The sequence below is a fragment of the Bidens hawaiensis genome, unplaced genomic scaffold, assembly GCF_021521415.1.
Source record: "Bidens hawaiensis isolate Kalapana, Puna unplaced genomic scaffold, B.hawaiensis_p1.1 tig00014722_1, whole genome shotgun sequence".
Classification (NCBI taxonomy): domain Eukaryota; kingdom Viridiplantae; phylum Streptophyta; class Magnoliopsida; order Asterales; family Asteraceae; genus Bidens; species Bidens hawaiensis.
This window is the reverse complement of record NW_027492292.1, coordinates 360,146-503,183: the sequence shown is the minus strand read 5'-3', so window position 1 is coordinate 503,183 and position 143,038 is coordinate 360,146. Positions and strand designations below refer to the sequence as shown.

The 143,038-nt window shown below is 35.6% G+C and overlaps 6 protein-coding genes and 3 pseudogenes across 8 annotated transcripts; 6 read left to right on the top strand and 3 right to left on the bottom strand.

Annotated features, from left to right (window-relative positions):
- Window positions 1–22,185: 22,185 nt before the first annotated feature.
- Window positions 22,186–26,444, top strand: LOC143547506 (uncharacterized). The gene is made up of 4 exons (XM_077038911.1): window positions 22,186–25,497; window positions 25,589–25,831; window positions 25,912–26,043; window positions 26,111–26,444. Exons 1-4 carry the CDS (start codon window positions 22,291–22,293, stop codon window positions 26,375–26,377), a joined length of 3,849 nt encoding a protein of 1,282 aa, XP_076895026.1. The 5' UTR covers window positions 22,186–22,290; the 3' UTR covers window positions 26,378–26,444.
- Window positions 26,445–28,928: 2,484 nt separating this feature from the next.
- On the top strand, window positions 28,929–32,786 carry LOC143547507 (uncharacterized). Its single transcript, XM_077038912.1, has 9 exons — window positions 28,929–29,048; window positions 30,745–30,806; window positions 30,912–30,995; window positions 31,075–31,106; window positions 31,220–31,301; window positions 31,389–31,617; window positions 31,708–31,935; window positions 32,013–32,305; window positions 32,423–32,786. The coding sequence occupies exons 1-9, from the start codon at window positions 28,929–28,931 to the stop codon at window positions 32,754–32,756; spliced, it is 1,464 nt and encodes a 487-aa protein (XP_076895027.1). The 3' UTR covers window positions 32,757–32,786.
- A 911-nt stretch (window positions 32,787–33,697) lies between these two features.
- Window positions 33,698–36,612, bottom strand: LOC143547504 (putative receptor-like protein kinase At2g42960; annotated as a pseudogene). Its single transcript, XR_013137782.1, has 8 exons — window positions 36,460–36,612; window positions 35,196–35,880; window positions 35,018–35,122; window positions 34,785–34,910; window positions 34,498–34,668; window positions 34,287–34,416; window positions 34,012–34,218; window positions 33,698–33,910 (listed from the first exon to the last, which is right to left on the bottom strand). The product of XR_013137782.1 is annotated as a putative receptor-like protein kinase At2g42960 (transcript).
- Window positions 36,613–55,261: 18,649 nt separating this feature from the next.
- Window positions 55,262–76,173, top strand: LOC143547492 (cysteine-rich receptor-like protein kinase 7; annotated as a pseudogene).
- A 1,762-nt stretch (window positions 76,174–77,935) lies between these two features.
- LOC143547477 (oxygen-evolving enhancer protein 2, chloroplastic-like) lies at window positions 77,936–80,120 on the top strand. The gene is made up of 4 exons (XM_077038893.1): window positions 77,936–78,206; window positions 79,178–79,407; window positions 79,494–79,544; window positions 79,766–80,120. Exons 1-4 carry the CDS (start codon window positions 77,966–77,968, stop codon window positions 80,024–80,026), a joined length of 783 nt encoding a protein of 260 aa, XP_076895008.1. The 5' UTR covers window positions 77,936–77,965; the 3' UTR covers window positions 80,027–80,120.
- A 1,166-nt stretch (window positions 80,121–81,286) lies between these two features.
- LOC143547491 (uncharacterized) lies at window positions 81,287–83,756 on the top strand. Its single transcript, XM_077038902.1, has 6 exons — window positions 81,287–81,745; window positions 82,534–82,632; window positions 82,795–82,972; window positions 83,083–83,180; window positions 83,276–83,337; window positions 83,518–83,756. The coding sequence occupies exons 1-6, from the start codon at window positions 81,287–81,289 to the stop codon at window positions 83,645–83,647; spliced, it is 1,026 nt and encodes a 341-aa protein (XP_076895017.1). The 3' UTR covers window positions 83,648–83,756.
- A 19,584-nt stretch (window positions 83,757–103,340) lies between these two features.
- Window positions 103,341–106,836, top strand: LOC143547475 (uncharacterized). The gene is made up of 6 exons (XM_077038892.1): window positions 103,341–103,918; window positions 105,755–105,857; window positions 105,939–106,004; window positions 106,093–106,266; window positions 106,391–106,487; window positions 106,593–106,836. The coding sequence occupies exons 1-6, from the start codon at window positions 103,372–103,374 to the stop codon at window positions 106,716–106,718; spliced, it is 1,113 nt and encodes a 370-aa protein (XP_076895007.1). The 5' UTR covers window positions 103,341–103,371; the 3' UTR covers window positions 106,719–106,836.
- A 2,374-nt stretch (window positions 106,837–109,210) lies between these two features.
- Window positions 109,211–112,208, bottom strand: LOC143547503 (protein PAT1 homolog 2-like; annotated as a pseudogene). Its single transcript, XR_013137781.1, has 5 exons — window positions 112,104–112,208; window positions 111,537–111,682; window positions 111,364–111,420; window positions 111,200–111,278; window positions 109,211–111,119 (listed from the first exon to the last, which is right to left on the bottom strand). The product of XR_013137781.1 is annotated as a protein PAT1 homolog 2-like (transcript).
- A 5,021-nt stretch (window positions 112,209–117,229) lies between these two features.
- Window positions 117,230–118,559, bottom strand: LOC143547474 (protein ASPARTIC PROTEASE IN GUARD CELL 1-like). Its single transcript, XM_077038891.1, has one exon. It carries the CDS (start codon window positions 118,545–118,547, stop codon window positions 117,375–117,377), a length of 1,173 nt encoding a protein of 390 aa, XP_076895006.1. The 5' UTR covers window positions 118,548–118,559; the 3' UTR covers window positions 117,230–117,374.
- Window positions 118,560–143,038: the final 24,479 nt, after the last annotated feature.

Sequence of the window (143,038 nt, the reverse complement as noted above, 5' to 3'; positions counted from 1 at the left end):
CTATTCCTTTATCACAGTGAGCTGTCGCAGCTTTGGTCAGATCTTTTGTCCCATACCTTGGCAGGGTACAGTACAAAAGATCCTCCAGTAATGTACGAACTGGCTCATTTGGGCTGGAGTATTCCCGGGTTGCTCATTCCCTCTTCAGGTGACATTACTGAATTATTTGAGAGTTAGTGCCTTGTGCGTGTAGCCTTGCTGTGCGGGTAGCCTTCCCTGATGGCTAGTATCCGTAGCTGCGGGGAACAGGCGGAGTACGTCGACCATTGGGAGGCGTTTCCTGCGGGAGCAGCTAGCGTACTGCGCGTAAGGACGTCGCGTCTCTGAGCATGGTTGGTCCTGCGGATCCAGTTGGTCTTTGCGCAGACGTCTCTTTTAAGGAGTCTTGCGAGTTCAAACTGCGCAGACGTCCCTCTTCGAGGTGAGTCTTGCAGGTCCAACTGCGCAGACGTCCCTGTTTAAGGTGAGTCTTGCGGGTCCAATCCGCGCAGACGTCCCTGTTGAAGGTGAGTCTTGCGGGTCCAACCGCGCAGACGTCCCTGTTGAAGGTGAGTCTTGCGGGTCCAAGCCCGCGCAGACGTCCCTGTTGAAGGTGAGTCTTGCGGGTCCAACTGGGCTCTGCTGGGACCTACCTCTTCAAGTCCCCCCAGTCCAATGTTCTTCTCATGAATTGTTAATAAGTCAGGTGAACTTTTGGACTTAAGCAAGGGGGTTTTGAAAAGGGTTTAGTTTTAAGGTTTTCCATGGGGATTCTTCCCGCAGAAGTCCTAATGTCACGTGCAGAATTTCCCACTGTTCTGCTTGATCTTTGGGTATGATGCGGGTAGGTGTGTAGCCTCCTCGCAAGTCGGGGAGCGTTGAGTGTCACTTGTGTAGATTCTCCACGGGGGTTTTGGTAGTTTTAAACATAGTGATCAATTATGTTAAACAACCAATTCCATCTTGGAGCTTCCAACAATCTAGTTCTCAACGTTCCCGCTATGCTGGGGGGATGTTATATCCCTTTCCGCAAGCATGGCCCAGAAGATCCTTCTTGGTTTCAATTCCCTGCGGAGTGCTAAGTATGTGAATGGTTTCGCCTTAACACTGTACCCGCACTCGTCTTATAGTTACTTTACTTCCAAGGTATTCCTGGCTTCAATTCCCTGCGGGTGCTAAGTATGTGAAGGGTTTTGCCTTGACACTGTACCCGCACCCGTCTTATAGTTACTTGGTTGTCGAGGTATTCTTGGCTTCAATTCCCTGCAGGTGCTAAGTATGTGAAGGGTTTTTGCCTTGACACTGTACCCGCATCTGTCTTTATAGTTACTTGGTTGCCAAGGTAAGGGGTATGGTCCCGCTTACTTTTGAATCTTTTTGAAATATAATGTTTGTGCAGGTAGGACCGTCACCTTCATTTAGTGGGATGACCAAATTCCACCTATAACTGACCTGCGTGAAGGTTTTCCTCATCTTAGGAATTTTTGCCGTTTGTGTTTATGCGGGTTTTGCCGGCCGTCCACACGCAACGACTTACTTCCCCACTTATTTATGCGGTGAATACCGGCATATCAGTGTTTTGAATAAGTTAACCTTTCGACGCGTGGTTATTACTAGGTTAGTGTTCAGTTTCCTCTATCATGAGTGTGGGCGGGTAGGACCGTCACTTTCATTTAATGGCTTGCGTTGTAAACGTTGTATGACTTGCTCATGCATATTATAGCTTAATTTGGCACTTGTTTTGCCGCATAAACAATATATGATTCGCTCGTGCATACTTTAGTTTAAGCTTAGCAATTTTCCAAGTGTTTGTGAATAAGTTAACCGTTCGACGCGCGGTTGTCAATAGGTTAGTGTTCAGTTTCCTCTATCATGATTGTGCGGGTATGACCGTCACTTTCATTTAGTGGGGTAACCAATCTTCACCTATAAACTGACCTGCGTGAAGATTCGCCGTTTTTTGTGTTTATGCGGTTTTGCCGCCGTCAAAACGCAACGACCTTCCCCACTTATTTATGCGGTGAATACTGACATAGCAGTGGTTTGAATAAGTATAAATGTAAGACTAACCTGTTTATGCGGGTTTTGCCGCCTTCCACACGCAACTACTTACTTCCCCGACGGATGTATGCGGTGAATACCGGCATCTGTCTGGAAAGTTCGAATGTAAGACCATCAGCGTCAATGTGATTTGGAGAATCATTTCCATTAGAAGTGGCTCTGGGCCTTTTCTTTACAAGTTTGGAATTGATCTACATGCAGCCTGTGTAATTGAGCTCCATTCCATGTTCTTGGGATGGGGGGCGTCATCGAGCCTTTTGAGCCGATATGCACTTGGCTTAGAATCTCGTTGTTTACGCAGTTATGTGGTCTCCAACATTGAAGCTGCTGTTTTATCTGTGTTTTCCCCAACTGGGGTTCTACACGCATTAGGCCTGCTTAGCGTCCATTATGTGTAACATCTGCCCCGATCCGACCCGACCCAGGTACCCGTTTCTCTTACCCGATCTCTTTCTTTTATGATTTAATATTTATACTTATATTTTACTTTTAATAATAATATATATTTTCCTTCCCGCCTCTTTCTCTCTCTTTCTTTCCGCCGTCCCGTCCCTCTCCTTCTCTCTTTCCGCCTTCTTTTCCCTCTTGTCGTCGTCCCGCCCTTACGCCTTGTTTCCCTCTTTTTCTTCTAACTCTGCTTGTCCTTTGTTCCTTCCCGCCTAAGGTTGTCTGCGCAGCTCCACGCGCCAGACTCCCTTACAAGGAATCCTGCGTGAAGACCACCTGTACAGCGATTCGCGAGACGAACTCTTCTCGCAGCGCGTTAAGAATTGTAACTCTTCTCGCAGCGCGCTAAGAATTGTAATTATTCTCGCAGCGCGCTAAGGATCGTAAGTTCATCCCTCGACGCGCGAAGAATTATAGTTCTTCCCGCGGCGCGCTAGGAATTTTAGTTCCTCCCGCGGCGCGCTAAGAAATATGACTCTTCCCGCGGCGCGCTTAAATGTAGTTCTTTCCGCGACGCGTTAAGGTTGTTTCTGTCTGCCTTCGCGCTCGCGCTCTCTTGACCTTCTGTGTCTGCCTTCGCGCTCGAGCTTTCTCGCGCTGAACCCTTGAGTTTTCTTCTGTTTAATCTAGCCGTTTGCTTTTGTGTTGTCTTATCTTTTGAGCTGTTGACCTAATCTGCTTTATGTCTGAAAAGTTACTTTCGGCGCAGCATGCGCACCAACCCCATTGGTTGGCAGAAAAAGTGTGACATTATCTTTTGAGATCTGCTTTTGCCATGCTTGACCTGTACCTTTATCTGATCCGCCCATGCTTTTTACTGTTCCCTGACAGCCTTTATCTTGCCTCTGCAGCTGCCATATCTTTCCATATCTTTTGCTTTTGGATTCTTATGCTTTTTGATATCTTTTGCTTGATCCTGTTAAAGATCTTTTCCCCTTTTCTAGGGATTATGTCTCCTAGGGTTTTCCTATAAATAATAATAATATTTTAACACTACACACACAAAACACTTAATCTCTCCTGTTCTCTTGCTCCTTGCTCTCTCTGCCGTCTTCCTCTCTGCCTCCGTCTTCCTCCCTGTTCTGCCCTGCTTTTCCGGTATATATATATATTATATATAATAATTTACTTATTAATTATGCTAACTTATAATCAAGACTTAAAACAAATCATTAAAACAATAATCTTATTTATAGGTTAACTTGTGCTTGTTTAAAGTTGGTTCTTGCTTTATCTTACACCGCATCGTTTATCAAGTGAGTAATCTCGTACCTAATCCCTTTTTGCTTTTAATGTTTTGGGATGTTCATGTGTTCATACAAACTTAGAGTCTTAAACTGTTTATGAACTTTAGTCGCGCAGTATCCCATGTGTTGAGGACGTAGACTTGGCTGTTTATTTGTATGTGTGGATCATTAACCGTCTTGTCGGTCTATTCCGCAGTTTCTCATGGTACCATTAGATGAACACGGGAGAACTATCGTTTATGATTTTCTCTTTTGTTTGCACATGCACAGTTTGTCTTGTTTGTGAGCTCAATTGTGAGCACTGGCAGTCTTATGAATCTTAGAGTTGGTCCCGATCAGATTACACCCTTGTTGAAAACCAGACATTACACATGTTGCGCGCAGATTTATTGTTATCTATGTATTGTATTAAACTTGATTTCTCACCAACACGCAAGTGTTTGACGTTTATTTTAACACATGTTCAGGTTTGCAGTAGCTATTTTGGGAGCTTGTGGACACATAGGAAGTTTTCTTTATTTTGGACCTAGATTAAAATGTATCAAGACAAGTTTTTGCTGTTCGAATATTATGATTTATAATATATTGATTTATGATGATTTATGTTATCTTGTGTCTACTTTGCGCGTGCGCGAATGAATGTATTTATTAAATATTGACACCCAATAGTGTCACGAGTAATGAAAACAATATGTGGCGCCCCGATGTATAATCCGCCTTTGGTCGGGGTGTTACATTATGCCACGAGGTGTTTCCTATTTCTGGTGCTGAGCGTTGGGAGTTCGATCAAGCGTGACCGAATTTTCTGAAAAGCTGCTTCCGCTTCTGGTGTCAAGCGGAAGTGCGTTTTCTTTAGACAGTTTCTCAGCGTTGACATGAATGGGAACGACCTACCCGCATGGTTTGCCAAGAAGAGGTTAAGTGCAACTAGGCGTCCATTCAGTGTCTGAGCTTGTTTGATGGTAGTAGGTGATTCCATTTTGATAATGGCTTCGACCTTTTCAGGGTTCGCTCTGAAGCCATCTTTAGTAACAATGACTCCTAAGAACTTCCCTTCTTCCACCCCAAAGGAACACTTGCTCGAGTTGAGCTTCATGTTTATTTGGGCATGAAATTCTGTCCATCAGGCATTGGTATGTGGACCCGGTATTCTTAAGTCCTAATGGCATCATTTGATAACAAAATGTGCCATCGGGCGTCCGAAATGCAGTTGTCCTGGTCGTCAACGGCCATGTGGACTTGATGGTACCCCTTATACGCATCAAGGAAGTATTTAAGGCAAAACGGCGTTAACGAATCCACCTTAAGATCAATTTCGGGTAATGGGTAACAATCTTTGGGGCATGCTTTGTTTGTCTTTGAAATCTATGCACATGCGCCATTGTTTGTTAGACTTCGGTACCATGACGGGATTTGCAACCCATGTTTGATATCTGCTAACGCGTACGATGCCTGCGTCAAGGAGTTCCTTGACTTAGGTTCTACACGCGTTAGCTTGTTCCGCCCCCATTACTATGCGCTTTTGTATACCGGCGTAAAAGCCGGGTCATACTTGAGTCTATGCGCTGCCTTACTTCGAGGTACCAGTCATGTCCACTGGTGTCCACGCGAAGGTGTCAGCGTTTTTCTGGGGAATACGTTCCCGCATTTGCAACAGTTGCGATGTGTTGGGACAGATGCGATGCATACCTGGGGAATACGTTCCCGCATTTGCAACAGTTTAGAGAAGTCCCGTGGGTTTCCACCCGCGTTTCTTTGTTTGAAGGTTTCTCCAAACTTCCTTCTCGGTTGGAAGTCTGTTTCGTTACGCTTCCCTTTCGCCCTATGGCGAGGGTTTGCGTCACTGTCGGATTCCTCCCGATCATCGTCCGAGGACTCGCACTCGTTGTTCATGTTGAGCTGTTGAGTGCTTCCAAATTCGTCAGCCTATTGGATGGAACGTAAGCGTTCGTCCAACTCAGCTTGGAATTCTTTCCGACGTGTTTCCGCCCACACTTTAACTTGTTCAAGTGTTTGGCGGGGGAGCCTCGTCTGTTGTTTTTCCAACTGGGTATCAATGAATCCCAGTGAAGGATTGTTTACTGCACTTGTCCCGGCTCGGGTAACCGGGGTAGTGTTCGTAAAATTTACTGCACTTATCTCGACTTGGGTAACCGGGGTAGTGTTCGTAAAATGTGTACTCGCCGGTGTTCCCCCCAATAGCTGGGGTTGTGGTTACCGGAGTTTCTTGGTCACTCGTTGGCCTTGGCAACGGAGTAACCTTAACCATCTTTCCAGAAGTTTGAAAAAACTGAAAAAGGATTAGTTCTAGCTTTTATGCACGGATGGTGCCAATGAAGAAACACTAATTGACCCCGGGCAGATTACGGATAATCTGGGGGTTAAGTAGATGTTTCCCACGAGGGGTTAGGTCCGGCAAAGATGGTTGTTCTTCAGATGACCTGCAAAACAGACACCGTGAGCTCGTCACTGAGAAGGGGGGGGGGGTACCTCCTCGTGACCACCCTCCGGCGTGAGAATCAGACTAGATTGCTCTTGAATATAAGTGTATATTAAGAGAAATGACTAGAGCAGATATGATGGTATGAGATCAGATCATAAGATATATGATGATGATACCGTTCCAAGGTGTTGGAGTATTTATAGCCGAAGGTAGGTTTCCAAGCAGGTACAGCCGGCTGAATAGTATTCCTGTTCTACCAACTGTGTGCTACGCACGTGCCATGCTGGTGGTTGGTGGGTAGGCAGCGGATGATAGTGACCAGGCCGGCTGTGTACTATTCCTTTCCCACCAACTGCAGGCTATGCACGTGCTACGACAGGGGTTGGTGAGTAGGCAGCGGCTGATAGTGACAGGGGTTGGTGATGAGGCAGCGGCTGATAGTGACCAGGCCGGCTGTGTACTATTCCTTTATCACAGTGAGCTGTCGCAGCTTTGGTCAGATCTTTTGTCCATACCTTGGCAGGTACAGTACAAAAGATCCTCCAGTAATGTACGGACTGGCTCATTTGGGCGGGAGTATTCCCGGCTTGCTCATTCCCTCTTCAGGTGACATTACTGAATTATTTGAGAGTTAGTGCCTTGTGCGTGTAGCCTTGCTGTGCGGGTAGCCTTCCCTGATGGCTAGTATCCGTAGCTGCGGGAACAGGCGGAGTACGTCGACCATTGGGAGGCGTTTCCTGCGGGAGCAGCTAGCGTACTGCGCGTAAGGACGTCGCGTCTCTGAGCATGGTTGGTCCTGCGGATCCAGTTGGTCTTTGCGCAGACGTCTCTTTTAAGGAGTCTTGCGAGTTCAACTGCGCAGACGTCCCTCTTCGAGGTGAGTCTTGCAGGTCCAACTGCGCAGACGTCCCTGTTTAAGGTGAGTCTTGCGGGTCCAACCGCGCAGACGTCCCTGTTGAAGGTGAGTCTTGCGGGTCCAACCGCGCAGACGTCCCTGTTGAAGGTGAGTCTTGCGGGTCCAACTGGGCTCTGCTGGGACCTACCTCTTCAAGTCCCCCCAGTCCAATGTTCTTCTCATGAATTGTTAATAAGTCAGGTGAACTTTTGGACTTAAGCAAGGGGTTTTGAAAAGGGTTTAGTTTTAAGGTTTTCCATGGGGATTCTTCCCGCGGAAGTCCTAATGTCACGTGCAGAATTTCCCACTGTTCTGCTTGATCTTTGGGTATGATGCGGGTAGGTGTGTAGCCTCCTCGCAAGTCGGGAGCGTTGAGTGTCACTTGTGTAGATTCTCCACGGGGTTTTGGTAGTTTTAAACATAGTGATCAATTATGTTAAACAACCAATTCCATCTTGGAGCTTCCAACAATCTAGTTCTCAACGTTCCCGCTATGCGGGGATGTTATATCCCTTTCCGCAAGCATGGCCCAGAAGATCCTTCTTGGTTTCAATTCCCTGCGGAGTGCTAAGTATGTGAAGGGTTTCGCCTTAACACTGTACCCGCACTCGTCTTATAGTTACTTTACTTCCAAGGTATTCCTGGCTTCAACTGGGCTCTGCTGGGACCTACCTCTTCATGGATTTGTAACTTGGGTGATAGCTTTGGTTGTTCTAACAACATAACTTTGAGCACTAATATCTCATTCATCTTAGCTCTGTTTTGAATGTGGTTTTGTTCATCGTGATGTTCTCACAAAACATAGCACAAACCCAGAAATAATTATTTATATAGCTTGTATATAAATGCAATCATTTAAGTTCATATAGAGTTAGTGAAAAATCATTTCATGCTCTAATAATAGTTTTTCCAACAAACCATGAGTCTCTTGTATGGTTTGCATAGATAGATAGTACTAACACGACATATTTACCGATCATCAGGGCCGGCTTAACCGTAGTGGAGGCTTAAATCGAAACTTAAAATCGAGGCCTTTTTAAAAAGTCCATATTGTAATCCCTCTTTGTTTATTTGGATTTAGAACTGACAACAATCAACTAATATCCTTAGTTAATAGAGAAATGTAAGTTGATATTGACTTGTTCAAAAATATTGTTTATAGTGGGCAAGAACATAAACACTTTAATTCTATGGATTTCGACTAGATAGTGAAAAATAAATATAGCATACCTCAAATCAGCAACTGTGAGTTTGTCTCAGTAATTTCAATTCACTTGGTTGCACCAACTCTCAAAGTAAAATATGTTTATCGATAAAAATATAATATAATATAGATAGTTAAGTTGAGAAAGTTAACCTATTTTAAATAATATTTTTATTCAAAGGTATAGAATAATCCAAAAGAAACAACAAACTAACTAATACTTTGACAAAAAAGAAAGCAGGAGGCTCAATTTAACATAAATGAGAGAATATACTATACACATCCATAAAAAAATGAGACCTTTATAAATGAGAGGTCCAAAGCAGCTGCCTTAGTAGGCTTACCCTTAAGCCGGGCCTGCCGATCATGTGAGACACATGATAGAGTTGCACTATAAATTGACATCATGGAAATTTCTAAAGTTTTTAATGAAAGATAATAATTAAAAGACCAAATATATGACTTTAGTACTAAACATGGATGGTCTTTGTAGCATTTTAGATCCTTTCACGTTGAACACAACTTGAACGATGATGTCTTATGACATAAAACAAACATGTGTGGTTCTTAAATACGGACTACTTTATTCACTATTTAGTATTACTATTTTATATAAAAATAAACTGTTACACATGACATGATAATTTGATACCAATCTATTTTAAAACTTTACTCTAAAAATTATGATAATTATGTTGTAATCACTATCTTGCTTATTACAATAATAAGCTTCTTAACCAATCTAGTATTGACTTAATTCATGTTGGAGTGTTGGACTTTAAAAGAGCTTTAATGCCTTTTACAACTACTTCAAAACATTATGATAAATAAAGTTAATTATTACAACTTACCAAACTTTTATGTGTTTAGCCTCTAGACGAGTCAAAAACACTACAAAAGTTAAGCAAACCAGGATAGAATCAAAAGGAGTTGTTAAATGCAAATGGTCAACTTGGGAGCGTAATTAAACTCATTAAAAATACAATGAAAACCTGTTTTGTTCTTTACTTTTGAGTTTTGATGTTCGTGTTCAACTATATGTTTCACCACAGGAAAACAGGGGTTCCCTCCCATAGAAATATAAAGACCAAAATATTATATTTAAAGCGTACGATGTTCTGGACTTATGGTGTTAACAATTATATTACATCTAGTTAGCCCCAGTGTAGCTAGACTCGTAAACAAGTTGAGTCGAGTCATGTTGGATTCGGGATCGAAGTTAAGTGTCGTCCTCTTTAGTCAAACCCATCCACCATCTCAACATGTATTTACTTTAGCGTTGAAGTGGAATCCCTAGGATTTTGCTCGGGTATTCTTTAACGTTCTCTTGTTAGTTTTGTCTCTACGATATCCTTTTATGACAGACAGCTCCACAAGACAAAGAGATAAAACCACAAGCAAAACCATGCACCATTAGATGGCACATAAAGTTTTCTATAATTTGAATTAAGATATCTTATTTAGTTTATAATTTCGGTTAATTCGGTTTTGATTCAACGATTTGTTGAAATATTAGCTAGCCTGATTACATGATATGCATAGACACATTTAATTTTTATTTGAGTAATGTTACGTCGATCCTCTTGTTCCATATGCTAACACACATGTAGGATTAAAAAGATAAGTTATAAACATTCAGTATTTTGGTTTATAAAATATAATAAGTTTTTATTTTGTTGAAAGACTAATATATTAAAAAAAATATAATAACAATGATAACTCATAAGACACAATAAGCCAAAAAATACAAGAAAAATATAATTAACATAACAAACGGCTTGTAAAGGAAATTTTACAAAATTGAACTTACATAATTTCTCATATTCCAAACCCGATATTTTGCTCATGTGATCAACCCATAAGAATGAGGCGCCTTTAATGTCATTCGCCAATGTTGCAACCAAGAAAGGTTTGTTGTTGAAAATTATTTCGTTCATTGTTCTCCAAATCATCCAACAAGTTACTACTGAAATTGCTTGAATCAATCACCTCACATTCTTCCCAATTATTTATGCTTATTTGGATACTCCAATAACTCTTTGACCATGCATGAATGATATAGACCAAACCCATTCTGCATCCCACCAATTAACCATAAGATGTAATGAAGAGATAATAAGTTTTCTTCTAACCATTGCACAATAAAGGAAGGTAGATCGGAAAGCATATAGATGTCTCTTTCGGTCAAGACATTATCCCGTCACCTTTATCAGACTCGAATTTTAGGACGGTTTGGTCGGTCAGTTTGTGTGGCCCACTTTTTTGTCTTGAAAGGCTTATGTCACATGAATGCCAACTTTGCCCATGTAAAGTGTTCAATATTACTTTTCATCATTAAATGTTTGGTGCATTTGTCATATGTCCTAAAACATGTATATGGTAATACTGTCTTTTAAGAAAAAGCCAGCTACTCTAGTGTAAATCTTTTGATCTTTGTATTTAACTAGTGGTACACGAGAATTGGTTAGGTATCGGTTTGACATGTCACGGTATATGCATTTACTCTAGCAATCGAAAAAGAAAACTCAAATGTCAAGAAAGATTTACTTCGATCGAAAGTTGATTCCAAGTTAACATGGTTGTTAACTAGTTATATTCATTCATTGTTTTGTAAAATCATGTCTAGGCGCCTAGGCCGAGTTCTCAGCGAGCCATGGCTGAGCACTCACCGACTAAGGCCGAGTACCCCCAACTCTCCAGTCGGTTGCCTAACGACTTTTGCAACTTTGTTTTTTTTAAAAAAAAAAAGAAAAATAGAACTTATATACTTTATAAGTAAAATACCATTGGGTGTCATGGGTTGGGTGAAGCTGATACAACTTAAATCATAAGCCAAGTTAACATGACCTCACATTTTATGAATGCTACTTTTAAATGACTTAGTTTTGCTATTCAAAAAGGGCTAGTGCGCAGCTTGTTGCTCGCTTGTCTTTTGTATCGATGTGAACACTGTTTCTTATGAAATTGAGATGGGTTTTGCAAGCCAAATTGCAACATCCTCTCACCTTTGAAAGACATTGCATACGCTACATAGAATAAAGAAAATAGAAAATAGATAGGATGTTACAACACGCTCTACTTAATACATTCTTAAAATGATAACGCATGTAATGTCCATATCCAATATCATTTACACCGGTCATAGTACTTTATTTGGGAGGCCTTCCTCTCATGTTGGCCATATCATGCGTGAGAAAATTGTGTTAATGTCTTTTTTAACTGTCTCAACATGACTACCATGTGGTAATGTCTTCTTTAACTGTCTCAAAGGGATCACGACCCAAAAATTAATAAAGTTCTAAATTGTCTTACTTTATTCGCTTAATAAACCAGTTATGATCAAATATTTAACCTGTACTCATTTAAACATATTGAGCCATCAAATCATTTAACTCATTTATTACAACTCACCAATATGTTTAACACGTTTACAACTTGAACACAACTCATTTACAACCCACCTACCCGTTTGACTCGTTTATATAAATCCGTAAACCTTCAATCCAACACGATTTACACCAGAATGGTTGGTGAGATGAGAAAGTGTATTATTGTAAAATCATGAACAATCTAAGGGCAAATGTGTAACATCAGGGAGTCATAGTGGTGGAAAAGACACCATTTCATATTTGTTAAATGTCCTCATTGGCTGGCTATGACTGTAGTAGGACCCACCTCGTGTCTTACCACACCTCATTCCATTAAAACTTTAAAACCATTGCTACTAACACCATAATATATACACCCTAATTCTCTTCTGTGACACCCTCCCTTTGAGTTGCTAAAGGAACAAAACAAGACAAAGCTTCAATAAAAGGTGACAAAAACGTTCCAGCGATCCAAGGTTAGTCCATTCATGATTCATCAACGGTTTTATTTTATTTCCGAGACTATCTTTGTGAATCCAGCTTTTGATCACTTAGAATTTCGAATATATTCGGTTGATATTGGTATCAAGAAGTTCGAATTTCTAACAAAGTGTTTGCATATTCGAATCAAACTTAGGTAGTGTTTCAGATTGTTGTTTCATTGATCTTAAGAGTATGGATCGTTAGCTAGGCAATAGTAATTTTTGTAGATAGATTAAGATCGATCATTGATGCGCTCTGGTTATGTACATGATTTGATTGTATCATTTTGAATCATGATCACAATATAAACACTGAGTTATGATGAGGAGGATTTAAAATGACGCAGCTGATTGATTTGAAATCGCCATTATGAGTTATGCAGTTTCTCCATGGTATTGTGTGATTTATGGTCACCAGCTATTACATGTTATCGGAAAGAGACTGCATAACAACTAGAAACTCGCTAGTAGAATTACATAATTTACCATTTAAACCTTTAGCCATTTGGAGGGGCATTCGATTCAACTACTTCATAGATGTGAAACTTATATAAGTTAGTGATAGTAGATACCAATAATAATAAAAGTAATGACTAGTCCCAAAAGCACTCTTTAGTTCCATCCATGTTACTTGTGGACAAAGACATTGTACCATCTTTTTTAACCATATTATTTTTGATTAATTATTTAACACATTTACGTTATTATAATATTTGATTTAGCATAATTCTTTAAGTAGAATCTTTTGCTTTAAATAGCTTACAAAGAAAATCAATGGTGTGGACTGTGAAAGACTTTTGTTTTTGAATTTAAATCAGTCATGCAATTATGCATTTAAAATGATAAAATCTCACTTTCTAAGTTTCTTTAGTGGTGTCTCTACGTTACTAAACATCAGTTACGTTTTATTATTTATGTTTAAAAAAAAGTTACTTTATTATTATTATTTTTTTACTTTTTGAACGGCACTTACGTTTTAATAACTTTATATAAATCTACAGCCAAAATTATATAAAAAAAGTTGAACATTTAATTTATGTTACTAAAAGCATGGATACAAATGTTATTAAAGTTGATTGAATATAATTTTGTTACTTTGCTGACTAAAGTGGCTAAAAACACTTTAAATAATTTGATTTTTTATTTTACTTTTTTTTTTGTGGAAAATCGTATCCTCGTTTCATTTACATTATTTTAGTTATAATTATCTATATTTTGGTATATTTTAATTTACTAGCCTGGTGCTCGCGCGATGCAGTGGTGTACGCGCAAACGCAATCGGTGTTAGTACGTTTGTAACCTCGCAACGGTACGTGCGTAACCTGACGGTGGTATGCATTTAACGTGGCATTGGGCATGTAACTGGTGCCAGTAAGCACGCCACATAACGCTTATACGCGAGCAATCCGATATATACAAACAACGTCATCCGCGTAAATGTTGCTTGAGCATGCGCAACCGGTGACGACAATCAAGAAGCAAAGATGAAATGTACAGTAATTTCAAATAAACTACTTTATAACCCAATCCGTTTTGACGGACGTGTTCCGACCTGAAAACGTTTTAACCTGAAGCCCGCTTTGACATGACCCATTTCGATCTAAGCCCATCCCGACATGAACTAAATTAACCCTTTTTTGTATTAACTTGTTCCAACCCTAACTCGCTTCGACATCATTAGCCAAACCCACCCGACCTGTTGCCGGTAATAACTGGTAATCATGTAACATGCTAGTTGTTTTAAAGTTTAATAAACTATTACAATAAAATGCTCGTTTTTATGCTCGTTTTAATAAACTATATTCAAATTAAAGATAATAAAATGCTCGTTTTTATGGTGTAATTTATTAGAAAAATATTAACGTGTGAAAAAGTTATGGCCGTTAAAAAGTCGTTGGGGGTGGTGGTTTAGAATGAGGGGGAAATGTGTAACTATTTAATAAATTAACAAAACTTGATTGAAGTTGAAGGATCATAATTGTAAATTATTTTTGATTGTGTAAAGACTACATTACCCCTACATTTTTAAAATTCTATGCATTGTTATTTGTACAATACATAACAAGAGTGGTACCTCTTAAAATTTAAGGGATCCCTTACTCCTATATTATATATAGTATAGATTATCCAGTATCAGTATTAGTATTTATCTCATATAAGTGCCTTAGCACTAAACAATTAATAAATTCTTCAAATGAGGCCAGCTCAATTTCAACAAGTCTAAATTCTTTATTTAACTTTATATGTATATTTTTCATAACACTTCAAGCCAATTTTAAAGAAATTTAATCAAAAAAATAGGTATTTTAACTTTTTTTCAAGCAAGAATAATTTATTTGTTTATGATACATTTTTTGTTAAAATGTAGTGTCACTCCACTTGTTGCAATTGGTCTTCTTGTTTAATGATATAAAGGTGATGGTTTAATAATTGAGATCTTTAAAGTCTCAAGTTCAAAACCAACTCAAGAAGTTGTTCTTAGATAAACAGACATGGAACGATAAAATCAGTATAAATGGTTAATATCGTGTTCTATGAAGGCTCAGTTGGGTATTTTACCTAGTTCCAAATGTTGTTAAAAAATTGTAACTCCACTTGTTGATCTCTATGCAAGCATATCTTTCTCGTCTGCCGATGATTTCGTCACTTATATGTTAATCATTTTATCAACCAATAAGCGGTGACACCTGTTCCACATACAAATTACAATGATGTTTTTGTCTTTCAAGATTTACATCAATAAAATACTTTAAGACGTACCCTTGCATCATTTTCTGTTTTTTTCAAGTGTTTGGTGACTCGTGGTTAAAATGCAATAACTTAAAATATAAACAGATAATAAGAGTAACTCTTAAGCACTTAAAATTATTAACTTCAAATCTATATTTATCGTTTGTTTTTTGTAACTATAATTAATCAATTAATCACAAAACGTTTTATGAATAAATTGTTGGGCATTTAAATGTTATCAGCATTCCCGATCTCCTTATAATCTTGTGCCTTGCAAATTTAATCCCGATCTGTATAAACCTCTTGGCCTCCCCGCCTTTTTACTCGTGCATTTTTCTACGTGGATATTGGTCCCAGTCATCCATCCGGCATGTGCTCCGATCACCCATAAGATTTCCACAAATTCCTTTTCGAATTAGATCCATTTTAATCTTTTTTTTCAAGTATACTCGTGTATCTACTTCATTGTTAAGTACTAGGACCAAGTATTTGACAAAAGGGCAGGTCGGGTTATGTAATAACGGTTTTGAGTTGAAACACCCATTTTAATGAAAGCTTAGTTGGGTTCCATGCAAAACGGTTTTTCAAAATAAGTACGACTTAAGATATCATATCATTTTATAAACATTTTATAAAATGTATCAAATTACTGCAAGTAATAGTCATAACAACCATATCCAAGAAATAGCAAATATATTGTATGTAGTAGATGAGGTAGTGACTCTAAAGTATAAGTTCACTAGTTTGAGGCCCGTGTATTACACAGGTAATTGATGAAAATTTTAAACTTTAACCATTAAGTGAAATACAGTCAATGATCATATATTGTTAATACAATTATAATTTACATTAGAATTACAAAAATTACATAATTAAGATTACACAAATATGTTACAAATAAGTAAAACCTTCCTAGTATATTACATTTGTGAATGTATTAGTTAGTATACATTGTTTATAAAATATCATCATGTCTGCTTGTTACTCTTGATAACGTAACATATAGGTCTGCTTATAACTCTTCTGTGTGATAAATAAGGTTCTTAAAGTACATACCAACCCTAGATAAGTAATAATATATCCATGAAACTAACAAAAAAAAATTCATACACACAAAATATTATACCTTTTAATCAATTAATATGATGTCATTTGAGATCATCTACTCATGTTTATAAAAAAAAGCATGATTATCCCAACAACCAGATTATCTGAGCGTTGTTGATATAATCATCCTTAGAATTTATGATAAATTTGTTGGCATTAACATTTTGTGTATGACAAATTTTTAATTGATTTTAAATTTTACAATTAACAATTGTATAATCAAGCAACATAGAAAACTGAAAAACTATAACAAAATGATTTCTTTGATTTCAATGAAATGTAATTGCCAGGAAAATGACAAAAACATATTAACCTTAAAGCCATGTTCAAATAACAACGAGTTAGCAAAATATTAGAAAATTTAAAGTTGCATAAAGTGAATGTAGTTCTTCTTATTTACAGTCGTTGATAGTATTAGATTAGAAATGCTTAAATTTGAATACTAATCCCGTGTTATTAGTTAATATTATAAGAAGTTGTTGGAATATTTAATTAATCAATACATATATATATATATATATATAGGGGATGGTTCATGCGATAAATCAAGTTACAGCGAGAAGTGCGAGAGTCAATCTAAGCCACTCATTTAATTTTCAATCTTAAATCATTAAAAATATATGAAAAGGATATTAAAGTAATATAAATTTATTCTCTCTCCAATTAATGTATATGTAATTAAACCATATGAGTTACATTTCTTACTAATATAATTAATATAATCAAAATAACTAAAATAATTAAAAATCAATAAATCCATAAGACAATAAATTTATCTTTATAATTTTTTATCCTATATCTTGAGTTCGCCATACACAACTATAATATTTTTTACACCCCTTCAAATTTTTCCTACATATCTTTAATTTTTTTCATACACGTCTTAATTTTTTTCCTACTCATTTTCAATTATCTTCGTTTGTATGCTTTCGTCCTACACATTTTCTTATGTTTCCTACGCATATTCAATTTATTCATACACATATTTAATTTCTTCTTACACATCTTTAATTTTCTCATACGCATATTAATTTTTTTCCCTACACGTCTTTAATTTTCTCATACATAACATATTTTTTTCCTACACATCTACATTCGACGTACACTTTTTTTTTTCGTCCTACACATCTTTAATTTTTTTCTATGCATATTTAATTTCTTCCTACACATCTTCAAATTTTTTCTACACATATTTAATTTTATCATACATATCTTAATTTTTTTCCCTACACATATTTAATTTTCTCATACACAGCATATTTTTTTCCGACACATCTACATTCGTCATACATTTTTTTTTTCATCCTACACATCTTCAATTTTTTCCTACGCATATTTAAATTCTTCTTACACATCTTCATATTTTTCCTACACATATTTAATTTTCTCAAACACATCTTATTATTTTTCCTACACATTTTCAATTTCTTCGTACATATTTTTTTCCGTCTTACACATCTTCAAACTATTTTTATTTTTATTTCAAAAGAGTAATCAAAGATCAAGATACTATTTTGCTTAGATCTTATAAATTAGAAGCTATTTATTGACGAGAAAAAACAAAATTAAATCTTACACTAACATATAATGAAATAAATAAATTGTAACTTACAAATCATAAAATTTGGATATTTATGCTTTGGGCTTTTATTTAGGGATATATAAAATAAATTAAATGATGAATTATTTTATTTTTCCTATACTACCCTTTTCTTATTTATTTTAATGTCTTTCAAATTTTATTAATTACAATAAATGCAATAATGTTTCAACCATTGATTAATAATCTAATGGTTAAGATCACTTCTCGCACTTTTCGTTATAAGAATCATTTCTGAAATGAACCTAATCATATATACATACATATATATATATATATATATATATATATATATATATATATATATATATATATATAACAACTTATAGAAAACAAAAAAAAAAGCAAAAACTTCGGATTTTATGGAAGTATGGTAAATGAATTTTAATTGGATTAACTATTTTTTAAAATTAATGTAATAATGGAATATTCCTTGAAATGTAATAAGGAGAATGATTAAGTTACAAATAATAAAAAATGAAAATAATAAATATTTCTATTAGGTTACATTATAATAAGTGTGAATCTTAATAAATTTTTATAATATATTTTAATAATAATGTAATGACTGAATTTTTTTTTATAAAATTCAATATATAGCTTTATTATTTTGAATATAAACCATAATAAACACTTTAATTATGTACTAACTAGCATGTAACACTAACATAAACCCAATTCGTTGTATTTGTATATAAATAAAATTAACAAGTTAATATAATATTGAAATTATGTAAATAACTAATAAAAACGATATTCTAGGCTTCAATATCCTAAATGATTTAGGAAAGCGAAATAGCGGGAATATGATTGAAGCAGATTTTTTGATTTAAAATTTTGAATGCTTTTAATTAAGTAATTTGTTTTATAAGACATATTAAATTAACTATAATTAAATTTATAAAAAAAGTATAAATCAAGTCATATATGTTTGTAAAGCATTTTGGTCTGAGCTATGCAAGAAAATATTAAAAACTAAATACTGATCTTCTTATTGCTAAACATTTTATACTACACAAAAAAGTCATATAAATAAATGATTAATTTCATATTTACCCTTACAAAATGACATATAGTTCATATAGTAAATCGTTATACATATGCATTATAGTTATAATATTCTTCATATATTTAATGCTAAACACCAAGATATATATAATAGGTATTCTCCATGTTTGCAATATTTATACAAAATTTTGAAGAAAATTAAAAAATACATATTTTCTTGAGTTCAAATGCATATGAAAAAATTATTAAATCCAAATTTGAAACCAATCTTATACAAAATATGCACTATTGCTCGAATCCCAGTTTAAAAACAATTTGCAGTTTACCATACAAGTACTAATTCTTCGACAATGATGCACTTTTATTTTCTTTATTTGCAATTACCTTTGACTTTAAAATATTATTCTAACAGACATGCAACTTTAATTTTTATATTTTCTTGTTTTCTTATTTCACCATTAATGTTAATAAATGAATCGGTTAGGATTTACAATTAATAAAAATATTGAATTCATTTATTGAAATGACTTAAAAGATAAGGACCGTATATTAACATTGGTTGGAAAAAAAATATGAGGAGGGCTATGAGATTGACAAATGACAAAAGTGATGGTCTTTTATTAGAGTAGATAGATAACCAAGATTATTATAAATAAACACAAGTTGAGTTGGTTGACCCATTGGGTCAAACATTCTTTTATTTTTTGGTTCCGTTTTTATTATAATAAATTTTATTTTAATATCTTTTCTATGTTTGGAGTAAAAAGGGAACATGTGAACTAATATATATAGCTGGATTAACTTAATATGGGATCAGTTCAATAAATCGACATAAATGAAAAATTAAACACACATATAACAGAGGCTGTAATTACTTCATTGTAACTTAATTTTCTTTAATTTAATGACTCCCTCCAGATTGTGTTTTGTATTCATTGCCTAACTTGTCACTTTGATGCTTGAGCCTTTATATAACAAACCTTAATATTCAACATTCTGCCTGCCATGGAAGAAGAAACTATAGCAAGTTCAGAAGTACCAGTCACAAAGGTTAGTTGCTCATATTAATTTCTTTATGTGGTTTGTGAGTTATGCAAAAAATGAAACCAAAAAAAAAAGGAAAATTGATACCAATTATCCAACTTCTTATTTGGGTTGGAATCTCGATAAACTGCATGATTCATAGTTAGATTTTATAATCCAAACTGAATTTGGAAAATACTAAGGGAAAATGATCAAAACGTTCATTCAAATCCCACCGGTTCCATTATGTCCAGCCCAAAATCAATCAGACCGCCTAGTTATTCTACCCAAATGACCGAGCGCCACATGTCAAGGATGTTTTCCGTCGGCCGCCTTTTTATTCTGACCGCCAAACAAAAATGTTCCCCGCGTCGCCTGGTTATTTCAAAACCAGGCGTCATATGGATTTCTCTAGGCGTTGGGTGGATTTTATAGGCGTCGGGTGGTTTTTTTCTAGGCGGCTACTAGATTTTATAGATCCAGGCTACTAGAATAAACTAGGCGCCACCTGGTTTTTCAAATTCAAATCCTTTATAATTTTTTTTTCTATAAAATTGTTTATAATATCATATTGGAATTTTTTTTATAAAATATGATATTATTAAAAAAATCCTTATTATTAAAAGATCTTACAACGTAAATTATGAAAATTGTTTGGTTATTCTTTTTATATACGTAAATTTTCATACAGCATCATATTTTTTTATAATATGAAGAAAAATTCTTAAGGATTTGAATTTGAAAAACCACGCGACGCCTAGATTAATCTAGTAGCCGCCTGAATTTATAAAATCTAGTAGCCGTCTAGAAAAAAACCACCAGACACCTTGAAAAAATTACCCAATGCCAAGAAAAATCTACCCGACACCGGGAACATTTTTGTCAGGCGGTCAAAAAAGGAGGCGGCTGACGGGAAACATTTTTGGCATGCGGCGCTTGGTCATTGGGGTAGAATAACTAGTTGGTCCGATTGGTTTTGAGCTGGACATAATGAAACCAGTGGGATTTGGGGGACATTTTGAGTACTATGATGGTCAAAATGGACATTTTAGTCATTTTCCCAAATACTAATAGTCTAAGGGACTATATATAGATACAGTTTGAAGGATGTGGAAATATGTTTTGATTCATTATAGAAGTTTGTTGAGTTGTTACTTGTTATGCAGTTTGTATGTTTATCGTGTGTATTTAGTAAAATCAGGATAGGTATAGGTTTATAAAAGTGGAATATCAGACAGATTTTGTAACAAATTAGAATAAGACAATTTTTTGTGTAATCCAGAACGGGCCGGGTCGACCCGAAATACTTTCTGTCAAATAAAACTAAATTTTCAAATATGATCAGGGAAACAAATATGATTACAAAAACTATATAATTTCACTGGTAATCATTTTATTCCTTTAAGTTTTAAGTAAACATTTGTTTGACCCGTTAGAGATAAAGCATAACTGGAAATTGACCCATTCGGGCCACATGCTTTATAAGCTCGTTGTAATTTATGTGCTCATTTTAATAGGAAACAACCGACGACATAATTAAGCATGTCAAGAAAGAAGAAGCGCCGTTAGATGAAGAGTTTGTAAAAGTAGAAAAGGAAACTGCAGACGTACCCAACGGTGGGTCCCACGAATCTCCAGCGTTGCACGTCGAAGATAACAAGCAACCCATCACTGAAAAAAGCAGGGAAGTCCTGGAGGCAAATGAAAAGGCTAAAGAACTCGAGCTCGACTTAGAAAAGATAGCCACACAACTCAAGCATTCAGAGTCCGAGAATGCTGAACTCAAGAACCAACTCTCACTTGCAAATCAAAAACTCGAGCAGCACGAAAAGAAACACGAAGATCATGAAATTAATTATAAGAAATTTCAAGATCTTCTTAAGGAAACTGAAGAGATATATAATTCACAGATTATCACCTTGCAAGAAGAATTACAAGCTCAAGAGTCAAACCAAAAGGAGCTGGTCAAAGTAAAGGAATCGTTTGAAACTCTAAACGTCGAGTTAGAAAGTTCAAGAAAACGAATAATTGATTTAGAGAAAGAACTCGATCTTTCTACAAGTGAAGCTAAAAAGTTTGAAGAGTTGCATAAACAAAGCGGATCACTTGTTGAATCAGAAACCAACAAAGCACTAGAGTTTGAAAGATTGCTTCAATCGGCTCAAGTTAGTGCAAAAGAGACGGAAGATCAGATGGCGTTAGTCCAAGAAGAACTCAAGGGTTTGTATGAAAAACTTGCTGATCATGAGAAGGTTGAAGAGGCGCCTAAGAAGACCACGGTTGACTTATCTGCGGTCCAAGAAGAACTGGAGGCTTCAAAGTCACAAGTTTTGGAAATCCAGCAAAACTACGATTCGCACGAGACGAAAAGAAGTGAACTGGTTGAAGAGTTGAATCTGAAAAAAGCTTCGGAATCATCAGCCAAAGAAGATCTTCAAGCGAAAGAATCTGAACTGGAAGAAGTCAAACTGAAGCTTCATGAGATTCAAGAAGAACTAGCTGAAACACGAAAGGAAAAAGAAGATCTTGATGGACTTTTGGTTAAATCGAAAGGTGAATTAGCGGAAAATGAGGATCGTGTCAGTCAGTTGTCAAGTGATTACAACACCCTTTTGTCCGAATCTCAGGCAAAACATGAAGAACTGGAAAACGAGTCAAAACTACTAAAGGCCGATTTAGAAGAATCAAAATCCAAAATGGAAAAAGAACTTGCAGAACTTACTGAAACAATAGCGACTCTTGAAGAAGAAAAGAAACATCTGAACCAGCAAATGCAAGACTCTGTAGACAAGGTAACTCAGCTGGAATCCGAGTTGACTCAATTATCGACACGCAACACCGAGCTAGAATCGGAGCTCAAAGCAATTCTTGAAAAGTCAGCTGATCATGAAGAACGAGCCAACACGAGCCACCAACGCTGCATTGAACTTGAAGATAAAATTCAGAATTTGAATTCAGAAGCTGAGAATACAAGTAAAAAAGCAAGTGAATTGGAAGAACTTGCACAGTTTTCTGTTAAGGTACCCGAGCTTACCACAACTATAGCGATACTTGAAGAAGAAAAGAAGCTTCTGAACCAGCAACTGCAAGACTCCTTAGATCAAGTAACTCGGCTGGGGTCTGAGTTGACTAAATCATCCTCACGCAATGCAGAGCTCGAATCGGAGATTAAAACTGTTCTTGAAAAGTTAACTGACCACGAAGAACGAGCCAACACGAGCCGTCAACGCAGCCTTGAACTAGAAGATATAGTTCAGAGTTTGAGTTCGAAAGCTGAGAACAGAATCCAGGAGCTTGAAGAACAAATAAGCACACTGGAGAAGAAATGCAGCGAGTCAGAAGAAAGTTCTAGAAATCATTCTCAAAAAGCATCTGAACTCGAAGCAGAAATCGAAGCGTTGAAATCAAAAGCAACGGTTCTCGAAGGTGCACTTGAAACCGCCACTAAAAAAGAGCAAGAGTTGACTGAATCTTTGGATTTAGCAACGACCGAGAAAAAGAAGTTAGAAGACATCTCGAAAAAGTCATCAGAGATAATTGTGGAAGCAGAAAACCTTATAGAAGCATTAAGAAACGAACTGCGCGTCTCTCAGCAGAAGCTGGAAACGGTCGTGAGTGATCTAGAAGCTTCGGGAATCAGAGAAACAGAAGCCATAAACAAGCTTAAGTTAGCCGAGGAACAACTAGACGAAGCAAGGGCAAAACATTTAGAGTATGAAACACTACATGAAACCAGCACTAGAGATTTTGATCTAAAATTACAAGAATCAGTTTCGAGTTTCACTAGCAGAGATGCCGAGGCCAAATTGTTGCTCGAGAAATCAACAACTCTCGAGACACAGTTAGCAGAAATAACTGAAAAAACTGTTTCGCTAAAAGGCGAAGTAGACCAGCTTATGTTGATACGAACTAATTTAGAAAGCGAGAACGAAAGCCTCAAAAAAGAGATGGAAGATCAAATGGATTTACTCCTAGAAGAACTCAAGGGGTTGCATGAAAAAATAGGTGATTATGAAAAGGTTGAAGAAGCATTCAAGAAGACTACGGTTGACTTATCTGCGGTCCAAGAAGAACTGGAGGCTTCAAAATCACAAGTTTTGGAAATCCAGCAAAAATACGATTCGCAAGTGGCTAAAGTAAGCGAACTGACTGAAGAACTGAATTTGAAAATAGCTTCTGAATCGTCAATCAAAGAAGATCTTCAGGCGAAAGAATCCGAACTGGAAGAAGTCAAACTGAAGCTTCATGAGATTCAAGAAGAGCTAGCTGAAACACGAAAGGAAAAAGACGATCTTGATGCAAATTTGGTTAAATTAAAAGGCAAGTTAGCACAAAACGAGGATCGTTTCGGTCAGGTGTCAAGTGATTTCGACACCCTTTTGTCTAAATCTCAGGAAGAATATAAAGAACTAGAACACGATTCAAAGTTACTGAAGGCCGATTTAGAAGAATCAAAATCACTGGTGGCGAAGATAGAAGAAGAGCTTGCACAATATTCTGTTAAGATATCCGAGCTTACTTCAACAATAGCCACCCTTGAAGACGAAAAGAAACTTCTAAACCAGCAACTGCAAGACTCCTTAGACAAGGTAACTCAGCTGGAATCTGAGTTGACTCAAACATCCTCGCGCATTGCAGACCTTGAATCGGAGCTTAAAACGGTTCTTGAAAAGTCAACTGACCATGAAGAACGAGCCAACACGAGCCATCAGCGTAGCATTGAACTTGAAGAAATAATTCAGAATCTGAATTTGGAAGCTGAGAGTGCAGGTAAAAAGGTGACTGAACTGGAGTTGGTTCTAGAAGCCGAGAAGCACAGAATCCGGGAGCTTGAAGGACAAATAAGCGCACTGGAGAAGAAATGCAGTGACAACGAAGAAGATTCTAGAAACCATTCTCAAAAAGCATCAGAACTCGAAGCAGAAATTGAAGCATTGAGATCAAAAGCAACGGTTCTCGAAGGCGCACTTGAAACCGCCACGAAAAACGAGCAAGAATTGACTGAATCTTTGGATTTAGCAACAACTGAGAAAAAGCAGTCAGACGACATCTCAAAAAAGTCATCAGAGATACTCGTGGAAGCCGAAAACCTTATAGAAGTATTAAGAAACAAACTGCACGTCTCTCAGCAGAAGCTGGAAATAGTCGCGAGTGATCTAGAAGCTTCCGGAATCAGAGAAACTGAAGTCATGAACAAGCTTAAATTAGCCGAGGAACAACTAGATGAAGCAAGAACAAAGAATTTAGAGTTTGAAACGCTACACGAAACTCGCACCAGAGACTTTGATCTAAAATTACAAGAATCAGTAGCAAGTTTCACTAGCAGAGACACAGAGGCCAAATCATTGCTTGAAAAGTCAACGTCTCTCGAGAGACAGTTAGCCGAAGCAACTGAAAAAACTGTTTCGTTAAAGGACGAATTAGATCAGCTTTTGCTGATACAAGCTAATTTAGAAAGTGAGATTGAAAGCCTCCAGACAAAGATATCAGAGACAGAAAGTAATGCTAATAAGTTATCTGCTGAGAACGAACAGTTGGTAGCAACTGTTAGCCAGCTCAAAGAAAAGCTCAACGGACTTGAAAGTGAAAAGGAATCCGCGTGTCAAAAAGTTGATTCACACGAGAAAACAATTGCCAGTTTAACTGAACAGCATACTAGAGCTGCCGAGCTGGCTGACGGCCACAAGCGTGAACTGGAACACGCTTTATTGAAACTAAGCGGTCTGGAAAGTATAGTGGAGGAAATGCAAAGCAAGTCCAGTCAGCACGAAGAAACGCATTTGAAACTTACTCAAGAACTTGCTACTTATGAGTCCAAACTAAACGATCTGCAGACCAGTTTGACCGCAGATTTGACCGAAAAAGAACAGTTTTCTTCTGAAAAACAAAGGCTGCAGTCTCAGGTAAAGTAAAACCATGCTATGCATTTTTTTTCTAAGTTCATGTTTTATCTAATATCAATTGTTTTAAAAAAATTAATTCTTTGATTCACAGATATCGTCACTGACGGAAGAGAACAAAATGCTAAACGAAACACATGAAAATTCTAAAAAGGAGTTTCAGACGATCATTCACACACTTGAAGGTGACGTTAAAGAACACACATCTAACGAGACATTTCTAAAATCCGAGGTGGAAAATCTAAAGGCGGAGATTGAAGAGAAGGCTGCATTAAAGACCAGTCTAAAGAATCTTGAAGAAAAACTAGCAGCAGCCCAAAACACCATTGTTGAACAGGTCAGCTGCCATTAATACGATATTACAAACACAATAAGAAAGATAGATATAAATGGTTTGTTGATATATATATGAAACAGAAAGAGACACATTCACATAAGGAGTTGGAGCTAGAGGCTGCATTAAAGGACATTGAAGCAAAGAAGGAATCACTTTTGCATTTGGAGAAACAAGTCAAAGATCTTACAAAAATTGCTAAAGTCAAAGAGCAGGTAATAGTTTACATCACATATGATATAATGATATACCATTTTATGTTTTTTTACATTGTAATTGTAGGTTAATGTGGACAACTCAAATGAGGTAAAATCAAGGGACATGGGATCAACGCCGACAACGACATCAACAACAACATCAAAGCGCAAAAGCAAGAAAAACGTGGAATCCTTACCCGCGCATGCACATGCACCTGCACCTGCACCCGCGTCCTCATCAAACACACAAAACCAAGCCCCTGAGGGTTCAGTTGTCACAAGCATTAAGTTTATAATGGGAGTAGCATTGGTATCAGCAATCATCGGTATTGTTCTCGGTAAACGATATTAAGTTCTATTTTCGATCTCTATTTGTGGATACATGGGAAGGAGCTGTGTTAATTAATTTTGGTGCTTATGTTCGGCTTGATTCGAGCATAATTTTTTAGAACATTTGTTTTTTTTTTTGTCAATAACTGTCATCAATAAGAATCTAAATGGCAATGGATCTTTATATGCTATCTCTAACAGTATATGAGATAGGTTGATTCAGGATATGTTATCTTACAATTGCGTGTATACCTTGCGTATAACTCATTACAATTATGCGCTCCCGCTCTATGGTTAGATTAGTTATGACGGGTTTTTATGCATTTTAAACAATGTGATTCATTACGCTACTAGGGGCACAACCCGAAAAACCAATTGAAACCAAATCTTCCAACCAATCATCTCAACTGGAGACAACTCAAAACTACCGAAATAAAACATGCATTTATGTTTTATCAAAAAGAAAAAGGGTAGTGGTGGTGCTCCATCTATACACAACCTATCTGAATGTGTTCCAACCAATCACACGGTGTTCCATCAGACACACAATCACTTTTTCCAATTGATTTCCAGTAACCGAAATTCCATGCTGAATTGCATACCCGAACCACCAACGGAGGTGTTACTTACCTATTCATGATCACCGAAATTCCAATGGTGCCTCAAAGTTTCCAGGTTCCATTATCCATATATCTTTATTTATAGCTTAGATACATGTGATATATTTATTATTCATAAAGGCTTTGAATTTAGAGTCACATTAAGCATTCACCAAATGATCATGCTCGGAAGCTTTCCAAACAATGGAGTACAATGATATTGTAATACTGTATCATGGAACACCACCATATTATCAATTTCTTTTCGGGTTGTAGGTGCGGATTCACAAGCTTATAAACCAATCGTATAGCGTTCTCAATCTTGTTTAATATGCGTGGGCAAATTCTTGAGTGTGACGTAGGTCAACACTTGTACGATCATGCATTTCTGCTTACATGATGAACTGCACACTTGATTTCTAACCATATTCCTTACAAAACAAGAATGAGATGATTCGTGGGTATAACTTGAGTTATGTCTCTCTAGACATGAAATTCACTGACAAATTTGGTGTAGTGTACTAACTTATATTCTTTTGATCATTATAAATGTTTTCAAACACCTTTTCATAAAACATGAGAACATATATATATTCGAGAATATACTTAAAAGTATATGTTTAGAAATATTATTTATAGAGCTGTAAGCGAACCAAACATCCGGTAGACGTCCGACTGTCCGTTTGGTGGAAAGCTTTTTTAATATTTAATTTTTTTTAGCTTATTAAACTATTTAATTTGATAAAATATAGTTTATTTTTAATTTAATCATTTAATTTTTATAGTTTAATTGCATTTCCTTTGAGGTGAATCATACGGGTTATAAGGCTGATATAAAATATGGGTAAAGTTAAAATACAAAGGGTGACAAAAATGAGAAGTGTTAGAAAGATTTGTGACAACACAAAAAACCCCTTAAAAATAAATTAAAAAAAATTATAACTCAAAATATAAATAAAAAAATGAAAAAATTTAAAAAACTAAAATGTTTCCCCCATCATTCCCATTCATAAAAAAAAATCGACGAAAAGACACAATGCCGAGATCAAAGACACTTTGACGAAAATGAACAAAAGACACAATTATAACTAAAAAAAGACACAATATATCGCAAAATATAACACAATGTTGGATAATATAACTCAATATCAAGAAAAAAAGACATAATGCCAAGTAAAAAAGACACAATCAATGCTGCAAAATTGAAAATAAACACAAAATACAATGATAAACAAAAAAACTCAATGATGTTTTTCACTCAATATATATATAGATATATATATATGCACACACACACACACTAGGTTTGATCCCCCGTATCACGGGGGTTGTTTTACATTTTTCGTTTTCAGTATTTATTTTTTGGATTTTTAATTTTCTTATTGTAAGAAAGTTAATAATATACGTAGGGTTTGATGATGAAAATGTTTGAGTTATAACTTGTGTAAAAGCTATTTAGATTTGGTGACCAACGACCCTCTTAATTTTTTTTTAACTATAAAGCTGTTTCTTAATTATAAATAAAAAAACAGATATTAATTTTTAGTATATCCCTATTTTATAGGATTTTCACATCAAATATTTGGTAAGATTAATTTTTAATTTAATGGGATGTTATAACCCGTTTAAGAGCTATTTGGTTTGGTGAAACTCATACCCGTGAACTCAGGTCAAATGCATGAGAAGCCTTCGTTTACAAGTAAATCAATCTAGTGACTTCAGAGAATTTAGGAAGCAACCAAAGAGCTTTTAAAGACTTTCATTTATATATATTATAGATATATTTTTTGAGTACGAAAAAGACGGTGAAAACATTTTTTTAACTTTAACTTTTTTTGTTTTTTTATTAAATCTTGAGTTATATAAATACATCTCAATTAGTAAATCAACAAAGTCAACTCAGCCTTCTTTCGAAGCAACGAAACTCATGATCAATCGATTGTCTTTCAGTTCTGAACCTTAACCTTAACAGACATGGCTACCAACGGGGCTAATGCTTCTACAGAAGCCAGTTTGGATAAGATCAAACGTCAATTGGCATCCGGGTCGGGTCGACACCTCTTGCAGGGTCCTCTTCTTAAGCGATCTGAAACGGTACTTAATAATAATAATAATAACAACAACAACAATCATCCATTGTCTCTACTTACTCTTTAGTTTCAAATCAAATTACTTCAATTTGACTATGAAGTGTTAGGGTTTGTGGTTAAACACAATCAGAATGTAATTAGAAATGAAACCCTAGGTCTACTATGTAAGCACTAAACCCCCTGAATCCCCCAAATTATTTGGATCAAGATGCAATTTTTGTATAAATTAGGCATACTAACAAGCAAGAAAACCGAATTAGTTTACGAGTTTAAGATGGATAATATCGTAGGGGTGGGATCTTGAGAGAACTAGACAACTCCGTATTATGTATATGCAGTATATAGTATTACGTATATGCTAAGCAGTTAATGTGGAAAAATACCGGATATCGGTAATTTTAATATCATGCGGAATTTATATATGCAATAAGTCGACTCAATGCGTAAAAAATTCTGTAATTTTTTTACGTATATGTAACCTACATATATGTAAAAATAAATTCAAAAAAAAAATTGTTACGTTGAGTTCTTTCGAGTTCTTAAAACTCAAAGTGGTTCTCATTTGAAATCTTCCCTATATATATATATATATAGCACTGTAACACCAACAATTCAGTATATTCCCCTACTGTTAACAAATTAACCTTTTGCAACACTAACAATTGTAGCAAGTAGGAATTGATTAAGACTCGAAACACCAACATTAAACACCAAAAGTTGAAAATTAAGAATTAAAACACTGATATTGGGAATGTCGGTGAAATATCGGTCGATATCACCGATATTATCGGTATCGATATTCTGACCGATATTTCACATGAGGACCGATAACCGAGATACCACCGAGATTGACTGCATAGCATATATGTGGTATAACCACAGGCCTTCCAGCTTAGTGGTAGTCCAGTTGCTTCTCCTAGGAGAGGATGAGAGGTCGCCAGTTCAAGCTTTGGCGCCTGCGTCGAGGGGGGTGGGGTTGTTACCTCGTTGTTGGGGTTTCCGCGTACGGACGATTTTTGAGTCGGACCTGCACAGGTAGACTTGGAAAAGTGCATATATGTAGTGTTTGTATCATAGTTATCAAATGCGTTAGGCACACTCAAGGTGCGTAGGCCTCGCCTGGGGCCTAGGCACAAGGCGCAAAAAAGGCGAGGGCCTAAGAAAAAGTAAGCGCACTTAAATAAAAAATATATTATGTATATGAAAAATAGTACTATTCTTCAAAAAAAAATAAACAAAAGCTATTATATAACATTTAATATCATCTACTTAGTACCAAAAGTTCTAAAATAGTCAAGATTCAAATGTAATTCCAAAACTTGAATAACAAAATGTGTCAATATAATGCCTTCTCCTAGATCTAAGCTTCAATAGAACCCCTTACATTCTTTTGCTCAGCTTTTATGTTCTCATGTTCTTGGCATAGACAATGCCGAAGCACTCGCCTAGGAACTAGGAGCGCATTTATGGAGCCTCGCCTGAAAAATGGGCCTAGGCGCAAGAAGCGAGGGCTTTTAATAAATATGGTTTGTATATACTGCATCTAGGCGGTATGCAATACATATATGTATTATATACTACATATATGTAGTATGGAGTTTTCTAGTTCTTTCATGAGTCGTGATTCTGCCCCTAATACCATAAACAACAGACTATTATTCAACTGTTTATTCTGACATTTAGCTGTTGTCTTGTAATAGCTAAGGAAATGGAACGAAAGATGGGTGATCCTAGACCCGACAACAGGAAAAATGGAATACAAGTAAGATGCTATGCACCAATTGTTATGATTGTTTTTCTGGTGTAAGAATTGGGCGTTATTCAAGCGTGTCTATTTTTGTGTTCTAACAGTTATAAATATCTGCAGAATCAGGAGAAATGACCAGAATGTCAAAGGAACAATTGTGTTTGATTTAAATAGCACAATCATGACATCACCCTTTAACTTCCAGTAAGATCATTGATCATTATATAACGTTTTGGATATTTGATGATTTCTAATCTAACTATATGCATTTTTATATTTTCAGTGGACTGCCGAAGTATAATAACTGTAATATCTGTATCCACATAATTATCTTTTGGATTTTTGCATATTGTCACTTATTTATCTTTTTTTTTTTAAATAAAGAACATGAGAACCATTGTGTTTATGCCCCTAACTTGATTAATTAGATATCGCAACGCCACAAAAAAAAGAATATTTCCTCTGTGCCGAAACTCCAGGTGCAGCTAGAGCTTGGGTGGCAACGTTGCAGTGAGTCACTTATTGATTTCCGCATTTTTTAAATTATGAATTTTTAGGTTGCTGATATATGTTTTTGTCCTGTAAACAAAACAACAGTGCAACACAGTTGGTCTTAAGGGCTCATAAAGAGGCGGTGAACTCATTAGCTGGAAACAGTAATGCAACATTAGGAACGGTTTCTGCTGTTGTTACTGCTGCAAATTCAACTGCTCTAGAAGCTTCCAAAGAAATTGAAGCAGCAATGCAGATTTCAAGGAGAAATGCTTTAGGATCAGTATTGAACAAAACACCCGATGCTCCATTGGATGATCTCACAATCATGAAGGTATGCAACATCTTGTCCTTACCAAAAAAGTAAAACAATTTGGTAAAAAGGTAATATGATATCATGATCAATTGTTTGATACTATTATAGGAAACATTAAGAGTAAAAGACGAAGAGCTGCAAAATTTAGCTAGAGATATTCGTGCCCGGGATTCAACAATAAAAGAGATAGCAGAAAAGTTAACCGAGACGGCTGATGCAGCAGAGGGTGCTGCCTCTGCAGTTCTTACGATGGATGAGCAGCGGAGGATCGCAGCCTCTGAAGTTGACCGCCTTAACAAAGAGTTGGACAAACAAGCAGTGACTTACAGTATGATGGTGTGTATCTATATTATATAATATAAAAATATAAATATGATGGTTTTCTCAAATGCTATAACTGGTTTGGTTTATAGCTAAGAGATTATGAAGAAAAGGTGACGGTTTTAAGTAAAGAAAAAGAGCAACTTATGCAGCAACGAGACTCATCTAATCAAGAAGCACTCTTATGGCGATCTGAGCTAGCAAAAGCTAGAGAACGTGTAGTTATTCTAGAAGGAGCGGTTGTTAGAGCCGAGGAGAAAGTTAGGGTTAAGGATGCAGAGGCTGAAGCTGCAATAAAGGAAGCAACAGAGAAAGAAACCGCTGCAAGAAAGGAAAATCAAGAGCTTTTGGCATATATTAATGTTTTACAATTACAACTTCAAAGGTCTGTTTAGCTAAATTAATCACGTCTTCGCTATTTTTTTAAAAGTCTTCGCTATTTTTTTTAAAGTATATCGGCTCATGTTAGTTGCTGATGTGGACGGATATGATATGTTAACAGACAGGAGGAAAATACTTGCTCTGCTGGTGACACTCAGCCTCTAACCAAACGAGTGCATCCGTCTGAAGAAAATGTGGATAAGGCTTGCCTTGGTGATTCTACCGACATTCCATCTGCAGATCAAACAGGGGCCCGTTTGGTTAATGATGGTGAATGGAATGATATAGAGGCAACAGAAGCAAGAATAGCTGATGTTAGGGAAGCCGATGTTAGAGAAACTGATGTTAGAGAAATTGCACCCGATACTGAAGGAAGTCGTTTGGATATTCCTGTCGTTTTACAGCCAAACGATACACAGCAAGGACAAACAAGTGGTTCCTATCATCAGCCTTAATGTTGTACGCGTTAACGAAAAAACATGTTTTGTTGTTACTGAGGAAACTTGTTTTGGTTACAGAGTGAATTATGATTTATACAGCTGTGTGAGTTTTTATAATTGCTGGCTTTGATAATATTTTAGGTAGTATGGTGGTTTGACCCTTTTATCTGACTGAGCTTTTGTTAAAAACATGAATGATGGTACTAACAGTTACGGGTGCAAACGAGACGAGCCGAGCCCGAGTGGGCTCGAGCTCGGCTCATTTAACTTACACAGAGCTCGTTTCGAGCTATATTTTCAATGCTCGAGCTCGGCTTGTGAGTAGATTTTCAAGCTCGAGCTGAGCTCGGGCTCGGCTCGTTTACTATTTATCAATTATTTTTTACATAATTATAATTATTTTTATATATTTTTTTCTATTATAATTTTATGTATAAAATAATATATATTATTAAGTTATTTTTATTTATTTTTTCAGAAGATTATATATATTAATTAATAATTATTAAATATATATTTTAAAAAATTATATAAATTGCAGGCTCGTTTAGGCTCGCAAGCCGGCTCGAGCTCGATAAGTGAAGCTCGGGCTCGGGCTCGGGCTCGGGCTCGTTTATTAAACGAGCTTACTTTTAGGCTCGGGCTCGGGCTTGATTAAGCTCCACCCGATCAAGCTTTTTAACAAGCCGATCTCGAGTAACTCGCGAATAGCTCGGCTCATTTGCACCCTACTAACAGTAACATGTTTTATGACTGAATTTGGAACATCATGTTGTATGATAGCGCATATACAGAAACATTTGTCTAATAAATAGGTCACACAAAAACAATAAGATTTGTCTATTAAACATGACTAATACCGACGCTAAAGGTTGAAGAATACGAGAGCCAAAAACATCACTGATCAACATTATTAACACAAAAAAAGAGGGGGGGGGGGGGGAAGAAACTGTGTCCCTTGTTCCGTCTTGTTTGGTAATTTACAACATTCAAGATTTTGACTTTACTGACACCTCCGCCTTATAATGATTTCGACCCGTTAACAGTCACTGTTAATTCTGTTCCAACAGTCAGATTTCTGATTTGACAGTCGGTTGTTCTATGTCAGCAGAAGTGTCGATGGATTCACTGTCCATGCTGGCAGTGCGGCTCCTTCTGTTCCTTCGTTCCTGTTTCAAAAGTTAAAACATGTTAACGGACAATTTAAGTTTGTTCTGCTGACATCCGTAAAATGAATTAATATTAAGGTTGTACTTCCTGGGAGTAGTACCTCGCGATATGGGAACTCCGAATCAAACATTCTGACAACCTGACTCATTTTAGGGCGTTTCTCAGAGACAGGATCAACACATCTAAGTGCCACCAGAAGTGCACGTTTTAGAGCATGTGTTGACGGTTTTAAGTCAAGATTTGGGTCAACAACTTCCTCCGCTCTTCTACTTCCCACCATCATTTTCAGCCACTCAACAAGATTCACCTGCCATAAGTATAAAATATAATGAAACATTATCACTTTTTTACATTAGCATTGGACACCCTTTGTACCTCATTAGCAACGCGATTGTAATCTACTGGATCTCTTCCAGTTACTGCTTCAAGAAGGAGCACACCGAAACTATAAATATCGCTCTTTTAATTCAACATGCCGGTATTAGCATACTCTGGAGCGACATACCTGCAACATTACAACATAATTTTTTAACAATATTCGACCACTCTATTTCTAGCTAAATTTACATAGAACGATATACCATACCCAAATGTCCCCATAACTCTAGTATTTATGTGACTTCCTCCCGAATCCAAAAGCTTGGCCAATCCGAAGTCAGAAAGCTTTCCATTAAAGTCATGGTCGATTAAAATATTGCTAGATTTTATACCTCGATGCACAACCTTTGGTTCTATAGCCTCATGCAAATATGCAAGCCTACAAAATCATCACCCCAGAAGTTTCATAACTTAATGTAAATATTGTAATCGAAGAACAAAAGTAAAATCTTCTCAATATAAATTACAATTAGACAAATTAATTAAAAGATTCACTTACGCTTTTGCTAACCAAGAAGGACTTTCATGCGAGCTTCCCATGTAAGCACACCACTTTCCCGAGTGTCTCCATGAAGCCATTGCTCCAAGTTTCCATTATCCACATATTCATACACAAGCATCCTAAGTTATTCAAGAAAACATGAATTATTAGTCGATACTCATAGCCCAGTGACAATATCGACCTGTTTACTTAATGCATAAAACCGAAAATAGAGATAGAAATGAACCTATGGGTTCCTTCTATGCAATATCCAAGAAGCCGAACAAGATTCTTGTGTCGAACATGCCCTATAGCCTCCACTTCAACTCTAAATTCTTTCTCGGCCTGCCCCCTATGCATAATACCAAAAAATTAAGACTATAACTATGTAAGATGGCAATAAAATGAACATAAACTAAACTTACAAATTATTAAGTAGCTTCTTCACTGCTACCACGGTCCCATTAATCAATGTACCCCTATACACCACCCCATATCCACCCTCCCCAACCACATTTTCACTCGAGAATCTACCCGTCGCTTGTTCGAGGTCTCTTAAAGTAAACCAGTGGCCCCACCCTAAATGTGATGTTTCCGGCAACCCAACAAACGGAGACGCCATTGCTCCACGAGACCCCGAATTTTGCTTCCAGAAGCCTCCAGAAGTTCTTTCTTCCCCTGATTGGGACTTTCCCCTTTCATACATCGAACTGCTTTGACTTACATTATCAGCATCACAAGATTTACTCACTCCAAACTGAAATATCATCTTATTACCACTTGATTCATTATTATTAGTTCCTGATGGATGTTCATAATAACCATGTGGGCCCGAACCTCCGACACTATCAACTCTGATATCTTTCGGTACGTTCGGTATTTGCGAAAGAGGGTATTTAGTTCTTCTTCTAGATTTCTTTCGACATGTGACCCACATTGATAATATACATAAAAACAGACAGATAAACACACCAACGCAAAAGCAGATCACCACCCATAGTTTAAGACCCATAATTGAAGTACCCTTCGATAATCCGGTATCTAATCTTGACATCACAAGCGATAACCGTAATAAAGTTATCTACTTTCTGACTTCTGCTAGCCCATATCCTTCAAATTCCCCTTAAAAACACAAAATTAACTTAAGGGTGTTAAAAAGAAAATTCATCTGATTTTTATGAAATTATCTAATTAATCCAAAATTAACATCAAGGACCACAAACAGGCTTCTAGTTACAAAACCCTGATTTAAATTTTAGTGCTTTACAACAAAAAATGCAAAATTGAAAGAATCCCAATAAAATATGGCATAATTTACATCAATGCAATTAATCTTGAACTCTTATTGAATGCAATCAAGAAACTTAACAAATGTATGGAAAGACTTACTAAAGATGCAATTGAATCAAAACCCACTTACAATTCAATGAGAATTGAAAAACCCAGATGAGAATTTGCTATACAATTATGCAACTAATCCAAAATTAGCATCAAGAACCATAAACAAGCTTCTAATTACCAAACCCTGATTTAAATTTTAGTGCTTTACAACAAAAAATGCAAAATTGAAAGAATCCCAATACAATATGACATAAATTATACAAATGCAACTTGTTGAATGCAATCAAGAAACTTAACAAATGTGATGAAAGACTTACTAAAGATGCAATTGAATCAAAACCCACTTACAATTCAATGAGAATTGAAATACCCAGATGGGAATTTGGTTAATTTGACAAGAATCAATTAGGGTTACTGCAAAACGGAGGAGTAGAGGCAACGCCACCGAAAGATGAAATCTGAAGCAAAAAAGAGAGGTGAAGAGAGTGGGCCAAGAATTTGAGAAAATATAGACGCAAAATATCTAGGCACCACACCACACCACACCACACCACACCACAATGAGTCATCACATTCATATTTTACTTTTTGTTAGCTTCTTGATTTACTTTTTGTTTTTAAAGTATTAAAGGTGGTTAGCATTTATTATTTTTGTTTTGTTTTGATTATATTGTGAATAATAATAAGGGTGGAAATAATGATATTGTTTTTGGCTATATACTTAAATTGGTTTAATTTGTTATTTTATTTAATCTTTTGTTAATGATTTATGTTAGTAGTGGAGCATTTGGTTTTCTTTCATTTGAAGTTTGTGGGTTATTATCATTTTACTTTTTGTGACAAGAAAGTGCTAATTAAGTATGGTGGTATGTGTAATGAGTATTTTGATTGTAAATGTGTAATTAAAAAGGTGTTTTATAAGATGATGGCATCTGTATAATCATGCCAAAGATTAAGGGTGGTCAAAGTAACAAGGAAAAGAAAAGCAAGAAAAAGTAAGGGTGTGTAAGAAAAGCTAGATATAGTGTTTAAATAAGTTTTATTATATTATTTTAGGGTAAATTATGGTTTCTTCCTTCTATTTTGTTTAAATTTGTTATTTCAATTTAAAAGTTTAAATTTTGCTACTTCCGTTCCTAGCGTTTAATTTTCGTTCCAATTTTTAGCATCTTGTTAACACATTTTGTACTGAAATATTATATTTTAACAGACCACATGAACAAAAATTGTAAAAAACATAAAAATCTATAGACAAAAATAGCAAAAGTTAAACTTTTGTATTAAAATAACAAATATGAATAGACCATGGTGATGAAAACCATACTTTACTCAAATATAAAACACGGTGTGCTATTTACTTGTTTTATAACCACAACTATAACTTGAAAATATCATTATATTATTTTTCAACATTTTTATTATAAACTCGCAAAGTATTTTTATTGCAGTGTGTGTAATGCTTTTTAAACCATTGTTGCATACTGATTATCGTCATCATCAACCACCCATGTCAATCATCTTTGATATCAACATTCATTGGTTTGTGTTATTCGATCGCCTCTCCAACATCAGCGTTCACTACCACCGCCTACCATTTTTGGCCTACATATGTCATCACTTCCATCTTTGCTCATATTCGAAATCCATGACTATTGAAAGAGTTTACTATCTTAACATGGTGAACATATGAAGACTTGTAAAGACATACTATGTTGATTACTTGATATAGTGTGTTGAAGAAGTTAATCAGTATCTTGGCTTAGTGAGATGTTGTACTTTATGATCCCTCTTATTTAGGGAAATGACTAATGAAGAAAATTCACGAGGATCGAATGAGGGACTACAGTGGATTAGTTCACAATCACTTAAACCTTTATAAATCAATTTTGTCATTTCTATCCCTTTAAACTCTTTATTTATTGTATTTACGATTAGTGTTATGAAAAAAGTTTTACAAAGTCATTAGCATTCTTAAACAAGTTAAAACTTAAGAAACATTTCACAATCTAATTTTCTACACTTATATAAAGTATTTCATCTCATTGTATAACCTACAAAACTAAGGGATGTTAAGGACATGAAAGACGTACTTTAAGGATGGTTTGGGGGAAAAATGATGTCACGTAGATGTGAAAAGATGTCTTGAACATTAATAATGAATAGAAGTTAATTCTACGTTGGAACGAGTGATTTAGAGTGACAGTTCTTTTTGTTTTCTCGAGTAAAGGGCGGTTTTTATCATTATGGTTTGTTCAAATTTACTATTTTAGTACAAAAGTTTAAATTTGCTATTTCCGTCCATAGAGTTTCATTTTCGTTACAATTCTCATCCATATGGTTTGTTAAAATCTAATATTTCAGTCCAAAATATGTTAATGAGATGGATGGAAATTGGAATGAAAATGAAGCTCTAGGGACGGAAGTAGCAATTTTTAAACTTTTGGATTGAAGCAGCAAATTTGTACCAAATACAAGGACGAAAACCTTAGTTTACTATTTTCTTTTTATAGGCTTCTATTCTACTTTTAAATCCACTTAACCTATATACTACATGATAAACCATCGACATTTAAAGGAAGGATCACCTATTATACACTAGGGATGAGCAAAAGGGGTACCGATGTCACACTTGTACCAAGTTTTTCATTTCCGATACCGATACGATACCGGTATTTCCTGAATTTTGTCTTCAATACTAGTACCGTACCAGTACCAAACCAAACACTTCGATACCGGTATCAAGAATTAGAAAAAATCGCTATCAATATTTTCAGTACATACCCAGATGCATTGGGCCAAATACTTGTGGGTAAGTGGCCGTAGTTGGAAAAGTGGATTTGGTTGTTTTAAACGAGTTCGGACGTCGTTTTCGGTTACTTTCGTTACAGTTCAGGTGTAAAAAATAGAAAAAAATATAAAAATTTGAGGTTGACTAATGGGGTGGTGTCGGTTGATAAGACTGGTGGTCGATAAAACTAGAGTGTTGTCGGTCTCGGACATTGAGGTTGTGAGTCTACGCTTATTTGGTTGGTTACCGTTATGTTCATTACGATACCGGAATTAAAAAAAAACTAAAAAAATGCCAAAAACCAATTTGGTGCATATAGCCATACGTTTGCTTTTATATAGGTTAATATAACAACGCAAATAAAAAATGATAAAGAAAGAAGAAACAAATGTGGCAATGCTAACATCAAGACCTGGTAAACGGAATTTCGATGATGTGCGTGTATTTGGCGTTGATAGCTGAAAGATAAGGGTACATGCACCGATCAGCCGGTGTCCCGATGATTGAGTGCTATGTGCCTTATGTCCAAGGCTTGATGCAAAACTACTATCGAGCCGGGGGTCTCACCGGAAGCAGCCTCTCTATCCCTATGGGGTAGAGGTAAGGCTGCCTACATCTTACCCTCCTCAGACCCTACCATAGCTTTGCTATTTGTGGGATATACTGAGTACGATGATGATGATGATGCGTGTATTTGGCAGTAACGATGATTTAGTATTTTTTTTGAAGTTTAATGTTAACATCAATGCTAATTCTATGTACTTTCATGTAAAACAAATTCCTTCATACATACAACCTCCAAACTTTATTCAGTGCTTAATTATATTAATTACATATCTTCACAACAAATTATGTCCATGTTCATTCCCATAGGAAAACTCCTCCTATGGATATATGCATATCTGATCAGCACTGTCACCATAGCTCAACCTGATTTTAAAACTTACTTCTGTTCAGACAATAATACCTACACCATGAACAGTACATATAAAAGAAATCTAGACTCCACCTTATCCAGTCTCCAACTCCGGCTTCGGTTTCTTTAACCTCTCCACTGGCCAAGGGAACGACACGGTCAACTCTGCCGCCCTTTGCCGAGGCGACATAGAGCTGGATGTGTGCATGAGTTGTTTAAATGACTTGATTGTTAGAATAAATATATATTTTATATATATTTTATATATGGCCCTTATAATTATTTATCTTATTATTGATCATTGACCTAAATAACCTTATGTTTATAACTGGTAAATCCTTGATGGACGGAATTACCCTTACTAACATTAATAGGGTTTCCCCTTGGGTGTATATATAGAGAGCTTATTAGAGAGGTTAATAACTAATGATGAATAATAACACCATAAGAATCATCCCCTACCTCTCTCCCTCAAATCGTGTTCATCAAGAACACCTAATCTCCATCCTAACCATACACCCTAAAGGGGAACTCGATCAGATTAAGAAGATGTCAATCTCAAACATCACTGGATTAACAGGTATTACATATTTCCTTGTTTACATTATATCATCGATTATAGAAACTAATCAACATGTGGTATCAGAGCATGATGTTGATTAATCAGTTTATTCGATGTCCATAAAAACTGGAATTAAAATAGGAAACGAGTTTTTTTGATTAAAACCCTTATGTTTACGGTTTTGATCATCATCATAAAACTGATTGGATCTGATGTTCGTATTACTTCTAACGAATTGTTAGGTCTGATTAAAACCTGTTCATTATAAAAACCTGATTATTTTCGAAATCTGTTTTACAAAACTTTTAGATTTCGATTCCAGTATTAAATCTGATAATATAATCGAAAACAGTTTCGTAAAATTCTTGAAACTGTTCTTGTTTCTTTTTTTTTTTCGAAGATGTTCTTGAAGAACATCATAATTTTCGAAAACTAACCTTAATTAAGATTAACTTGGGAAAATGAAATCTGTTAAAGAGATAATATTATCTCTAAGTTTAATTTCAAAATCTTTTAAATAAAATAAAAGATATAATTTTGAAATCTTATTAAAATTAGAGATAATCTAAAACTTTAAAAAAATAATATTATCTCTAAGTTTAATTTCAAAATCTTTAATATAAAATAAAAGATATAATTTTAAAATCTTATTAAAATTAGAGATAATCTAAAACTTTAAAGAGATAATATTATCTCTAAGTTTAATTTCAAAATCTTTTAAATAAGATAAAAGATATAATTTTGAAATCTTATTAAATTTTGAGATAATCTAAAACTTTATAACAGAATCTCCCAAATCCCTTAAAATTAGGAAAAGGGTATCAGGTTGATTATTCTTTTCGAATTCTGCTAATGTTGCGAATCAAGGCATCTATTCGCAACAACTGGACTCTAATCGCAACAAATGAAATGTTGCGAAATCGCATGATGTTGCGAGAATTACATATTATCTTGCGAGTAACATGTTGCGAATGTCCACTAATTATGTTGCGATCAGATCCTAGCATCACAGAATGTTGTGAAGGGACATATGTTGCGAAAAGTCACTAATGTTGCGAACCTTAAGATGTTGCGTATTACTTAAAATGTTGCGACGAGCTAATTTTGCAAGATGTTGCGAGTATTACCTATTGATGTTGCGATCAGCCCATAAAATCACAGGATGTTGCGAGTACTCTTAATCGCAACAATTATGTTGCGAGTGCTTTAAATCGCAACAATGCTGATTACATCACAACAACTCCATTCGCAACATCTCTCATAACAACATCATTCGCAACATCTCTTATAAAACATCAATCGCAACATTACTTATGACTGCACTGTTCGCAACATCTAAAATCCCCTAACCAAATTCGCAACATCACTTCGAAGAAATCGCAACTTTACTTATATCTTACATGTTGCGAAATGATCAGAAACCCTTATATATAACCTAACTGATTAAGGGGCCCTGCTCCGTTAAATTACTTAACTTAAATAACACTTATATTTCACTTCTGCCCAACGGTGATGTGTAACCTAATATTGTTATTTAAGTCTAATTAAGTATGTCACTTAAAAGTGTATGTCCTAACGTTATCAGACATTCGCATGACTTTAGTTTTGCTTAACTTAAACAACACTTCATGAGTTCACTTCTGCCCAATGGTGATGTGGTAGCTTAACAAAGTTGTTTTAGTCTAACTAAGCATAGTCATCTAAAAGATGAGTATCCTAAAATTGCTAGATACTCAAATGACATTAACTTTGCCTTAAATACCTTAAATGTCTCAATTCTGCCCAACGGTGATTTGTTACATTTATGTATTGCAAACTTACCTTGTGCATAACAACTTGATTGTTCCAATTCTGCCCAACGATGATTTGTTACAATTATTTTCGCACAAGAATTTTATACTTAAATAATACATTTTCTGCCCAACGGTGATCTATTTTATTTAAGTATAATAAAATTAATTTTGGTGTTATACTTAAAATTATCACATCTTCATAATGATCCTTACATTAATGATCCTTCATTAATGATCCTAATTTCAGTCTGCCTTATTAGATTACCCATAACATAAATCACTCTAAAATTCTTCTATAAAGTTTGAATCTCAAACCTAAATCACCCACTCTTATTACAAAACCTAAGAAGAGTTTTGCTTCTAAAAGGGTCTTATAAAATTTGCCCTTTTGAGTCTTGATTATCCTTAAAGACTTGAAATTCTTACTGCTCATTCTGATAAAAGTATTACAGAAAAACACTTGAGCATAATCAGTGGGATAAATAAATATGTCTCTTATGATAATCAAGAACTCCTTACATGATTCCTATCAGGTGAGCAATTACGGATTCTAAAATTCCTAAGACTAATGTTTTTTTTTTTCTATGGAAATAATAGAATCAAAACAATTCCTAAGATGCATGCAAAACACTCTAATTCTAAATAAAAAGGTTAATTGGCATTTGTGAATACATCCTAATATTTAATTCCATGACCCATAAACTGAGAGCTTATACATGGAACTTAATGAAGTCTTTTCAGTGTATTACTTTTCCACCAGTACAATTAGATGCCTTAAGAATCAACTATAACACTCAGAAGTATTAAAGGAAACTGAGTGTGTTGCTAGCAATATATGTACAGGAAAAGGAATGCCTAAAATTGAAAATCAAATGTTATTCACCTTACTACCACTAAACCTTAAAAGAGGATAGTTCTAAAGTCTTGAAACAAAATACAAGTACTGCTTCCAGCTCTAAGTTCTCAAAGGGAAAGTCTCACTGCAAAATCATGCCATTAGACTAGGCACGAGCAAAGAGACTATCCATACCTCAAGGGAACAGTTGGCTAAGAAAGGTAGTTACCAATTAATGATATTTAACTCCACTAATATTAATATCCCTATTAACACATGTTAGTTGAGTTTAGTTTTATACGTTTCCTTATCAGAAATCGATAATAATTAAGATGAGAGTCAGTGACTCATTTAGTGTTAAGGTTGTAAGAACCATAAAAGCTGTTTTGTATTAAGCTTTATGATACCTTAAACATTCTAGAGTTTACTCAGAATTTAGTATCAATACTAAAGCTACATTTTGACAGTTATAAGGTTTTAAATGACCAAAACAAAGTCACTACTAACTAAAACTATCATATTATCGGTCGTTATTATCTGAATAGAAACCTTATAAGATAAAACTAAGCGATGCTACAAATTTCACAACCTTTTGTTATCATAGAAATGAGAATTTAACAAAAGATAAATGAGACTTACGTACTTCATCCATTAAGACCAAAATTTTCATGAGAAATCATGACTCGGTTGACAAAGGATGAATTGCCATTAAATCTCATTCTTAGTGATTTGAAAGCATGTGTTAAATGCCCTAAATATAAACTGGATAAAGGGAGTAAGTGAGGTCCACCATAAGTTATAATTCACTGCTATTAGTGGAGCTTAGAAGAATATCAACTTGTATCTAATCTGTTTCCTACTGGACAAGTTCTTTAAAGAAATCAATTCATATATACTTATCAGTATTCCTTCTAAATATGTCCTTAAAATTTCTTATGAAATATGGACAATAAGGAAATCAAGTCTAAAATGTATGAAAGTTTCCTATGACATGAATCGCCAAAACTTGTATGGACTTTTAGAGGCCTAAAAGATCAGTGGGAGCACTGAGTGTCCTTATATGCAAGAGATGGGGGAGAAACAACTTAATCTACCTCATAAAACATCCCTTGTATAAGACACTGCTCCATTATATCTTGTCTCCTTAACATTTAATGCTACTCCTAACAAATTTTGTTGGATACCTAAATATGGGAAAACTTAGATTTCTTACCAAGACTAATTAATATAATCCTCAATTAGAATTTTTTTGGTCTTCTGATGTTGACCCTAAGCATGCTGAATTCTTACATATTTCTAAGGTCAGTAGGAGCAGTAAAAGTCCTTATCATAACTTGGCTAAGTACAAGACGTGGGGGGAGAGATTGTCGCTTACTTTAACTCCGATTACACCTCTTGTACACCATACTGCACCAACTCTTACATACTTAGAAACTAATATTGCTCCTAATATACCTGAAAATATGAAACTCCTTATAAACCCAATAATCAACTCAAGAGGTCATCTAGGTCTCAAAGGCCTACTAACTTTGATGATTATGTACCCTACCTGACTAAAGATTAAATGGATTTTGGAAGGTTTAATGATCCTACCTCTTCTAATTAAACCATTAGTATCAATCAATCTTCTAAAATAGTATAACGTTTGGGATTTGGTTGAATTACCTAAAAGGTAGTCATTACTAAACTAAATCTGAATGAATAACGTTAATACACTAAAGGTATGATTGATTGATAAAGGTATACTCAAGAGGGAATAAATTATCAAAGAACCTAGTTCCTTGTCTTACAAAAGGTTACATTGAGGATCATCACTGTTCTAGTAGCTTATAATAATTTAGAGCTACATTACATGAACATTAAAACAACTTTCCCTAACACTGGCTTACATGTTCGTAAAATAACCTGTAAGTTCTAAACTGAAGGTTAAGAACACTTAGTTTGTAAGTCAATAAAATCCATGTATGGGTTGATGCAAGAATCAATAATGAAATCATAATGCAACTCTCTTCATCAAGAACTAAGTGGATTGATTTACCTACCTCAAGATGAGTGGGAGCAACTAATGTAAACTTGTCCTTATATAGATGACATTCTTTTGACAAGTATATGTTACATGAGTCAAAGTATTGTTAACGCATATCTTGACCTAATCAATCACGGAGATACCTCTTATTTAATAGTTATCAAAATACACCGAGATAGACTCATTAGTTTTATATGTTTTACATGAAACGGGTCCTTACACTTGTAACATACAATATTGCTCTCCTTTAGAGGCTAATAGGATAAATGAGATTATTTCCTTATGCATCATTAATTAGATGCCTTAAGAAGGTTCAAATCTATACTCGTTTAGATATTGGTCACATTGCTAAACACTAGACTAATTATTTCTATTGTGAAGCATATGATAAAATATCACAATATCTCTAAGAAACGAGACACAATAATTTAAAGAAGAAGAAGTGAGAACTAAAAAAAAAAAAAAAAAAAAAAAAAAAAACGGTTGACTACTAATATTCTAACTTTGTCAACTTCTGGGTATATCCTTATGTCAGCAGACATTACTATCTCATGAAGGAGTCCTAACTAACTGATAACAACGACCTAAGTTATAATGACATAATATGTTGCTGATCATAACGCAACGTGTCACTAAATGTTGTTGGAAAACTTTATCAGTTGACTCATAATTTATTAACTTCATATAAATCCAATATTGAAGACTTATTGTAATAAAGTCAGCTACCCTTATTTCTTGAACAGTAACAGTTCAAGCGGAGCTGCATTAGAATTCGATACAAGTCTAAATTATTGTTCGCTTATGACTTAAGAACAAATAGAGGAAACTAAACTTTTATATCGAATGCATTCATGATATGCTTATGGATCCACTAATTAAAGGTCTGTCACCCATAAGTCTCCTAAATGGCCAATAATAGAGACGGGTTTTACCAATGACCAAGCGCAACTGCGTATCGTACTATGAATGATTAATTATTAATTTTTCCTCATACGTTGAAAATTTGTTTTGTCTCTAAATACGTTCATGCATGCCTAAAGACGTATAGACACTAATTATCAAATCAACGGTAAGGGCTTATTTGTCAATTTGATCCTAAAGTTAGGTTTTAAATTTGAGTTGTAGTATGATTAATGGGGGTCCTGAGTCGAATATTGATTCAACGACTGTATTTCTCTGCTGCAATTTGGGTTTAGAACTAAAATGAGTATTAACCTCTGATCAGACTAATCTAATGCTCATAATAAATAATTACTAGGCCAAGTGGGAGAATGTTAGAATAAATATATATTTTATATATATTTTATATATGGCCCTTATAATTATTTATCTTATTATTGATCATTGACCTAAATAACCTTATGTTTATAACTGGTAAATCCTTGATGGACGGAATTACCCTTACTAACATTAATAGGGTTTCCCCTTGGGTGTATATATAGAGAGCTTATTAGAGAGGTTAATAACTAATGATGAATAATAACACCATAAGAATCATCCCCTACCTCTCTCCCTCAAATCGTGTTCATCAAGAACATCTAATCTCCATCCTAACCATACACCCTAAAGGGGAACTCGATCAGATTAAGAAGATGTCAATCTCAAACATCACTGGATTAACAGGTATTACATATTTCCTTGTTTACATTATATCATCGATTATAGAAACTGATCAACATTGATCATTAAGTTGCCAGAAGTTTGTCCTAACCAAAAAGAAGCGGTGGGATACTATGATAATTGTTGGTTAAAATACTCCACAACGTTTGTTTTAGGGAACATGAACGTGGGTCAAATTAATAAGTATTTGATCCTTGTGAACCCACAAAGTGCGCCGGATAGGTTTGGGTTCATTATGTCTCTTGGAACATTAATGAACAAGCTGAAAGGTGATGCGGCTGATGGTGGCTCGTTACTGAAGTTTGCCGTTGGGAACACGACTGAACCAACTTTTCTGACGATTTATGGGCTTGCGCAGTGTACACCAGACTTATCGCAGATGCAATGTAGGGATTGCTTGGGAAATGCATATGGACAATTTACGACACGTAGTTTTATTGGGAGAATTGGAGGGACAATTTTTCTACCATCGTGTAGATATAGTTACGGTCTTAATCGATATTTTAACGCCAGCCTCCCCGAACCACCATGTACAAAGTGTGAGCTTCTCTATCTTTATTTCTGTCGGATACTAGACAATGAAAATGTTTTTGAAGATTAAATCTGAGTTAGGGTCTTGTTAATAAGGTCTGATGCTAGTGGCGGATCCAAGTGTTTTTTTTTCCAGGATGCACCGTTTTTATATGCTCCAATTTCGTAGAGTCGATCAACGGTTTGGTTCGGATAAGGTTCATCACATAATAAATATACAAAACAATAATAAAAAAGACAATGTCATTAGAAATCAAGAAAACACATAATATAAATACAATGATCTTTACAAATAAAAAAAATTTAAAGTTGTTTCCTATGAGTTTTCATTTTTTGAAATCGTTGCATTACATCTTCGACCGAAACTTGTTGAAGAACTCCAATTCTATGTAACAAATGCAAGAATTGTTCATGTATTCATCACCCATCCTATTACGCAAATCCGTTTTCACATTTTTCATTGAAGAAAAACATGTTTCAACACTATGGGAGCAACCGGCAAAACTAGCTGTACTAGACGATAGACCAACAGATTATCAATGTGTAATTTTGTTTTCACCACCCTTTTGGCAAGATCACCTACAAATTCAAGTTGGCAAACCGCTTATCTTCTTTCACATTAGTAATGCAGTGGCCGAGTTCATATATAAGCTTGTATTTTTCATCAAAATCAAAACATACGAATACATTTCGGCCAACTATAAGCAATATACTATTATTCCCGAATGATGATCACATGATCAATCTCACTATCAAAAATACCTTAAGTTCGTGATCCAGCACTTTAGGCTAATAGGGAACTAATTAACTTTAACTAAGACTTAATAGATTGATTTTCAAGATAACCTAATTAGCATGGCAATTCTATGTGATCTCATATCAATTACTATGCAAAACTAAGCAACAAGATAAACCAACTCCTACCATCATGATCCAATTAGCAAGAGATGCACTATTGATTCAACATAATTTCAAGATAACAAATCGTTATATGACAAATCGCATGAAATTAAATACCTTTTTTTACCATCACGAAGCTCGAATACGTGTACAACATGCCAAACATAAAATCTTGTGCGAATCGACACGAGACGAGAATATGCTCCTGTATTCTGCAAGATTTTAACCCCCGATATTAATTTGATAAAATTAATTACTATACATTAAAATATAATAATAATAAATTAAATAGAAACAGATAAAGAAAGAAGAAACAAATGTCGCAATGCCGTATCAGGACCTTGTAAACAGAATCTCGATGACATGTAGACATATGGCAATAACACAAGAAATTAATCAATAAAAATACGACTGTTTAGTATTTGTATTGAAGTTTAATGTTAGCATCAATGTTAATATTTTATATAAAAATAATACATAGGATGGTTTATTAATCCTTTCATCCTAAATGCTTAATTCATAATTACCACAACAAAACATGTCCATGTTGATACCGTTATTCATATGTCTTAGTTTTATGTCTGATGAATACCGTTACCTTAGCTGATCAACCCGATTTTATAAGCTACTTTTGTTCAACCCATGGTAACTACACCACAAACAGTACATACAAAAGAAACCTTGACTTGACCTTGTCCACTCTCAACACCACCAACTCCGGCTTGTGCTACTTCAGCCTCCACACCGGCCAAGCGGACGAGAAACCGTCAACTCAGACACCCTTTGCCGAGACGACATAGAGCCGGATTCGTGCGTGACATGTTTAAGTGACTTGATCATTAAGTTGCGAGAAGTTTGTCCAAACCAAAAGGAAGCGGTAGGATACTACGATAATTGTTTGTTGACATACGCCACCCAGGTTTTCGGGAACATGGATCCAGTAGATAGTTATCTCCGGACTGTTGTGAACACGCAAACTGCACCGGATAGGGACGAGTTTGTTGTGACTGTTAAAGCGTTAATCGACAAACTGATAGACGATGCGGCTGCTGGCAGTTCGTTACTGAAGTTTTCCAAGGGGAACACGACCGGAGTACCTGGACAGACGATTTATGGGCTTGTGCAGTGTAATCCAGACTTATCACCGATACGGTGCAAGGGTTGCTTGGAAAATGCATACAGTCTCTATGCAACACGTAATTTTATTGGGAGAATTGGAGGGACAGTTTTTCTACCAGAGTGTAGATTTAATTATGGTCTTAATCAATATTTTAACGCCAGCCTTCCTGAACCACCAGTTTCATCACCACCAGCTTCATCACCACCAGGTACCAAATGTATTTCACATATAATGGTGTTGGATAGACAATCACTGGATATACCTATAACCAGTGATTTACAGTGCCTGCTTGGCGTAACCAGCCAGTAATTAAAATCGGGTGTTGCAGCGGTGAGTCAATGTGAATTCGGTTGGTCTTGGCTACATTTTTTACGGTACCAGAACAAAACCTAAAAAGTGAATTCGAATATATAACATATTTAAAATAAAAAGGGCTAAAAAAAAGCAACGACACTTGTATAGGTATTATAAAAAAATTAATATATTTATTTGGTCGGTATATTAAAAAGTAATCCAAACTCTGGGTCGGATCCGGTTCAAGTATCCAGATGGTTGCATGATTCAAGATATTTTAAGTTTGAATAATAGCCGTTCTGTGAGTCTTCTCAATGACCTGTTCTTTAGTCTTTTTTTTATTGAGAGTTTGTTTCATAGTTGGTTCCTATTTTCTTGTGTGTTTACGTTGCATTATAGCCTATATAAGGCCTGCTTGTTTTCCTTGTAATTTGTGCTATCTATCAATAAAACCATCTGATAATTCGATCCACTCTCTGTTTGCTTATTATTTGTTATCAATCAAGTTCTCTAAAATACCATCAATGGTATCAGAGCTTTAAAGATCTGAAAACCCTAAATACCTATTTCACCCAGTTCACTCAAATGGCTGATCATACAGGCACGATGCCCTCCGCCCCAACTCCAATTCCCATGTTCAAAGGCGAAAGTTACGAGCACTGGAGCATTCGAATGAAAACAATCCTCATGTCTCGCGATCTGTGGGACTTGGTGGAACAAGGTATTGCTGAAAACGGACAACAAAAAGAAGGGATGCACAGGCCATGGCGATCATACAGCAGGGTGATGACCAGTTGTTCTCTCGAATTGCATCTGCCAAAGAAACATGGCAGATATTGCAAATGGAGTTTTAAGGCGACTCCAAAGTAAAAGCCGTCAAACTGTAAGGACTTAGGAGGGATTTTGAAAATCTCTCCATGAAAGATAATGAAGCTGTTGGAGAATATTTTTCACGCGTTATGGCTATTGTTAGTCAAAAACGGGCATATGGGGAGATTGTTGCAGACCAAACAATTGTGGAGAAGATCCTTCGCAGCCTATCTCCCAAATTTGATTATGTTGTGCCATCGATTAAGGTATCTCTTGATCTGTCACAACTTACTCCAATTAAACTTATGGGTTCACTATAGTCTCAAGAAGAGAGAATTAATAGCTGAACACCTGAGAAAGTTGAAAAACTAGATGAACAAGCACTTCAAGTCTTCCAGGAGGGTAGTTCTCAAGCTCGACTAAACAATAGTGGTGGTTACAAGGGACGTGGGTGCGGCTCTTTCAGAGGTAAGGGCCGTGGTCACGGAATGGATAAAAGCAAGGTACCACAATGCTCACATTGCAGCAAATTCGAGCACTTTAAGAAAGATTGTTGGTATAATGACGAACCACAGGCTAATATAGCTACTAAAGAGAAAGAAGAAGGTGAAAAGGAGGAGCAGAGGCTGTTTATGGCTATTATAAGTCATGATAATGACTCTTTAATCTCATGACTCACTCATCCTCGTCTGGTAAGACTAATAATCTGTGGTTTATAGACTCTGGATGTTCTAACCATATGACGGGGTCTCAATGTATTTTCACACAACTTGATGAATCCTTCAAACTAGATGTTCAGTTGGCGGATAAAAAGAAATTGAATGTTGAAGGACGGGGTACAGTTCGAATAGACATGGGGAATGGAAGTCATAAGTTATTGGATGATGTCTATTATGCACCCCGTCTTGAGTATAACCTATTGAGCGTATGGCAACTCATGAAGAAAGGGTATGCTCTACATTTTGAAGATGGAAAATGTGTGATCAAACAAAATGGCACTCCAGTCATGAAGATTGTTGTCTCCAGTAATAATATGTTCCTTCTTGATGCAACTAAAACTGAGGTATGCTCAAATGACTCCACACCTATGACACGTACAAAGCTATGGCACTTGAGGTATGGTCATCTCAATTATGGAAGTTTGAAATATTTGCACAACAGGACTCTTGTAACTGGCCTGCCCCCCATATGTCACTCACCTAAATGTGAGAGATGCATCATGGGTAAACAGACCAAGTTACCATTCCTATCTAAGTCATGGCGTGCCACTAAGAGGCTTGAGTTGGTACATGTTGACCTGTGTGGTCCCATGCAGACTCCAAGCCTAGGTCAGAGTATGTATTACATGCTGTTTATTGACGATCTAACCCGCATGTGTTGGATCTATTTTCTCGCTAACAAGTCTGATGCTTTTGAATGTTTTAAGACATTCAGAAACATGATTAAGAAGCAAAGTGATCATAGTTTTAAAGTGTTACAAACAGATAGAGGTGGAGAGTTTTGCTCTAAAGAGTTTAATGCCTATTGTGAAGCCCTTGGTATTAGAAGAGAATTAACTATTCCACACACACCAGAACATAATGGTGTGGTGGAAAGGAAGAATAGAACGATTATGGGTTTGACACAAAGCATGTTGAAAGAGATGAGGCTGCCAAATTTCCTATGGGCTGAGGCGGTGGCCACAGCTGTGCATCTGATTAACATCTCACCCACGGTAACTATCGTGGGACAAACTCCAATGGAGGCTTGGCCTAACAAGAAACCATCAGTCAAGCACCTGAAAGTCTTTGGGTGTGTAGCTTATAGTCTTGTTCTATCACAAGGTCGAAGAAAGATCGATAATAGATCAGAAAAGTGTTTGTTTATTGGGTATTCTACCCAAAGCAGTGGGTATCGATTGTATAATCCAACAACCAATAAATTCATGACAAGAAGGAATATGGAGTTTTTAGAAGACACCAAGTGGGATTGGAATGAAACTCTCAAGGCAGGAAAGTAAACATATGAGGCATATTACATTGACTCGTTCCCAATGATTGAATGTGAACATGTTGGTACATCAGCTGATGGGGCTGCCGCTAATGATCCTCAAACTCCAGGTGATATTTCTCCTTGTGGTAATAGCTCTAGTAGTTGTTCAACACCGCCTATGCAGTCTCCAATAACTACAAGTGCTAGCTCTACTAACTTAGACCAACTCGCTGGATCAAGTACATCATCTCCTATTTTAAGAACAAAATCTTTAAATGATGTTCATAACTCTTCGGTTGAAATTGAAGTCCCGCCAGACTTCTATAAAGTGTGTCAATTTTCTTTGAATGTTTCAGACCCATCTACCTTCCATGAAGCCGTGCATAAAGATGAATGGAAGCAAGCCATGAGTGAAGAAATAAGGGCAATTGAAAGAAACAACATTTGGGACCTGGTTACTTTACCAAAAGGAAAGAACTTGGTTGGGCTGAAATGGTCGTTTAAGACCAAAGTTGGACCAGATGGTAAATTTATTAAGTACAAGGCCCGATTGGTTGCTAAGGGATACTCTCAAAAGAAAGGAATCGATTATGAAGAGGCCTTCGCACCAGTAGCTCGGTTTGAGACTATCTTGATGGTCTTAGCAGTTGCTGCTCACCGTGGGTGGAATATACATCAACTAGATGTAAAATCCGCCTTTTAAATGGGGTTCTTGAAGAGGAAATATATGTTCAGCAGCCTGAGGGGTTCGAAGTAGAAGGAGAAGAAGATAAAGTCTACCGACTAAAGAAGGCTCTTTTATGGTTTAAAGCAGTCACCTAGAGCATGGTACGCTAAAATTGATGATTATTTTGTCACTAACTGGTATGAAAGAAGTAATAATGAACCCACATTGTATGTAAAGCAAACTGATGCATATGATGTCATTTATGTTTGTCTATATATAGATGATATCATATGTACTAGTTCTAACCCCCTTCTCATAACTGAATTTAAAAAGGGAATGAAGTCAACTTTTGAGATGACAGATTTGGGCCTATTATCTTATTTCTTGGGGCTAGAAATACACCAATCCAAGTCAAGAATATTCTTGTCCCAAGAAAAATATGCAAAAGAGCTGCTAGCTAGGTTTGGAATGGATGGTTGCAAGGTAGAAAGTACCCCCATGAACTCAAATGAAAAGCTGCAGGTGGATGATAATGCAGAAAGAGCAGATGAAGAAACCTATCGAAGCTTAGTTGGTAGTCTCATAAATCTTACTCATACTAGACCTGATCTTACTTATTCAGTAAGTCAAGTCTCTTGATATATGCAACATCCATCTAAGCTTCATTTTGGGGCTGTTAAAAGAATCATGAGATATGTAGCAGGTACACTCAGGTTTGGGCTATGGTTTGAGAATGCAAATAATGATCAAGAGGTTGTGTTAACGGGCTACACAAACAGTGATTGGGCTGAATGTATTGATAATAAGAAGAGCATCTCAGCAAGTGTGTTTACCCTAGGCAGTGCGGCGATCACATGGAGCACCAAGAAACAAAACACGGTTGCCTTATCAAGTGCCGAGGCTGAGTATATTGCTTTCACTGCTGCAACCTGTCAAGCAATCTGGCTTAGAAGAATCCTAGATGATCTAAAGTGCAGCCAAAAGAATGCTACAATCATTTACTGTGACAACAAATCTACTATCTGCTTATTGAAGAATCCTATTATGCGCATTCGGTCGAAATATATTGAACTAAAATATCATTTTGTTCGTGAGATGACTAATCAAGAATTAATAAAGTTGGAGTTTTGTGGCACTCAAGCTCAACTTGCAGACATTCTCACCAAGCCTCTTTCCAGGGAGAAGCTCGAGCACTTCAGAAAGCTGATTGGTTTAAAGGAGTTTGAATTATCGGGGGGTATTAAAAAGTAATCCAAACTCTGTGTCGGATCCGGTTCAAGTATCCAGATGGTTGCATGATTCAAGATATTTTAAGTTTGAACAATAACCGTTCTTTGAGTTTTCTCAATGACCTGTTCTTTAGTCTTTTTTTTATTGAGAGTTTGTTTCATAGTTGGTTCATATTTTCTTGTGTGTTTACGTTGCATTATAGCCTATATAAGGTCTGCTTGTTTTCCTTGTAATTTATGCAATCTATCAATAAAACCATTTGATAATTCGATCCACTCTTTGTTTGCTTATAACTTGTTCTCAATCAAGTTCTCTAAAATACCATCACCGTAAAACCTGAATGTTACGACAGTGAGTCGGAGTGAATTCAGTCAGTATCGGCTACGTTTGTTATGGTATAAATAACGGTGGTCAAACCAGAGCATTAAAACCCAAAAAGACTTCGTCTAATTAACATATAAGAAGAGTAACACTTATTTGGTTGATAAAGCATGACAATGGTAAAAGCCAAGCGTTGAGGCGGTAACTCAACGTGAATTCGGTCGGTTTCGGTTACGTTCGTTACGGTAATCGAACTAAAAGGAAAACAAAAACAAGAAAACTATAAAAATTCGAGGTGGACCAATGGGACAGCGTCAGCTGATAAAATTTGGGTGTAAAGAATATGTATTGTGATTTTTAAACGTTAAGAATGAAACATGAAAGTAGTCACAAATGTAAATGAAAAATTCTGTAATTTTATCTAAAATGTATTCAAATTCCTCTCAGAATTTCTAAGCCATCTTTTGACATTAAAACACGACTATATTTTGTAGTACTTTTTCCTTTTCTTTTTGTAGGTAAAAGTTCAAAAAAGAAACGAAGCATGACCATACCAGTCATTGTTGCGATACTTAGTGCCATATTAATTGCTTTCGTTTGTATATTCATAAAATTAGCAAGGAGAAAGAAGAAAAGGCAAACTCCGCTTGCAGATATTGAAAGTAAGATCGATAGACCCATGGCATGAATTATGAGTTGCGTCAATAGAGTTATCCAATTTTTTAAAATTATACTAACTCTCCCCCTCTCTCCGGTAGCTAAAATTATGAAGACCGGGAATATTGAGTCTTTGAAATACAACTTTAGTACCGTGAGAGTTGCAACAAATGACTTCTCTGAAGACAATAAGCTCGGACAAGGTGGATTTGGAGTGGTTTACAAGGTATAAACAAAACTATATTGCTAGTTATGTACCAAAAGATACTATTGATATTATTTGATAAATGCTATATATGATCATATGGTGTATAGGGTAAGCTTAGTGACGGACACGAAATAACAGTAAAGAGGCTATCTAGTTGTTCAATGCAAGGTAGCATAGAGTTCAAGAATGAGGTGTTGTTGGTCGCAAAACTTCAACATCATAATTGGTCAGACTACTTGGTTTTAGCTTAGAAGGAAGTGAGCGACTTCTCATTTATGAGTTCTTACCAAATAAAAGTCTTGATAAATTTATATTTGGTACGTTCTAAAGATTGAGCCTTTTTTTTAAGAGGCATTTACATGTCTCTTCTTTCTAAGATCTTTAATTACATATTTCCTCGACCTCAAAAATTTAATTACATATTTCCATTTTCTTAAACATATATATATATATATATATATATATTATATATATATATACACACACCCATTTTAGTAAAAGTTTACCCTTTATTTTAAAAAACAATAACTATTAAAATATGAACACAAAGTCAAGAAACCATCAAACTATGGATCTTTCTTCTGTCATCTTTTTCTTCTTTCTCAAATGGTCTTCTACAACCCCACCCCTCACCCTTGTGTCATCTCCGGCAAGACCCACAACTTCCGGTGGCAAATTCCGGTCTGTCGCTCTCTTTCACTATCTGAACCATCACCACCACACTCAATCCACTGTTTTACAGGTTGTTCTATCGCGTCTCCGACGAACACCACCGCAGTCACGTTTTTCAGATCTGAATCAAAGCCTTACCCAAACAGCTAGTAAGCTAAAAATTCAAGCAACTATATAAATCTACGAATTGGTGTCGCTGATGGGGTTAGGTGGAGGGAGACGGAGGAGATGAATTCGCCGGATAAAGAAGGAAAAAGTGGTGGTGGTCATTCCCGGCGGTAATGAAATGGCCGGAAATATACGCCGGAGAATGACGGATTTAGGCTAGACTTGAGGAAGATGAGCTGTAATTGATTATAACTTTGTTTTTTTTTTATCTTTTTATTACTTCAATTTATTAGTTGTAGGAGATAGGATAATTTGGTAATTTGACATATGTAATTGACTTTTAGTTTGTGGAAATATGTAATTGATATGCTTAGTAACGGGAGATATGTAATCCCAAAATAAATATATGAGTTGGATATAGATGCAAGATTTGTTAGTTTACATTTGGTGCATATATAAATCTAATTATTACGTCACAAAAGCAAATTGAAGTTTTACATCAATTGATATTTTTGCTGTATGACTGTTGAAGTTAATACACACTTATCAATGGTGGTTGTACATCCAATTAAACGCACACTTCTTAATTGGCAAAAGCGACTCACGATAATAAAAGGCATTGCAAAAGGACTTATATAACTCACGCCTAAATATAATTCATCGTGATATGAAAGCTAGTAATATATTACTAGATATAGAAATGAACCGCAAAATTGCAGATTTTGGGATGGCAAGATCGTTTAATCCTAAGGTAACTCAAGGCGGCACAAATCGAATTGTTGGAACGTAGTAAGTATGTTCTTCCTTTATTGACTTTACTTGAATTCATGTATTCCTCATCTAGTGTATGCTTCTTACATTTTGTTCTTTCAATATATTTTATTATGTAGTGGTTATATGGCACCAGAATATGCCATGCATGGCAAGTTTTCAATAAAATCTGATGTGTTTAGTTTCGGTGTGCTAATATTAGAGATAGTAACAGGTCTAAAGATGTCACACCCCGACTAGCACAATGCGGAAGCGTAAAACGGGAATGTAACAGACACCTCTGGAATCAACACATTGTTTATAAAGAAACATTACAAACTAATTTACAATATATTACATTTCTTTGTTCTATCATTGTTTTACAGTCTAGGTGGTACAAACAAAACTAATTCGTTAACTAAACGTTCTTACTACTAACACCCTTGCTTCTATTCACATAGCATCGACCACACACTTCAGGCAAGTAACAGATCACCAAATTACTCCGATTTAGGTACACCTGAAAAGCAGTTTAAAACGGGTCAACTACTAGAGTTGGTGAGTTTCACGAGTTTCAAGAAAACAGTAATGAGTATTCACAAGCTAACACTTGTAATCATGAAATAAGTATGTATGTATGTAAATGATGTATGTGATGTAATTATGCTAAGCTACAGTGAAGCCTGGACTGTTTGTGCTGCGTGCCTCCATTTCCGACGCTCAATCAACCACTGTGGCCCCTTTCCGCCCACAACATGCCCCGGTAGCTATGTCTAACACTACATAGCTGGTTTGTAAAAATATGGACATGTGCAAACGGGATAATGTCTCAGCAACCGTGCTGGTCCCGCCTGGGTTTGTCAAACCAATAGTACTATTCACAAGCCACCGGCTCGAAGTTAATCACTGTGATCGTGGGGGACTTTCGTGTGTTAGCACTTAGATAATTCACATCAGTACATGTTTCAGGTATGTATATGTAATCAAACATGCTTTTCACCCCAAAAGCTCGTAAAACAGTTTAAAAGTGGGGCCATGAAACTCACGGTTTAGTAGATATTCAGTACTGTATCAACTCGCGGTTTGTTCAGTCCGCTATCAGTAGTTCCTATAATCAATATTATAATAATATTAATATTTTAACATTATTATAATCTCAATACTAAACTGGGCTGTATAACTAATCTGGGTGTAGCTGGAACGCCCAGAAAGTGGCAATAGGCTTAGGTTGTGATGTTGTTAAATGTCTAATACTTAAAACTGAACTTGGCTCAGATTCTCGTTTTCCCAGCTGGGCCAAGTTGTTCGTTTACGCGTTCAGAAAACAGTTATGGGAAAATAAGCTTGGGTAAATGTATTGGTTAATAAAATGATTAAGTTATAAAGAAAGATCACATACTGGGGTCCCGGATTAGCCACGGGGCCCGTTTCCGTTTATACAGTTTGATTTGAGAAGAAACGCGCACAATCCACCCGGATTGTCCAGGTTTCTCATAGAAAAGTTCATTTTTACTTAATTAGCCCAAAATATGATTTTTGATCACTCTTGGTGTTTTGATATTCCCGCAGATTCACTAGTCGCGAACTTGCCGGTTTTTATAAAAACTGAATTTGTTTAATATTCAGATTAGCATAATTAATTAACCGTTAATAATTAAATTATGAAAATTTAACCACTTATCAATTAAAATATGTAGATTTTTATAAAAATATTTCTGGAATTTATTTACTGATTTATTAATTTATAAAAATTCATTTTTCAGCTATATTTCGCCTGAAAATCGTCCGTTTACCCCAAACAATTTCCAAAAATTCCACAAAAATTCCTGAATACTCAAATCATGTCCCAAAACAACCTATATCAATTCCAGAATGTAAAAAGCTCGTGCAATATTCTTTTCGGCCCAAATTCGGCTGTAAAAATTCACACGAACGCAAATAAAAAAAAACACCTTTAAACTTCTCCAAATGTTCCCAAAATTCATATGTAATCAAAATACATCAAATCTGAGTTCCCAGAAAATTTTCATAATTTTTGAAGTTTTTTAGCTATTTTTCCCAAATAAACGTCCCAATTCGGTAATAAATTCGCCAAATATTCTCGAATGGTCGAAAAATTACCAAATTTGAACAGAGACTTATTGAATGGTCCCTGATGTCCCTGAAAAATTTCAAGTTCTAACAATATGCACATCACAACCTTAACCTAAATAGCCCGTAAGCGAGTGTTTCGGCATTACCTTAGCGGGTTTGGCTCGTTTCCGACCTTTTAATCAAGTTTTCAGGTTCTTGTTCTTCTAATCAAGCTAGGTACAAGTCCTATATCACAAACCAAGCAATATTTCATCAACATAACAGCCCATAAGTTAGGGTTTCGGCTAGTGTACAAAAACGAACTTTTGAACCGTAAAAACGTCGTTTCAACCCTTTAATCCGTGTTTATGGCCAAAAAAAACTATCAAAACAGGTTCCTTACCATGTGTATGATCAAAACATGTTTATGGACCGTTTTTAGGATTTTTACACGGTTAGGAATGATTTTTAGTAACCAAGACATGTTTTTATCGTATTAAACAAGTTTAAACAAGCATAAAAGCTACTTATTTAAGCCCCTTACCTTAGGGTTTGAAGGTTTTTGGCTGAAACAGAGTTTATATCCAGAATTTTCAAGAAAAAATGTTGAAAATATCTTGTATCTAGTTTAAATGTGAAAGAATAAAAGGGGGGGGGGGGGGCTGCTGTTTGCGATCGGACCATCATGGGCCCACCTTGGGCCCATTTTGGCCCAAGTTTTTGATTTCTCAAGCCAAAATACGAAAAGCCCGGTCCAAATTTAATTCGGGTTCGGTTTTTGGCGCGAAAAACTTATCGGGTGCGTTAAACAACGCGAAAACGAGTGTTTTTCGGCTAATTTTGTGTAAAATTATAAAAACATACTATATGTTTGTAAAAATCAAAAATATTTTCACGGATCACTTAAAACATTTCAAATAAGTGTTTGGTAAGTTTTTTTCGGCTTATCGGATGATACAATGCTTGGTTTGTAACTATCTTTCGCGTTTAAATCTATAGTGGGTGGTTAAACGAGCATGTTTTCGTTTAACTTGTTTGCTATCAAACTAAGGCCATATTTCTAATGTTTTAGCTTGTATTAAACGTATATCACTTATAGATGGCCCCCCGATATATCTGGGTCATAACCCGACCCGTTCGGTTAATCGTTCGTTTGTTATGCAAAAGACGTTTATTTGCTTAATTAGTAAATACGTACTGAGGTGTACCTTGTTTTGGCTCAAATGTCACAAAAGAACCAATGTCTTTATGATGGAGAGAGCATTGAACACTTTCTTAGTTTTGTAAGTATCTATATACTTTTTTTGAACGACGTAAGTATCTCTATATACTATTATATAAACTCTACAATATACACTGAATTAATCAAATTATTTTGGGTTACATTTCAGAATAACATTATACACTTCCACTAAAGATATGGTTTATTTTAGTGATTGATTAGGCATGTATCGATTGTTTAAAATGCGTGGTACATAACTACATATACATTGTAAGGACTTAATTAATTAACCGATAAACTTAATTCATAAGAAGTTTGATTAAGCACTTATAGACTAAAAAAGAAGAAGAGTTTAATGTGTTTGTGAATAAAAATAAAACTTTTAATGAAATCACGAAAATAATTCAAGAACCAAAAAAATTTAAGTGAAAGTGTATTTTGGATATAATATTGGAAACTTAATTTGTTTATTAGATTATGAAAAATAAAACTAAAAATCTCTTTTAGGCATGGAAAAGTTGGCAGAATGAAACGACGACGAATATAATAGATTCTACATTGAAGACAGAAACAGATTCATTATGCGAAATCATAAGTATCCACATTGGATTATTATGTGTTCAAGAAAATGTTTGTAGCAGGCCAACCATGTCATCAGTTGTTCATATGTTTAATAGCCCCTCTCTCTTGCTTCCGGCACCAACATACCCTGCATTTTATTGCATTGATACAAAAATGCCAATCCGTTATAAATGCAGTTCATCCCATTTTACTATAAATGATGTATCGATATCATATTTAGTTCCTAGGTAAAATTTAAAGAAATATTGTACCTGATATCTTCATGTTTTGGAAACTTGATATCTAATGTACGATGTTTCCTCCCTATATTTATTTCTTGTACACCTGTATGTGACATCCTAATTATATCTTTTGCAGCTAGCACAACATGTCTTATTGTGTTAAACGTGTTAGAGATGAAGCATGCGACACACGTATCAAACATGAATACGAGTTGTTTAATTAATTTGTATCTTATGTCTATAACACACTTTTAAGTTATATGCACCAATAACGAGAATGATGAGCCTCGCTACTAACTTCAACTATTTAAAAAAATATAAAAACCGCATAGTATACTTTTTTTATTAACTGGTTTGATTGTGTTTTAAATGACTGCCCAGCTGCCAACCCAATTTGCTCTTTTCTAGCATATGACACTACAAAGAGCTTGGCTTGATAGAAGTCATAGAATCTTAACCAGTAACAATCTTAAGACATTACATAACGAGAATTTTTGACCTAATTAATAGGGCCAACAATACACGTGTCCAGTGGCGGATCTAGGATTTTTTTCTAATGGGTTCACTGTTTTTAAATGTTTTAATTTTATATGACCGGTCATAAAAAATTTTGGGTCCATTCAACGGTTCGGGTCGGGTAAGATTCATTAGATAACATAAATACGATAAATTAACAAAAAACAAGCATCGTCATAGAAAGGATAACATACATAATAAAGATACGATTGTCTTTTTAAAATAAAAAAAACTTACTTATAGTTGTTCTCTATGAGTTTTCATCTTTTGGAAACGTTGCATTACATCTTCAATCGAAACTTGTTGAAGGAACTCTCTTTCAATGTAAGAGATGCAAGCATCGTTCAAGAATCTATTACCCATCCTATTACGCAATTCCGTCTTCAAATGCTTCATTGAAGAAAAACTTCTTTCAACACTCGCTGTTGCAACCGGTAAAACTAACGATAAGATGAAATTGGTTTCCTTTCCGAAGGATCCAATATCCAAATCTATTCTTGAGGGTTGTTTACTAGTTGAAGATGATGATTGAATGTTTGATGGTTCACTTGATAAATATCTTTTAATATTCATAATGCCTACAAATCAAATTTAAACATCACTAATTATCTAATTCAATTAAAAAAATTTCAACATAACCAATCTTTGTAATTCTAATTTCAATAAATAAGCGAAAATGATTAGTTATCTTACCCTGAAGATTGAAGTGAAGCTGTGAAGGACTAAACTAGTGAACTCTGAAGACAATGGTGGAGAGGGTCTCGGCAGCCAGCAGAGGCAGAGGTGGAAAACGGTGCGGGAGACAGAGTTCGATGGTGGCTGCTGTTAGGGTTGGCGTCAGGGAGGCGGGAGTTGTTCTTGTTGTTGGCGATGTGGGGTAGAAATAAAAACCCTAACTTGTTATACAAGTGTTAAGTGGTAAAAAAAAAAGAATAAAACAAATGCCATAAAAGAAATAAAACTAAATCTGCTAATCAGAATCAAATCCGGGTTGTTCAACTAAAAGGAGGGATGCTTACCATCTGAGCTAGGATTTAGATTGTTAATGGATTCACTCTTAAAACTTATACGGGTTCACTATCAAAACTTATATATTTATTTTATGTAAATTTCGAAACTCGATGGGTTCCCGTGACACCATAACTAACATGTAGATCAGCCCCTGCACGTGTCTCATTCAAGGGTGTTGCGGATTTCTATATTTCCGTACATCCTCAATGGAACAATGTAATTAATGTAGACACATGAGCAAATGTGCAAAACTCTGATACAAAACACAAAACACAAAACACTAGTGGGCTTAACCCCTAACGGGATTGTAACCCTAAAATACAATTTCTCACTCCCTTGGCTTGAACAGTGGGAAATCAAACATTCAAACTATTGTGAAACTCACGGAATTAATGATGGCAACATTAAAGGCGTGTTCGTTTCACAACATTCAATGAATTGAAATTGGATGTCAAAATTTCTATGACACTCCTCTTGATGAGGATGTCAGAATATTCATAAAATTTATGAAACATAAGGGCGCGTTCGTTTCACAGAATTTGTGGGAATTCAAAGGATTTTGAATTAAAATCCTATGACATGGCATGTTCATTTAATTGGAATTGGAATCTTAACTCAATTTTGGTGTGTTCGTCAATGAATTGGAATTGTAATTCAATTCCTTTAAATTCTTTTAAATAAAAGGATTTCAAATCCTTTCAAAATGTGAATGATTTCAAGTAAATTCATTGGAATCTTTTCTCGAGTTTTTTTTAACGAGGACAACGAATAAAACATTTAATTTTTTTTACTTTTTTTTATTTTTGATTTATATTTTGAGTTATAAATTTTTTATTATTATTTTTGAATATTTTTTGAGGGGTTTTTGATTTTAATAGAAAACAACTAAAAAATTCAAAAAGAATAATAATAAAATTATAACGCAAAATATAAATAAAAAAATTCCACCAACCAAAATTATAACGTTAACGACACCTTGCTATAAGGGGATGCCAAATAGTCTAGGATTTTATAGTTCCACCAACCAAAAGCGATAAACACATAGGCATATAAGCATAGAACACCAAATCGAGCAATTATTTAGGTAAAGTATACAACTACGTTTGTGGTTTAAGATTCAAATATAAAGCATTTTGTTGAATAAGTATGAAATGACACCCCCAAAATAAAAGATGAAAAATGGGGTATGAAGTACTTACCTTCAACTAGTAAACTTGAAAGGTGATAATTTGGAGATTTGTCGGAACGACGAGTTTAACACACAATGCCTAAAAAGAAAAGAAGTCTTGAATTTAGAAAGGTTATCTTGAAGGTCTTTAAACAAAATAAATGTTGAGAAACGTAAATAATTAAAGTTCAAGGTTTTAAAATGTAACTATTTAAGAATTTATAATAATAACCCTTTAAAAATGTAAGTTTGCTCGAAACCGGGTTAAAGTATCTAACCTTAATATTTACTCAACCTATGTTAAGTAATAAGGTGGATAAAATGCAAGAATGCAAATCCCTTTGGAATAAAGATACTAAAACGGGTTTTTTTTATCGAGTGTTCGGGTTGTCGGTTCGGGTCTTGATAATTGGTCAAACCCAAAGTCAATTTTCCAAAATATTGAATGTTATGAGATAACTCAATAAAATTTAATAAGACTTAACCAAGTATGTAGTTCCATTGTTTTAGAACTAACAACGCACGTTAAGCGAGTGTTCGGTTTTGTCGGTCCAAACTTTGTTATGAGATCAAGTTGGATAGGAATGGCAACGGGGCGGGTTTGGGGCGGGTTTTGCTTAACCCGAACCCGAACCCGAAACCAAAAACCATCCCCGTACCCGCCCCATTACCCGTCGGGTTTAATTCGGGGATTCCCCGTTTGGTTTTTTGTACCCCCCGACCCGCCCCGTCCCCGAACCCGAAAACCCGAAACCGATCCGACCCGACCCGAAGTTGGTTCATCACATAACTGAACATTTATCGAAATAAACTTCTGCATCACACACATGAAAGCTGAAACAATGTGTTACAAAGGAAATAAAACCAAGTCTACATGGCCGAAAAATCATGCCAAATACACAAACTACAAACTTGCGACCAAATCTAAATACCAAATCAAACCAAATCATCAAAAGTATCATCAAGGTTAGACTCATCGTGGGTAGTAAAGTTAGTTGGTGGTGGTTCATTAGAATCATGTACCCCTTCACTGCTTCCTTGAGGAGTAGAATAAGTAGGAGTGTTTGAAGCAACGGGAGTAGGAGTACAAGTGTCTGAAGCAAATTTATCACCTTGTGATGCCATATAGTTGTAAAAACCTACAAAGAAGAAGTTTGAAATAAACCAATTAAATCATTGTGTAATATCAATTACATCAACCCACTACAAACGAATTTTCATAGCCCAACTCCTGTTCAAACTGAAGCCATTCTATTTTTCAAATTGACCATTCTGGGTAATTTTGACCAAAACCTTAGTAATATGCTTATGAAGTCTATGGTTTGTATAATACAACTGTTTCTTAAATCCCGAGGGTCTTTATGATGGTTTACGCAACAAACTATTGTTCTTATGGAGTTTGATTCATATTTTACACCAAGGACAACTTCACGGTACAATAACTCAAACACTCAGAGTCCAAACATTAATAAACAGAACAATCATAATCACAGTCCAAAGACTGATTAACAAATCACTCATCAATTATCATGGAAAGAGGAAACCCCTAAAACAAATTAGATTCCCCAAATCAATTATCATGCCAATCATCAATCGCATAGAGAACGGTGTATCATACGATATACAACAACAACAACAAAATTAGGTCAATTTCAAATGAAAAACCCTAAAAAAGGAGAAAACATAGAGGAATAGTTAATTTAATGGAAAAAGAAAAAAGGCCATGAGTAGTAATAGTGGGGAAGAAAAGAATGGTGTGTGTGTGTGATTAAAGAGTGAGATTACATACTTCGGCTGGGATCAAAACGAGGAGGAGGAGGAGGAGGGTGGTCCGGTGGTGCAGACGGCGATTGAGTGGATGGTGATGGTGGCGGAAGAGTAACAGCAGCAGGGGCTGGATTGCCGGAGTCTGGATTGCCGGAGTCTGGAGTAACAGCAGCAGGGGCGGCGAAGCAGATATGAATCGGGGGCGGACTGGCGGAGTCTGGATGTCTGGATGTAGGTTTTTAATATATATATATATATATATATATTATTTATATTTATATTTATATATTATATCGGGGCGGGTCGGGGCGGGGGTACCTGAACCCAAACCCGAACCCGAACCCGAACCCGAAACAATCCCCGAAACAATCTCCGAAACCCGACCCGAAACCGAAAAAACAAAACCCGACCCGACCCGAAATAAGCCGGTTTTCAGGTTTCCCCGTCGGATTCGGGGATTTTTGCCATCCCTAAGTTGGATCCAACATTTCCAAGTACTTAAGAAAATATTTAAAAATCAATTTGTAACTATTTTTAAAGAAATATACAAGTCTTGATGGCTAAAAAAAACACACTTGTGTGTCTTAAGCGAGCAAGAATCGGTTTGGTTCGGTTTCCATCTCACAACAAGTTCATAGATGGTTTCCACATGTCCAAACACTAAAGAACTTGTATAATAATGTACAAATAAAAAAAATACCAAAAGTTAACAATAATGTCTTTAAACAAAAGTTCGGTTTTCGGTTCGGATCGTGTTTCGGGTTAAGACTGAGGTAGGATTCTACAAACCCATAACCATAGAATTTGTAAAAATGATTTTAGAAACTTAGATCTAACAATAAGCATGTTTAAACAATTATTTAACAAAACTAGTAACAAAGTTCGGTTTACGGTTTAGAGCTATTTACGGTTAAACCGAAGCATAAACTCTTAAAAACCCATAACCATGGAACTTGTAAACATGACCAACAAACTAAAATAAGCAAGATTAATATGTATGAACAAGTTATATAGATGTATATATATCAAGGATACGAAGTCCTTCATGAAGCCTTGCCTTATGAGGTCCGAAACCTCACCGACCGGAATCGGAGAAGTAACTACCAAAGGTAAACAAGGGGTGTATATTTTATATATGTTGCACAACCATAAAAAAGTATTAATAAGGCTACATAAACTAATTAAGATGAAAGACTAAAAACCTTCAAGAACACTTAAGAAGATAACCTTGAATCTTTGATGTTTGAGAGAGTTTTTTTTTTCTTTTGGAGTTGTAGCATGGGAAAATGAAGACAAAAGGTGGTGTATATATAGGGTAATGTTGGTGGTCAAATATGGGTGTGAGACACAAGAGTTTTCATGCAAAATGGATCAAGACAAAAACACAAAACAACAAAAATAAATAAATAAATAAAAATAAAAATAAAAATAAAGATAGGATGTTTTCAAGACCCAACAAGTGTGAAACAATATTGTAACATAAATCCATCATTTTGATTATAACATAAGCTTCGGTTTACAAATCGGGTCGGTTTACATAATAAACAAATACAAAAACGAATACAAACAAGACCCGAAATTGACGAATGTCACATTTTCCCTTTCAAGCGGGTCCAATGAGCCAATTGGTTGAAACTTGAAAGCCATCAAACTATATTTTCAATGCATGCAACCTCATGTTTTAAAGCAAAGTTAATAATGTTGTTGTAAAGCTAAATTGGAAGATTAATGCCAATACAATATAACATAAAGTATACTAATGCAGTTACATCTTTAAATCAAGGGATTTGTTAAATGCCTAAGTAGTGTCGTTAAGAATGAAAATGTGTTGAAAGACTTACTTTAGGTGCGATTGTATCGATCCCCACTTATAGTTCAATGAGAATCTAAAGACCCAACAAGAGGGTTTTTTTAATGGTTCACAAAAGTTATTGGCCGTAAGAGAAAGGATGATGACAGAAGACGATGGTGGTGGTGGTGACTTCATATTTTCAAGTGATTTACACCCCGCCGCAACACACGGGTGTAAACACTAGTACTTTTATAAAAATAGAAAACTCGGTAAATTGTTTTATAACTACAACTTGAAAAATGTTATAATATTATTTTTCAAAGTTTTCTATATAAACTCGAAAAGTATTTATACGAATTATATCAACGTTTTAATTTTTCTTTTCTTTTTATTATTTTATAAAATCGTGGCATACTGGTCCTCATCACTATTGACACTAAGGTAGCGTTTTGTATGCAAGAATGACGAGGAATGGAATGATTCATTGCGTGGAAATGAAAAAATTGGTGTTTGGTTGCTCAATGTAATGGAATCATCCATTACATATGGAATCCAATGCTATCAAAACCATTCATTCCCACCCCCTTCTTTTTTTTTTTCATTTCATTCCTCCTTCGCCCTATTTTCTCAACACCACCACCACCTAACAACTACCACCACAACTACCATAGGCACCACCACCACCACCACCTCCCCCGCCGCCGCCGCTACCACCATCAGCGTTACCACCGCTATCGCCGCTGCCAACAACATTGTCGTAACCACGGAAACCATTGTTACCCGCCATAGCCTGACCCTCACCGCCACCACCACTGTCGTTTCCTGACCACCACCACCGTACCAATGCTACCATCGGTTGACCACCACCACCCCTGCCGCCACCACCACCATCGCCACTGCCACCACCATTTTCATCACCGGCGCTACCACCGTCACCATTATAGGGGTTTTTTTTTTTTTTTTTGTAAAAAGTATTTTGAGATAGGAGTGTTTTTATTATTTCAATTTCATTTTTACTATTTCTTTTTTGACAAAATAGCAAAACTAGTCCTTTATGCTTGCACATTTTTTCAATGATTGCCCTTTGGCAAACTTAATGACATAAAGCATTCTATTTGTTTTAAAGTTATATCACCTTATGCCCTTTTGGTCTAACCCAGTTAACTTTTTTCTTTAAATCCGATCATGTGCAAGGCACATGAAGGTAGTTTTTACATTTACATATTTATTTAATAATAAAATGAAAACATATATATATATATATAAACCCATCCTCTCTCTACCCCCCCCCCCCCCCCAACTTCTCTCTACCACTACCACCCATTCTCACCTACCCGATGATGGTCTCCACACTTACCTCAAACCGTCAAATTCAATTCATCAAAAAACAAGAAGGCTATGTCAAAGACAAGCATAAGGTTCCACCACTACCGCTTGACTGTTGCGTGATGCTAGACTGTCGCTATCTAGTCAAAAACTATTAAATCAGTGTTCCTAATCACCTAAGCAAGCTAGGGTAAGTAGGGTGTCGAACACGAGGAGTATGTGGTCAGTGTGAAGTGAAATCAATTCCTAACATTATGAAGTAGTTCAATTAAAGTGCTGATCACACTAGCAAACGATTTACTTTTAATATTGATCAAACAAGTAAACAACTTTCAAGCAATTAACAAAGACAAGTCACACCCGGGGATTCAAGCAAGTAAACAAACAGCTATCTCATGCAACTTAACAGATTAACAATCAATGATCAACACAGATTGACTAACTAGAAAAACCGTAGGCATCCACGCTCGCTAACACACAGCACTGGTTATCAAACGGTCCCTGCCAGTGTGACTCAACTAAGGGCAAACGGTTGCTTCATCATATTCAACTAGTCAAAACAATCCTATAAGCAATTATCATAGCAACTGGCACAATAATCGTTATGATCGAAATAAACCTAAACTGAATGAGTGCACAATAATACTAGCCATCAATACTCATAGATTAATCAAAAATAGTTACAAATAATTCATTCTTAATACATAAGAAAAACTGTTAAATACAATACTCTACATCCCGGGCATGACTCGAAGGATCTAGTCGCGTCTCGGCATCTCTCGGGCTTCGGTTATGATGTTATGAAACATATATGAGGCCTTGAGATGATTGGAAGTGATGGTTCTCCTTTTTGCTGCTCTGAAAATCGTCTGGAAAGTGAATGGTATCGATTAGGGTCATCAAAACATGTTTTAATCAAAAACCCTAACTTTCCCGTCGTCAAAACATGGTCGCCCTTCCTAGACCATCATGCTATGCGATGGTCCAAGATAACTTCATATTTGGAATCGAGAAACCCAAAATTAATATATTATGGGTCCCGTAACTCATTTTCTAGTCCAGGATATGCTCGTTTTACTTCCTGGTTGCTTTTTGTGAGCCCATCTTGTTCAGTTTTTTAGCATCGGCTTTAGGTTTCTCATCCAAACTCTTCCCGAATCCTTCTTACACTTCCTAAGACTTCAATTTATGCTCCGGTCTTCCCGAGATATCATTCCATGCTCGTGCAAGTCTCCAATTTAGCATTTTTAACGATCAATGACCTGAAATACAAAAGCACGCGTGAAGTACGGAAATTCTAACAATATACTAAACAAAACTACATAATCAACACACTAATATATATACAAAATACCCAAACATCATTGCAGCAGTGCACCCCCACTGGTGAAAGTAACCAAACTCTCACCCCTCAACCTCCATCGACCTCTTTTCAGACTCAATTATCCCTATTCCGTCGCATCGTCTACTCTTTCATCACTTTCTTTTACAACTAATCAGAAATCCTAATAAGCTCATTTCAGCCCCAATTTCCGCGCCCTACAATTCGCCCATTGATGCTACCACCGACCTACTCCATCTCAGATCTGTAAACATCCTTCTTATTTAATCGCAGATCTGAAACGAGTAAACACGATAATAATTGTGTGTTTTTTCGGCGGCAATTTCATCAATCCAACCATGGTTATAGAGGTTGCAGAAAGAGTAGATAAAGAATAGAGATGGAGATTGAATGTTAGAGCCTTTGTAATTTGAAATCAAGCTTTCATTATATGATATCTCTTACTTGGAAGTTTACCCACTTGATTCGGATCTATAAACCGAAAAAACTATAATTTTGTTCTTGAACCAGATCTTTAAACCGAACCATCTTCATCCAAAACCTTTAGATTTATGGATTTTGAGGTGGTGTGGGTGGTCATCGGACGTGTGGTGGCGGTGGACCTGGTGGTGGTCAGAGAAAGAAGTGTGAAAGAGAGAGAGTTTAAGAGAAAGAGATATATATATATATATATAGAATATTTATTTATTTTTTAATATATGGAATATTATTTCTTTTATTTTTAATTATTAAATAAATATGTAAATGTACAAAACTACCCACATGTGCCTCGCAGTGACTAGATTTAACGAGAAAAGTTAACTGGGTTAGGCCAAAAGGACGTGATATAGTTTTTAAACAAAAAGGATGTTTTCTGTCATTAAGTTTGCCAAAGGACAACCACTGAAAAAAACGTGCAAACATAAAGGACTAGTTTTGCTATTTTGTCATTTTTTTATACCAAACAACATAAAGTAATAATTCATTTTATTCCCATAGGTTAACCAAACAAGACAAAGAAATGTAATGATCCATTTCATTCCCTTGTCCATTTCATTCATTCTCTCATTCCATTCCCCCTTCATTCCATTACCTCCAACCAAACAACGCTCATTGGTTGTTATTCAATCGCCACTCGCTGACATCAGCATTCACTACCACCACCTACCATTTTCGGCCCACATATGTCATCCACCATAATCTTTTACTTACATCCGCTGTCCGCCACCACGTTTGCTCGTATTCGAAATCCACAACTACTCATTGTTGTCGCCTATCATCAATGAAACCACTGCTATATCCATTAAAATTTGCTTGAATCTCTCTTATGGTGTACTTTTGGTTTTTGTCATAATCTCTCTTTTGGACATATTTTCAAATTTTAATGTTTTCCAAGATATTAAAAAAATTCTCAATAAATTTAGGAATTGAAGATATTTTTCATAACGCGCACTTAGGCTATCCGTATTGGGGCGCCCGCATCCTAGGTGGCAACTACCCTTGGAATAGTGGGTGTTTAGGTATTGGAACGACATGGATGATTGGGCAATTGAAACCGTTAGGGAACAATGTCCCACCCTAGCAGAATGTGTGCAACACGGGTATGGATGACATATGCTTGCTAATGGAACAAATATGTATACTTCTTGTGTACAAGTATTTCATCTCATTGTTATGGATGTGAAAGACCACGATTTCCATGATTTAAAGATGGTTTGAGAAAAAATTGATGCTGCACTGATTTGAGAAGATGCATTGAGCCTTATTAATGTATAGGAGGGTTAATTAAATGTCGGGACAAGTTGATTTAGAGTGATATATATATATATATTCTTTTTTGAATGGCTTATAACTCAAGTCTTTGATTGATAATCGAAAACGAATTAAACGACTAACTCTCGCTTATATTTACCAGAAAATATAACTAAAACAACTGATTACAATTCTATCAAACCCTAACTTGGTTTGACTTTTGATGAGCCTTAACTCGGTTACATCAACTTCACCTCCTATAATGTCTAACCATAACTCAGTTATATAGACCAACTGAACTTGCTATCCAACACATTACCAAATATTATAAAACCCTAATTGCAACCCTCATAAACCCACTACATGTTAATGAATATCACAGACCCAATAGATCCAATTCAGTCACCTACATATGACAGACCTATTAAAATGAAAATTACGTCCAACAATAACCACTATACTCAGGGAGGGATCACCTATTACACGACAAATGCATTGGGCCAAATGCCTGATGGTGAGTGGTAGTAGTTGGAAAAGCTAGCGCATTTGGTTGGATGAAAAAAGTAACCAAAAATGATAAAGAAATAAGAAACAACTGTGGCAATGTCGCATCAAGACCTGGTAAACGGAATATCTACGAGCTACATACATTTGGCAGTAACACAACAAATCTTGAAAAAGTTGGCGACTTAATATTCGTATTGACTATTGAAGCTTAATGTTAACATCATGTAAATTTTTAACACTTTCATATATATAAAAATAACACATATTAAAACACCTTCCATATGTTTATTCCATTCACCCTAAATGCTTATAAATTCATTACCGTGTCTCCCAAGTGATCCTCCAGCACAACAAAACATGTACATGTCCATGTTCATACGTGTCGGGAAACTCTTCTTATGGATCTCTCTTAGTTTTACATATTTGATCAATACCGTCACCTTAGCTCAACCCAATTTTATAAGCTACTTTTGTGCAAACAACGATAATTACACACAAAACAGTACGTACAAAAGAAATCTCGACGCCACCTTCTCTACTCTCCCCACCACAGATTCGGGCTCGGGTTTCTTCAACCTCTCCATCGGTCAAGGGAATAATATGGTCAACTCTGCTGCCCTTTGCCGAGGCGACATAGAGCCGGATTTGTGCCTAAGTTGTTTAAATGACTCCATCACTAAGTTGCAACAAGTCTGTCCCAACCAAAAGGCGGCAGTGGGATATTATGAAAGCTGTTTGTTGAAATACTCCACTGAGTCTATTTTGGGAAACATTAATCAAATTGTTGGTCAAGTGGTTCTGGCTAACTCACTAGACGCGCCCTATAGGGATGGATTCGTTGGGGCTCTCACATCATTGATGAACAAGCTGAAAGAAGAGACGGCTGGTGGTGGTTCGTTACTGAAGTTTGCCACTGGGAACACGAGTGGACCGGATTTTATAACGATTTATGGGCTTGTGCAGTGTACTCCTGACTTATCAGAGACGCAGTGTCGGGATTGCTCGGATAGTGCATACAATTACTATGCTTCGATACTTAACTATAGTGGGAAAATTGGAGGGACAATTTTTTTACCCATGTGTAGATATAGTTATGGTCTTAATCGGTTTTTTAACGATAGCAGCCTCCCCAGACAGCCAGTTTCATCACCACCAGATTTATCATCATCAGGTACGAAATGCATTTTAGTTCACTTAACTTATTTTTTTTAGCATGAGTTCTAGTGAAAATAGTCTCTCTTAGAAAAGTTGTGTCCTCAGTCTCATTGTAACAAGATCCTACAAATAGCTCATCTATATATAAACACAATTTTATTGTGTAAGTCTCTTGTTTAGTCCCATAAACACACACAAACACACCATATATAAAGTAAGGTTATAGTAAAAAAGATAAAATTTTTGAAAGAGAGTAGAAAAAATTTAGAACCATTGAATCGAGTATAACACACAAGGGTATTTTTGTCCATGGTTTTTTCGATTAATTGGAATTTATATAGGTAGTTAATGGTATTCCTATTTTTAAGCATAATTTAAATCATCATTATAGTTTTATAAAATTCCATAACTATTATCCATATTAATCGTAGGCGTTTTTCTTCACATTCTCTATCCATCGATTATTTCATCTAATCATCTCGATTAACAATAAGCTTTATGCACATCAAAACACACAATACTTAGGCATGGCGTACAACAAGTTAGACGGTCAACAACGTAAATTTGATTAACTTACATATGATATGTCATATGTCCTATGATTTTCAATGTTTGAACGATAGTAATCCAATTCGTATCATGATTCCCAAGGCACATTTCTTGACATTAAAACATGCTATATTTTGCAATAATTCCATTTTTGACAGGTAAAAGTTCAAACAAGAAACGAGCCATGACAATACCAATCATAATTGTTACGATACCTAGTGTCATAATAATTGCTTTCATTTGTATCATCATTACATTAATAAAGAGGAAGAAAGAAAAGCAAATTCCGCTTGCAGATATTGAAGGTAAGATTGGCCCATCGCATGAATTATAAGTTGCATCGATAGAGTTATTCAATTTTTTAAAACTATGTTAACTCTCTCCTTCTCTCTCATAGCTGAAATTATGGAGACTGGGAACATTCAGTCTTTGAAATACAACTTTAGTACCGTGAGAATAGCAACAAATGACTTCTCAGAAGACAATAAGCTTGGATAAGGTGGATTTGGAGTGGTTTACAGGGTATGATCAGTTATTGCTAAACTGCTAGTAATGTACCAAAAAATAATGTTGATATTATTTAGTAACATATGCTATATATGATCATATGGTGTATAGGGTAAGCTTGACGACGGACGCGAAATAGCAGTAAAGAGGCTATCTAGTTGTTCTATGCAAGGTGGCATCGAGTTCAAGAATGAGGTGTTGTTGGTCGCAAAACTCCAGCATCGTAATTTGGTCAAACTACTTGGGTTTAGCTTAGAAGGAAGTGAGTGACTTCTCATTTATGAATTTTTGCAAAATAGAAGTCTTGATAAATTTATATTTGGTAAGTTCTTAACAGCTAGCGAGCATCTTTTTCAACACATGTTGCATACCAAAATATAGATAGCTAGAAATTTGTTAGTTTACACCCACATTTGGTACATATAGAAATCTTATTATTACATCACATGCAAGCAGTTCGGGTCACAAAAGCAAATTGATGTTAGTGACACCTTTGGGGTTGCAAATGATGTTCTGTTGTCTTGACCATAGAAGCTAATTAATACAGTAATGCATACTTGCTTTGGCGCATACAAATGCATAGAAGCTAATACATACTTGTCAATGGTGTTGTAGATCCAATTAAACGAACACTTCTTAATTGGCAAAAGCGATTCACAATCATCAAAGGCATTGCAAAGGGCCTTCTATACCTTAATGAAGACTCACGTCTAAGTATTATTCACCGTGATATGAAAGCTAGTAATATATTATTAGATACAGAAATGAACCCCAAAATTGCAGATTTTGGGATGGCAAGATCATTTAATCCTAAGGTAACTCAAGGCGGCACAAATCGAATTGTTGGAACCTAGTAAGTATATTCTTTCTTTATTTGATATTATGCTTAGACATGAAACTTTACTTGAATTCTTGTAATGTTTCTTACATTTTGTGCTTTCAATATATTACATAATGTAGTGGTTATATGGCACCAGAATATGCTATGCATGGCAAGTTCTCAGTAAAATCTGATGTGTTTAGCTTCGGAGTTTTGATATTGGAGATGGTAACGGGTCTAAAGAACCAATGCTTTTATGATGGAGAGAGCATTGAACACCTTCTTAGCTTTGTAAGTATCTATACTAATATTAATATAAACTCTACAATATACATCAACTTAATCAAATTATTTTGGGTTAATTTTAAAACGAGTGGTTTATTCACGATCTCTAAACAAGACAAGTATCTATACTAATATTAATATAAACTCTACAAAATACAGTTTCAGGCCGACTTAATTATTAACCATTAAACTTAATTTAAAAGAAGTTTGACCGAGGCGTTAACAACTAAAGAAAGAGAGTTTTATGTGTTTGTGAATAAAAACAAAACTTTTAACGAATCACGAAAATAGTTCATCAAGACCTAAAAGAAATTTAAGTGAAGTATCATTTTGGATAAAAATGATATTGGAAACTTATTTTATTAATTACATTATGAAAAATAAAACTCAAAATCTCTTTTAGGCGTGGAAAAGTTGGCAGAATGAAACAACGAATATAATAGATTCTACATTGAAGACGGAGTCAGATTCAATAAGCGAAATCACTAGAAGTATCCACATTGGATTATTATGTGTTCAAGAAAATGTTGGTAACAGACCAACCATGTCATCAGTTGTCAATATGTTTAATAGCCCATCTCTCATGCTTCTAGCACCATCACACCCGGCATTTTTCAGCATTGATGCTAAAATGCCAGCCCGTTTTGAATGTAGTTCATCCAAGTTTTCTATAAATGATGTATCGATAACAGAATTAGTTCCTAGATAGAATTTAAAGAATTATTGTACTTAAATCTTCATGTTTTGGAAACTTGATATCTAATGTTTTAAAACGATGTTTCATCTATATTTATCTCTTGTACACTTGTACGTGACATCTTAGTTAGAACTTTTGCTCTTTTCTAGCATATTACACTACAGCAAACTTAGCTTGATAGGAACGTGATCAGTGACATCTTAAGATATTGTTAACGAAAATTTTGGCTAATATACGAGTGTCTCATTAACGGGTGTTGCAGTATATTCTCAACAAAACAATGTAATTAATATAGACCGCGTGATCAACTTTCTAATACAAAACACTAATGGACTTAACCCCTAATGGGTTTATAACCCAAAAATGTAATTTCTATGACACCCCCTTGATGAGGATGGCAGCTGAATGCATGAAAATTGAATTAAAGATGAAGACAAGTTGGCAACCCTTTGATGAGGATGTCAGCTGAATGCATGAAAATTGATGCAACATTAAGAACACGAAGCTCCCCATAGCCACTTTTTCCCCAAGCCAATGAACCAATGGGTTGAAACTTAACGCTTGTAAACTGTAAAGCTATCCTTAAATGGATACCAGTTACATGCCTTATCTTTATCCTTTTTCATTAATTTTCATTATTTTCATTTTATTCCTTGTTTTTTTTATTATTATTCTTCAAAAATGTACTGACTTAAGCATTGGAGGGGTGTTAGCCTGTCTAACACCCACCCTCACCAAGTTTTCAAGGTTTTGTAGAAATCTCTAAAGATCAAGATACAAGAAAGAGATTGGCCATCTCTCTTAAGTTTAAAGGATTCAAACCCCTTCAAAGGTTTAAAGGTTTTCACCTTTCTAGTATGAGCGTTTCTACACCCCGCTAGGAGCGCACGAAATCTAAGGATAATTCAAAATGGCGGGATCTGTATACGTAATGGTTGTAAGCAATTTCGTTATTATTGGTTATACTAAGGATTAAAAAATTAAAATGTGGCAGACGTGTTACTTAGAAATTATGGCATTTACATGTCATTCAATATTCGGCAGGAGTCCCGATAAAATACGGTCTTGTCCCCGTCTAAGGAGTTAACATTGTCATGTTAAATAAGAATTTCGACATTTACATGTCACCTATGATACCTAAGATTGGGCTTGTCCTCAGGGATCCTTGATCCAGAAAAAAAAAGAACTTTAAAATTCTTAAGGGTTTATTCCTAAGAATCCTTGATCCCAGAATATTTCAGAAAAATATGGATCCTCGGGTCCTTAACACATTTCTGAGTATTAACATACAGACGACAATCCTATAGATAACTATCAAGAACACAAGATTTGAAGCCAATAATTTAATATATAAAGGTGCATGAAAGTTAAAGAAGATAGACTTGAGTTTCACCAAAAGAAGGTTCATCCACCAAAGCCTTCGGATTGATATTTCATTTTGATATATATATTTCAAGATAATACTTAGAAAATAAAAAAACGAAAAATTGATGATGGGCCATTGGGCCTGACCCTCTTTAACCGAAATTTATTTAACCTGTTACAAAACGGGTCGAACCTGAAAACCCGAGTACTTACTACTTACCTTTCTAAAACACAGTGGTCATACTCATGAACCCCACCTTGCTGATGTGGAGTTTGAAGATCATCCATGTCCAGGTGGCATCCAATTCATCCATGCAACCCTTATCCAAAACCCTAACAATCTCATCTCATTCCCACCAATCCTTTCTCTTAATTATTATTTCTTCCTCACACTCACTGCAATCATCATTTCAATTCTCTCCCACCATAACACTCAGCAATGGCGGCTGCTGCTTCTTGTTTCCATGCACTCTCAACCCCAGCAAGATCATCATCATCACAATCATCACCTTCGCCTCGCGTCATCAAGCCCAGCCAACTCATCATCCGCTCACAGAAACATGAAGATGCCGCAACTGCTGATGCTTCAATCTCTAGACGTTTAGCTCTCACTGTTCTTATTGGTGCAGCTGCTGTTGGCACCAGGGTTTCTCCGGCAGATGCTGCTTATGGTGAAGCTGGTAAGTAATATTAGAAGTTTTATTATTATTATTATTATTATTATTATTATTATTATTATTATTATTATTAGTTTTGAAAACCCAACTTTTGTAAAACAAGACATCATACTAGGTTTTTAAGTCACTCTTGAACTTTATAATTTTTTAATTAGAGGGATGAAAATATTAGAAATTAATATAAAAAAAACCAAAAAAAAATCATAAAGACCATAAACCCTCAAAAAAAAAATAATAAATAACTTATTTGGTTTGGTTTAAGCTATAAAGAATATATATTACCACTTCTTACCCAAATCATTACTAGATATATATAAAAAACTTTAATTATTAAGAGTTTCTTTTCGTTCTTAAACAATTTAAGAGATAATTTTAGAGTTTTATAATGATACTCATCATATATATATATACAGGGTTAGGTTTGAATAAAAATCATCTTGAGTTGTGAAAACTATACAAACTCATTCTCAACCACATCTTTTTAATTAAAGATTAAATCTTATGGTCCACAATTAAAGTTAATAAAAAAATGTATAAGTTAATTTATATTTTCTCTCTCCTGAAAATATATATAAAAATTAGTAAAATTATAAAAAAAAATAGCAAAACATTTTGTTTAAGTTTTCAATGTTTTGTATTAAATATAACAACATATATTACATGTAATAAAAAAAAATGATATTACATAGGATTTTTACGGGTTTTCACAACTCAAGTGTGTTTTCATTCTATACTTTGTCTATATATATATATATAGACACACATATATAGGCTATATTTAAAAATTCCGAGTCAAAAACAAAGTGGGGCGGTCGGCCCCCATAAAGGTCCGCCCCGTGTTTATGCAACTTAAGTTAAAATTATAATTACAAGAAGAAAACCTAAAAAGATATCGACATGGTCGAATTAAATAGTGTCATGGAAACTATTTAATGACGATGTGATGAATTAATCATGGATTTGTGTGATTTTAGCGAATGTGTTCGGGAAGCAGAAGTCGACAGAGTTCGCGTCGTACACTGGTCCAGGATTCAAGCTGTCGATTCCGGCTAAGTGGAACCCTAGCAAGGAGGTTGAGTACCCTGGTCAGGTGCTTAGATATGAAGACAACTTTGACACCACAAGCAATGTTGCCGTCACTGTGACACCTACTGACAAGAAATCCATCACTGACTATGGTGCCCCAGAGGATTTCCTCTCCAAGGTAATAATAATATTACTTCCGTGTCAGATACGTAAATAACACATAAAGATAGAGTGCGAAGTTACATTTTAATGTATGTTTTTCAGGTTGATTACTTGCTCGGGAAGCAAGCTTACTTTGGAAAAACCGCATCCGAGGTAATAATAACATTTTACTTCTATATATTTTGCATACTTGTCATAAGATACAAGTTAATAATAATTAAGGTTGCAACTTACAAGATGAACATGTCAAAACTGGTAACCTTTTTGGTGACACAAAACGAGTGCGTTTTTTATTTCTTTTTTTTTATTTTTTTCTTTAATGTATAAGTATTATCAATTTGCTTACAATTTTTTTATACAATGCATGTGTTTAGGGAGGATTTGAGCAAGATGCGGTTGCGACAGCGAATATCTTGGAGGTTTCAACCCCTGTCGTGAATGGAAAACAATACTACTTTTTGTCGGTGTTAACAAGGACGGCTGACGGAGATGAGGGTGGCAAACACCAGTTGATCACTGCCGCAGTGTCCGATGGAAAACTTTACATTTGCAAGGCGCAAGCGGGTGACAAAAGATGGTTTAAAGGAGCGAGGAAATACGTTGAGGGCTCCGCGGAGTCATTCAGTCTAGCTTAAGATCGAGCTTAATTTGTAATTAGTAATCACCACGCCTAAGTGTGTGGTGTTTCTTTTTTTCAAACATCCGCTCATCAAGACGTTTGTATTTATTATATCAAGTGATTTGCGGATAATTTGTCTAAAAGCTAATCAGTAAGGCCCTTTTGCATTTAGTCCGTATATCACTTTGATCAAATGTTGATCGATGTTAAAGAACCGATCATGGATAAAAAAATAAATATAAAAATAAAAAAGACGTGTTCTTATTCACCTCAATCTAGTTAGAGCAAGTATACATAGGGCCTAGGGTTACATATGATCACACTTGGGTTTGGATCTGGTGGTAGAATGCATAATATGACTTAATTCACTACATAGACATAGTCATGTAATTCAATGTATGAAATAACATATTATCAAGCTAAAAATCTAACATACAAGATTGATGAAGAGGATATGTTGAGGTTCATCTCAATCTTTTAAGGAGTCTAAATTCTAAAAGGCATAATAAAATTAAGGCCCTTTTCATAAGAAAATATTTTCGATCACATGACTCGTATATCATCTACGCGTATGTATAAATGTATAATTATAAACCACAAGTCATATCATCAAACAATTCAAAAACCAAAGTTACCCACATATAATTTGCTACTTATTAAATTTAGGGGCCCTGAAAAAAAAAGGGCCTAAAGCTATTGCTTTATATCCACCGTTGCATATGTTAACATGAAATTATGAGTGGATGATGTTAAGTAGTTGGGTATAGAGGTGGGAAAAAACCTGGAGCAGGCACCGACTTGAAACCAGATACGGTCGTACTCAACCCTCGGGTACGGACTAGGTTTCAGTTCCTCTGAAAAATCGTACCCGGGCCTGACCTTACCAAAAACAATAAAACCCGGTTTTTCCGGTCAAAACCTAGTCATGGTCAAATACCCGACCATACCAGAAGCTGATTCCAAGAGGACCAGATTCTTGACTTTTGTTGACCATACTCTGAAACCGATTCCTGATTTTTTGTTTTTTTTTTTACCTCTATCATAAGAAGGTTTTAAAATTTTCATAGGGCCCGTATAATTAGCTTATCCAGGAGGCAAGAAAGAAAGAAAAGCCCAAAAGGCAGTGTTTGTAAGTAAAGCCCAGACCAGACCAGACCAAAAACCTCAGCTCAGGACCACCGTCGCCACCGGAAATATCCACACACTCCGGCAGAGGAGGAGGAGGAAGAAGAAGAAGAAGATATTCAATCTCACTACTATTCATATAATAATAAAAATGTCTATTAGTTGTGGATATCACTCCTTGTGTACTACTACTTCCACCAGCCGTCATCCACGGTTACTATCACCACACCCACCATCAAACTTTACAACCACTAAACTAACTTCCACGAGCACTCAGTTCAATTTGACCACCTTCAACATTCGATTAATTTCATCCACACTCACTGCAGCAGCAGCAGCTAAAAACAATACAAACCCTAACGAATCAAAGAATAAGAATAAGGATGATGAGGTGGAGGAAGAGGATTTGCCATGGATACAAGAGAAAGCTTTGGATATTGTTGAATTCAGTGGCTCGGTTACACAGGCTCTTCCCGGTCCACGGGTCGGCCAATCGTCGTTTCCATGGATTCTGGCTGTTCCTGTGGCTTATGTTGGAGTGTCTTTTGTAATTGCATTTGTTAAAACGGTTCGCAAGTTCACTTCGCCTAAACAGGCTCGTTGTAGGCTGGTCAGTGGTTTTCGTGTTAATGTTTGTTCTTGTTTGGGTTTGTGCATCAGTTTGTATTGATTACGTTGTTGAATTCAGTAGTTGACTGTTGGAACTTGTTTTGCCTTTTAGTTATTTAGTTCAACTGACTAGAAACTTACCAAGCGTTATTATGCTAAACGAGTGCAACACTTGGCGATAAGGGTGGTTCGGTTGATTCAAAAGGGTGGTTTGGAAGTGATCTAGAGTCGAGGGATTAATAGTGTAAATGCTTTATCATTTTAACCTTTGATAGAATTAGAATTAGAGTTTGATTGTTATTCGACCGTAAGTCATCCATGGTTACTGTGGATTGCGGCGTTGAGGCATGGCTGCCCTTGAGCCTCTGTTCTTGGCTTCGTGCGCGTTTTTTTTCGTTTTTTTGTCTCGTAAAATATATAATTAAATAATAAAAAGCAGGCTGCATGTGGGAATGATGGGTATTGTAATGTTGGGGCTAAAAATATGTTTGGGTAAAAATCGGATGTGGCATGTTGCTTGTAAGTGGGAAGAGTGGGTTGTAACGTTGCGGACAGAGTAATTCCTGGTTTTCTTGTTCCTTAAGATGTTTGCCTATATAAAGGGCTTATTAGGGTTATTAGTTTCCGTGTGTGTTTTGTATCTTGCATTCGTTTGGTGATTAATAATGAAAAGAGTCGCTTTCATGTTGGAAGCAGAAACAGGTGTTTGTGTTTGGTTTGGACCGATTTCACTTGTGTAATCTTTAACAGATACATTATTAAATGATTGACTAATAATGTACATTTCAGGTGAGTAAAAATGCAGAGCTGTGCAGATCAATAGATGAGTTACTTGACAAAGAGCAAAATGAAGTACATCAAGGAGTTTTGAAGGAATTGATGCAAAAGGTCATTTACATTAGGCTTTTCTCTTCAAGGAAAAATTTTGCATTATGATTTTTTTTCGTGTTTATGTGTGTGCATATTTCTGCATACAAAACTGGAAAGACCCTTTTATAATTTTTCATCCAAGGATGGTTTTTTATGATACTTTTGTAACTCTGTATGCAGACCGGCTTCAGTATGGTGGAGATATTGCGTAAATATATCCGATACGCTTTGAATGAAAAGCCGTTTGACCCGAAACTTATCGCATCATTAATTCAACTCAGGAAAGCAACAATGTTGGATGATTCTGAAGTTGCTGAAATGCTAAATGAAATTTCAAGGCGCATTGTAAAGGATTTTGGTACAAAATCTGCGTATTTTTTATGCAAACACGATAAATCTAAGTCAAACACATGCTAATTATCAAGGATTTTGTTTTTTTTTTCTCATAATGATTCTTCCGTGTTGCAGGTCCAGTTGTTATGAACACGTCAGGATATTCTGAAAAGGGCCTGAGGAGAAAGCTTGCTGTCCAAGCTCTTTTTGGAAAGATTTTATATCTTTCAGAGGTAAAAAACTATTAAAAATGATATTTTATATCGGTTTTGTGTATTGTATATTCATATGCTTTGTTGTTTGTATTCACTTCACGTTATGTTATCAGCTGCCCGAGTTCTGTGCAAGAGACAGCTCCTTGATAGTGAAAGAAATATTCGGTGTTGCAGAGTAAGCATTAATCTTTCTAGAGTATATTAATTTCTTTAAACCCAATAGTTATAAAACGCAACCTAAAATGATCCATTTATATGTAAATGGGTCAAAAACACAAAAGCTGCCGCCTTTGTGATTGCAGAACACCAAGCATTGCTACATTGTTTTAACATATTTTGTTTTGAAATTTGACAGTGAGGATGTTGAAAGGCTTCGTTTGCCTACGGTTGCAGAAGCAGGTGATATGGATTCACTAGAAAAGATGGTTGTTAGTGTCGATGCGGATGAAGATGAAGATTTAGAGGATTCAGGTGAAGACGCTTAATTAGGGTCTCCAAAGATTTTGGTCCTCCAGGCTTTTGTAAGACTATTGAGTATTAAGAGAGAGAATTGTATGTATTTCTTATTGTAAATTTAAAAGTTATATTCAAATTTTTGGCCTTTTGAATTAATATTATAGTTTTACAAATCAATTTACCAACACCTCCTTAACTTGAAGTGGAAAAATGGAACAAATTTTAAAAGTTTAAAAATTATGTATTTGCTAGTATTATAACATCGTTAAAGGACCAGTTCAGTTTACACGACCGGTTTCTAAATTTCAAATTGGGTTGAATCATAAATACCAAGCTGTCTGAAACTGTCATACTTTGCTTGGGTTTGAATGGTGTAATTGTTTTTATAAGTTTATGTATGTTGGAACAGGAGTCAATGGACCTCTGAATTAGCGTAGAAGGACGTCATGTGATGTGAGAGCCTTTAGACATGAACTTGCTGATATGCATGATGTCGTTGGTCTCCCTAAGGACTAAATGAGAGTGAGTATACTTAGACGTGATCAACGAAACCGGTTCCTGGAACCGAACCGGTGGACCCGAACCGGACCCGAACCGGTTCCTACCCGCTTTTTGTAGGAACCGGACCCTATCTGATTCAACCCGATGATCCGTGACCGGTTCTTGCATTTCTGAGTGGGGGCGGGTAGGAACCGGAACCGAACCATCCGGAACCGGTTCCTAACCGGTTCTAGCCGTTGGATCGAATATAGCCGTTGGAAATCGTTTTTTTTGGCCGTTTTTTGACCGTTGGGGTCAAAAATAGCCGTTTTTTGGCTCCCCCAAGCACCCCACTACTAGTATAAACAGGTATTTGGTGTCATGGGTTCATCACAACACTCAAAACGCAAACCCGAACGCAAAAAAATACAAAAAAACGCTATTACAACGTTTTGAGTTCTCTAATCTCTTGTTTTCTCTTCTTCTATATTCATATTTGTTGTTATGGCTGCCTCACAATCATCGGTTGGTCAAGGTTCCAACGCCGAACCAAGTTTCGTTCGTATTGTACCTCATAATCGTAATCAAGAGATTTGGTGCAATTGGGATTTGGTTGAATTGAGTGACCATTCATTGAAGGCTCGGTGCAAGTTTTGTGGGATTTATTTAAACCCACTTTCGAATTCAAATTTGAAGAAACACATCGAAAAACCGTATTGCAAGGCGTTGAAAAAGAACGTCGATTCGCAACAAACGCAAATGGATAGTGAAGGCGGAATATTTACATACCAAATTGATCGAGTTCAAGATCGTATGGCGAAGTTTGTGATTCAAGAAGCTTTGCCGTTTAGCCACTTCGACAACCCTCGCTTAACCGCCATGATTCGAGATACGCTTCAACCACAATACACTCACGTAAGTCGTCATACTCTTAAACGTTATTGTTTAAAATTGTGGAAGAAGGCCAAAGAGGTACTAATTGCATATTTTGAAAATATAAATACGGGAATAAACTTAACTAGTGATGTTTGGTCGGCTCCACATGGTCTACCCGAATCTTATCTTTGTGTCACCGCTCATTGGGTAGACCCGTCATCGTGGGAAATGATGAAACGCACCATTGCTTTCGAACTCTTTGAGTATCCACATACGGGAGATAATTTGTTTGAAATTTTAGATTATGTTATAAAAACTTATAAACTAGAAAATAAAATATTTTCAATGGCATTTGATAACGCGTCGAATAATACATCGGCGGTTGATAAATTAAAATTAAAATATACGCCGATTTGCAATGGTGTATTTTTTCACTCAAGGTGTGTTGCACATATCATTAATTTAATCGTGCAAGACGGACTTGCTTCGGATGAGGTTACATCGGTTATAAACGATTTTAGACTAATGTTACATGAAGTTTTTAAGAAAAGTAAAAAAAGACAAATGGAATATAGAAAATTTTGTAAAGATACGGGAAGAAAAGCTTTGGGAGCTAATTGGGATGTACCTCATCGATGGAATTCCACTTGCATAATGTTTCAAAGTGCTTTGAAACAAAGAGAAACTTTACAAATGTTTCATTCTAGTCTTGCCGAGAATGATTTGGCAATCCCCTTTTCAAATGAGAAATGGGAAATTATCAATGACTTATCGACTTTTCTTGAAGTTTTTAAAACATCAACTACGAAACTATCGGGAACGTATTATCCGACAAGTCCCTTGGTTCTTTCGGAGTTATTTTTAGTCGTTAACAATCTTAAAGAATTTGAAAATAAAAGTCCAATGTTTTCAAACATCATATTACCAATGAAGTTTAAATTAAAAAAATACTTTCTTGAATTGCCACCGGTTTTTACTTGCGCCGCCGCTTTAAACCCAATGTTAAATGTTACGGGGGTTGAATGTGTGATAGACGAAATTGTTTCAGCCTTAGATATGCATGAAGTTGACCCAAACTTTTCAACAGAGGCAAAAAATGATTTTAACTTGAATTTTAAATTTATGTATGACTTTTATTTAAATAAATATGGGTCAAACATACGCATGCCTATGCCGGGGGGGTCTTCATCAAGTTCAAGTGCTACTAGAGTACGAGATCCCATGATTAGCCTTATGAATACCGTTCGCAACGTAACGGCTAAAAAACAAAGGGGTAACACCCCTTCAAGCGAACTAGGAAGGTATAGTGCAAATGATTACTCTACCGGTTTATCCGAAGAGGAATATGGCACTTTTGATGTTTTGGCTTGGTGGAAGGTAAAGGAAACCGAGTTTCCGATTCTTGCCACCATGGCCCGTGATTTACTAACCGTCCAAGCTTCTACGGTAGCTTCGGAATCCGCTTTTTCTCTTAGTGGCAGGGTAATATCGGTGAGAAGAACAAGACTAAATTCGGAGTCGGTGGAGATGTGCATTTGCTTAAAGGATCACTTGGACTCAATCGATCGTATTCAACACGTAACCACTCTCGAATATGAAACACCACTTGATGTTCGAGTGCACGACGAACAAGAAGGCATTTCTACAAGTAATTCCGAGGAAGAAGTCGCCGCTCAATAATTACGACGAACAAGAAGGCTTTTCTAGAAATAATATGTCACAACTTTATATTTATAAGTTTAATGTTTTGTTAGTTTGTTTTTGAAGATTTTAAAACATGTAACCTTTTTTTTTTGAACTTCTTAAAGTAAATAAAATGAATTTTATGTTAATTGTTTTGTTTATTTTTCATGCTATACAAATACGAATCGTAGTTTAGAATCCAAATCGCAAACGAAAAACGAAAAAAAAAACTAAATGCACTTGTATTGCAAATCCAATGAACAAGTTTACATTGTACAATGGTTACATATTTAACTGATGATGTTCCAACTGATGAAACTCTGCAACTGATGTGTCACTGATTCATATTTTGCATCAGTGACAACAAAGTCTGCAACTGATGAACCACTGATGAGTATTCCTCATCAGTGGCAACCTTCAGTAGTTGTCATCAGTGGCAGCTTTCCCACTGATTCAACTGATGATTGTTCCCACTGATGAGTATTTCTCATCAGTGGCAGCTTTCCCACTGATGAGTATTCCTCATCAGTGGCAGTCTTCAGTAGTTGTGATCAGTGGCAACCTTCAGTAGTTGTCATCAGTGGCAACCTTCAGTAGTTATCATCAGTGGCAACCTTCAGTAGTTGTCAACTTGTCATCAGTGGCAACCTTCAGTAGTTGTCTTCAGTGGCAACCTTCAGTAGTTGTCTTCAGTGGCAAACATCTTCAGTAGTTGTCTTTTCTTCATCAGTTAATTGTTTATTTTTATGTTAATTGTTTTTTTTATTTTTCATGTTATACAAATACGAATCGTAGTTTAGAATCCAAATCGCAAACAAAAAACGAAAAAAAAAAATTTTTTTACACCGTAACCGGTTGGAACCGGTTACGGTACAGGAACCGGTGAGAACCGGTTAGATAGGTTAGGGGTCCGAGGGTGGGAGAACCGGTTCGGTTCCCTAACCGGTTCGAGCCTGGAACCGGTTTAAAAGGGGGTTTTGAATATAGGAACCGGTTAGGAACCGGTTCCGGTTCCTAGTCCCAAACCGTTTTGAACATGCCTAAGTATACTATACGTGAGAGTGTGAATGAATGTTAACCTGGTTGTTGAGTGATATTTATAGTTGAGATGTGATCGGTATCAGCATTTAATGGCTTCATTGTTCATATATAGTTATGACACAAGGTATGGGTTGTATAACATTATAAGTTGTAAGCATCATCCATATATCAGATGATCATTCACTACTATTCGTCGGTGTTGTGGTTCCAGATGGATTATAGACCATCCACAACAAATGTAGTAAGCCTTTCATATGGATGTGTGATTCGTTCGGGTTATCCGCCCAGATATACAATGGGGCTCGGTACTACAAGATTGTTGGCTCAACTTTAAGATGTGTGGTCCATCCAGATCCGACACTCGCCAATACACAAAGTGACAAAACTATTGTTTCAGATGGAGTTTATTATACTTAAACAACAAACACGTTAATTTCAAGTTAAGGAATATAGATGTTTTGGTGACAATGGTTTACTATTAGAAACATGTCACGAAAAGCGATACCAAAAAAAAAAAGAAAGAAAGAAAAATAAACAAGAATGATTTATTTATATTTTAAACAAACACAACAAATCAAATTTATATATTTCAAATTAAAAAAAAAACATTCTTAGTGTTTTTCTTAACAACAAACGATCTCACGTGTAAACCTACTATTTCGGGGTCATGCCCAAGGGCAAGTCCTCAACCGTCATGAGACTACACCCCTTGATCCACGAGAACCTGATGGATCGGATTCGAACTCGGATTAAAGCCCATATTCGTCCCTTCACCCAGATGCGCTTCAAACTTGCCCGAATAGGAATCAAACCTTGTTTCCACTTCGAGAGGAGGCACTATTAGTAGGGTTGTTCACGTGTCGTGCCCAAGTTGAGCCAAGGTGGTTTCGAGCTCAAAATAAAAATAAAACAAGGCAACTTAGCTAGGTTTAAGCACGATTTTGAAGTTAAACGAGCTTAAGATCGAGCCAACAAGCCGAGCTTGAGTCAATTTTGGGTTGGTTACAGAAATAAGTCAACTTAGCTTTGATTGTTTCAAATCAAATTTTACTCAATGTTTTCAGACCCGGCTCGGACGTCAACCCGGACGCCTTACCGGGTCAAAGGTCGGACCGACCCACGAGGGTGGACCGGTGCTTGACCCGGAAGACGTCATAAATAATTTAAATATATATTTACATATATATATAATTCATAATGTAAAAAATAATAATAACCAAAAATAATAATAATAATAATAACAAACTTTAATGTTTGTTTATATTTTATACAATGCTTTTTAAATATATATGATTTATGTTTGATCAATAGAGACATCAATGAAGCTTGGTTGGTTGACTCATGTAGCAATTATTAAAGTTTCTATCTTTGAAATGACCCAAGTTTGAATCCCGGCATACACATATCATTTTCGATTTAATAAAAAATGGGTGGGTTTTACCGGTTCACCCGCCGGGTCAACCGAGCCGACCGCCACCCACAAAACCCTGCCGGGTTTTTAAAAACGTCCTAAATACACTGACCCGGCCCGGAGTAGGCACCGGGTCCCAGTCGGACCGGTCCAGGTTTCAAAACACTGATTTTACTCAAACTTTATCGAGGGAGCCACAAACCCACCAAGCTTCGAACCGCGAGTTTTTTAAAAGGTCCTAATTATTAGGTTGACATCCAATGCAACACAATAATTATAGAAACATCTTAAATATATATAAACAAAACATTTAAAATCTCTGTGGTTGTTTTCTACATTCTCTCAAGTCATCATGAATTTGACCTGAATTCACAAGTATGAGTCTCACCAAATCCAAATAACCATTAAACGGGTTATAACGTCTCATTATATCAAAAATTAATCTCACCAAATATTTGATATGAAAATCTTATAAAATAGGGATATACTAAAAATTAATATCTATTTTTTTAAAAAAATGATATATATTATTTATAATTAAAAAACAATTTTATAGTAAAAATATAAGCGGGCCATGGTCTCACCAAATCCAAATAACTTTTAAACAGATCATAAAATCTTATTTATTTATGAAATCTTTTATTATCACTCTCACAGTAAATAAAATGAAAGCCAAAAAAATATATACATATTAAAAAAAATTGAAAACAAGCATCTACTATTATAATAAACAAAAATGTTGTTGTGCCTAGTGGCATCTATTTGGCCCACCTTTGTGCCACTTGGCAAAATATCATTTAATTACCTTAACTGTTTTTCAAAGTAATAAAAACTTGATAAATTTAGTTTGTGTAAGGCCCCGAACCCGGTAGCCCTACTTTAGCGTCGGATTTACTCATAAACACAGTTCGTACAAATCAGAGTTCATTAAAACTTTCGCGGAATATAAAAACTTTCATAAAACATTTCATAACAAAACACGTCTTGTCTTAAAACATCATTTTGTCTTTCAAAATAATTGAAACATTTAACTTAAACGTCTTGAGTCTTCCGATGCCAGCCTCTTATTCAGTGCCACGTGTCTCCTCAAGCGAGCTGCCTCATCCTACTCACCTGCGTGCATAATAAAAGTCAGCTACGCTGAGTGAGTTCTAGTTAATCGTACGCCATACAATACAACACATACATACATATCCGAAGATACATATCCATACTTCACTAGTTACCCTTCTGTTCTACATACATACTTGCTACCATACATACATACATATCTACAATCACTAACCTCAGTCTACCGAGAGTATGTTCATAGTCCGCCGTCTATACCTGTACTCACGATCGTGAACACGTAAAAGGTCCGCAGTCCTTACCTATGTTCACCATTCATGGTACGTACAAGGTCTGCGATCCTTCCCTATACCATCATACAAACACAACACGTACAAGGTCCACGATCCTTCCCTATGTTGCAACCTAATTCATAGCACGTACGAGGTCCGCAGTCCTCCCCCATGCTAAAGCACGTGTAAGGTCCACAGCCCTTTCCTGTGCTGACGCCTATCTATATTACGTATAAGGTCAGCAGTCCTTATCTACGTTACGTATAAGGTCCGCCGTCCTTATCTACGTTGGCGTCTATCTCCTATAACACGTATAAGGCCCACTGTCCCTATCTACGTTTACATCTATCATCTACATCACGTATAAGGCTCGCAGTCCTTAACTACGCCATCACCTGCCAAGTCTATGTCCAACAGAAGTTAGAGGGATTTGCCATCCTAACTTACTATGTCGAACGTAGAACTCACATACCATTCGTGTACCTGTATACACATACTTCACATATACAATAATTACATTATAGCATAAGAACACTCTAGGCGTTCTTTACATCCTTCATTTAACAACCATACCCCTTGTCGTTACGTGCAATATCCGAAGATCGTTCACGCCCCGACAAGTATTCATTTGTAATATTCATACATCTTCGATATATAATATTCGTACATTTATTTTTAACCTGACAGTACGCGCAATATCCGAAGATCGTTCGCGTATCGACAAGCAATCATTCATATCCATCACATATATCACATATGGCATACACTTATCACTTAGGATAAATGTATTAACAACACATCGAGTATGCACACAACCCCGAAAACATAACAAAGAATGGGGCTAGAAACTCACCTGAACTCTGCTTCTTCCTCTGATAGTTGGAAATCCCTTCTTTAACTGTGCTCGGCTGACTGTATAAGTTACACGTATCAATACTCGCCTGATCTAATCTGGTGGCCTAGTATTAGCTTACTTTTACTTATCGTTTTAATCTATTCTCTAATCGAACTTGACTTTAGGCGAAGTTAAACCTTAGGCGATCTTAGCTTTAGGCGAAGTTAAACCTTAGGCGAACTTAGCTTTAGGCGAAGTTAAACCTTAGGCGAACTTAGCTTTAGGCGAAGTTGTCATCAGGCGAACTTGGCTTTAGGCGAAGTTGTCATCAGGCGAACTTGGCTTTAGGCGAAGTTGTCATCAGGCGAACTTGGCTTTAGGCGAAGTTGTCATCAGGCGAACTTGGCTTGCAGGCGAAGTTCATCAGGCGAACTTAGCTTGCAGGCGAAGTTGTCGTCTGCAGCTACTGTTCGTTCTTAAATCCCTTAATCACCTTCGTTTCTTAACCAAATAACTCGATTTAGGTACCCACGGGATCGTCTGACCAGCGCCTACAAACCCCAACCATCAAATTGACCTAACATCGATGTTTAAAGGGTGCGATTTAGGCATATAGGTTACGGGTTCTTTTTATCAACCGATTAACCCATCAAATCATAACCATTTTCAGTAAGATTAGCTTTGTTGGATTCGTTTTTACCATACAAACTCAGATCTATCAACAAATCTCGGGTCTCGGCTTCGAATCTAGATCGGTTAGAATGTGTGTGTTTTGAGGGTGTAAGGAGTGTGTGTTAGGGAGTTTGGTGAGAAATGAGATATTTTGGGATTTTGGGGGTATTTATATCCCTGAAATCCCATTCTCATTTAACCTATCTCAATTAACCCAAGTCCATAACCCACTTCCATTACCCGACACTAGCCCGACCCATACCAACTCCTATTCTTTTATTTATTTCCTGATAACCCGAGAAAACTTCCCATCTATTAATAAGTAATATAATTAATATTACCTTTGAAATTTCGGGATGTTACAAGTCTTCCCTCCTTAAAGAGGTTTCGTCCCCGAAACCTAACTTATTCCCTATAAAAGGAAAACTTCTTACATTTACACGTTTTATAGAATTGCCTTCGCTTTCTGAGTTACCCTTCCTACTTCCGACTTTACAGCCATCGAATGGTGGTTATGTGTTTTAGCTATTTAAGGTAGCTTGTCCATGAGACCCTCGATGCACCAAGACTCATCTCATCCTTCTAAGGGTTTCGATTAGTACTTTTAACACTATTGTCTAAAACAACATTTCACCATAACATAATAATCATTCTTAACCAAACTCAAAATAATTACACGCCACAGATAAACATAAGTTTCAAACCTTAACACAAAACAAGTTCTTAAGCAAATGTAATTTAATAAAACCATTGCATGAGCAATTATTCCTTCATCAGGTGTTCCTCTCTGCAGTTTCCCAAAGTCTTCATCCTTTCGCACCTACCGCCCCTGATTCCTTGCAATCCCTAGCCATGTGGTCAGCTTTTCCGCATTTGAAGCACTTTGGACGATCAGGGCATTCTCGAGAATAATGCCCACTCTTTCCACACCGATAGCACCTGTCTGTCCCAGTCTTGCATTCTCCCAGGTGCACTTGCCCACACGTCTTACATGCATCCTTGTTCCCAACCTTGGCCTTCCTCTCATCAGTTGTTGTCACCATCTCGCCAGACCGCTTAGCAGAGGTAGCCCATTTCTTCTCCTTCTTTTCCCCCACCACCACATCGTCCTCAGCCAGGTCAGCATAAACCACTTCTGCAAGTTCAACAGCAGAGTCAAAAGTAGCAGGTTTATTTGCCCTGACCAACATGCGGACTTTTTGTGGCAATCCCCTCACATAACATTTGATTCTTTTGACCTCAGTGTCAACCATATCAGGCACCAATCTAGATAGTCGGCTGAATTCAGTAGTATACTCACGATGCGTCATCATACCAGCCTTCAAATTCAGGAACTTCATCTCCGTCCTTTCAACCTCTGCATCTGCACAGAACTTCTTCATCACCAACTCTTTCAGATCGTCCCATCTCAACGCCTTGATCTCATCCCTAGTCTTTCTCTGCTCCACACTTTCCCACCAATACATAGCTTCTTCCACAAATGACTGAGTAGCATAACCCACAGCTTGGTCGGGACGGCATTCGCTAATGCGGATAACCTTGTCCATAGTGGTTATCCATTGGAGAGTAGCGATTGCGTCTCCCAACCCAGTCAGCTTCGGCGGGTCGCATCCTTTGAAGGACTTATAGCTGCACCCACCTTGTCCTCTTCTCCTATCATCGACTTTCACAGACTTATCCTCGCTCGAGGCCCCTCTTTCTCCTTCCCCAACCTCCTTACCATCACCCCCTGCCCCTTCAGCAGTTCGCTCTCGGCTTCCAGCAGATCCTTCGGGATTCAGGTTCTTCACAGCAGCAACTACAGCTTGAACAATGGCTGCTTGAACTGCAGGGCTAAGTTGAACTTCTTCATTGTTGTTCTGGTCTCCTCCAGCTGCGCTTCCTTCATCTTCGGTGTGGGAAGCTTCTTCTACCGAGGGTTGCCGGACAAGACGAGGCCTGCCACGACGTCCTGTGCGACCCCCAGTTCCCACAAATTCTCCAGCTCCAGCCATCCGTATTCTTAAAGGGACAACACAAACATCATCACGCAAGGAACTATTTAGTACAAGGATAGCAAGGCTAACAGGTAATAACAGTGGCCAGTTGTGACTAGCTGATCACGTTGCTTTCCGTGTCCTATACACTTCCCTTTATGAGTCTATTTGTGCTAGTTCTACTTAAGCAGTTAGTCAAATCAACAATCAATTATTCCTATCCCTTTTGTTCACATACCTTTTCATTCTCATTAACATATGTCATTTAATCATACACTTTACCTTTACTGATCTTGCTTGAGCGACACATGGCATTCTTGAACTGGCATCTTCGTTCCTTTCTTACTTAAATCCCATTTTCTGTTCGAGTCTAAGCATGTAGGATGCTTAAATCTCTCGAACTTATGCTCTGATACCAACTTGTAAGGCCCCGAACCCGGTAGCCCTACTTTAGCGTCGGATTTACTCATAAACACAGTTCGTACAAATCAGAGTTCATTAAAACTTTCGCGGAATATAAAAACTTTCATAAAACATTTCATAACAAAACACGTCTTGTCTTAAAACATCATTTTGTCTTTCAAAATAATTGAAACATTTAACTTAAACGTCTTGAGTCTTCCGATGCCAGCCTCTTATTCAGTGCCACGTGTCTCCTCAAGCGAGCTGCCTCATCCTACTCACCTGCGTGCATAATAAAAGTCAGCTACGCTGAGTGAGTTCTAGTTAATCGTACGCCATACAATACAACACATACATACATATCCGAAGATACATATCCATACTTCACTAGTTACCCTTCTGTTCTACATACATACTTGCTACCATACATACATACATATCTACAATCACTAACCTCAGTCTACCGAGAGTATGTTCATAGTCCGCCGTCTATACCTGTACTCACGATCGTGAACACGTAAAAGGTCCGCAGTCCTTACCTATGTTCACCATTCATGGTACGTACAAGGTCTGCGATCCTTCCCTATACCATCATACAAACACAACACGTACAAGGTCCACGATCCTTCCCTATGTTGCAACCTAATTCATAGCACGTACGAGGTCCGCAGTCCTCCCCCATGCTAAAGCACGTGTAAGGTCCACAGCCCTTTCCTGTGCTGACGCCTATCTATATTACGTATAAGGTCAGCAGTCCTTATCTACGTTACGTATAAGGTCCGCCGTCCTTATCTACGTTGGCGTCTATCTCCTATAACACGTATAAGGCCCACTGTCCCTATCTACGTTTACATCTATCATCTACATCACGTATAAGGCTCGCAGTCCTTAACTACGCCATCACCTGCCAAGTCTATGTCCAACAGAAGTTAGAGGGATTTGCCATCCTAACTTACTATGTCGAACGTAGAACTCACATACCATTCGTGTACCTGTATACACATACTTCACATATACAATAATTACATTATAGCATAAGAACACTCTAGGCGTTCTTTACATCCTTCATTTAACAACCATACCCCTTGTCGTTACGTGCAATATCCGAAGATCGTTCACGCCCCGACAAGTATTCATTTGTAATATTCATACATCTTCGATATATAATATTCGTACATTTATTTTTAACCTGACAGTACGCGCAATATCCGAAGATCGTTCGCGTATCGACAAGCAATCATTCATATCCATCACATATATCACATATGGCATACACTTATCACTTAGGATAAATGTATTAACAACACATCGAGTATGCACACAACCCCGAAAATATAACAAAGAATGGGGCTAGAAACTCACCTGAACTCTGCTTCTTCCTCTGATAGTTGGAAATCCCTTCTTTAACTGTGCTCGGCTGACTGTATAAGTTACACGTATCAATACTCGCCTGATCTAATCTGGTGGCCTAGTATTAGCTTACTTTTACTTATCGTTTTAATCTATTCTCTAATCGAACTTGACTTTAGGCGAAGTTAAACCTTAGGCGATCTTAGCTTTAGGCGAAGTTAAACCTTAGGCGAACTTAGCTTTAGGCGAAGTTAAACCTTAGGCGAACTTAGCTTTAGGCGAAGTTGTTATCAGGCGAACTTGGCTTTAGGAGAAGTTGTCATCAGGCGAACTTGGCTTTAGGCGAAGTTGTCATCAGGCGAACTTGGCTTTAGGCGAAGTTGTCATCAGGCGAACTTGGCTTGCAGGCGAAGTTCATCAGGCGAACTTAGCTTGCAGGCGAAGTTGTCGTCTGCAGCTACTGTTCGTTCTTAAATCCCTTAATCACCTTCGTTTCTTAACCAAATAACTCGATTTAGGTACCCACGGGATCGTCTGACCAGCGCCTACAAACCCCAACCATCAAATCGACCTAACATCGATGTTTAAAGGGTGCGATTTAGGCATATAGGTTACGGGTTCTTTTTATCAACCGATTAACCCATCAAATCATAACCATTTTCAGTAAGATTAGCTTTGTTGGATTCGTTTTTACCATACAAACTCAGATCTATCAACAAATCTCGGGTCTCGGCTTCGAATCTAGATCGGTTAGAATGTGTGTGTTTTGAGGGTGTAAGGAGTGTGTGTTAGGGAGTTTGGTGAGAAATGAGATATTTTGGGATTTTGGGGGTATTTATATCCCTGAAATCCCATTCTCATTTAACCTATCTCAATTAACCCAAGTCCATAACCCACTTCCATTACCCGACACTAGCCCGACCCATACCAACTCCTATTCTTTTATTTATTTCCTGATAACCCGAGAAAACTTCCCATCTATTAATAAGTAATATAATTAATATTACCTTTGAAATTTCGGGATGTTATAGTTTGAAATATTATAATTAATGTTCTCTTTTAAAAATTTGTTTTTCTTTTATTTTTTTAATTTCTATATTTTTTCAAATTTGTTTTCTTTTGTTTACAAGTTCTCAGTTTGAAATTAAAAATTATTACTATTTTCTTAAATTATCTTTGTTATAATAAGTATTATTAAATAAAAAATTAATATCAATTTTCAGGATTTTAACACCTTTGCTTCTAAGCTTACTAACATGATTTTCCTCATAATATTTAGCTTTAACAAAAAAAATTATTTCATAATGATGTCCTTTTACAATATTTGTTTTAGAATTTTAATATAACATTCCTTTGTTTTTTACGATTTAATGACTTATAAAGGATAATAGTCTTTTTCTGACTATAATTATAACTTCTATTATATTCCATAAAAAAATAACAATAACATGCTCAAAAGTTTAAAAACTAATTTTTATATAATCCTACTATCCTATGTTTTTTTTATTAAAATTGGTTTATTTCACATAAAAAAACAAATGTTTAAATGTTATAAGTTTTGGACAGCTATCCAACAACGGTAATTTTCATTATCGGCCATGCGATGTTACATGCTCTAGTGAATTAAATCTAGATAAATACCTTTAAGGAAAAATACATGTGAGTGTGACCAAAAGATCTAATGATTGCTACTATCCAAAACCAATAATGGTTTCATGTTTGTTTGGGATGTTGTGTTGCTTTGAAAAAGTGAAGCCAAAATATCTGATGGTCGCCACTATCTAAAACTATAATGATTTCATGTTTGTTTGGGATGTTGTCTTCTTTTAATAAAGTGAAGCTGTTTTTTATATTTAAGATATTGTTTTTTTATGTTTAAGATAATGCTTTTAATGCTCTAAAGTACATTTTCAGTTTAGTATCCTATGTGTTGCTTATCTTTGCTTTAAAATTTTTCAATTTATATTGCTTTACAATATAATGTATTTATTTTATGCTTGTATCAATCTTTCTTTTAAACACTGTTCTTCTTAAAAATATAATGCTTTAAAGTGGTGGCTATGCCAGAGTCTGTTGAAGCGTGGGTGAAACTTTTGTTGTTACCGCGTTGTACCTTACGGGTTTTCAGACCGTCTACTCGGCAGGAGCGCAGGTCTGGTAATATGAAGTCTCTACAATGCCATAGTATTCAGCGGGCGCTGGCAGCCTGGGGTGATAGTGACGGTTTCCTTGGCCTTATATTATCGTTTTTTGACCAACCCTTAGGGGGTTGTCACACCCCGACCAAAGGCGGCGGAACATGCCGAGGTGTAACGATTGTCCATAAGCACATGACACTAATTAAAGTGACAGTATTTAATAAACTCATTTCATTTCACAACATCGAAAATGTCACATAACAATTATCCATAAAATAACCATAAACAAGATATCACAAAATATGGCAAATTGATATTGTTCATTTTTACTAATATCCTAAGGTCTTTGATGTCGTTTTCTTCACAATCATAAATCAACCAAGATGCAAATCTGCAACATTTCATAAAATAAAGTTTGTCAACACAAAGGTCGGTGAGCAATTCATAAGTTTGATCATATTAGTATATAATAAAGATAGCCACAAAACTTGCATACGAAACGATAAATAAAAGTGGTAATTTGGATAAATAGATATCGCTAAACACATTAGCGACACCTAGCTATAAGGGGATGCCAAATAGTCTAGGATTTTATAGTTATCATTAATTGCATTACGTTAACGACACCTTGCTATAAGGGGATGCCAAATAGTCTAGGATTTTATAGTTCCACCAACCAAAAGCGATAAACACATAGGCATATAAGCATAGAACATCAAATCGAGCAATTATTTAGGTAAAGTATACAACTACGTTTGTGGTTTAAGATTCAAATATAAAGCATTTTGTTGAATAAGTATGAAATGTCACCCCCAAAATAAAAGATGGAAAATGGGGTATGAAGTACTCACCTTCAAGTGGTAAACTTGAAAGATGATAATTTTGAGATTTGTCGGAACGACGAGTTTAAAGCACAATGCCTAAAAAGAAAAGAAGTCTTGAATTTAGAAAGGTTGTCTTGAAGGTCTTTAAACAAAATAAATGTTGAGAAATGTAAATAATTAAAGTTCAAGGTTTAAAATGTGACTATTTAAGAATTTATAATAATAACCCTTTAAAAATGTAAGTTTGCTCGAAACCGGGTTAAAGTATCTAACCTTAATATTTACTCAACCTATGTTAAGTAATAAGGTGGGTAAAATGCAATAATGCAAATCCCTTTGGAATAAAGATACTAAAACGGGGGTTTTTTTATCGAGTGTTCGGGTTGTCGGTTCGGGTCTTGATAATTGGTCAAACCCAAAGTCAACTTTCCAAAATATTGAATGTTATGAGATAACTCAATAAAATTTAATAAGACTTAACCAAGTATGTAGTTCCATTGTTTTAGAACTAACAACGCACGTTAAGCGAGTGTTCGGTTTTGTCGGTCCAAACTTTGTTATGAGATCAAGTTGGATCCAACATTTCCAAGTACTTAAGAAAATATTTAAAAATCAATTTGTAACTATTTTTAAAGAAATATACAAGTCTTGATGGCTAAAAAAAACACACTTGTGTGTCTTAAGCGAGCAAGAATCGGTTTGGTTCGGTTTCCATCTCACAACAAGTTCATAGATGGTTTCCACATGTCCAAACACTAAAGAACTTGTATAATAATGTACAAATAAAAAAATACCAAAAGTTAACAATAAAGTCTTTAAACAAAAGTTCGATTTTCGGTTCGGATCGTGTTTCGGGTTAAAACCGAGGTAAGATTCTACAAACCCATAACCATAGAATTTGTAAAAATGATTTTAGAAACTTAGATCTAACACTAAGTATGTTTAAACAAACAAAACTAGTAACAAAGTTCGGTTTACGGTTTAGAGCTATTTACGGTTAAACCGAAGCATAGACTTTTAAAATCCCATAACCATGGAACTTGTAAACATGACCAACAAACTAAAATAAGCAAGATTAATATGCATGAACAAGTTATATAGATGTATATATATCAATGACACGAAGTCCTCCATGAAGCTTTGCCTTATGGGGTCCGAAACCTCACCGACCGGAATCGGAGAAGTAACTACCAAAGGTAAACAAGGGGTGTATATTATATATATGTTGCACAACCATAAACAAGTATTAATAAGGCTATATAAACTAATTAAGATGAAAGACCAAAATCCTTCAAGAACACTTAAGAAGATAACCTTGAATCTTTGATGTTTGAGAGAGTTTTTTTTTTTTGGAGTTGTAGCAAGGGAAAATGAAGATGAAATGTGGTGTATATATAGGGTAATGTTGGTGGTCAAATATGGGTGTGAGACACAAGAGTTTTCATGCAAAATGGATCAAGACAAAAACACAAAACAACACCAAAAAAAATAAATAAATAATAAATAAATAAATAAATAAAAATACAAATAAAAATAGGATGTTTTCAAGACCCAACAAGTGTGAAACAATATTGTAACATAAATCAATCATTTTGATTATAACATAAGCTTCGGTTTACAAATCGGGTCAGTTTACATAAAAAACAAATACAAAAACGAATACAAACAAGACCCGAAATTGACGAATGTCACAGGGGTGCTTCGGGGAGTGATACGTTCGTCCCCGAGTCTGGCAGTTCCGGATTGTGCGCTAACGTTAAACAATGTTTACGGAAATTTGCGTATGGGCATTTCACTGCCGCGGTTAAAGTTTTATGCTCTTAAGGGGTGGCCCCTTTCGGTAAGGATACTTTGGACGCGTTGGTGTCTAAGCATCCCATCCTACCCCCTCCGAGTATGCCTGTTTCCTTGCTTTCCGATCCCCCCTTGTTGTGGACGTTGATTGTGTGCTCGTTGCATTAAATCTTTCCCTAAAGGGACTTCATGTGTGCGGGACGGATTGAGAGCCCATCACATTTTAGATGCGCTGTGTGGAGAGGAGTCTCCTATTGCGGATAGTTTGCTCAAGGCTATTTCTGTGGTTGTTAATTTATTTTTGGGGGGAAGGTGCCCTAGTGTGTTAGCAGAGTTTGTTGCGTCTGCCCCCCTTACGCCATTGTTAAACCGGACAATGGGATTAGACCTATTGCTGTAGGGGCCATTTGGAGGAGATTGGTCTCTAAGGTGGCTATGAGGGGTGTCGGGAAGGAGATTGCTAAATACCTCTGTGACTTTCAATTTGGGGTGGGAGTCCCTAGTGGGGCAGAGGCCGTGCTTCATAGCGCGAACAGGTTTTTAAGTCAGTTTCACTCAGATGGGTCATTGGCTATGCTTACCGTTGATTTCTCTAATGCCTTCAAATTATTCGATAGGACAGCCCTTCTACATGAGGTACGTAGTCAATGTCCTTCTATTTCTTTATGGGTAGATTTTTTATATGGGTAATCGGCTAGGTTATATGTGGGGGATGCTTACATTAGGTCCACCACTGGGGTTCAACAGGGGGACCTTCTTGGGCCTCTTCTTTTTGCCTTAGTTTTGCATCCACTTGTTCACCGAATCAGAGATCGTTGCAAGCTTCTTTTCCATGCTTGGTACTTGGATGATGGTACGATTATCGGAGACACTAAAGAGGTGGCTAATGCATTAGATATTATCAGGGCCGAGGGCCCTCGGTTGGGTCTTGAATTAAACGTTAAGAAAACAGAATTATTTTGGCCAACGTGCAATGGGGAAAAGGTGCGGGAGGGGTTGTTCCCTTGCGGGATTGGAAGGCCAGTGCTTGGTGTGAAACTCCTTGGTGGCGCTGTAAGTCGGGATGCAGGGTTTATCAGTAGTTTGGCTATGAAAAGGGCATCTAGTGCTGTGGAATTGATGAGTTATCTCCCAAGGCTTCGAGACCCTCAATGCGAGCTTCTTTTGCTTCGCTCATGTATGGGGGTCGCAAAGCTGTTGTTTGGCTTAAGAACGTGCCAACCAATGTACTTTGAGGAATCTGTTTCTATTTTTGATAATGGCCTTCGAGGGGCGATTGAGGACATCGTGGTTTGTCGGGGGCCGTTCTTCGGGGATATCCAATGGAGGTTGGCATCTCTTCCGACCATTTTTGGGGGGTTGGGTTTATGTTCGGCCAGGGATGTATCTACATATGCTTTTGTGGCTTCGAGAGCACAATCATGGAGTTTGCAGGACCACATTCTACGGGGATGTGGTATTGATGGGTTGGACACTGATTACGGGTGTGCGATGGATCGTTTACGTACTTCACCTCCTGATTTTGATCTTAGCGGGTTCTCTAATAAGGACACCGCCCTCTAAAGCCCAACATGCTTTGGCGAGTGCCTTATTTAGTGGAATCGTCCAGAGTTTAGAAGCGAAGTTTGATCTATCTTCTCGCCAAAAAGCGGTGTTTGAATGCCTTCGAGCTCCTCGGGCCCAGGATTTTCTAACAGTCATCCCTATTGAAGGATTAGGCCAACACATGTCGGGGTTGGAGTACCGGGCTATCCTTAAGTACCGGTTAATGATCCCTATGTTTCCGATTGATGAGCCTTGCCCAGTTTGCCGCAAAGTCTGTTTGGATTCCTTTGGAGACCATGCGGTGCATTGCAAAGAATTACCCGGTTTTAAATATAGGCATGATTTGGTTAGGGATGTCCTGTGCGATATTCTTAAATGGGCAGGGATTTCTGCAAAAAGGAGGCCCCAGTTAACTTTCTTACAGATCCGCCTGAAGGGAGGTCCACGTTACGACTAGCTGATATTCTTGTGTTTGGGTGGGCAGAGGGAAACACGCTTGTGTGGACCTTACAGGAGTGTCTCCTCTTGTCGGGCTCAGGGACCGCGGATTTGTTGTGGGTCAGGGTGCATTGAAGGCCGAATCGGGCAAAGTTGCCAAACACCAGAAAGCCTGTTTAGAAAATCAACATGTGTTTCTCCCTTTTGCTTTTGATACATTTGGGTTTCTGGCCCCGGAGGCCGTGAATTTTCTAAACACGGTTCAACGTGTCGTTCATGGTACTTTGTCGTCTCCTACGACCCAACGCTTTGTTTTTAGTAGAATTTGTTTTGCTATTCAAAAGGTGGTTGCGGCGCAACTTGTTGCCTGTTTACCTGCCACTTTATTATAATCGTTTTGATTTTAATGATAAATGAGCGGATTTGCAGAAAAAAAAATATTAGTACTAAATAATTTATGTTGTTAGTAATAATCGAGTGTTAGTGTCATTAGTAACAATAGTTTGATTAAATAAAGTTTAAATATTATATACAAGGACAGTTTTTAGAGATTTATGTCGCGCTTTCTAGATTAAAACTAGAGATAAAGTCAATCTTTTAATATTCGATGAAGAGGGTAACTAAAAATGTTGTATATGAATAACTTTTTAGAGATTAATGAAAATTTACTATCTAATTTTCTATTTTTTTTTTACTTTTTTTATTTTATGAAAAAATTATTTTATTTAACGTTAGAATACATATTCACATTCATTGGTATAACTATATCACATTATTTTTATTTTTTTCTTAATATATTAACCAAGTAATCATATAATATGAAATCACGGAAACAGATCTACCACAGTTTTAGCTCAAAATCTTGATTCTTGATCTCCAATCTACCCACATTCAATTAATCAAAGATTCTAAGATCTTCAACCCATTAATCCGCCGCCGGCCGATGAGATGGGCAAGCTCTCAATCATCATCTACATCACAGTAGCCATACTCCTCTTGTTTCTCATATCCCACTCCCCGGATAATTCAACTCACCGGAACACCCACCGCCGCCTCAAACTCCGCTCCAATTTCACCACCGACCACCACGTCTCCTTCGACCCATTAGTCGCCGACGTCGAACGCAAACGAGAAGACAAATTATGGGAAAAAGCCCACTTCTTTAATGATAATAATAAGCCGGAAGATGAACCGGAGGCTGCGCCGGGAATGGAGGCGCAGCCGGAATGGGAGGACTTTATTGACGCGGAGGATTACTTGAATGATGAGCATAAGTTTAATATTACGCATAGATTGGTGTTGTTGTTTCCGAGTATTGATGTTGATCCGGCTGATGGGTTTGTCACCGAACACGAATTGACCGAGTGGAACCTCGAGCAGTCGCAGAAGGAGGTCTTGCATCGGAGCCAACGCGAGATGGAGTTGCATGATAAGAACCGTGATGGGTTGGTTTCGTTCGAGGAGTATCAGCCGCCCTCGTGGGTTCGGGATTCGGGTAATGTGGTTTGTGCGTTAATTGAATGCGGGCGGGTGGTTTGATGATGTTTATATGTAGCTAGGAAGATTAATTTAGGATTTTGATCTATGCAGTCGATATCGATATATCACCTGTATATCAGTGATATATCGCTTGTTATATCGCTTATCGGTCCCTTGGCGATATATAAGTTAGAATATCGGTACCGATAATCTCAACGATATTGACCGATATTGGACAAATATTTGACTGATATATCACCGATATTCCTGATATCAGTGTTTTAAGTCTTAATTATCAACTTTTAGTGTTCAATGTTATTGTTTTAAGTGTTAATCAATTCTTACTTGCTACGATTGTTAGTGTTTTGCAATTTGCAAAAGGTTAATTTGTTAATGGTAGGAGACTATACTGAATTATTAGTGTTAAATTGCTATATATATGAATTTTACATGATATTAAAATCACCGATATCACACTGCGATAACCGATATCTCAGATATCGGTATCCGATATTTTTCCGCATTAACTGCTTAGATTTTGATATTGCCTTTTAATATGAGTTAATTAATTTTAGCTTCCAATTGAGAAAACTTTCTTGAATGCATACTAGTTAAAACTTAAAAGCGTTAGGCGCTTGAAAAGTGAGGGCCCGAGATGAGCAAACCACTCTTAGCTATTTTAGGCAGGTTTTGGGTCATTCTTAGTTGCTTCCGTAGTTATTAAAAGCCCTCGTTTCTTGCGCCTAGGCCCATTTTTCAGGCGAGGCTCAATAAATGTGCTTCCAAGTTCCTAGGCGAGCGCTTCGGCATTGTCTATGCCAAGAACATGAGAACATAAAAAATTAAAAGCCGAGCAAAAGAAACGCAAGGGTTGCTATTGAAACTTAGATCTAGGAAAAGTCAAAAGGCATTATATTGATACGTTTTGTTATTCAAGTTATGGAATCACGTTTGAATCTTGACTATTTTAGAACTTTTGGCACTCATTAGATGATATTAAATGTTATATAATAGCTTTTGTTTATTTTATCGAAGAATATTATTATTTTTCATATACATAATATGTTTTAAGTGTTTTATTTAAGTGCGATTATTTTTCCTCAGGCCCTCCATTTTTATGTGCCTTGCACCTAGGCCCTAGGCGAGGCCTATGCGCCTAACGCATTTGATAACTATGGTTGTTTCAAACCTGTTTTTACCGCTTATTTGCTGAGTTTTCTTCTGTGCGCCTTGATGAACGCCTCCTTGTTGGACGAAAGACGTTATTGCTGCATTGCGTGCCTCTGACTACTTGCATTTAACTATATGAATGCTTAAGGGCACATTCTTTTGGGGGGAAATAATCTATGATCAAACGTAGTATAGGACTTATAGCATTCCATTCTAAACAATAATTGTGTCACCTTTTGAATTTGTAAAGGGTTTATCATTTATATCTGGTGTATAAGCGTTGTAGTTACTTCAGTAATAAAGCGCCATTACAAACTCGGTAGTAACTTTTTTGCTACCAAAGTTCTAGCTTCCTACTGAATAACAAGATACTATCGCATCTCAGTTGCTACCAAGCTCATTTGTTACCGATAGACAAAGTACCGTAGAACAAAGTTGCTACCATTCTTTGGTTTACTAGCGGTCTTTAGGAACCAAGTTTATTATTATTATTATTTCTCAAATGCATGAATGATGCTTTGATACCATCTTTCTGATTCCTATAAAAACTTGTAGTGAATAATAAAGTAAGTTACTGTATGATCTTTTTATTTTGCTATTGGTGGGATTTACTGATTACGGTTGAGTTCGATGATGATTTGGATGAACGACTTACGACTCAATCTGGCTATTTGGTGACCAGATACTAGTTCATTTGGGTATGATATGGGCTGGTGGAAAGAGGAGCATTTCAAGGCGTCTGATGCTGACGGGGATGGTTTTCTCAACATAACCGAGTTCAATGAGTAAGTTATATTCTCTCTAGAAAGTATGCGTGTTCGCAGCTTCTTTTTATAATTTATATTAATTTGCTTTTTTGTATCCAGCTTTCAGCACCCTGCAGACACTAAAAATCCTAAACTGCTTCAGTGGCTGTGCAGGGAGGAAGTAAGGTAATAACACTTTCAACTGCTTACATTTTTTTTAGTTTTTTTTTTTTTTGGCCAGAATTGTTTTATTTATTTTCTTGAGTTCGTGCAGGGAAAGAGATACGGACAAAGATGGTAAGATAAATTTCAAAGAGTTCTTCCATGGACTATTTGACCTGGTAAGAAACTATGACGAGGAATCTCATAATTCGTCACATGAATCTTCTGATTCATTAGAATCCCCGTCAAGAAAGTTTTTTGCGCAGCTCGACAAAGATGGTGACGGGTAAGTCTAAACTTATTAAAATATAAACTTCTCTTTATTTGGGAGTCCTCGGCGCTCGGCGAGCTTTACATATAGTTTGTGTCAAAACTACATATTTTGATGAGTTAAAGTTTTCGTGTTGCAGATACTTGTCTGATGTGGAACTGCTACCTATCATTGGAAAGCTGCATCCATCAGAGCGTTATTACGCTAAACAGCAGGCGGATTATATTATATCACAGGTAATCATGTTTAAGCTTAATGTGAATTTTGGTTTTGTTACGAGTCCGAGTGGCTTAATTTCGATACCAAATTCCTGAATTTTGAATTTCATATTTTTGTTGCAGGCTGATACAGATAAAGATGGGCGGTTATCATTATCAGAAATGATTGATAGTCCGTATGTATTTTATAGTGCTATCTTTAATGAGGACGAAGATGAAGATTATGAATACCACGATGAGTTCCGTTAATCCGAGTTTAGGCGAAGACTACGATTTATTTGATGTATGGATAATTATGTTTGCGGCATAGTTTTAGTGTTTGTCGATGTTCATCTGTAATAGCAAGGTTCTAAAGCAATTTAATGTCATTTTTCAGTTACTGAACCATAGTTGGGATTTCAATATAGCAACCATTTTTGGCTTCTTTTTTTTTTCATGCCTTATTAATGAATGTTTTAGGCCTTTGACAAATAGTTTTGAGGCTTGTATTAAAATTTTGAGATTTGAGGTGTCACAGTCTTGCCTAAAATGCATTTTGCAGCATTCTTTTGAAACTGTGAGAAATGATATATATATGAGTCTTATATGTAAGTTAATAACAATTTTGAGATTGTTTAACAATACAGTTTGTGGACTATAATTATACATGCACATAGATGACATAAGAGTATAGGTGTACAAAACCGGTTTTAAACTCAAACCAAACCGGTTTATAAACTGAACCGGTATGGTCAACGGCTGGTCAAAACCGGTTTGACTCAAACCGGTTCGGTTTATAAACCGGTTTAGAAGCAAGATAGGCTAGGGATGGCAATGAAACCCGAAACCCGACATAAATGGGCCAGGTAATACCCGACCCGACCCGTTAGGGTTTGGGACGGGTTTGGGAATAGTTTTGAAATTTTTTGCGAGTTTGGGATTTGTAATATTATACCCGATTACCCGATAACATACACCCATTTACCCGATTATATACCCGATGTACCCGATATAGCTTATTATATTATACATATACTATATTTCAAATATATTATTTGTCGAAACTTGTTTATGTCAATTATTTGAGATATTTTACCTTTATGGTAACCATCTTTGTAATCGATTAGTTATATTTTGTCAAAACCCCAGTAGAAACCCAACGGGTTTTGAGCCGGGTATACCCGACGAGTATTTTGTCAAAACCCGAAACCCGACGGTTAATTACCCGATTAAAACCCGACAGGTTTGGGATCGACTTTTATAACCGGGTATGGGTTTGGGAATACCAAAACCCGACCCAAACCCGACCCATTGCCATCCTTAAGATAGGCCGGCTTGGTCACGTCAATTCGGTTCGGTTTATAAACCAGGTTAACCAGTTCTAAACCTGTTTTAACCGGTTTTCCTCAAACCGGTTCGGTTTTAAAACCAGTTTGGTAGATCTTAAGGGGAACCGGTCCTGAAACTGGCGGTTTTGTTGAAACCGGTTTTAAACCCAAACCGGTTCGGTTTGGTTTGCCTAAAACCGGTCCCAAACCGGTTTTTTTGTACACCTCTACATAAGAGTCACATATCATAAACAATTTTTCTTATGAAAAAGACCCCAATTTTATTATGCGTTTAATAGGGATGCAAAAAGATCGAGACGGCCCTAAAGTTTGTCGATTTAGGAATCAGCACTTGCAATATGGCATTTGACCTCGAGTTATTGGTTGATTAACTTGTTACCGAATTGCTAGAAATCACTTGACATTTTAGAAAATGAAAATTAAATGGCTTGACCGAAAGCAAGACACGAGCATGAGTATATTTTAAGTGTGCCCGACACAAATGAACACGTGGGTTGGGTTCGGGAGTAGGGGTGCAAACGAGCTGAGCTGCTCGCGAGCTACTCGAGATCGGCTCGTTAAAAAGCTCGATCAAGCCGAGCTTAATCGAGCCCGAGCCCGAGCTCGAGCCTAAAAGTAAGCTCGTTTAATAAACGAGCCCGAGCCCGAGCTTCACTTATCAAGCTCGAGCCGGCTCGCGAGCCTAAACTATCCTGTCATTTATATAATTTTTTAAAATATATATTTAATAATTATTAATTAATATATATGATGTTATGAAAAAATAAGTAAAAATAACTAAATAATGTATATTATTTTCTACATAAAGTTATAATAGAAAAAAAAAATAAAAATAATTATAATTATATAAAAAATAATTTGATAAATAGTAAACGAGTCGAGCCCGAGCCGAGCTCGAGCTTGAAAATTTACTCATGAGTCGAGCTCGAGCTTTGAAAATAGAGCTCGAAACGAGCCGAGCTCGAGCTATGTGCAAGTTAAACGAGCCGAGCTCGGCTCGTTTGCACCCACTCAAACAGCCAACCTGAAATCTTTCAGCCCGTCAACCCAACATGATTGAAACCGCTAGCGGACTAATCACACCACTATGGAGGTGTCAAACCATTGGTACCTGTATACAGCTCCCATGACCAGAGTAAAGGTCAATAAACCAGACATATGACAGACAATAACAATAAGGCTATAAAAATGAAATCTTTATGAATTTTAATAATAACTTTGAGCAAGTGTTTAACATGTTAGTCATAAGATACACTTAAATTATATGAATAATACGCGCTGAGCGTATCAAAGCTGTGACAAATCAACAATCACACAATTTAGTAAAACCAGGAGGGCCACAAAAACATGCCTCCACTTTCGACTCCCGCCGGAGGTCAACCTATTAGTTAAAACTGCTTCAAATGTACTAAGTCAAAGCACAACGCTTTCTATAACATCCGCCGACAGACTTGAGGTTGCCTTGACCGCTGCTCCCTCTGTAGTCAACTCAGAGACATTCATTGACCGTTTCGAGAAATCAACCAACACTTTCCTCTGATTATTATCTGTGTGGGGAAGACTAGCACGCAGAAGCTCAACCGGCATTTCCCCACTAATGGCTCGAGCCGCCTCTGAAACAACAACTTCTGAGCTCGGTGGGGTCCACATACACATAGCTTGCACTAAACTATCGTATTTGTTTAAACAGTATTTCGTAAGAAGCTCAAAAAACGCATCAAACGAAGCTTGCCAAAGCTTTGGGTTTTGCAACCTAGGGTCGGTTGAAACTTGAGGATTAGTTAACAACTGAGTGGCCCGATCCAAAACCGCTTTGAGAATAACCGAAGCCCCATCGCCAGACGGGCTACCAAGCGGCCGAAGTGGCGGCTGCTCTGAAGAACACACTACCGCCGCCAGACAAGCACTCAGAGAATTAAGATCCATTGAACCGATACACGCGGAAACCGTTTTGACCAGGCCCGTAACAGTCAAAGAAGCTTCATGGTCAGAAGGAAGACCACCAAACAAAAACCTTAAATGACGGAAAATTGTCATGCATACGATCCGTGCCAGCTCACTGTTTGGTGAGAGAAGTTGAAGATATTTTGAAACGAGTTTCCGGCCCTTGGGAAGAGACGTTAATTGTAAAAAGACTATATCGTCCTCAGGAGTCAAGCCGACCGAGTTTGACTTTTTCCCGAGAGGGTCAACGAGCTGAAGTGACGTGGCCAATCCTTCTAGAAGAATCTGTCTTCTTTGCCTCATTTGAACACCATTATTATCTTGAGTAAACTGCAACGCACGGTCAATGTCATCTACCTCAAGAAGCAGACAAAGCCCGTCCTCAATTGTAATTCGGGCTGCAAACATCGGTTCTCGCTCTAATGATCTCCCGGATCCTTCTCTTCAGTGCCAGCTGGCGGGTTAACTTCCAGAAGCGGCTGGGGCCTACGAACGGATGAAAGTGAAACCCTTCCATCAGCCTCGATATTAAAACTATTTTTAGTTTCCGTACTGTTACGTGAGGACTTGGAAGATGAATCTTTCTGAGCGGGACAGAAGCGTGTTTTTGATTTTGAATCACAAGATTTTTTAAAAACACGGGCTTGATGATAGTAATCGTCTATATACGGGTCGTTGCTATGCGTCGCAGCATGTTGCACTTTAATAACAGATTCAATCTCTTCAGCATTCATATATTTAGAACTAAATTGTACCCGAAACTTCTCATTTTTCTTATTACCACCATCGGATCCCTGGCGGGAAAGACGTCCACCGGGCCTACCACCTTTTTGAGTCGGTTTTGTTTTCAGATTAGTCAAGTGTAGTGGAAGGGAAGAAATCGGGCACAGCTGGAGTGGTGAAAACGGGCCAACCGAGTGATGATGTGGCGCCATAAGGTGTAACGGTAGCGACCTGTTATGAAGCAGTTTCTGCTGAATAGCATTGCTAAGCATATGACTGGTCCAGGCGTTTTGTGGCTGAGAATAACCGGAAAGGCCGAGCGGGATTAGGTGGGACCCACTTCCGTTATAACCAAGGGATCCATGAAGCACACCACTTAACTGCATATTACTGATGGTGGGAGAAAGATTTGGAAGATATGAATGCTGATGTGGCAATGAGATGTTAGAAGGGAATGAAGAGTTAGGTATCAGAGCGGGTTCGTTGACGAACTGATGTTCTTGAGGGCATGATGAAGCTCTGTATAATGATTTTGGATCTGTGAGATGAGGTTGTGATGACCATCTTCGGTTTTGGTAGGTCTCGGCATCGGAGATGTGTTGATCCAACCAATCAGTTAGTTCTCTTTCTTGAAGCCGTTCGGAAGCAGCTGAACCTGTTATTATATCAGTTAACTAACTATAAAAAATAATACAAACACTGATGAATAAAAGATTTGGTTAGTTATGTACTCACTTTCCCTTGAAATAGATCCGGATCCGGATCTGTCACCGATGACTCCAGGATGCCTCGGTCCACTAACCGATCTGTTCAACTGCAAAACAGAATTTGCGGTTGAATGAACATGTTTATCGCAAACAAAATTTATCAACTTAAAGATCAAACAAAAAAAAACTAACCTTTGAAAATATAGTTGACAGATCATCTAAATCTGATACCGAACCAACTCCTGACTCCTGAATAAACACGAAAAGTGTAAGCGAAAGCAAATTGTAAAAATGAACATATAAAAATGAGCATAACAGACAAACACACAAAAATGAGCATAACAGACAAACACACACACACACACCTCTTCTCTATAAAACAAACGATATTCATCATCACCGGGCCCGTTCAAAGCATTATCTTCTTCAGCTTCTAAGCACCCAAAATCAGCCTTACCTAAACTATCTTGCCCGAAAGACGCATACTGTGATGCATCAAAAAGTTTCCCATCTGCATTACAAATTCACAATCGAAAACGAATCAGGTTCACAAAATAAAAACTTGAAACAATTCTTGAAATAATAATAATAATAATGATAATGATAATAATAATCTGATTATATTCACACAATAAAACAGTTACTAAAAACATTCATTCCCCACAAAATTTAAAAAATAATAATAAAAAAGAACAAAATAATAATCATTTCATTGAAATATGAACTGCACATAATAAAAATACAAATATCAATACTCAAGATTCAAGATTTATTCAATTCAAATTAACCAAAACATTAATAACTAAAAACCCAACTCATAAAGTGAACCCTGCAGCCCAGATAATGTCTTCAAGATCGCATCTAATTAGCCTTGAATCAAACAATAACAAGCAATGTAATTGTTAATCTAAGTGTAAAGATTGAAGCTTTACCTGATAAAGAACCACCAATGACGGTGGTTAAGTCTCTGCTACCAGATCTTGCCATACCCACCAATTAGAAATTGGGAAATTAGGGTTTTGAAGGGTGGGTTAGAATTAGATCGGAGCATGAGAAAGATGATTGCGTCTGGAGTTGACCATCTTCAACTGGAAGCAGCATGCTACTTTCCGTTAATTGTATAGTATAATAAATTGATATTAATAATACAATTTGTTGGATTGAATAATTAATTTAATAATCTATAAAAATGGTTAAGATTAAAACGTATGTTATTCTCTAAAGCATTAAAGAGGGTTATTATTTCATATTTTCATTCCAACTTTGTGACATTTAAGTGCATTAAGTATATTTTTATGCCTTTGGATAAGATTTTAAACCTACAAATCCTTGAATCTAATACGGGTCTGAGATTTTAACTCTCGCCCTGCAAATAAAAGAACATCTAGGGATGAGATATCGGTACCGATACCAAAAATTTCGTTCCTGAAAATCATAAATTCTTTGTACGGTATTGGTACTGAAATATTTGGTTCGGTACCGGTACGGTACCGGTATTGAAGGTAAAAATTCGGGAAATACCGGTACCGTGCCGTCCCGAAACTCAAAACCTTGGTACCGATGATTTCAAATTGGTACAGAATTTGCTCATCCCTGGTCACACCTGATACACAATCAGATATTCTTTGACCAAGGTTGCAAAAATCGTTAGACGGACCATATGCGGCCGACTAAGGAGTTGATGTACTCGGAGTGTTCCGGGGGTACCCGGAGAGTATTCGGACATGATAAATATAAAGAAAATTAAGTTTTGATATTATATGCATGTCAAATTTCATTAGTTTACTGGTATTTATAACAAAATGTGTGAATATCAATATAAATAAGAGAAATATATCTTTAAATATTCTAAAAATTGTTAAATCGTTAATTAAAAAATAATATTTGTTCTTAAGATTACATAAATACGAATTATGTTTTTCTTTTTAAGTCAAAGTCGACTTAAGTTCACCGACTAGATGTGATTGTGCCTGAGGCTAACCACCTTTGATCGATTCTTAGTAACTACGCGGGGTTAAAGAAACTCCCCTTAATGACATACCTTGTAGCGAATATCCATTATTATAAAGTTACTTTTACAATATTGCATTCGACCAAATGTACTTTGGTCTTGAATGAAAATTAACAATACAAAAAAGTTGTAGACGTCATCCTTAATAATAAACTGAAGTAGAATCATATTAGTGATTTTCATAAGTAACTTTTAAGTATGTTTAAATACTAAAAACCAATCAAATATGCCATTTTTGTTTTAAAAGTTTATATTATATAAAGTATTTTCAAATAGTTGAAAGTCATCGATACATTCAAAATGAGGGTAAAGGTGCATTTTTATGTGGAACTTCATCTGCTTATTTGATCTCGATCAAGTTGTCGGTCTTAAAAGGTGAAACGGACGAACGATTACCTAATACACAGAAAAGAATGTTAAAAGGAGACCTAGATAGATCGCAAGGAGCTCAAAGGTGTATTTGGCAATGATTTCATCAACTATGATCTGAATATGAATAATTGACTAGGAGGCCCGTGACATGACTACTAGACTTAGCCATGTGTGTATTCAAAATGGTCGCATAAGGAGGGCACACAGGTAAGCTAGTTATTGTGTAATTTGTGTGTTAGTGACTAATATTTTTTCAAAATTATATATAATTTAGAAAATGACATTTAGAGCGTTGGGACGTGTTGGTCCAACAAATATCATGAGAGTAACATCATCCTTTTGTTTGAGACATGGCTTTCATAGGACTTGAGATAGTTATTAACTTATTATAAGTTACCATAGATGAAATTGTAATGTAATTAATTATACTTTAATGTAATACATGAACATTTCTTACACGTATGATAAATGTTAAATATAAAAATGGGAAAATTCTCAAAATAAGCATTTATGAAAACAAATTTCTAGTTTTAGATATCATTTGCAAAAAATTTCAGAAATAGGTATTATAAACTAGTCGTGACGAGTAGTTTGTAAAAACCAATTAGAACTTGCCACATGTTTTTAAACTAACCGTAACGAACATGTTCACTAATCATTTACTCGTCACGACTAAATAAGTTTTACGCCTCGTAATCAACGTCCACGAGTAATTCATAAGCCATTTAGTCGCGACGAGTAGATTATAAGGTTAAACCATTCGCGATGAGTTAACTACCAATAACCTACTCGTGTAGGGAATGTAAACCGGGTAAACAAGTCGTCGTGACTAAAGGACTTAAGAATTACTCGTGGGGTTGATTACGATGCATGAAACTTATTTAGTCGTGATGAGTAAATGATTAGTGAACATGCTCGTTACGGTTAGTTTAAGGACATACGGCAAATTTTAATTGGTTCAACAAACTACTCATCACGACTAGTTTATAATACCTATTTCTGAATTTTTTTGTAAATAATATCTAAAACTAGAAATTTGTTTTCATGAATGCTTATTTTGGGAATTTTCCCATTAAAAACATAATGTACTTTAGGTTGTCTGTATCATCATATATGACATACAATTCTAAAAGCTAGTTTCTGTAAGAATTATATGTGTTCATGTTTATGTTTTTTATTATGCTAAACATATAATAATTTGAATCATGTCGAACTAAAAATTTTTAATAATACAAGTGATATGTTAGTGAAAGGATAAAAGATATTAATTAATCCTTTATTTAAGACGTCTAATCCAAACTAAGAGAATTATCATATTATTTTTGTTCAAGTTAATCGGCATGAATAATGGAAATAAACCTAACGTTTTTAACTTTAACGTGTGTAAAAGGTACACTACCTTTTTAGAAGTATTTCCAATTTGACTTGTTCATTAACACATGTTATATCGTCCAAAAAACGTAATACTTATAGTAATTGATACGTGTATGCATACACCATTATAATTAATGACATTTAATTATTCAACTTCTAAAATGTTTATAACGAAGTTGTTTTTGTTTTGTTTTGTTTTGGTTTTTTTTTTTTTTTTTTCTCTCAACAAAAGCTTAGTCAACAAATTAAGTTAAGAAAATTACAAAACCTAAGACGAACCTGGAAAAACATGTTTGACCTTCGATTATGGAGTATATATGAGAACGAGTCAAAGAGGGATTAATTGTGTATTAATGGAATAGAAAATATGTAATTGTTTTGGATTCAGTCATTTATTAAAATATGATCAAGATACTAACAAACTTCCATTTAATATGTAGTTGTATGGTGTTTCTCGTTTGATTCTATGTATAGCGGTTCTTCTAAAAAGAGTAAACACCCGCAAAAGCGTGAGAAAGCAACAGACAATGGCACTTATTGGCACGTCTATTATATGACTAGATAAATATGTATGAATTGAAATGTAAAATTTTGACAGCAAAGACAAATAGATTAGGCAGGCCTTGTATTGGGATGTCGTTTGAGTTAGATATGTGATTGTTAAAGTTTTGAATAGACGATAATACAAATATATACTCTACACTAATATTAGAATCAGCCATTTAAAAAGGTCTATTTGCAAATGATGTTATTAAGATTAACAACGCACTAACAATTTAACTTCTCATGTTTATACTAGCCGTCTACACTAACACACTACATACACTAGATATCCATGTGTATTTGGTTCACATATGAAAAACATATGTTCATATGTGAAAAACATATGGATACGAACGTGTGAAAAATGAAAGGTGTGCAAAAGCAACGTATTTACCTCATGTGTAGAATGGAATAATGGTCGATTAGAAACCCTAAATCAAAATAGCTGCTCGAATGCCTAATGCATCGATGCAGTGTCGTAGACAACGTTAGCCCAATTTCCAAACCTTATAGAACCATGGGGACTATTGAAATGTTTCTTCTGTTTACATGTATTCGGTGTTTATTCGGTGTTTATGATGATCTATAATCAGGGCCGGCTATTATATGTGGCACGGGAATCGACCGCCATAGGCCCGAAAATTTTTAAAATAAAATTTATATATATATATATATATATATATGGTGTTATAAAAAAATTGTATTTGAACTTATAGTATTAGATTTTCAATTTTGTTTAGGCCCGTATAAAATCAATCATATCCAAATATCCAATTGCCCAAATTATTTGTAGGCCCATAGCCCAATTACAAATTTTTTTTGTTGTTATTTTGTTACACTTCTTTTTGCCGCTCAAAAAAATAGATCTTCAGAAGGCAGAAAGCCAAACAACCTACCGCACGGCCCTGCTTCCGCTGTCCGTCGTCCATCGCCGGACCGCCGTCCGCCGGTTGCCGTCCACCGTCCAGACCTGCACGACCACTGCAGCACCACCACCGCCAACCTCCAGCCTTCGATTCTCCAAAATTCTGAATTTCTAATCTGATCCAGGTTAGTTATTTTTTTGATTAGTTTTATAAAAGTTATTGATTTAGAATAATAGAATCTTAGATTTAATTGTTCATAATTCATGTTTTGTTTGTTTATTGAATTATGTTGATTTGTTGACAGTTTGTTTAGCAAATAGACGATAAGACGAATAACACATTTGACTAAGTAACTAACTGAACTCGGAACTAAATAAATAATATTAATATACATTATTTTTGCATCGCGTTTCGTTTAGGTATTTAAATTAGATTATTTTGCTACAATATTTATGTTTTGTGTATTGAAATTACTATTATCATCGTATGGTTCACTTTTTTTTTATGAGTTATCGAGTTTATTTTTTGCTTAAGTCTTTAGGCCCGAATTTAGGCTCGCCTTTAACCCAAAATTTTTTAGTCTTTCTTGAAGCCGGCCCTGTCTATAATTGTTTGTAACTCATATCTATACGAAATAAAAAGGATTGGGAGTTTTAAAATCGTGTGACCTAAGTTAAGTGCACAAATAAACTACTAGTAATGGTTTTCAGCCGACAACCAACCACCAATACAAGTGTTGACTATGTCATATGACCAAAAGTTTATATTCTAAAAGAAACCAAATTAAAATATAACGTTTGATAACAATTAACAAACTATAAGAATCTAATCATGCCAACAAACTACAACATAAATATAACAACTTCATATTATTGACGGATAACCAAAACAAATATATATCATCGACCAATTGTTAATTCTATGCTCGGCCATTCTTGATTTCTAGACCGAAAAAATTTAAAAAACGAATGTAAAATAAATAATAATGCTTCGTTCGCTACTTTGTTTACACCTGCACCACCCGATAATCGACTAACTTAAGCATCGGCGCACCTTGTTGGTGCAAACCCGAGCCTAGACTTCTTTGTGTCATACATGATATGAAAGTTTTGTTGTTGATAATTACCAATTATCGACAAAGCGGATCGTGGGGTCCCCAAAACCGCCAAACACACAATCTCTTCGGGTTCAAGCTTGATAAAGTAATTCTCAACTGGGAAATTCCACACCGCACTATCGTTAAACACAATCCCGAACGATGGCAAGTCGTTTTTGTAATTGGGGAAACCTGACACGTTGTAACAAGGTTCAAGAATCGGGAAATCATCGACCAATGGGAATCGTTTCACTTTCTCCATAAACGATTTCTTAATAATATTGTAAGCAGGGTCCGCAAAGTAACTTAAAGTCGTGCCCGAATCAATAATGGTCCCACCATAACCATCCGCCGATAAATCCCATGTCTTTTCGGGTATGTCAAGGGTTTCCCCGCCCACAATCACCGATTTAATATGAACGTAATAGAAAACATCAACGGGCGCCTCTCGGCCCCCTATCAACGAAGTAAAATTCAAATCTGGCTGCTTCAAAAGACTCGCATCCTCCCCGAATATCAACTTACTACTAACACTCGAATTACTATTTCGATCAACCAAACAATAAGAAAACGAATGCCCGTATAACGACTGAAGCTGCGAAGCAAACGATAACGGGCCACGCCCCAACCCGAGCAGCCCGGCCGCCCCGTGAAACAACCCGCGGTTCCAATGCCCGCAACCAAACATCACATTCTCAACCTTCACTTCCTCTTGCTTATACCCATCAACATTAGTAGTTAAATTAACCGTAAACGTCTCGGTCGCGAAATCGCCCGTCGTGTTCGAACTATCCCCGTACCAATAGAAATACGGGCACGAATCCGAACCCGAACTGGGTTCGGATCCGGGTTTGCATTTTCGGGTCGGGTCGGGTGATGATACCAGGCTGCACCGGGGATCATGGCAGCTAATGTTTCGATAAGACGACGATCGGGTCGGGTCGTAATACGGGCCGGTTTGTTCGAAACAATCGAAACACGGTGTGCATTGGATCCAATTCAAGTCACTTCCGGTGTCCAATATTAATGAATAATGTTTCGCCGGAGTACCGAGAAACACGTTCATGAAATACTCGCCGGAACCGAGAGTCACGCCGGACTTTAACGTACCCATAAGTTTTCCGGCGAACGTGGGTTCTGCATCGACGGAGATTAATTTCCTACCTCGCCGGAGTTCAGTTTTCCGGTGAAGGACTCGTTTGTGAAGGGTGTGGACTCTGGTCAAGTCGTTGACGGCGGAGTGGAGTAACGAGTCTTTGACGACGGGTTGACCGGCGGAGCGGTGTTTGAGGTGGAGTTTGACCGAGGGTTTTGACTCCGGCGAGGTGAAGTCGCAGTCGGAAGATGACGTCATGCCGGGGATTTGGATTCCGGCGAGAAGGGAAGAGGCGTTGTGAGCTCCGGTGGCGGAAGATAGAAGGAAGAAGATAAGGAGAAAGAGAGCCATTGATTTAATTTGATTAAGGTTGAGGAAGACAAGAACATAGGATGAGAGGTTTTATGGGTTAAGGATTTGATGTTTTTTTTTTTTGTTTTTGTTTTCTTAGGTTGAATAATAATAATAATAATAATAATATTATGATGTGGGATGAAGAAATCAAGAAGAGATCGGTATTGGTTTGGTTTGGTGATGGTGGGAACAATGGTTTGACTCAACCTCCTAAAATGAGTTGAAGACCACAAGCAGAGAATTCAATCTTTTTTAACGTTTAAATATAATACTCTGCATGGGTAAAAGTTCCACTCAGGGCAATATTATAAAAATACTATATTTATTTAAACTTACAGGTTTTTCTTTAACTAATCTAACTATACTACTAAAGCAACAAGTTGTTCACATGGCATTTAACTAGGCACCTACATAGGATGCCAAGTAAATGTCATGTCACTATTTCCTATTATATTATGACCCATGACCCGTTTTTCTATTATAACCCATGACCTGTAACGCTTTATAACATTTTGAAAAACATATTATTGTGTAATACAGGTTTCTAACCCAAGACCTCATGTCTCAAACCAAATGTGCTTACCAACTCTACTAAAATGGTAATTGTGTTTGATTTTTTGCCTTAACATATATAAATATGATTTCTCTAAGTATAAAACCAAAATTATATTTAATTGAGCATTTTGATAATTCACAATATGACATTGTATTATCATATCTCTTTAACACAACCATTTAAGATTGTTCATTGTTTCTCTCTTTATTTTATATAATATTTTTTATTTATTTTCTTTTACAATAAAACCTTAGTCTTTGTAAATTTAGTTTTTAAATTTGTGACAACATTTTGTTATAAATATAATTTTTATACACACAATATTTAATATAACAATATCGATATGAATGTTTTATTAGAAATAAATCATGATATCAAATATTTGGTATTCAAGTTAAAATTATAGTGCATAATATATTAAAAGCTTAATAAAAAAAGCCACAAATAAAAATTATTATATGAAACAATTGAATTTACGTATTATATATAATAATTTTTTATTTTTATTATATTTTTCACCCGTGTGAAACACAGGCTCAAACCTAGTAATGGTAATATACTAATACCTAGGTTGTACACGGTTTAGTTTGGTTCAGTTTAGTTTGATTCTATTATGTTAATTTCGGTCAGCCGAGGATAAAAAATAACCAATTTATTATTTTTGGTTAATTTGATTATCGGTTTATTTTGATTCAATTTCGTGTTCGCTTATATCTTATCTTACTATATTAATAAAAGAAGATGTTGATGCTTAGGTGTCAAGTGTGCATTTCTCCTAATTCCTAGTCTCTTATCTCATTCATTCTAGCTATATATGGGTTATGGGTCAAAATCATTTGTCAATTGGGTTATAACATAGTGTGGATTTTATTCATTAATGAGTTAAGTGTCGTTTTTATACCCGAGATTAGACCAATTGTGCAGCTTTAGTACCTTAATTCTTAAGTATTTTGAGAATCACATTAATTGAAATAACAACCCTTGTTTTTATCATTCGACAAATCTTGTATAATACACGGGTTCAAAAGCTAGTATTGGTTATGAAAGAGGAAGCTTTAAATACATAATGAGTTTTTGTCTTAAAGTTGTAGGAAAAGCAATGCTAGATTTGGATCCGGTCTAAGGGGAGGGCGACTGACCTAGGCCCATTTTTCTAAGAGACGCATAATTGTTAAAAAATAAAATTTATATTTTATATATAATTTTGTTTTAACACAAAACCCTACAAAATTACTCTTTGGTTGAATTAAAAATGTTATAAACTATAGAAACAAATGTCATGGGTTCAATTCCTATAATTAGTGTTTTATATTTTTATACAAAAGAAAAGCTTTTAGTTGTGTTTTATATGAGTCATTTTAGTACATGTTTAATATTATTTGTCTGTGTTTTGGACTTTTGAATGACAACCTTATTGATAAAATTGTCAAATTATCTAGTGTATAATTGAGAACGCGATTTTAGGGGCCCATTTTTTTTACTCGTCCCAGGCCCCAAAATTTAAAGGAGTTTTTAGAGACGGCCCTGATTTAGATAAGCTTAAAATTGATTTTGAATTTGAAATAACTAGTTCTTCATAGTAGGGATGAGCTCGGTACCAGTGCCGGTACATAAAATCCTTAAAAATGAGTACGGTACCAAAAATACTCGGTACGGTATTAATACTGAAGACAAAAGTTCGATAAAATACTAAAATCGTACTATTCGCAAAACCTCAAAAAGTTAGTACCGATTTGGTACATGTTCGGTATAGATACCCCGAACCCTGCACCATAGGTCATACTTGACAGAAACAAAATCGGAAAATTACAAAAAAAAAAAATAAATAATAATAATAATAATTTGTTTCACCAAATAAAAGTGATTTCCCAAAAACAAGTGTAACAATCTGAGTTTTTAATCAAATCAATCTAATGATTAAGATTAACACGATGTCAATTTGATAATTATTTGTACATGGATTAGATAGATAAATTGGGCATTTGCCTTTTGTGTTGAAAGAGCAAAATTTAAAAATAATGACTTGTTTCTCTTTTATCTAGTTTTCTTAAATATTTTTTAATATGAAACTCTACATATGTGCTTACGTATGCACTTGGACAAAAAGAATAAATACATTTAGAAGAACAAATTTCTAAACATCTTGAAATGTATATGTTGTATAGTTAATTTGTATGTCCAAAGGTTGTTGACAAACTGCATCAAAAGACATGCAAAATGCTATTAATTTGGTATTTTCATGAGGTTGAGTATCCGAGTCCCCATGATGAATAGTAGCATAAATTTGTAAGTAGGATTAATGTATATATATTTGTACTAGTCGTTTATATTCTATAGTTTATGTAATAAATAGCATAAATGTTAAATAGTTCTTATAATAATAAGCATTTTGTTAGTTCCGAAATCTTTAAGTAATAATTTGATTTAAAGTTTTATAGAAATCTGATGTGCTAAAAGCAGTCTAATAAAATTACGCTAATCTAGACACTAAGTAATAAATTATATACTCTTAAACTTAACTAAACTACTAACCGGCAAATGAACCGATCGACTCTAGTACAGTTAAGTAAGTCCGGATATCTAACCAACAAGACTCTTTAAATTACGTTTACTAGCTAATTTGACTCAACTACAGACACGACTTATTTATTTATTATTTGCTTAAGGGGGTTTTTACTTAATAAACTAATTTTAAACTAATTAAGGAAACTAAAGACGACTAGACTTAGAACTTGAACTTAATTTAGATGATGACAAACAACCACTTAAGCTAGAATCTCCTAAGTTTCAGTTATCAATTAACTAGGAGAATACTTAGTTATGGAACTGGGATCGTAAAATAGACGCTTAAGAGAAAACCCGAACATGACCCCTGAACCTTCTCAATAGACACCTATGGGTTTCTAATAAGTTTTAACGACACCAGTATTAAAAATCAAGTTTCCTTACGGTCACCTAATTAATTACAAACTAGTTCCTTTATACGAAATCCTACCTTACAGCACGGAAATCAAAGGCATTCTAAAATATTTAATTAACTCGATAGACAAAATTAATCAATCAAACATAGACGGACTCATTACAAAGAACTAAATCTAGTAATCCTGATCAACAAAGACTTATCAATAACCTAGCACCTTACAGCTATTTAGGTTAGCAACACATTTAGGTTTATTTAATTAAATAATATTATTCCTATGATATTATTCGAAATCAATCATAAAATAGTCAAAAACACAAAGTAGATAACCTAATAGCAACCTATCATAGTGACAAGCAATAATCAAGGCAACTATGGAATAATAAAACTCAACAAACAACCTTAAGCACACATATGCGTCAATTTAATACAATTAAACCTTTTACTAGTTCATAAAACCATAACGATAAATAAATCTCAAGTCCAATCACAACGTCAAAATAGGTTCATCATAAGCCTAGGCAGTCTATAATGTTTAGCCTAGCATCATAAAATCAAACAAAACGATAATAAAGGAATTCATGGTGAAAAATAATGTAAACGGAAGAAAATAGGTGATAAAACCCGTAGTCTTCGTTCTTGATCGATTGACACTTCACCGGCTGATTCCTTGCCTTCAAACCCGCCAAATATTGCAATCCTAAGCTCCAAGAAACTCCAAATTCGGCTCTGGTTCGCAGGATATGCTCAGGATTAAGTTTAGGGGTGTTTATATAGGTTTCCTGGGCCCAAAACTGATAAAAAACGAAGAAAATTCAAGGAACTGGTTGCCAAGAGCGCCGCGCGGCGGGATTTGGCCTCCCGGTCGCGCGGCGCTCCGGATGAGGGGGGCTGACCGGTCCGGTTCGTTTCCTGATGCAGTCCGGTTCAATTCTGATGCACCGGTTCACCGGTTTGGCTTGTTTTAGCTCTTTTTTTGCCCCTTTTAACCATGAACAAGTCCCGGAACCTACATTATTCAAATATGTTAGTAATATACAAATTCTAATAAAAAACGAACAAAAACTAATAGAATATTAATTAAAATATACAAGGCATTTATATATATTAAGCATTATATCAAAATCCCTAACAATTAAAATTGCAACAAAGATTACTACAATAATAATTTAACCTTTTTTAACGACAAAGCTCGTTTATCCTGTGCATTCATTGGCAAAAGACAATCCACGTCTGTGATCGCAGTTAGTGCTAGTGACCTGACTCGCCTGCAATTCCAAAGAAAATCCATCGTCTGAAGGTCCACTGTAATAAAACCGTGGCTCGTGTATGACATTTTTTTCATTAACAAGACTCAATCTCACGACATCCAATAAAAAAACCATGAAACTATCATTCAAATAGTTGGCGCTTGGTCTTTAAAAGTTCTTAATCTTTCGTTTAATCTTTGAAGATTTATAATTCTTATCATAAAGTTTAATCTGTAGTAAGTTTTTAATATGCATTTTTTCTTCTACTCTTGCTACTATTTTAGTTTTAATTTTGTTAATATAAAATGTAAAAATTTTATAAATAAATTCATGCAGAAATGGGCACTTCCTTTTCACATGTCAAATAGATAAATACCTTGTATAACACGAGACACATATTGTATAACACGCCGGTCAAATAAAAAACCATATTGCATAGCACGCTTATTTCACTCTTCTTTCCTTAGTGTGTATATGTGTGTTCAAAAAGTAAATTAATTTTAAAGTTTTTAATGAATAATAACAGGGTTATAATGTTAAAAAAGTGTGTTATTAAACTTATGAAAAATTATATACACCTTTCTAAAAATTTCAAATCACAATCCTCAGTTTATAAAATCTCAAATCACTTACACATGCGTCATGTATACGTTATATTATTGATACATGCATAAGTTATTAACAGTGAATGAATGACCAAGCTAATTCATTCATCAGATCACTAAATCACTTGAACCATTTATATCACTTCGGTTTCTTTTTTTAATTAATTTAAAAATAAAACAAATTAAAAAAAATCTTTTAAACAAAAAAATTACCTATGACACTCAAATGTAAAGTAAAAATCATTTTCATTATCCACATTAAAATAAATTCAAATACGTGAATGATCACAACCGTAACCATCACTAAAAAAACAAATAAAATAAATTTAATACCGTCGGAAGAATGTTCATGTTTAAACTGTTAATGCGTTCAACCAAATCATATCGAAACAAAAGTACAAAAAATATTTAAAAGTTTTGTTGGTTTTTATACAGTAAAAGCATTATTTTATTTTTATTTATCCATCGGTCAAATAACCATTAACCAATATTCATCGAATCATGATTGTGATAAAGAAAATCATAATCTTTCCCGTGATCCATAAGATGTGCCGTGATCACAACTTGATCCCGGTAGTCTATCACGGGACCACCCCATCCTCTCTTAGTGTAGACACGTGTACAAATGCTTATTCTAATTAGAAATTTACAACAACATGCACAAGCAACAACACCGGTTTAAATAAATTGTTTGCTAAATTACAAGCAACTACCGAATAAAGATGTCTTATTATTTTCAATGTCAAAGGGTAATATCGTCTTTTGAAGTTAGATGAATAATAAGTTTGACCAAGACTTTTCTGGCTCCGGTCTGTATTCCACAGGACCAACACGCGGTTCCGTGGCCTAGCTTCTTAATTTTGACTCGCTCAACATATATTAATTAAATTACATTCCACTAAAGTATTCAATTTCTACCTAATTTTGTGACTCATATCTTTTAGTTTTATACAAGCAGCCTTCGCAATTGAATGTAAAGTGTCATAACGACCGATTAATTTAAACATATTAGGGGATGACTGGTTAAAATCATCTTTTTTATATTTGTAACCTATATAAAACTAGAATATAGCCCGTGTAATACAATGGTAGTTTAAAAAATATAACAAAAAAAATTAAATTTAATAATATACGTACTATTGTTCTAACATACCTTATAGATTCATAATATATAAATAATGATAAATAAAATTTTATAATTCATAAATATTTAAAAACCTCATTTAATACAACATTTAAAGTTATATTTGTAATTTTGTTAATAATTTTATAAATGGTAATAATACTATTTGACATCCTAGTTGGCTACTTTAATTGAATAATATATAAAATAATTGTTTTGCTTTAACAGCATAGGTAGGTTGTTGGTCTGAATGAAAGTTAAGAGCATGTTAACATATTATTTTTGTTGGAACATGAAGGTTAGTGTACTTTTAGAAGTTTTGTTTTTGGGATACTTTTTAAATTTGTTGCGTGATTATGTATCATTTTTTTTATAAACGACCATATCTGCATTGGGTGATTAATTTCTTTTATAGGTTACAGAAATTTATATATGAACATTACCTGATTATTGCTTTATAAGTTGCATTAGTGTGTGTATATATAGTTTTAGAAAACTTAGGTAGCGTTTGGAATGCAGGAATAACAGTAGAAATGGAATGATTCATTATGTGGGAATGAAAAATGTGGTGTTTGGTTGCTCAATGAAATGGAATCATCTATTACACATGGAATCTCATTCCATTAAAACCATTCATTCCCACCCCCCTTCTTTTTTTTTCATTCCATTCCTCCTTCACCCTACTTTCTCAACACCACCACCACCTAACAACCACCACCACCACTACCATCGACACCACCACCAACTCCGTCGACATCACCACCGCCACCACCATTTTCGTCACCGGAGTTACCACCGTCGCCATTGTAAGTTTTTTTTTTTTTGGTTAAAAAATATTTTGAGATATGAGTGCTTTTATTGTTTCTATTTCATTTCTACAATTTTTTTTGGATACCAAACAATAAAAATGAATAATTGATTTCATTCCCATAGGTTAACCAAACTAGGAAATGGAATGGTAATGATCCATTTCATTCTCTTGTCCATTCCATTCCTTCTTCCATTTCATTTCCCCTTCATTCCATTACCTCCAACCAAACATACCCTTATATCTGAACATTACACGATTGTTTTGTTTTAAGCTTTGATTATATAATTTTTTAGAAACTTATATTCGGATGTCACGTTATTATTTTCTAAAACTAAAAAACTAACGGTCTGAAAATAGCTATGTAAAGAATTAACTATGGTAACCGTGCTATGTGTATGCGTGATCTAACCAAAGATAAAATCATAACTTCACCACAAAAATTTCGCTTTCAATTTTTATTTTCGTAATCACTTATGAAAGCCAAACTTCTCAGGTCAATGAACGTGTTTGTTAAAACATTTATTAGATTCACAATCATCCACCTTTCATTCAAAGTGGGCCTGTTGAATCATAGTATTCGAGCTTGTTCTTTACTTCAAACTTTAGTCTCGCCTTGAAAGGTACAACTGAAGTGTTTTGTATACAATTTGCACACAAATGTATTTTTTTTTTGTTTTCAATAAAAATATGAAATACCACCCACCAACAGCAATATATCGTATTAATTGTAACTATAGTGTTTTCATCATTTATTCGATCTCAACCCACACAGTAACTACAAGTCTACAACTAACCATTCTAACCAGATGAAGATAAAGGTTTCTAATTTAGCCGTTGGTAAGGTGGTATGAACACGAAGATAAAATGATATATGCGTATGTGCGGAATAAGCAACTTAACTCGAGAAGCATGCTTATGGCCCCTCCCCCCCTCCCCCCCCCCACACAACACACACACACGTTTTTTTTTTTTTTTTTTTTTTTCTGAATAGTATAAATTTACCCGTTTTAACCAAAAAATTATATAAAAACATAGTATAAATTTACCATTTTCATTCAAAGATATTAAGCCACTATAGAGCAAGCTACGATAATCTTCACTTTAGGTTAAAGTTTAAACACATCTGAGTCAAAATAATAAAGTTACTGCTTACTAATCAGTTAATTTATATATACCGATCAACAAATGAGTTGTGACGCACTATCAAACAATGTTTATTTATAGCATTTTAGCATAGTTTTATTTATGTACAATTGTTTCATAATAATATAATAATATTATTATGGCTTTTGACGGTATTCACAACCCTAAATAACTTGTCGGTTGTTTGTTTATCAAGAAATTGCATGGGAAGGGGTGTACCGTTTGTTTTTCTTTAAACTATTTTCTAAGGTTTCCATTTTTAGTATTATTTCTATTTGGAGTTGTTTTTTATATTCTTTTGACAACTAACCTAATTTCGTCTCTAAATCGGTTTGTTTGGTAGTATCTTAATGTATCTTTTAGTGACACATAACCTCTTAATAGTTAAGAGGTAAATAATTACCTTTTAACTATTAAGAGATTATGGATAACCTCTTAATGATCATTAGTAGGCTACCAAACAGCTCTTCCATAAGTAGTTTATAAACAATGCGAAAAATCATGACTTTTATTTATACGATTTCAAGACGTACATATTTTAAGCTAATATGCGTATGATTTATAGTAATAAAAATTTTAAAACTGCATATTGGACAACATTATTATTAGACGTTATTAGTGTGAGTTTACGGTGCCACCTTAGATTTCTAGGATTTTGCCATGATCTCTATATATTGTATGACAACCTTAATCAATAACAACCCAATATTTACCGTGTTAGAATGTCTAATAATAATATGGTGCGATGGAAAGTTAGGGTTTAGTTATTTGAGTATGGTGTGGTGGAAACGGTATAGAGCCTAACATGGCTTTGATATCATGTTAGACAATGGTAAATATTGGGTTGTTATTTTTATCGGTCGTTTTATCTCCTGAATGATCCTGACGAGTATCCCGGCAACCAGGATCCCTGGTTAACTCCAGTATTCTGAACTAATCAACTCAAAGTTATATTTATTTTTGCTTGTAGGCTATTCAAATATATAACAAATTAAAATGGCTAGTATGACTAATTCTTACTTGAATTTTAGAGGACCACTCAAAACACACGTAGGAAGAAGGAAAGAGTTCTCTAACGGTCACAAGAGCTATGGATTCTGGATTAGTTGGATAGTTAGTTATTTTCATTTCTATATAAAGCGGCTTGATAAACGATGCTGGACATATTCTGAACACTCACAACACTTATCATTGTATTCTTGTCATCGTTTACATCAAGTTCTCGAGCTATACCATTAACAATTTGAGGCATGGGGGAGGTTTGTTTTTCTGAGGATCCTCACTAGGATCTAAGGTTTTCCTCGCTATATCGTGTGTCATCCATTTACTTTACGGCATTTAATCACCGTTTATTTGAAGAACACACTACTTCATTTATCAAATTTGTTCACAAAGTTGCTTCGGTATTTTTTTACCAAAACAGTTATTAATTACAGTTGACATACATTATATAGAGATCATGACAAAACCCTAGAAACCTAAGGTGGGCTTGCGGGCTCACACTAATAACGTCTAATAATAGTATCGTCCAATATATACGGCATAGATATATAAAAGGTAATAGACGACGCACACTTGATTATACGAGTTAATTACACTAAAACCTATCCAACTCAATACCGATTGTAGTTGTATGCAATGAACTAATCAAATAATCGAACTCGTAATTAGTTAACCCTTAATATAATGCAAAAAACGGTTATAAACCCGCTTTTAAAACTAAGATCTTATTAAGAAAAATCAAACTTGTTTAAACTTGGGAAGGTTTAATCTCCATACGTTTCTTTCTTTGTACAAGATATGTAGACGTATAATTATAAGATATTTACACGTATAAAAATGGTTCGTCATTGAAGACAAGCAAAAGAATACGAGGTCAGATCAAGCTAGACTCAAAACATTTTTTTACAACGTTTGAAACTACCCTCAATACTCGTGTGAGTCTTTCTCAGACGATATATCAACCATCCTACCGAGGTCCGATCAAGCTAGGTTTAAAACTCACCATGCAAACTTTACATATTTAAGGTCTTTAACATTGAAAGAGTGGATTATGAACCCCGAGTTTAATTTGACTTTTCATATGAGAATCATCGACATGATTTGAATACCGAGGTTGTATTTTCGGTGTCTTTAAAAGCCAAGTTATTAGGATAATTTTGGAAAACAAAAAAATAACAGTAATAATTTATTTTAAATATAAAACACTTCTACGGTGTGCCTCCTTATTCTATGAATAATTAGGGGTGAACAAGATAAGGGTCAGACTCTTAAAACCATTTTACTCGATTCGTAAAACTCTTTATTAGACCAGAATATATAATCTGGGTCCGGTAAAGGGTATTTAAATTTCACCTTAAAGGGTAAAAGGGTTTAAAGGGTCCGACCCTTTTTCAAACCCTTAACCCGTTTACTAGTTTCTAGATAGATATACATTAGATTTGCGATTAATCTGAAATGCAGTAGATGTTTGTATTTCATATATGATTCATCATAAATTTCCCAACTACTAAGAAAAATAAAAATAAAAGGTCATACTACTGATTGGAAACACACACACACACACACACACACACACACACACACACACATATATAGATAGATAAAGGATATAATACAATAATCCTTTATCGTACATTACGTACGCGACACTTCCAACCGTTAGATTTTCAAAACCCAAAATCACAATTACACTCATATGCTCGTCCCTCTCCCTCATTCCGTCTCCACCACCAGTCGCCAACATTAGCACACCTCCTTCACCTCCGCTCGCCGGCGCCATCAACACTCTTCGTCACCATCATCGTCGTCGACAATGAACTCATCGGAAAAATGCAAAACTCGTCACAGGTTTGTTTAGTTGAATTGAAATTGAAGCCAATTGATCGGTTAATCTTTGAAATCGATTCAATTAATCATCAATTTGAAGCTTCAATCGATCAATTTTGAGTTCTGGATGATGGGTTTTTGACATTGAACGTTTAAAGCTAAAAACGTTTTAGCTGAACGTTTAAAGGTTTAAAGCATATTAACAGAACGTGTTAGCTTTAAACCTTTAAACGTTCTGTTAATAAGTTTTAAATCTTTAAACGCTCTATTAATACATTCTTGGTTGAAATGTTTTATTTGTGATTCTTTCTTATACGTTTTAAACTTTTAAACATTCTATTAATACATTCTAGGTTTATACGTTTTATTTGTGATTCTAGGTTGAAACTCTGCCTTAAATTATGATTCTTCTTATACGTTTTGATAAAACGTTCTGTTTTATTTGCAGGTAATGAACATTTTTAGGGTAGATAATTAACTCAATTAGTTTGATATCGATCTGCAAATTAGTTTAATACTGATCGACGGTTGAATTATATTGATATGGATGGATGCTCGATGAATCAATTGATGAATTAGATCATAGAATTAAATTTAAGTTATTTACAATTATGTCACCGCGTGAAATTGAAATCGACGTTCAAACCGATTATTGTACGTTAACCTTCCCTATATGTATGTATATATATATATATATATATATATATATATATATATATGAAAATCACTGAATTGTTGTATACATGTAATTTGTAAATGTGAATATCATTTGCATCGGTTCAAATGGTTGACAAACTTTCAAAGTTAGAGTTTACTGTGTTATTAAATGAAAGTATGATTGTTCAAAGATTCATATATTAAAGTCATATATGAGATATACAACTAGTAAATGCAGAAAAGGAGCTGCAATTACCACTTTAAAGGGTAAATGGTTGGACCCTTGAAACCCTTATTTATACCCGACCATTTTATTGTTTAGAGGGTAGGGTCTCGGGTCCACATTTCTTCCTAAAAGGGTAAAGGGTCTGGGTAAAATATTAGGTAAAAGGGTAGGGTCTTACTTTTTGAACAGTCTTATGAATAATTATACCAAAAGTTTACAATGATGCTAAAGTAAATAAATAAATGGGTATGAATAATTATACCAAAAGTTTACAATGATGCTAAAGTAAATAAATAAATGGGTTATTATGTATATAAGAGTTGCACAAAGTTGCGGATCAGATCAGAACTGTCTTATATAACTAGTTTTACTTTCACGAATTTCAGTTTATATATACTCGATCAAGTTGATTTCAAACTCGCGGATCGGTTCAGATCTGAACTAGTTTCACCAAAACCGGTTTCCAGATTTGTTTTTAATTACGGTTTAGATGTGCCTCTACTCTTAAGTATGTGGTCTGGGCCAGATCTACGGGTGGTGGTGGGGGGGGGGGGGGGTGTTTAAGAGATAATATGACAATTTTTTTAACGACTAAACTTCTACACTATAGGGTTCATGATCTTCAATTTCACACCTTAATCACCTTTCCACCTACCAAAGTGAGAACGGCTGATGATATGCAATTACTTTTTATTGTTGAACAGAAATTGTAAATAATGAAATGAACAGCATGAATTGCAAAATAAGTAGATATAATTAAACATCTCGAGTTTTTATTATTTATTTTTAACCTAATAATTAAACGAGCGTAAGTAGAGATAGAAGAACTTATAAACAAATATTCACGAAAGCAAACAAACGAATGGGGCCTTATTTGCTTAATTAACGAATCAAAAGTTTTATTTATAAAGTAAATAAACGTAAATGAAAATCATTCAAAAAATTCTTGTAGCATGCTCAAATGTTTGGCGTACTAGTTAAAGATTTACGAGGGTAGTGCATTATTACCCTTTAACAACGTGTTATTTACTTGATCGTGCTGGTTCACATTGTATTTTTGTGGTCTCGTGAACTTTATCATGATTAGAAAAAATATCATTTTTTGTTTATATTTCACTGAATCGGGCCTAATCATATACCCAAGTGGCCCAGTGCCAAGACAAGTACAGAACCATAATGGGCTAAAGACCTAATTAGCTTTGTTTATCATCTGTTGTCTTAGGCCCACTCGGCCACTCCTTCGGTCCTTCCTAATGTGCCATTCGGTTTTCTTTGGGAGTTAATTAAAAACAAAATATGCAAGTTCCTATTCAAATGGGCCAAAAAGAGGATAAGTTGTAATTTAAATCTAGCATTGTTGTTGAATGTTAATAAAAGATTTAACATCTTATATTTTGTTTGAGGCTCCTATGTGTGTGCAGGGTTTGGGAGGGTGTCGAGCTGACTTTGTCCTGATGTGCGCATCTTTACCCTGTATTTATGCAAAAGGCTTTTTCTATGACTCAAACTCGTGACCTTCATGTCACATGGCAGCACCTAGGGGTGAGCAAACCATAATTGTTAAACCAAAATTAACCGATAGCTACTGTCACCAAACTAAATTAACCGATAATCGAGCTTATGGTTAAGGTTATTTAGTTAACCGGATAATCTATGGTTAAGAGTGTCCATAACCGAACGTTAATCAAACCAAATTGAAAATAATCAAGACATGCTTACGTCGAGATGATTATCTGTATATATCATGTATTGGGTATACGTGTCAATGTTGTAATGAAAAACTTCGAAAATATGTACGTGTAATATACGTAAAATGAAATCCTAAGACGTCAAATATCATATTAATATGTCGGATATTTTCAAGTTGATAATTAGTAAAATCGATCGAAATTTTTGTGTCGACTAACTGATTTGTTTATAATAACAATAAGTTGGATAATAGTTTTATATATAAGGTTTAAACCAACTAAAACTAAACTCCAAAGATTTAATTGTAAATCATCAAATAAATATAAGAATAAGTTGGAGGGCTAGTTTTGCCATTTTATAGAACTTGATTTTGATCTCACAACTTCTGCGCGTCATGTTCATCTCCGGCGAATACGGGATGTCATTCTAATCCAATTCGAACTGCCAAACCGATCTACACGGTGCTAACCACTCATTTATATATTTACTAGGTTATAACCCGTATACTACACGGGGTCGGGTATAAAAAAGTTGAACTAACCAAGATTAATAATTATGCTTAACGTGCATTGGCAAAAGCACATAATCAAAAAACATGATCGAGTAAAACGACATTAAAAGTTAAAATATATAAATGCAAACCGTTTGATAACGTGAACCAGAAAGTTATCGGGGTCCAATTCACCACATGCCAATTCCCTCTATAACGTCCCAAAACAGTTTTCAAGTATTTGGGCTAGGCGCATACTTAATCTCATATAGCTTGATTGAATTAATGGGTGAATTGAATTTTTTTAATTAAATGGATCAAACAGCCTGGAAGTTCTTCAGATGGTGCAAAGGGATACCCGTATGCAAAACATTTTAAACAAATGAACATTGTTTTAGCTAGTGTCATCTCAAGACCTAAAATGAGCTTATAGACTGTAACATCGATAAATCTTTGGCCTCTTTAAAGAATACTATACAAAAGATAAATTATAGCAGTTTTATTAAATGATATTGTCTTTCTTTAAAGCATTACTTAACTTGACTCTAACACTGCATTCTTGAGTTTTTTATTTAAGGGTTTGAAAAAGAAAAGATAAGAAATTTTTTTTTTTCATTCTTGAGTTTTTTCATTAAAAGAAAAGAAAGATAATGGAAAGAAAAGTTAGGGTTTTTTTCCTCCAAAACTTTCCAGCCAAATATGGCCTGATTCGGAACGAAAGTTTATAGTCATGTATAATATTACTAATTTACCCTATTTTTTCCTTTCTATCTAACTCCATAATAAGGACATGATTGTAAACTTACAATTTTTTTCCTATCTTTTCCTTCCTATCTAACTCAAAAATGTAATTATCACTTTTGTTTCTATTCTTTTATTTTAACTCGAGAATGTCTTTTAAATATACAATTTATTTTTCTTTCTTCCCCTATCCAATCTTATCATTTCTTTTATTTGTATTTTAAACCCGAGAATGCAGTGTAAAGCTCTTAGAAGAATGAAAACTGATACAGCCTATACCTTTTGCAAAACGTACCCAAGGTCTCCATAATTGTTAAATAAGAAGCCAAAACTTGCCACAGAAGCTGTATACAAAATTGGACAGATGGGAGTAATGGGTCAGCTAGTCAGATTAAGCCAACGCACACAACTTTTTTTAATTTGCAAATAATATCAAAACTTGCAATACTCGTGTTGTGTGCTATGCTGTTGGATAGGCAGAAAGCCGATCCAATCCTTCATAAAGTCTCTTTTCATGAACTTGCATCGGTTTGTATCAGTCACCAAATCACAAAAATGTGTTTTAATTTCCCAACATGGGATTGTAAGTAATAACCATTCATATCATCAATTAATGATTAGAATTCAAAACGAAAACATTCTACTATTCAAATAAAAAGAGATATCAAAAGACAATTATCAATTTCCATGCTACAGAGTAGATACTCATCCATGGAGATGCAGATGAAAGCCCGATGATTCTGTCTCCACTATTTTTGAGGTGTGGGACTGCAAATTTTATAGTGTAAACTAAACCCCATAAGTTTATATCTTGTACAAAAAACAATTAAATTTAGTGTAGACCAAAAGGAATGATCTAACAGACTATTAACTAACCAACAACTTAATTAACCATGTTTACACTTAGTCCTCAAACTTATTAGATTTACACTTTCAGTTCCTGTACAGAAATGAAAGAACAAAAAGTAAACTTTCAAATTAAAAATAACAATTTTACTATGAAACGCGATTTCAATAAGGTGAAGAATCAAAGAAAAAATAAAACCGTATGAAATTTGTGTCCGTTTTTGGGATTTAAATCAAAACAAACACAAAATATAAGCGGTTGATCCATGAATCGTCAAATTAACATGAACACGACCTTTTTAGCTAAACGTGCTCGCGAGTTCAACATGAAAATGACCCGGACCCGTTTAGGGCCTTAGGCTAAATTCAAGTCCCAAACTCGTGAATTTCAAAGTGGGGCCTGTGAGTATTCTGTAATGGCTAGCAGAAAAAGATACATCTAAGGCTAAATAATTTACCTGATCAATCACAGGTATTATACCAATAGCACGTGCACGAAGGAAAGTGCTAGGTAGCACAGGCTCCTGCACACAGGAAATTAAAATAAAAATGTTAATTTTAAAACGCAGTTAATTAAGTTCAATGGTATAATATCTTATTATAAGAGTACCTGCATTAATACCAACACATCCATGGGGTGGCTATGTTCGCAGATAGTTCTTTGAATGAAACCATAGTCACGTGGGTAAACCACTAATGAGTAGAGAATCCGGTCAACCTAATTTCAAAATTTTATCCATAAACAATGCAACGGAAAGTCTAGATTCTAAAATGAAAATAAATGAAAGCGATATAACTAAGAAATAACATATAATCAAGAAATTAAGTGTCTAGTAATGAGAAGCTTACCTAGATTAAGCCACTTGCTTTGTCAACTTAATACTTAACTTTGCTGCCTTTCTCCAATTTCAACCACCTGTCACAAACTTACATAACTTTAAAAAACTTATTATAGATTTAGAAAATTTAAAAAGATTCATTTTCCATAACACCATTAATAGCAATTAGAGATGTTGAGAAACATGCACAGTTGAAAACTTGAGGTGCACACGGTCCTGAATATATTACAGAAAATACAACGTTTTAAGAACAGAGTTTTGATGACGCGGAACTATTTTTCTAAGCACAAAAGGGACTTGAAAAATATTAAGTTCGTATGTAAATTTAAATCATAGTCATAGATAATCACTCAATGCAAGACTTTTGAAATTACAATAATGCAATATCAAGAAAAATATGTGTTACCAATTTCCAAATCGTGCCAAGGATGAGCAGCAACATATGTTCATGATATAGAGCTGAGAATCCCTTCATTGAGGGCAACGTGAGTGCATACATGTCCCACATGGTTACCCATGTTTACCAAGATCTTCATCCCAAATGAAAATATAATCATATGTTGGTACAGCATCTGGATGTGGAAACCTCTTTACATACACACCTATTAAAAAATTAATATACAATAAAAACAAAGAAGAAAACTACAATAAGTTTGCAATAACACAAGATCTCAAACATACCATTTTATTTGTTTCCTTAGGCTAACATGTATTGCCTGCTTTGACCACTCATATTGATCCCACTCAGTATCTACACTATCATAATGAAAAGAATTATCAAATAAAAAATAATGTGATACTTATTTTTACTCACGCCCCATAAGCTCGATTTGTCATTAAAAGCTTCATAATTGACATCAAATAGTGTGAACAAATTTTAACCTACTTTTAGCATTACTCAGTTTTTCTAAACAAATATATGAAACTTATATTTCCTAAACTAATTATTTTATTTATTATTTTTAACATTTTTCAATTTTTTGGAACAAATATATTAAACTTATTTCCTAATTTAACCATGCCATTTATTATATTGGTGGTGATTGACAAAACAACTTCATTGAGGCATTTCATCAAACAGTTGGAGGTCACGCTGAATCAAATGACAAATTAAGCCTATGTTGATTGTTAAGCACCTAATCAATTAAATAGAAAGATCCAAAGACCTAATTGAACATATACTTTAAAATCACAAAGAAAATGCCAATAAGAAACATGAAATATTTACCTGGTACTTTGTGAATTAATCAGTTAATCGATTTAAAGCTGCATTTGAATCGTATCCACATGGTTTCCTGCAATTCAGATTAATTTGTTAATTGATGAAGGTGCATTTATCCAGTCTCAGTCCTCTGCAATAACCGATGAACACACCAGAATAGTGAAGATGAGCAGGCGACGATGGCAATGAAATTGAGGAATATTTGATATACGGGTTCATAATCAAAGGATACTGCAACTGTGATGAAAACACGTGTCACAGGAATAAAAGGGCAGGCTGCTATTTGAATGACACCTGTGCAATAAAACCTTGTTTTATTATAATAGTCGATGGATATTCGCTTTTAACGATCCCAACTATTACCTTTTGGTCACTGTTAGTCCCAACTAATGAATTGACTACTAATAGTCCCAACTTCTAAAGTATTTGTTCCCAACAGTCCACGACTAACAGAATCCTAACATCGTTAGTTTTAGGTTGCTAAAAAAACGGTTTTGGCCGGAAAACTCAATTTCTTTTTCTAGAAATATTTTCGTCTCAAACATCTTGGTAACTTCGTATCGGACGTTTAGGAACCTTTTTCTAGTAAAAACCCCAATTATTGAGGTCGCCGGAAACCTTAGAACCAGCGTCGGAATTGGTTGATGGTGCTCAAGTGGTGGTAGTTGGTTAGCGGTGAGTCAATTGGCGGTGGTTGCAGTGTCAGGTAGTGTTTTCCGGCAATAAATTTGAATTTTCCAACCAAAAAAGTTTTCCCGGTGACCTGAAGCTAATGACGTTAGGATTCTATTAGTCACGGACTATTAGGAACAAATACTTTAAAAGTTGAGACCATCAGTAGCCAATTCATTAGTTGGGACCAGTAGTGACCAAAAAGCAATAGTTGGGACCATTAAAAACCAATATACCTAGTAGATATAACAACAATTCTTCCCTCTACAACCCAAACGATTATCCCATCCAACTACACGTTACGTTAATATCACCCGTCTCCGCCGCAGTTAGCCACCGCCTTCTACTGGTTGTTCCTTATAACTAGTTCCGATTGCCGCGATTTTGATCGTTAACTTGTTCCCGGCGATGAAGACCAATTAGAACACTTAACTTGAAATCAAATTTCATTCATTAATTATAGTAAGATGAACACAAGTAATAATGGTGCACAATTGAACAAGTTTAATTAGATCACTTAATTTTAAATCTTTGGAAAGTCGGTATTTGTTTTAAACTCGTTGTCACCTATAAACCTTCATGCTCCCACACTTAAGAGATCCTTTCACTGGCAGTTTATTTCCATGAAAACCGAGCAGGTAGTTGTTGACGAACTGCAGCCTACATAAGTTAATCTAAACTGTTAGTTATTATACCTTAATTATTCTTTTGATGTTTTCATTCAGTAGGTAGCCATACACTTAATAGTCAAAAACCTATTAGATTGACTAAAGATATTCTGTTAAGTAAATGATTTAAAAATGAAGACGCTTAATATTTAAAGTTAATTCAAATTTTATAATACTATATGAGAAACAAGGGGGCACTGGAATGATGCATCTATTGCGTATTCGTATGGCTTTATTTAAAATATTACAAATTACTACAAATAAATATCATGCCCATATCTTAGGAGGCAAGTCTATTGATTTTGGCTTTTATGTTATCAAGTATTAACACAGTAATTTATAGCTTCTCTTTCTTGAATCTATACACACACTACCTGAAACTAACTAAATAATTATAAATCCTAATCATATGGTCGCCGGGAAAATCAGTAAGTTAACGAATCGCCCAACAAAATTTGAGGTTTTACTTAATCTTAATGTACCCAAACTATAGGTTCTCGTACAATTTGCGGAAAACTGACTCAATTTTGCTTTGATTAAGGTACGGTTTCTTGTTTTTGTTTCCTCTTAGTATTATTTATATTCTGTTACTTCGTAGTACGTTTTCTGTCTTTGTTTCCTCTTAGTATTATTAATATTCCGTTACTTTGGTACGGTTTCTGGTTTCTTTCACTCATAGTATAAATTCTAATCCGTTACTTTGTAGTGCGGACTTTCGGTATTTTATATTTTAGTACACCAAGTTGTCTCTATCGATACGACCCATTTGATCTTTGGACATTTTATAAGTTGTCGACTTTTTATTTAGTTTCGTTCAGCTATCCATTTTTGTTACTAGTTTTAATTAGAGAGATGTGTAGCATGCAATAGATTTTATAAACCCATACTCATTATTGCATGTTCTTATGGATAATAATATGTATTTCTATTAATATGTTATATGCTAGGTAGTTATACTGCCTTTCAGGTTTAGTACTCTGTTACCCGACACAACACTTTTCGTAACAGTGTGTTTTAAAATTTCACGGCGTCTCTAACTAGTACTTTGGTAGTACTCTGGCCGTTTAGGGGCGTATGGATCGATCCTAGTTCAATTATATGTTACACGTTATATGTCACACGTTATATGTTACAAGTTATATGTTATATGTTTCGGCTCCGGGTACTCCGTTCATTACGCGACTTATTTTGGCAACCTCACTTGTCGTGTAAATCAGTCACCGTTATATGTTTAGTATTGGTTTTTGTTATGGTATTATATTGTCATATGTTCTAAAAGTATCAGATTTCGGTATCATACATATTTTGGGAAGATAGATTTTGTTATTATCTTGCTTCCGTTCATTCGTCTTGTCGTCATTACTATTGTTCTTTCCGTTACTGGGTAATTTTTGGCTCAGCCGTATTTTCTTTTGTGTGTTTGTCTTAATTGTTGGCAGATAATTCAGGAAATCAGGGAAATCAGTGATGAGAGTAAAATGAAGTTCAAGAATAAAGACTTTGTCTATTTTCTTTTATTTTAGCATTTAATAAATGAGACTTAGGATTTCTTTCTGTTCGATTTAACTCGTTGGTTGTCCTTGGATCCTATTTCTTTCTTTTAAATGGACTGTGTTTGGTTTATGATATCTGTAATGGTGACACGCCAGCCTGTTTCGGATTGGGGTGTTACAGTATGCATGCATATATTGAACTTCATTCAACTCTAGTTTATATTAACCTTCATTTAGTTCCAATTTGATGTTACGGATTTTTTTTATATGTTCATTTACTTTAATCACATAAACTCTTAAATTTTAGGTTTATGTTTCCTTTACTATAAAGTACTAGAAAAATAAAAGCAAGTTGTGTTATGGATGGAGTTGTTGACCAAATTTGTATGGTGATGCACTTCGAGGAGAATTATTTGTTGTGAAATTTCATAACGTGGAGAAGGTGAAAGCGTGTTGTTTAGTTTGAACCATTCTTAATTATTTCGTTTCAGTATTTTAAAAACCATAGCTTTAAATAAGCTACGAGGCTCCTTTGAATAGATTAGCACAAAGTATATATTCTTTGTTTATTAAAAAGAAACATTCAAATTATTTACGGAGCCTCTTACTCAGATAATTATAAACATGTCGAATAGAGATGAGTAAATGGAATTACATAAACGGGTATCGATTTGGTATCGTCAGTATGTTATAAGATGATCCCTCCTTATGAACATTAATGTGGTATTATATTTTTTGAACGATCAACGAATAAACTTCGGCTACCCGGATTAACCCAATGGAAAAAGGCGACCCCAAACCACCGCGATCGCAGACAGCGCTGGGTAGCCCAGAGCCACCATCTCCTATTCCGTGGAAAACATGCCCCTCGAAGGCTCATTGTAGTAAAACTCAGTAAGGATTGGATTCGAACTTTAGACCTTGCAGTCTTTCGCCAAATTCACTTCTTCAATAACAATTGAGATAAAGCACATTGGCATTAAGGTAAAGCCTTGTTGGGATCTGATTCGAACTTGAGACTTTGCAAACTTTGGTCAAAATCTTCACTTCTTTTCCAATAACAATCGAGATAAGCAAATCCGCATTAATGTTGTATTATTAAAAATGGATTAAATACTCGTTAAAGAAGAGAAGTTGGTTTACGAATTAAAATAACAAGATATTTTCCATGGATTGTATTGGATATACAAGTATAATATTATTGTTAAAACATTTGACCTAATAACCGGATCATTGGTGGCATGATAATTTGTTTATTTATTTCGTTCCATGTGATTCATTATAATCAATTTAATAATAATAAATAATTTTAATATGTCACACAAATATTTTAGTATAGAAATACTACCTTCAAAACACAATTTTTAAAGTTGTTTTAAGAGAGTGTTTGGGATTGCTTATTTAACTCTAAAAGTGGTTTTTAAAAAAATGTTTGGATTAACTTTTATGGTGATAAAAACAATAAGTCATTAAGTTATTCGTTAAAAAAAAATTGTGTTAGCTTATTTATGTAAAATGACTAAAAATGACTTTGTGGTCCTTTTGTAGAGTAATTGTAGGGTGAAGACTAAAAAGTGAGCGTAGACTCATAATTTTATGTTTAAAAAGCCAAAAACTATTATCAAAATATCTGTCTTTGAAATGACGAAGGTATTTTAGAAGAAGACATGCGAAGATATGCTTAGTTTTGAGTTTCTGTCAAGCAAAACATAATCGCGGTTGTTCTACCTCCTATGGTTATTACTTGTCGAGCTTATCCCATAATGGCTAGCAAAAAGAAGTCTAATTGATTGTGTTGATTAGATGATGAATACCTCAGTAACTATATCTTAAAATCCATGTTTATTTCTTGCATAACTAATTTAATGATGTAAATAAATTGTTGTTCAAAGTCTCATTTGGTGCACATTATGATAATACATAAATCTAGAAGTGGATAAAAACATTAGTGAGACAAAACATGTGGGTCTTGTGACCAGGTGCACTGAATGATGGTTAGTTTAACCAAAAATGATGTAAAATTACTATTATTTAGAAAGTAGGGCGTTAACTAACTAACCTATCAAATGTGTGTAGTGAATGAGATTTAACTAACGAAGATTTTAAGCATTTGTAAATCATTTTTTATTATTATATTTATTTTTATTTTTAACACTAGCTTAATAAAAAACAACACAAACTTAAATAGACTATAAATTACTTAAAAGATTTTATAATTAAATTAAAATACGACAAGATAATATTAAATTTCATCTTAAAATAAAAATAACCATTTGAGGGGCCTAACTTGACAACTACAAAAGTAATCTATATATAAAGTCTCACCTTCAATCATCTTCTTCATGATAAAACCCTAGACCTGGTTACCCACAAAACAGTTTCATACTTTCAGCCATAATAAAACACTAAACCCGGTTACCCACCATCATTCATGTCCTCTCTCCTCCTTATAATCATTTTGTCCCTAACCATCATTCACTACAATTCATCATTCAACCATTTTATTTTTTTAAAACTAAATTAACTAAACTCTTGTAAATAAAAAGAACACAATATCAAATTAAAATAAATATTATGTGAGCTCCGTTAGTTTCGAAGGAAGGGTCCTGATTGGATGATAGGGTACCTCATTAACTATATCTTAAAACCTATATTTATTTATTTCATTTATAACCAATTTAATGTTGTAAATAAATTGTGGTACAAAGTCTCATTTGGTACACATTATGATAAATTGATAATACATAATATCTAGAAGAGGATAACAACATTAATGAGACAAAACTGATGAGTCCATTAACTATCAGGCTGGGCGTTTAAGGGGACGACAAAGGTGATGTGGTCGGGGCTTAACGCCCACTACGCTGTACTAGGTCATTAAGGATGGGATGCTATGGTGGGTTAGTTAACATCGTAACGAGGCCTTTAACAAAAAAAATAAAATAAAATAAAAAACATAAGGTGTGTTAGGATATGAGGCGGTTTTTTCCTCTTTCTTCGGCCTAGTCTTTATTGTCTTTGAGTTTTGAGAGGTTTCCTCCATGATGGTGACATGTTGTGATCCTTATGATAATAATGGTGCACTGGCATGAATAAGATATAGCACGCATCATAACAGTAGTGGCGCGGGGCCTGATAAAAGATATAGTGCGCATCTCGATAATAATGTAATGCAACTTGCGCGCGAGGCAGCTTACGAGCTATAAAAATAATGAAGCTTGCGCGCGAGGCGACTTACGAGCTATAAAATAACGAAGCATGCGCGAGTTGCGGCTTATGAGCTATAATATGATGATAATGACTGGCCCACAAGGGCCTCTTCTACGCAGGATGACTATCCCGGCTTGTCTTCAAAATAATAATGGAGGCACAAAC

Excerpts from the sequence above, each read along its gene's own strand:
- LOC143547474 (XM_077038891.1), bottom strand. The coding sequence starts at position 118,547 with ATGGGTACGTTAAAGTCCGGCGTGACTCTCGGTTCCGGCGAGTATTTC.
- LOC143547477 (XM_077038893.1), top strand. The coding sequence starts at position 77,966 with ATGGCGGCTGCTGCTTCTTGTTTCCATGCACTCTCAACCCCAGCAAGA. Across the intron at positions 78,207-79,177 it reads TGCTGCTTATGGTGAAGCTG|CGAATGTGTTCGGGAAGCAG; the intron begins GTAAGTAATATT and ends GTGTGATTTTAG. Across the intron at positions 79,408-79,493 it reads CAGAGGATTTCCTCTCCAAG|GTTGATTACTTGCTCGGGAA; the intron begins GTAATAATAATA and ends TATGTTTTTCAG.
- LOC143547475 (XM_077038892.1), top strand. The coding sequence starts at position 103,372 with ATGGGCAAGCTCTCAATCATCATCTACATCACAGTAGCCATACTCCTC. Across the intron at positions 105,858-105,938 it reads AACATAACCGAGTTCAATGA|CTTTCAGCACCCTGCAGACA; the intron begins GTAAGTTATATT and ends TTTTGTATCCAG. Across the intron at positions 106,488-106,592 it reads CGGATTATATTATATCACAG|GCTGATACAGATAAAGATGG; the intron begins GTAATCATGTTT and ends TTTTTGTTGCAG.
- LOC143547491 (XM_077038902.1), top strand. The coding sequence starts at position 81,287 with ATGTCTATTAGTTGTGGATATCACTCCTTGTGTACTACTACTTCCACC. Across the intron at positions 81,746-82,533 it reads AACAGGCTCGTTGTAGGCTG|GTGAGTAAAAATGCAGAGCT; the intron begins GTCAGTGGTTTT and ends TGTACATTTCAG. Across the intron at positions 83,181-83,275 it reads AGATTTTATATCTTTCAGAG|CTGCCCGAGTTCTGTGCAAG; the intron begins GTAAAAAACTAT and ends TTATGTTATCAG.
- LOC143547506 (XM_077038911.1), top strand. The coding sequence starts at position 22,291 with ATGGAAAAAGAACTTGCAGAACTTACTGAAACAATAGCGACTCTTGAA. Across the intron at positions 25,498-25,588 it reads AACAAAGGCTGCAGTCTCAG|ATATCGTCACTGACGGAAGA; the intron begins GTAAAGTAAAAC and ends TTTGATTCACAG. Across the intron at positions 25,832-25,911 it reads AAAACACCATTGTTGAACAG|AAAGAGACACATTCACATAA; the intron begins GTCAGCTGCCAT and ends TATATGAAACAG.
- LOC143547507 (XM_077038912.1), top strand. The coding sequence starts at position 28,929 with ATGGCTACCAACGGGGCTAATGCTTCTACAGAAGCCAGTTTGGATAAG. Across the intron at positions 30,996-31,074 it reads ACATCACCCTTTAACTTCCA|TGGACTGCCGAAGTATAATA; the intron begins GTAAGATCATTG and ends TTATATTTTCAG. Across the intron at positions 32,306-32,422 it reads TTACAATTACAACTTCAAAG|ACAGGAGGAAAATACTTGCT; the intron begins GTCTGTTTAGCT and ends ATATGTTAACAG.